The sequence below is a fragment of the Anastrepha obliqua genome, chromosome 4, assembly GCF_027943255.1.
Source record: "Anastrepha obliqua isolate idAnaObli1 chromosome 4, idAnaObli1_1.0, whole genome shotgun sequence".
Taxonomy (NCBI): domain Eukaryota; kingdom Metazoa; phylum Arthropoda; class Insecta; order Diptera; family Tephritidae; genus Anastrepha; species Anastrepha obliqua.
In genome coordinates this window covers 25,012,856-25,157,034 of record NC_072895.1, presented here as the reverse complement: position 1 = coordinate 25,157,034, position 144,179 = coordinate 25,012,856, and the positions used below count along the sequence as shown (strand labels likewise).

General features: G+C 36.2%; 10 protein-coding genes across 21 annotated transcripts; 6 read left to right on the top strand and 4 right to left on the bottom strand.

Annotated features, from left to right (window-relative positions):
• The first annotated feature begins 31,453 nt into the window (after nucleotides 1-31,453).
• Nucleotides 31,454-32,538, top strand: LOC129245142 (coenzyme Q-binding protein COQ10, mitochondrial-like). Its single transcript, XM_054883157.1, has 3 exons — nucleotides 31,454-31,614; nucleotides 31,775-31,876; nucleotides 31,943-32,538. The coding sequence occupies exons 1-3, from the start codon at nucleotides 31,505-31,507 to the stop codon at nucleotides 32,409-32,411; spliced, it is 681 nt and encodes a 226-aa protein (XP_054739132.1). The 5' UTR covers nucleotides 31,454-31,504; the 3' UTR covers nucleotides 32,412-32,538.
• A 43,599-nt stretch (nucleotides 32,539-76,137) lies between these two features.
• On the bottom strand, nucleotides 76,138-102,174 carry LOC129243514 (DE-cadherin). 6 transcript variants are annotated; one of them, XM_054880583.1, is made up of 3 exons: nucleotides 102,063-102,174; nucleotides 99,911-101,261; nucleotides 76,138-81,239 (listed from the first exon to the last, which is right to left on the bottom strand). In XM_054880583.1, the coding sequence occupies exons 2-3, from the start codon at nucleotides 100,769-100,771 to the stop codon at nucleotides 77,340-77,342; spliced, it is 4,761 nt and encodes a 1,586-aa protein (XP_054736558.1). In that variant the 5' UTR covers nucleotides 100,772-101,261; nucleotides 102,063-102,174; the 3' UTR covers nucleotides 76,138-77,339. The 6 variants fall into 6 exon arrangements, with proteins under 6 accessions (XP_054736558.1, XP_054736554.1, XP_054736555.1 ...); XM_054880579.1 differs by having other exon boundaries at nucleotides 99,911-101,282; nucleotides 101,355-102,159; XM_054880580.1 differs by having other exon boundaries at nucleotides 99,911-101,282; nucleotides 101,979-102,159.
• A 973-nt stretch (nucleotides 102,175-103,147) lies between these two features.
• LOC129246078 (DNA repair protein complementing XP-A cells homolog) lies at nucleotides 103,148-104,701 on the top strand. Of its 2 annotated transcripts, XM_054884613.1 has the most exons (3): nucleotides 103,148-103,396; nucleotides 103,453-103,582; nucleotides 103,670-104,701. In XM_054884613.1, the coding sequence occupies exons 2-3, from the start codon at nucleotides 103,467-103,469 to the stop codon at nucleotides 104,391-104,393; spliced, it is 840 nt and encodes a 279-aa protein (XP_054740588.1). In that variant the 5' UTR covers nucleotides 103,148-103,396; nucleotides 103,453-103,466; the 3' UTR covers nucleotides 104,394-104,701. The 2 variants fall into 2 exon arrangements, with proteins under 2 accessions (XP_054740588.1, XP_054740587.1); XM_054884612.1 differs by lacking the exon at nucleotides 103,148-103,396 and having other exon boundaries at nucleotides 103,419-103,582.
• Nucleotides 104,702-106,538: 1,837 nt separating this feature from the next.
• LOC129244872 (F-actin-capping protein subunit alpha) lies at nucleotides 106,539-112,484 on the top strand. 2 transcript variants are annotated; one of them, XM_054882765.1, is made up of 5 exons: nucleotides 106,539-106,819; nucleotides 107,087-107,530; nucleotides 109,333-109,502; nucleotides 109,573-109,746; nucleotides 111,425-112,484. In XM_054882765.1, exons 2-5 carry the CDS (start codon nucleotides 107,290-107,292, stop codon nucleotides 111,698-111,700), a joined length of 861 nt encoding a protein of 286 aa, XP_054738740.1. In that variant the 5' UTR covers nucleotides 106,539-106,819; nucleotides 107,087-107,289; the 3' UTR covers nucleotides 111,701-112,484. The 2 variants fall into 2 exon arrangements, with proteins under 2 accessions (XP_054738740.1, XP_054738739.1); XM_054882764.1 differs by having other exon boundaries at nucleotides 106,539-107,530.
• Nucleotides 112,485-114,742: 2,258 nt separating this feature from the next.
• Nucleotides 114,743-115,410, bottom strand: LOC129244871 (uncharacterized). The gene is made up of 3 exons (XM_054882762.1): nucleotides 115,175-115,410; nucleotides 114,990-115,112; nucleotides 114,743-114,929 (listed from the first exon to the last, which is right to left on the bottom strand). Exons 1-3 carry the CDS (start codon nucleotides 115,329-115,331, stop codon nucleotides 114,796-114,798), a joined length of 414 nt encoding a protein of 137 aa, XP_054738737.1. The 5' UTR covers nucleotides 115,332-115,410; the 3' UTR covers nucleotides 114,743-114,795.
• A 597-nt stretch (nucleotides 115,411-116,007) lies between these two features.
• On the top strand, nucleotides 116,008-116,664 carry LOC129244870 (39S ribosomal protein L54, mitochondrial). Its single transcript, XM_054882761.1, has 3 exons — nucleotides 116,008-116,174; nucleotides 116,246-116,391; nucleotides 116,443-116,664. Exons 1-3 carry the CDS (start codon nucleotides 116,078-116,080, stop codon nucleotides 116,602-116,604), a joined length of 405 nt encoding a protein of 134 aa, XP_054738736.1. The 5' UTR covers nucleotides 116,008-116,077; the 3' UTR covers nucleotides 116,605-116,664.
• A 2,201-nt stretch (nucleotides 116,665-118,865) lies between these two features.
• LOC129244868 (transcription factor Adf-1-like) lies at nucleotides 118,866-121,916 on the bottom strand. 2 transcript variants are annotated; one of them, XM_054882760.1, is made up of 4 exons: nucleotides 121,310-121,916; nucleotides 120,130-120,250; nucleotides 119,876-120,066; nucleotides 118,866-119,708 (listed from the first exon to the last, which is right to left on the bottom strand). In XM_054882760.1, exons 1-4 carry the CDS (start codon nucleotides 121,470-121,472, stop codon nucleotides 119,416-119,418), a joined length of 768 nt encoding a protein of 255 aa, XP_054738735.1. In that variant the 5' UTR covers nucleotides 121,473-121,916; the 3' UTR covers nucleotides 118,866-119,415. The 2 variants fall into 2 exon arrangements, with proteins under 2 accessions (XP_054738735.1, XP_054738734.1); XM_054882759.1 differs by having other exon boundaries at nucleotides 118,866-119,717; nucleotides 121,310-121,909.
• Nucleotides 121,917-122,489: 573 nt separating this feature from the next.
• LOC129244865 (glucose-6-phosphate exchanger SLC37A2) lies at nucleotides 122,490-129,490 on the top strand. 3 transcript variants are annotated; one of them, XM_054882753.1, is made up of 9 exons: nucleotides 122,490-122,675; nucleotides 123,326-123,490; nucleotides 123,554-123,705; nucleotides 123,771-124,336; nucleotides 126,851-126,886; nucleotides 127,800-128,004; nucleotides 128,086-128,234; nucleotides 128,458-128,659; nucleotides 128,738-129,490. In XM_054882753.1, exons 2-9 carry the CDS (start codon nucleotides 123,372-123,374, stop codon nucleotides 128,902-128,904), a joined length of 1,596 nt encoding a protein of 531 aa, XP_054738728.1. In that variant the 5' UTR covers nucleotides 122,490-122,675; nucleotides 123,326-123,371; the 3' UTR covers nucleotides 128,905-129,490. The 3 variants fall into 3 exon arrangements, with proteins under 3 accessions (XP_054738728.1, XP_054738730.1, XP_054738729.1); XM_054882754.1 differs by lacking the exon at nucleotides 122,490-122,675 and adding an exon at nucleotides 122,842-123,186; XM_054882755.1 differs by lacking the exon at nucleotides 126,851-126,886 and having other exon boundaries at nucleotides 122,491-122,675.
• A 4,421-nt stretch (nucleotides 129,491-133,911) lies between these two features.
• LOC129244867 (phosphomevalonate kinase) lies at nucleotides 133,912-139,609 on the bottom strand. Its single transcript, XM_054882758.1, has 2 exons — nucleotides 139,498-139,609; nucleotides 133,912-135,588 (listed from the first exon to the last, which is right to left on the bottom strand). Exon 2 carries the CDS (start codon nucleotides 135,333-135,335, stop codon nucleotides 134,781-134,783), a length of 555 nt encoding a protein of 184 aa, XP_054738733.1. The 5' UTR covers nucleotides 135,336-135,588; nucleotides 139,498-139,609; the 3' UTR covers nucleotides 133,912-134,780.
• Nucleotides 139,610-139,898: 289 nt separating this feature from the next.
• LOC129244866 (transcription factor Adf-1) lies at nucleotides 139,899-143,591 on the top strand. Of its 2 annotated transcripts, none has more exons than XM_054882757.1 (5): nucleotides 139,899-140,398; nucleotides 141,798-141,918; nucleotides 142,156-142,337; nucleotides 142,573-143,260; nucleotides 143,336-143,591. In XM_054882757.1, exons 1-4 carry the CDS (start codon nucleotides 140,236-140,238, stop codon nucleotides 142,863-142,865), a joined length of 759 nt encoding a protein of 252 aa, XP_054738732.1. In that variant the 5' UTR covers nucleotides 139,899-140,235; the 3' UTR covers nucleotides 142,866-143,260; nucleotides 143,336-143,591. The 2 variants fall into 2 exon arrangements, with proteins under 2 accessions (XP_054738732.1, XP_054738731.1); XM_054882756.1 differs by having other exon boundaries at nucleotides 139,900-140,398; nucleotides 142,564-143,260.
• The last annotated feature ends 588 nt before the right edge of the window (nucleotides 143,592-144,179 follow it).

Sequence of the window (144,179 nt, the reverse complement as noted above, 5' to 3'; positions counted from 1 at the left end):
TATCAAATGAAAGCTGTTGGTGAATGCTTTAGTACAGAGTATTTTTCATGCCGCTCCGTGACTGGAGTCTCGAGATATAGGTCAAAACGTGGACCCGGGTAACCTTTGGTTGTGTATGTACAATATGGGTATCAAATGAAAGCTGTTGATAAGTGCTTTAATACGGGGTAATTTGTTATGTTATGTAATGTAATGTTATGTTATGTTATGTTATGTTATGTTATGTTATGTTATGTTATGTTATGTTATGTTATGTTATGTTATGTTATGTTATGTTATGTTATGTTATGTTATGTTATGTTATGTTATGTTATGTTATGTTATGTTATGTTATGTTATGTTATGTTATGTTATGTTATGTTATGTTATGTTATGTTATGTTATGTTATGTTATGTTATGTTATGTTATGCTATGTTATGTTATGTTATGTTATGTTATGTTATGGTATGTTATGTTATGTTATGTTATGTTATGTTATGTTATGTTATGTTATGTTATGTTATGTTATGTTATGTTATGTTATGTTATGTTATGTTATGTTATGTTATGTTATGTTATGTTATGTTATGTTATGTTATGTTATGTTATGTTATGTTATGTTATGTTATGTTATGTTATGTTATGTTGTGTTATGTTATGTTGTGTTGTGTTATGTTATGTTGTGTTATGTTATGTTATGTTAAAGTATATTATGTTATGTTAATGTTAACTCATTCTCTATATCCATACAAAATATCTATCAAACAAATAAAATTACAATTTTCTTTTGAAAATGCAACCATTCAATCAGTATTTTCTTATGACGTTATCACGTTAAACTATCGTCAGTAAACCGACTTTACAGACAACCTCTTTTGTCATAATTCTTTTATTTTTAATATCAGTGTTGACTTATTGAAGAAATCTGACGCCATGGCTGAGAATGTCTATGTGTGATATAGAGGCAGTAGGTTTACGAGTTTAAAGAAAATTTTTTCAACATCGTTTACCCTTCGGCGGGCTATAGCCAACCTCGGGTTATGTACATATAAAAGCTTCTAATAAAAATTATCTGCCGTTAGGAGGAGACATAAAACTACAGAGCTCTCCACTTGTCTTACAACAGCAAAATGCACACTACATGGGGAAAGACGCATATGTACGTGTTAGTGCCGTACACAACCAATAGAGCACGAACATTGATAATTATTTATGAATTATATGCTTGCCTATTTGAGAATAATCAGTTATGGTAAATAAATAAAAATCACAATAAAAATTCTGTACTTAAATAGGATTAATACTTTGGAAAGTCGTAAAGTTTTTGAGTGTTTTTTTACACCAAAATATTTTCAGATTAGCTATGAAGCAATCAAACTTCAAACGCCAAAACGCTAAATATACAAATGGAGATTTGTAATATGAAACCAAATATGGTATAAACTTTTCCTGAACATTTCCAAAAGCCACTTGACAAAGGTTTCAGAAAATTTTTGTTTGAATGTCCAACTTGCGCGTACCCAAATGTCAACCGCATTTGCAGCCAATTTTGAGTTGATGTAAAATTAATTTTTGCTTACATATGTATGTACATACATGCATACTTGTATGTATGTATGTATGCATTTATGGCCCTGGCCTCATTTGAAATGGTGTTTTTTGGTTGTTTCTTTAAAAGCGTGTAAAACGGAAACGAAAAAAGATTTTTTATGTTTGTTTTCAGTATTTTATTTTTTGATCCATTGTTAACAATTACAAATTTTGTTCCATTTGTGCCATACGAGGTGCATTCAAAAGGTTGTCAGCCTTCAAAAAATGGTCTTCACATGGACAATGAACAGATATAGTAGGTTTTACTGAACCGATTTTGAAGATATAAAATTTAATTCACGTAAAATTGATGTCGTTATTGTGTGAACTACGATCATTTGGAGAAATAAATTTTTGCATTTTTTCGGACCTTTAAAGTCCAAAAAAATGATTTAAAAAACGATTTTTCATCTTGGAAAAAAATTTGTTTTTTAAGGATCTTAGTTCACACGATAACGACTTTTATACTGAACAAGAACCTTTTTGTCTTTTTGATTTCAGCCACCTGTGAGTCCCAGAATCCGTGTCGCCAGCGGCATACCGTTTTTTAAAAGACCATTTTTGAAAGCTGACAACTCTTTGAACGAACCTTGTATGAGTAAACGTTTTTCTTTATTTTTTAACAATTTATAAAAAAACAAAATACTAAAACAAAACTTAAAATCTTATTTCGTTTCCGTTTTACACGTTTTTAAAGAAACACCCAAAAAACACCATTTCAAATGAGGCGAGGGCCTTTGGGATAAAGGTCAATGCACACACAGTGCGTCTTTGCTGGGGATTTAATTTTTAAGCAAGCAAAACATGTAGAAAATAGCATCAAAATTTTGAGTGATACATTGGCAATATACGATGGGGTGAACGCTTAATTGTACATACTAACCGTTCAAAATTTTATGCATGGCCAATGCTGGGTACTCTAGTTTGAAATAAAAGTAAAAAATAAGAAAAGCGTATTAAACCGTTTTATAGTCTGCATTGCTATTGCTTGCGGTAAGCGTTTTGGAGTCACCTGGAACCACACTCTGCTCTATATCTTTGATACAAACAAACATTCAGATTTATGTCTGTAATCAATATTCATTTACTTAAATTCAGCATAAAATCGTATTTTCCCCTCGTAACTCTGCTACAACAAATTATTTGCATTCCTGATATGTTACGTGTGTTTGTGCGAGTAATACACGTAACTTTGAATGTATGTACATACATACACATTTACTGCTCTCCAAAGCCACAAACAAATTGACAGTGGCACACACTACGAATATCAAATATAACAACAAAGTAGTGATGACGCCTTAGTAATGACATTTACTTCTTCGTTTTATTGCTGTTGTTATGCAAATGACGTTGACAATAATCCGACGTTGGCGGTAACGGGTTTATGGGCTGGTGACTTTTGGTGGGTAACTAACGAAGGTGGGCAAACGAGCAATTCAGAGAGCGGCGCTCTTGTTGGTTGAACGCATCGAAAGAAAGGGAAAAGAGTGGGTGCGTTTTAGATTATACTTGCTTGTATGTATGTGTGTGCTGTACCTGCTTCTAAGCAAACATTGCTATCAGCTACGCCTATGAGAATCAACAAAAAACAACGCCATTGACAAATACATATATTTGTACATATATTTTTAGAAATACTATTTATAATGGGAAATTAATCAACCGAAAAAAAAAACAAAAATGGAATTAACATAAATTTGACATTAACATTTATCTAACTCTGTTCCATTTTTAGACATGTTTCGTATTGCTTCCCACCGTTGCTGTGCTTACTCGCTCAGTGGTGGGAAAATTTGGTGCATATTTAAATTTATTACGAGTATTGACTAAATGACAACTCACTACCTGCTATTCTTTTGTGGCAGAGTAAAAACACAAATGAAACTAATTTGTTTTGGTATCTATTATTCTCCGCATATTTGCTTATTCGATTTCCTAAAATTCAAAAGTAAACAGCATAAATGTTTAATGAAATACAGGCGCATTTATGACATGGCATGCATTGGTGTGAGTGTTATTTGAGCCGTTGTCATTGAATAGCGTGTAAGTGCAGATGTATGATATTTTATTTTTATTTTATATGGAGATATTTAAGGTACTGCACTTGAATAATTTCAAAAATATGGTTTTATGTTATTACATTAGTTTTGGCTTTTTAAATATAGAATTGATTTAAATTTACAATGACATCATTTTTTTTAACTTCAAAAGAATTGACACCACTTTCAGAGCCAGAAAAAAGAAAATATCTTGCATTTGGAAAATATTATTGGGTATGGGAATAAGTTTCCGTCCTTTCTTAGCCAAAGTTACGAATTATTTAAGGGGTCTAGAAGGGGTCGACATTTCGAAAATATAGTATCTTCAGAATATACTGAGAAATTTTCATGCGGAAATTCCAAATATTATAGCTTCTACATCCCATTAACCAGGTAGAGAGCGGTTCGCGCGCTCCTGTACCTCAAACCATAAACCCATTTATCTCGAAGCGACTTTTTCGGCCAGGTATTGTCAAACAAAAAAAAAATATTTAACCGAATTATTTCGTTTTTTTATTAAAAAACTGAAAAAAAGAAACCGATTTTTAGAGTGTCAAATTCAAAACCGAGCCATTTTTCAAAAATTTTTGGTTTTTTATTCTAATACCGGACATAGCTAAGGTCATACTGATTCATACATTTTTTTGGTTTTTGTGTTTCAAATAAATAGAAGAGCTATTATGGACAACACCGTCCAGTTCCAATTTTTCGGGAGAGTCAACTTCAGCGTCATTTTTAAAGTTATTAAAATTAAAAATAATTTTAAAAAAGGTTAAATAAAAAGCCTAAAAAATTTAAATATCGTTTTTCATTTTTTATTGCAAAGAACAGTTTCTGAAAATATTCTAAATTTTTGAGCTCTAGGCCACCGGGACCCCTTAAGCAATTAAATACTACATTAGAAGCGACACCTTTACTCCATCTTTCAGGCAGCATACGAATTCCTCTGACGAAAAATTCGAGTTCTTTTCACTTGAGCTATTCATTGAGACAGCTTGCGATGCCCTCGTAAGAAGTGAACCGCTCTCCAATCAGGGCTGACTGCATTGATCGGAACAGATGGTAATCCGAAGGTGCAATGTCTGAGAAAACCGGCAGGTGGGGCAAGATTTCCCAATTCAGTCCCTCTAAATATTTCTGGACCGATTTAGCAACCTGAGGCCCGGCGTTATCATGCAGCAAAATCAGTTTGGCATATCTACCGTCCCATTCTAGCCGCTTTTCTTTGAGAGCTCAATTCAAAGGCATTGGCTGCAGTCGGTAACGATCGCCAGTGATGGTTTCAGATGGTTTAAGGAATTCAAAAAAGATGACACCCTCCCGATCCCACCAAATGCACAACATGAATATTTTTTTTTCGCTGCCGATAGACCTGGTTCACCTGGCAGGCTCCAACATTTTCGAGGCTTAGGGTTAGCATAATAGATCCATTTTTCATCGCCAGTGACGATGCGATGCAGAAAACCCTTTCTTTTCTGCCCTTCAAGAAGTATCTCACTCGTCACCAAGCGTCTCTCGATATCTCCTCGGGTGCTTGCTTCAATTGATGTGGCACCCAGTTACCAGCTTTCTGGACCATTCCCATCGCGTGCAAACGTTTACTGTTGATTGATCTGTCAACATCCAACTCTGTAGACATATCATCAAGGATTCGTCGGCATGAGTCTTCATCCAATAATTGTTGTAGTTGAGTATCTTTTTCGGTGCCCTTCGCGATCTTTATCTCTCACGTCGAAATTCGAAATTGCCACTTTGGAAGCGTCGAAACCACTGTTTATAAGTTGTATTTGATGAAGCGTGATTACCGTAAATATTGATCAATATGCGACACGTTTCAGCTGCACTTTTCTTTAAAATGTAATAATGAAGCCTGACTTCGCGCAAATGCTGTTTTTTCGGGACGAAAGTAGACATTTTTGACGCCAGATAAAAAAAGGATTTTCACGCTTCAAACGAAGGTCAACTACCGCGATCGAGAGCTCACCTAATCACCAGTATATTACTAGAGCCAACACAAAAATAGTATCAGCAGCGACTCCTCTTTTACGAGGGCGGAAACTTATTCCGATTACCAAAATTAAAATTCGAAATTAAGGAGTCCCAGTGGTCTAGAGCTCGAAAATACCAGGAATTTTTTTTACAATAAAAAAAAAGAGAAACAATAATTACATTTTTTAGGCTTTTTATTTAATTTTTACATACAAAAATGAAAAAAAAATGTTAATAATTTTAAAAATGGTGCTAAAGTTGACTTCCCGAAAAATTGGACCTGGACGGTGTTGTCCGTTTTGGCTCTTCTATTTATCTGAAACTCAAAAACCAAAAAAAATATTAATCAGCATGGATGTAGATATGTCCCGTACTAGAACAAAAAAAAACATTGACAAAATGGCGCGGTTTTGAATTTGGCACTCTAAAAATGGAATTTTTTCAGTTTTTTTAAACCAAATTATTGAAATAATAATATGAATCTAGTACGTGCGATATCCCTTGATTTATGTGGCGTATTAAAATTTCAGACGATTCGGTTGAATAGTTTTTTTTTTGTGACAACACCAGGCTGAAAAGAGTAGTTTTGAGATAATTGAGTTTAAAGTTTTGAGAGTGGATATTTTCCATTGATGCCGCCGCGTGACGAATCTGACTCTACTTACTAAAACGGCTGTAGAAACGAAAATACTAGGAATATCCTTCCAAAACTTTTACAGCACATTATTAAAAGCCTATACTTTCGAAATATTGGAAAAATAAAAACTCGATTTTTTTTTTAAATTCTAGACCACCGGAACCCCTTACGAACTAAAGATACGTGATGCATATCAGATGACCAATTTTGCGCCCCTTTATATGTATGTACAAATGTGTACTTAAATTCCCAAACTTTATTTAAAAAAAATATATTAACACCTCTTCTAAAACTGATACTCGTAACCTCCTTCTTCCATAGATAAACGCGTAAATATGTGCATATAAATACCTGTGTATGTATGTATGCGTACTTATGCGGTGCTTTAATCACAACATTTTTCAATGGAAAGTTTTGTATGAAATTTAATGCCACTGGAAATGAGGGTTGACAGTCGGAAAATGAGCAAATTGATAGTGACTTGCTCACTTAACAACTGAAGGTGGCTTTTAATACATAATTCACTATTTACCAACAACATCAAGCACAACAATTATTTACCAGCAACGTTAGCGGTACTGATTTGTGCCGTTTTTACAAGCAGTGTTTACTGTTGTTATTATTGTACGAGTATTTATGTATGTCGAGTTGCAGGCGCACAATTAAAAATTGTTAAAATTGCGTAAAATCCAATTAATGAAAGCCTGCGTTGAGTGCTTGCATTCATACATAGGTACGCACAAACGTACGAGTAAGTGAGCAAACATACAGACATACACATGTACGCATGCTTGAATAGAGACAACACTCGCATAATCAGTGGTGAATATTTTCAAAACAAGTCAATAACATATCTTCAGTCCAACAGCCATTGCCCCTGCTGCTGATTGCGTTCGTGTCACTACGCCGGCCTGCAATTGACAGTCAGAAGTTGGCGAGTACTGTTGGTCGGCAGACATCATAAGCGCGCTTGTATGTATGCATATATGCGTATAAGTGTGTGTTTGCATGCATGTTTGCATACGCCCTAGGAAATGAAAGCGAAATTGTTTTCAATACAACGTTCCGCTTTTTATTTAATTCTAGCTAAGTATGCGGCTAGTATTTCCATTTTGTGCTCACTACTTCAGTTAAACATAAGATATTGCCGCCTTGAGCATTGCATTCACTTGCAACGTAATCAGTTTTTACAACAACAACTATACTCGATAACAACCATAAGTGAGTATGTGGAGTGTATCGCTCTTTCCAATCCGAGTAAACAATCAATTTGTCACTTCGGAATCCCTAAGAAAAAAATTGCCGACGCATGTATGTATGTATGTACATATATAAAATACAATCATAAATTTTTCATAAAATATACACACATATATGGGCATACATAGATACATATACATATGTACATATCTGTACTTTCAATGTTTCCCCTTATATGCAGAAAGATGAGCAGCGCCTCAACTCCATAGGAAACTCAATGACAATGTGATAAAGAGAAGAAACTACACTGTAAAAAAGGTGACATTCCTTGGTCAAAAAGTTCTCGAAATATATGTGGAAAATTCAAAATACAAGTTTATTCCTCAAAAGTGTTAAAGAGTGATCAGAGTGGAGGTACTTTTTCCAATAGGGTTTTTTGACAGATCACGCGTGAGTACTGCCAAACTAAATACATAATTTTTTCAGTATTCATTGACATTTCATCATGGAAAGACTTACGCCTCAACAACGTTTACAAATCGTACAGTTGTATTACGAATATCAACGCTATGTGAAAAGTGCTCATCACGCGCTCAGGTCAACTTTTTTGTTCAGCGATGAGGCGTTTGCCGGAAAGAAGATCAATATTATTTATCTTCTATAAATTGCCTACCAATCGAATATACTATGAAGCACCACCAATCAAGCTCGAAGTTAGTCAGTGAATGTAAGACAAAACTAAACAGTGTTGAAAAACACAACAAAGTTAGTCTTATTTGGATGCCTAGACATTGTGGTATTACAGTGAACGAGTTACTGATAAACTGGCTAATGAAGGCTCTGCAAGTATGCCACTAGGCCCTTTACACTTTCAAGGTGTCAATTCTGCATCGATTCAACTATGAATTGACGACTTCATGATGAGCTCTAATGATGGAGAACGTTGGTCTGAGTTGAAATCGTGCAGAGTAGCCAAGTGCTTTGTGAAAGAACGAAACAGGAAAATAGCGACCTTTCTCCTAAAACTCAGCAGAAAGGATCTGAGTGTACTAGTGGGTGTAATCGCAGGATACAACTCCTGTGGTTAGTATTTGGCTGCCGTGGAGGTCATAGACAACCCGATACGCCTATCCTGTCTTGAGGATGACGACACTGCATTTTCTCTGTAGTTATCCGGCGTTTTCCAGAATCAGACTTAGGATATTGGGTTGTGATATGGATAAAGTTCATACTCTTTCTCTTCGGGATCTCTTAAGATTCATCAATGAATACAAGAGATTTGTGGAAGAGTGACCTCAAACTAATTTATCCGTCTTACCACCCACATTTTATCTTCCCTAGCTTTATTCTTTCTACCGAAATCTATCCGGGTGTAGTACAATGATCTCCTGACTGAGTACTTGGATTTGTCCCTCCCAAACACCCACAAATCTAATCTAACCAAGCTCGTAAGATTTCTCCAATTTGGATCATTGAAACCGTTCACAATTTATAGAGTTTCAGATTGGACTAAAACATGTTTCCCAAAAGCTACGTGTCGATAGGATTTTTATATGGGGCATCTTCGTAGAAAATCCTGGATCGTTTCAATTTCAATTACGTTACAGATGGAGCAGTTTTTATTATACAGCCCGCTTAGCATATTGCACACACTTCTAGCTTTAAAAATCAGCGAAATTCTGTGTCCATTCAAATCGTCCCTAAAGTAAGTATGTCCTATATTATGATCTAAAGCTCAAGTATGTCCTATATTATGATCTCAACAAATACTCTTCGGTAAATGCCACAGAGACAGAGACGAAGGAGCCGCCCGCCGCTCAGATGGATAGACGGCGTAGAAGAAGACGCAGGCTTATTGGAATTTCGGGCATGGAGGACACAGGCACGAAACCGAGACAATCGGAGGCATATGCTACAGCAGGCGAAGACCCGACCAGGGCTTTCCAGCCAACAATGATGATGATTATGATCTAAAAGCTTATATGTCCTGTCAGTACTGTTCACTGCATGTTGCCAAAATGTTCTGTGTTGTCTGTTATTTCGCATTAATCACTCCAATTTCTTATGTCATTTTCCATGTTATCCCGTCTTAGGTCATAAGGTCCTATTTTGTTGAGTTCTCTAAGAATATGAGGCAGTCTCTCTCAGAATTTGAGGCAGTCTTTCGCTCTTATATTATAATAATGTCTTATGTATATATTTCAAGTGCAATGATAGAGTATAAATGTGTCCTTGTTCTAACCCTGTGTCAAGATAAGGCATGCCCCCACACCTGAGCAACATAACTTTGAATGGCTCAACAAACAGCCTGGAACACCCTCTACTTAGCGCTTAGATCTACCTATTTGGGTTTTCCTAAAAAAAAACTATTCCATAAGCTATTTATAGTTGCTATTGCCGCGTTGTTTCTATTCTTGCAATGTTTTTAAGGGGCATCTTTAGTGTAAATAAAACCCCTAAGTAGCAAAACTGATTTACGATTATTATTTCTTTTTCTTCTTTTCCTAACTTTCCCCCTTGTCTGAAAACCATTATCGCCGGTTTTGCAAGATTCATCTCCATTTTCCATTTTTCGCAATACCTTTTCAAATTTTTTTTATCATTTTTCGTAATAAATTGTCCACATAAAGTAAAAGTCTTATATCGTAATTATCAATTTACTGCTACTAATTCTGCATGCAGGTGATTGAGGTATAAGGCGAAAAGCACTGGAGGCAATATACGACCTTATTTAACCCCAGAAGTTGTTTCCAATTGTTCAAATATATTACGGCTGTTCATGTAAAAATTATCCAGCCACATAATTTCCGAGAATTCGCTCACAAAGAGAGAAGTATAAAAAAAAGTACATTATTGTAAGTACACATTATTGGCAGGAAAAATCACAAAACTTAAAACAAATTTTCACTTGAGTTACCTTGTATTCAATTTAAAAAAATAAAGCAAATAAAATGCAAAATAACGAACTTAGCACCACACCATTTTATTTTATCCACACTAATTTGTTCCATTTCATCATCGTTGTCAGATGAAGAACATTCCAGAACAGCGATTGCAATTCGCAATTTAATTCGTGTTTATTCTTTCTTTGCGATCAGCTGTTCTTCTCACTTGCGAATTTTTACAACTAAAAATTGATGCATTAAAAATTTGCAACTTGCCCTCAAAATGAAATGTCATTTTGCTCTCTCACTTTCCCCTACTTTGCAAGTTTTTTGGGTACATGAACAGGCCTATTACTGCCCGACCAAATGATTGAGACAGATTTCTGATTTATTTTCTCAATAAAGTTAATACATTTTTTTGAAATTCTCGTATATCAGCAACCCAATCTCAGTTTTTTCGTAAATAAAACCCCTATCATAACCAAAATGCATTCTATACAAGATAGATACCAGGTTTGCTCGGTAGGTATGGTGAAAAAAATTGAACTTTGGATTCTACGTCATTCGTCATTCATTAAGCTAAAGCTAAATTTTGTGAAACACAAAACGAATGACGAATGACGTCGGCACATCTGTCAAATTTTCTCAGAGCCGAATAACGGTCTGCTAGGTAGTAGACCTCTAAAAATCTTTTCACCATGCATTCTGTATATCCTAAAGGAATCGAATACAATCTTATGTCGTTCTGCTTTGACTTTTATGTTATAGATCGACAGAAAATTAATTGATAGCAATTCATGATTCAATTATTAAAGGTTTGCTCACTATTGACACTCGATTTTTGACACTCCCTTACAAAACATTGTATTTAAGAAACAAATTAAATTCTTTTTGGTAAAAATGGTGGCAAAAAAGTATTTTCTTACTTAAATGGAACGAAGCTGCGAACGGTTTAAACAATAAATTGTAGTTATTGCAATATTTGAAACTAAAGAATGGTACAAATACAGGGTTGCCAATATTCGACGGACCCATCTGGCAACCATGTATCTGTTGACAGAGACGTCAGATCGCTTAATGACATACCGCGTTGGAAGCGTCAGTCCAAGCAGATTTTTACTTTCAACAAAAGAAGTCAATTGTGAAAACTCAACGTGCGTATAAAAAATTAAATACTGTGAAAAGTGCGTCTTCTAAGAACACCATTAAACGTTTGTATGAAGGGTTTTCGACTGATGATGCTCTTTCTAATCCAAAGAGGACAAATCAAAACCGACCAAGGCGTCGCCAAGGACATCCCAAAATCGCCGTTCTCAGCAGTTGAGCATTGCTCGGACCACTTTACAACGAATTATTCGCATTGATTTGCATTTATTCCCGTATAAGATTTAATTGACGCAAATATTGTTGCCTGCGGACAAGCCTCGTCGATTGGAATGGGCCCAAAGAGTCATCAAAATCCGTCGGGTCCGTCGAATATGGGCAACCCAGAGAAGTTATTAGCGGATATTGCCAAGTCTTATATAAAAACAAAAAATTGTTTCACTTAATCCAAGATTTTATTTTTTGAATTAATTTTTAAATTTAAAACCGATCGCGAAGTTGCGAAGTTTCGCCAATATGAAACTTTTTTGTTAAAAATAAATAAATAATTGGCACGTACAATTCTGTTCGTTGTTTGGCCGACATCCTCCTCCTGTTTGTGGCGTGCGTCTTGATGTTGTTCCACAAATAGAAGGACCTACAGTTTTAAGCCGATTCTGACAGATGTTTTTTTATGCTGATACTGTGCTTTGCTAAGCTTCCTCTGGACACTTCATCCATCCATGGGAAGGTGGGCTCATTGGAAACAAGTTCCGTCAATCCCAATCATTTTATAATCTGAAATCTGAAATGTTATCGATCGCGTCGGGACTATCAAATTATTTACCCTGTCGCAATTCTTTGGGAAATACTAGCTGTTTGCAAAACATGAATTCCGTCTAAATCACCACATTATAAGAAATAAAGCTTTGTAAATTCACCACTCATCGATCTTGGACTACGTCAAATACTCTGTCATCTCCTGACTTAAGCGGTATGTATTCCATGTCATACCACCATAGTCCTGAACATACCGATGAAAACTCTTTAGCGAGTTGTTGCTCGTAAGCAGACCATTTTGAAAATGAAATGTTTTTTCTACAAATTTTACTTTTCCTCCACTTTTACTCAAAATTTCTAGAGTCAGCAACCCAGTGACTTGCTCAGGGAGCTGATTTGTCAAGAGAGAACGAGAAAGCTGCTTACAGAGCAATTAATGGAGCAATGGCTTCATCAACCTGGCCGGTTATATTTTTCAGCAATTCATCACCATTAACGAATAAGCAAAAGTATCAATGGGTGAATCACCTTAGTGGATGGGGAGACCAGTAATACTAAGTTCTCAACAAAAAATTTTTTCAAAGGTCCACTTAGAAGACATTTGTCAGCATTTCGCGATGATCGGGGCCAAAATCTTTGGCAGTAGCAGCTCTTCTCAATCTTCAAAAAGCTTCCACGTCGATTCCATCGAGAGTAGTAAGAAATAGTATATGTTAAAGGCGTTTAAAGTCGATATAACAGCAACTCAAATAATATACACAAACATACACACATACATATGAAATATATTAGTAAGTGGGCCAAATGTGGCGGTTGGTACTATAATAATAATTAGATTACTAACCCCAGTCACATCCACACGTTTGTATGTATTTGAGCAAACGTGAAAGTCATGTGTGCGTGTGCATGTGTTTCGCTCCACCTATAAGTAAATGAAATTACGGCAACAACTTATTTATTTATTGCAGAGAAAGGTAACAAATTAACTACTTTACATACAAATGTTAAAATCAAAACAAAACTAATGGGCAAAAAATGGTTAACGGTTCGCTTACTTACTACTTACTTATTTATGTACGTATGTTCTCTTTTTTTAGGCAACAACACCACAAACTTATTCGCACATAATAGAAATATCAAATTACAGCCACGATTCGACCACATCCATACATACATACATACTATGCACGAGTACACTCGTATTTTATCTCTCATATTTTCTGCTCAGTTTAGTAATAACTAGCAGGCACCGGTGGCTCGAGGTTTTGCCCCAGAAGAAATTTATGTAACAAACATTTTCAAATATTAGAAAATGGGAAGGGCGAAAAAGAATCAATTACTTTCTCGTTAAATGACTATAGTGATCGATATCTCGTAAGGTAATGATGAAAAAACAATTTACATTTTATGCTGTTTTTTGTTTGTTCCATGCAGTTGTGCGTTACAGGGTGGTCACAATGGAAGTTGGCAAAGATAAAATTCCGTACATTTTACAGGTTTTCTTTAAAAAAGGCGAAAATGCAAGCCAGGCCGCTGAAATTGTGAATGGTGTTTCTGGTGCCGATGCTGTAACAGGTAATTACGTACGAATTTAGTTTCGTCGACTCCGTTCAGGCATTTTTGATGTTAAAGAAGATGTCGATAAAGTCGAAAATGTCAATAAAATCACAGAAATAATGGAAGTTGGCCGGCGTGTTAGTAGTCGTAGCATCGTTTTAAACCATTTGCGCAAGAATTTTACGCCTAAATAATGGATTTCTTTTTCCCCAAACTAATGTTTTTAGCTTCCGCCGTCCGGGATCGCATCCACGCCGCCAACAAAGCGTATTACGCCCACATTAACTTGTTCAAGTCCCGACTTTTGTCTAAAGCTACAAAGTGGTTGTGAGGTATGAACTCTTAAGGTTGATGATTGTACTCAGATTGCTCACATGCAAAGAAAAATTTTAAGAAAGATCTTTGGCCCAATAAGAATGGATGATGGTACCTATAGAATCCGATTGGACTCGGAACTGAACGATCTAACTCAGAATGAGACAGCTGTGCGTTTTGTTAAAGCGCAGCGCATAAGATGGGTAGGTCATGTGATCCATATGTCTGTTGACTGTACCGTGAAGAAAGCCTTGACAGGAAAGCTAATGGGCGTGAAGGCCAAAGGCAGACCGAGGAACCGTTGGATAGGCGCAGTGGAACACGATCTTAAGAAGCTGGGAATACGTAACTACGAAGCAACAGCTCAAGATAGACCGCTTTGGAGGAGCATTTTGAAAGAAGCTTTGACGCAACCCGCGTTTTAACGCTGTGAAAGAAGAAGAGTTTTTTTAGCTATAAAATTAAATTTTTTACATGACTCGATTTTAACGGTGATGGCGCAAAAACTTCTTGCACGTTCTGATTTACATTCTGTCAAAAAAATATCGGAATTGTTCATTTAAAAGGCGTGCGTTACACATGTGTCTAAATTTTTTTTGCTGGAATGTTGGTGCAACTGTTCTCTATAGTGTCGCAGAGTTTGAGCGTGATCTGTCAGTTAGCTTGTTTTTGGCATTTAATTATATCAGCCAACCGCAGGTGTGCTTTGCGATTTTCACTATGGATACAAATATCGAACGAAGAATTTGTCTTAAATTTTTTATCGTTACGTTTTGAACGGGATTTCGTGTGCCGAATTGCTGAAAATGTTGCAGAAAGCCTATGGCAAATATGCTTTATCAAAAAAATAGATCTACGAGTGGTATAAGACTTTTGCGGAGGGCCGAGAAGTCGTGGCAGATTTGCCTCAATCTGGTCGGCCATCAACGTCTTCAATGGATGAAAACGTCGACAAAGTCAAGGAAATGGTGCTGGAATACCATCATTTAAGTTTGAGGAAGATAGCTCGTGACCGTAGCGTGTCGCATGAATCAACTCGCAACATTTTACATTATCAATTGGGTATGACACGAGTGACTGCTCGACTCGTTCCAAGAGAGTTGATTTTCCTTCAACAAAATCATCGGAAGAAGGTGGCTGAAGACATGCTTGAGCAAGTGAATTTGGACCCAACGTTTATCCCGTGTATAAGTTTGACATGCAAACCAGGTAACAGGCGGCTGAATGGCGCTACCCACGTGAGCCTAAACCCAAAAAACCACGTCCAAGTCGGTCAAAAGTGAAAGTCAGGCTACTCGTTTTTTTTTTTGGTTATCAGGGTCTTGTGCACTCAGAATTCGTTCGAAATAGTTATACGGTAAATAAAGAATATTATTTGGAAGTTATGTGACGTTTGAGAGAGAATATGCGTAGAAAACAGGCCAATTTGGGCAAAGAAAACTCATGGATCTGGCACCACGATAACGCACCGTCTCACAAGTCTTATATTGTGAATACTTTTTTGACCAAAATCTTGACAAATATCATCGAACAACCACCGTATTCACCGGATTTAGGCCCCTGTGACTTTTTCCTTTTCCCAAAACTTAAATTGCCACTCCGCGGACGTCGCTTTGAGTTAATAGAGGCCATTAAGGGGAATTTGCTGAAGGAGCTGAAGAAGATCTCTTCAAACGCGTTTAAAAGGTAATTTGATGACTGGACTAATCATTGGCGTATGTGTATTGCTTCGAATGGAGCCTATTACTGTGGGCAAAAAGTAAGGTGAATTTATTTGTCAAACTTCGCGGGATTAAAATTTTGCTCTAGTTATTTTTTTCATGAGTTGGCAGCACTGTTAATAACATCTGGGCCAACTTTCATGTGAATGTCAATATCAGTAATATATTTACGCTTGTGTTTACCAAACAACCAAGAGTGCATTTTTCGATTTTTACAATGTCTGATTTGATTGAGCAGAGAAGTGCCATCAGATTTTGTTTGCGGAATGAAATTTCGGCTGCCGAAACGTTTAGCATGTTGCATAAAGCATTTGGTGATTCGACCATGTCGCAGAAAAATGTTTATAAGTGGTACAAAGGCTTCAAAGAGGGTCGAGAACGTGTTGATGACTTGGAGCGCTCCGGACGACCATCGACGTCAACAGATGACCAACACGTCAATAAAGTGAAGGAGTTAGTGCTCAAAAATCGTCGGTTGACTGTTAAAGACCTTACTGATATGATCGGCATATCAGAAGGATCTGTGAAAACCATTTTGAAAGACCATTTGGGCCTACGAAAAGTCAAGTCTCGTTTGGTACCGAAAACTCTCAATTTCTTGGAAAAAAGTCGTCGTGTTGATGTATGTGAAACAATGCTTTCAGACTATCAGGGCAAGCTTAAATGCATCATTCCGGGAGATGAGACTTGGATTTATGCTTACGACCCTGAAACAACCGACCAATCAAGCGAATATCGTGCTAAAAGCGAGGCCAGACCGAAAAGAGCAGGTCAAAGTCGTTCAAAAATAAAGGTCATGATGACAGTTTTTTTTCGATTTTCGTTGTGTGGTGCACTATGAATTCCTTCCACCTGGCCAAACTGTTAATAAAGAATATTATTTGAGCGTTATGCGTCGTTTACGTGAAGCTAGACGAAGATCAGAATTATGGGCCAACAACTCTTGGTTTTTGCATCACGATAATGCACCGTCTCACACTGCGCTCGTTCTTCGTGACCATTTCGCCAAAAATTCCACGCATATCGTCCCGCAACCACCGTATTCGCCTGATTTGGCTCCGTGTGTCTTCTGGCTATTCCCAAAACTTAAGAAACCACTCCGGGGAACGCGTTTCGAGTCGATTGAGGAGATAAAAGCTGAATCGAAGAAGGTGCTGATGACTATACTGGAAATGGACTATTTGACATGTTTCGGGGATTGCAAAAATCGTTGGCATAAGTGTATTTCATCGAGAGGGGATTATTTTGAAGGGGATGAAATTGATTTACAAGAATAAATAAAGATTTTTCATTTTACAGCCAAATTCACCTTACTTTTTGCCCACAGCATTTTAAAGGCGACAAAATACATTTTGATGATTAAACCATTATTTTGCGTTTTATTCAACAATTTCCGGTACTTTTTTGACAGAATATACATACATAAGTATTTCGTCCTTTTTCCTAAAAGTTACAAATTTATTTGCCTCTTACAAAGAAATTTGGTAATGCAATGGGAACTTTTCCATCTATGCGATCTGATAATTTTGAGAGCAGCCCGAAGCCATTCAAAAACAACATTAGATTCATTGAAAACACCTGTTTGGTGCGGCCAATGGGTTGGAGAAATCATCGGTCCATATTTCTTCAAAGACGAGGCAGGCGCCAATATAACAGTGATCACACATGATAAACGACTCTTTGATGCCGAAAATTTAATCTCGGTATCTCCATAACATTTGGTTCCAACAGGACGGTGGACGGCGCTACTTGCCATACAGCCCGTGAAAAAATGGAGTTACGTACTGCGTTCTTTCGGTGAACAAGTTATCTCACGTCTCGGACTAGTGGATTGGCCACCAACATCGTTTGATAGCACACCTTTGGACTTTTTTTTGTGGTGGTATGTAAAGTCTAAATACTTTGTGGATAAACCAGCTTCGATCCAGGCATTGGGAGCCATCATTACTAAAGTTAGTCACGAGATACCGACCGAAGTCCTCCAGTGATTCATTCAAAATTGCTGTTTATGGATGGCCGAATTACTACACAAAAATAATAAAGATTGCCCAATCAATTTGAATTTTCGTTGCTTTATTTCAATTTAAAGTCCGATGCCTCTAAATTGATTACCATTTACATGAAAATGCAAGAGGGTTCTCACTTTCTTCTTTAAGCAAAGACATCTTTTTTTTCAAATTTCTACAGTAGCTTAACCCTTTAATAGCCTCAGCTATTGATGAGAGTAGCTGAAGTAAACTGTCGAACTTTGTTCGAAAACTTGGAAGAAAAGACGTTCGGTTCATAGTTGGTATTATTATAGGGCCCAACCCATGGGGTCAGCATATAACCACCTTTGGAACCATTGAGAACTTCATTTGCCTGCCTTGCTTAGAGGAGGCGGATAGCACTGAGCGTCCTCTTTATGAGTGTACTGACTTTGCTAGAGAAAGGACACGAGTTTGGGGTACCGATGTCATGAGAACGAGTAATATTCGGTCTCTCAAACTGGAGGATATTTTCAGATTTGCACAAGCAGTATCCGACAGTTTAATGGAAATAGATAAATTGGCTGATTTAGAAAAAACCCTTGATCCGACCACCGATTCCATCTTGGAACCGTCAGTGAAAACAGAGATGCAAGCTTACGTGCAGATTTTTCCCTCGATCCAATCCTGCCTATTTGGAAAGATTGCCCTAGCACGACCCTCAAACTCTAGTTTGCGGATAGAGAGATCTGTTCGAAGTTCGGAGAAATGTTGGGTTAAATGCCTAAAAATGTTACCATGTCCCTTGAGAGATTGTCCAGAGGCCAACCTCCTTTAACCTGATTGCACTTTGAGCTGCAACGGAAATAACGGAAAAGTCAATGGGAAGTAAGTACAAAAGGACCTTCTGGGCAGCACTGGGGCAAGTCCTACAATGCATGCAGTCCTTTGCACCCTCCCCATTTTAGTGATATTACAGCCCTTCCGAAGAGCTTCCCACCAAACCAAGCGTTAAAATTGACAGAACCACTAAGTTGCACATCCAAAGAACGACCTGTGGCTTGAGTGCCCATATTTTACCGAACATAGAGAACGTGGTTGTTTAATTTGGGAAGTCGAAAGGGTGAAGGTTTATATTTTCTGATAAATAGCACCAGCTCCGTTTTGTCAGAGTTGATTTGGAGGCCGCAAGTACCAGCCCAGCGACTGAGTACAGCCAGTGGCCTTTCCAAAATCTCAGCCATGCCTGAGGGAAACGGTCCCGATACCAACAGAACCAAATCATCGGCGTGTTTTAGGAGTTAACAATCTCTCGGTGCTTCTTGGCTCGCCTTTTTCAAATCTCAATTTCGACTGAAATGTTCAAAAGCATACAGCAGACGTCTTTTCGTAGAAACATTACCCATCATAGTTTTACGGTAATCAAAGTAAATTATGGAGCTGCTAACTGACTTATAACTACATTTCCCCTCACCCGTTCCAGTTATGCAAGCTTGAATTTGAGCAATCGCTCAAGAGGATGACACAAGAGATTCTCTTGAAAGTCAGTAAGGCACACACGGCCAGATAAGCAAAGGGGAACAGACACTCGTACACACCTTGGAAGTGGGTTTCCGATGCCATGCCGGAGCACCTAAATGAACGAAATATAACTCAACTGTGTTAGAAATGCTTTATCATCATTATTAATGACCATCGCGTCAGCAGCATACATACATACATACATACATACATACATAACACATACATATGGTATATGATAAATTGAAAATGCATGTATGTACATGTGTATGTGTATGTAGGTGTACATATCTATACAGGTAGTTACGTATGTATGTATGTGTGTGCTTAGAACTAGAATTGTCAACATTTTGCTGTTATTGCTTTTTTAGTGACTATTCTATGTTGACACACTTTGTATGTTGACAATTTGACTTTCGTAATGCAACTAAAAGCTTAAGCAATAACAAAAATCAACAAAAACAAAGGCATTGACATAAAAGTTTCATTTTACGGTGAACCAATGGACGATGGGCTAGAGACTTCTGTGTCAGCAGGAGGGGTATGCACGAATGCTATCGCTTGAATGGTTGCTTTCGTCGGAGTCAAAGTTGAGAAGAATGACAAGTGAGTATATGGCATATGTCACGTGCCATATGTCACGCTGAGGGTATTACGAATAGTGATGCACACCTACGGCCACTCATACAATCACACTTGTAAGCGAAACATTCAAATAATATGTAACTAATATTACACATACAACTATAAATATAAGGCATTAAGCAACTCACACATACAACGCGTACGTGTGTACTCGTGTGTATGTAAATGAATATTCGATACTTGAAACGCCAATAACACCAGTTTACAGCAAGTACAGCTTTTTATTACGTAAAATCAGCGGCTGTGTCCGAAAATCCACTTGATTTATTTCTGTCATTTAATTTGCGAGATAACGTTAAATAACGGTTTTGGAATGAAAGACAAATGGAAAATCGTATATTCTCAGATTTGTTAATTTCATGGTCGAAATAAAGCGAATAACGCTTAAAACTATTTACTTAACTTAAAAAACTTAACCTAAAACTCAACCCAATTTTTTTTAAACATTTCAGGAATACTTACATATTTAGTAGAAATATTACAATTTAAAAATTGATGACTGTAAAATTTCGAAAAATAAAATGTTAATATAATCCTTTAAGAATATGTCAAAAAAATTTTAGAACGTAAATTTAAGTATTTCTTATATTATAGATCGTCAACCGTGATGACTCTATTCTTTGAGTTCAAGCGCTGGGAGCGAAATTTTCATGTATTCAAACTCTCGACACGTTTTCTCTCATTGGCGTACAAGGTAACTCGAAAAGTTATTGACCGATCTCCCTGAAATTTTGCACACATCTTTTATATGATATCTTTTTCTATGTAAATTTACAATTTTTCGAGAGCTTTTCGAAAAAATTATTTTGTCGAAGCAAAAATAGTAGGAAAATTCGCCCCAAAATTCATTTTTTTTAAGCATTTTATTCCGCGAATTTTTTTTTCCATTTTTTAATTCATATAATAGGACTATGAATAAGTTCGTGCGGTTTTTTTTTTTTGAAATTTGAAACTTTATTGACGTAAAATGGTTACAAATTTAATATTCAAAGTATTGTCCATCGCTTACTACTACTTTTTCCCATCTTTCTGGCAATTCACGGATTCCCTTTGTGAAAAATTCGGTCGGTTTTGCCGCAATCCACGAATCGATCCATTTTTTGACTTCATCGTAATTACGGAAGTGCTGGTCAGCCAGGCCATGTTGCATCGATCGGAAGAGATAGTAATCGGATGGCGCAAGGTCTGGACTATACGGCGGGTGGGGTAGGACATCCCATTTGAGCGTTTCTAAGTATGTTTTGACCACTTGTGCAACATGTGGCCGAGCATTGTCATGTTGCAAAATAACTTTGTCGTGTCTATCGGCGTATTGCGGCCGTTTTTCTCGCAGTGCTCGGCTCAAACGCATCAATTGTCGTCGGTAGACATCCCCCGTAATCGTTTCATTCGGTTTCAGTAGCTCATAATACACAACACCCAGCTGGTCCCACCAGATACACAGCATAACCTTCAGGCCATGAATATTCTGCGCCGACGTCGATGTTGAAGCATGGCCAGGGTATCCATACGTTGCCCGACGTTTTGGATTGTCGTAATGGACCCACTTTTCATCGCCAGTCACAATTCGATGCAAAAAACCCTTTCTTTTGTGCCGTTGAAGCAGTTGTTCGCATGCCATAAAACGGCGTTCAACGTCTCTTGGCTTCAATTCATACGGCACCCAATGGCCTACCTTTCGGATCATTCCCATGGCTTTTAAACGTTTGGAAATGGTAGACTAAAATGAAGAAAAAGTTTTTTCTAATAGCGGTCGCCCCTCGGCAGGCAATGGCAAACCTCCGAGTGTATTTCTGCCATGAAAAATCTACTCATAAAAAATATCTGCCGTTTGGAATCGGCTTGAAACTGCGGAACAACATCAAGACGCACACCACAAATAGGAGGAGGAGGAGCTCGGCCAAATACCCAAAAAGGGTGTACGCGCCAATTATATATATATATACATATGTATATATATTATATTTAGCCGAGCTCATCCGCCTCCTATTTGTGGTGTGCGTCTTGATGTTGTTCCGCAAATGGAGGGACCTACAGTTTTAAGCCGACTCCGAACGGCAGATATTTTTTATGAGGAGCTTTTTCATGGCATATATATATAACTATACAAGAGGATGGGAGAGGGTAGTTGAGGAAGTGTTAAAAGATTAGTGGGTAGTGTGAGTTTGAGTGGAGTATAACTTTATATATACATAGTGTAAATATCTTGAGGTTCTGAGAGGATATATGTGTAGGATAAATGGGTTTGATGCCAGTAGGAGTGTACTTTTTGTAGTGGTGTTAGTAAATAAACCATTAACTATTGTACGTTTCCTGAAGAGATTTTAGTATGATATAATTTTCTGAATATCGTTGATAGTAAAATGTGCACTGAAGTGAAGGAGTTCTTGAGTGACTTCTTCGGCTCTGCTATCAGCGCACTCGCTGCCTTGTATTCCGGCATGACTCGAAACCCACATGATCCTTATGGAATTTTTATTTAAGGGTACCCGGTAGTCTAGAGTACGAAAATTTCACCTATTTTCACGATTTTTTTTTTTGCCATTAAAAATTTAAAAAACGATGTTTCAACTCTCCGGGCTTATTAGACGTTTATTGAGCATACAAACAATTTTTTTTTTACTTTTGAAACAATATTTATTATTATAAAAATGCCGCTGAAGATGACCCTCTCGAAAAATCGAACCCGGACGGCGTAGATGATTTCAAGACTTCTACTCTTCTGAAACACAAAATTCAAGACGATTCTTAATCAGAAAATGTGCAGTTATTGTCGGAACTAGAACAAATCGAAAAAATGAAAAATTGACAAAATGGGGCACTTTTGAAAATAAAGTTCGTAAAATCGGGGTTTTTCACTAGTTTTTTAGTTTAAAAAATAGGAAATTATTTAAATAAAATTATGATTCTAGTTCCGACTATAGCGATACATATTGTGAACAACATATCCAAATTTCAAGTGATTCGATTGAATAGTTTTTTTATTTTCATCCCCGCCGTGCCGAAAAATGTCGTTTCGGGATAAATAGGGTTAAAGTTTGAGGCACAGGAGCGCGTAGACCGCTCTCTACCTGGTTAATGGGCGGTAGAAGCTATAATATTGGGAACTTCCGCATGAAAATTGCACAGTATATTCTTAAGATACTATACTTTCGAAAAATTCTAGACCACCGGGTGGCCTTAATAAGATATTATTTCGGATTTCGGTGATTAATTGAGTTTCGTGAGAATGGTTCAATAGAGCGTCCATTACAGATTTACTATCGCTGCAAATAATGAATTTGCCGCCTTTGTCGTAAGCATTAAGTATCGCTTCAAGCAATGCAACTGCTTCCGCTGTGAATACGGATCAGTAGGAAGGTAAAGCACCGGCTGAGATTGTGACACCAAGTTGGTTTGTGACTGCAAACGATGCGCTGGTGTTTGTTTTAGATCCATCTGTATAAATTAACTCCCATTCGTTTTTTAAAGTGGCCACGATTTCATTGAAATGTTGGGCGTATTCATTAGAGGAGGAGGACTCTTTGGGAAATTTTAGCGAATCCGCGATAAAAATAGTTTTGGGATCCAAGCCTGGTGGGAAAATGGGAATTGATGGCAAAATCGCGTCCGATGTGGCATTAAGTTTGTGCATTAGTTCAACACAACGTTGTAGGTGGGCAGTATGTATGATAATACATCAGTATAAAATGTATTATATGCTATTTTTATGAATTAATAAAAGAGATCAATATACATACTTACATATGTATATGTATAAGCACTCATGTAAAAATAATAATGCCAAAACTTAAGTGTTTTAGAAAACGCTTGATATTCACATACATACATACATATATACACACATATGAGTGAAAACGCATAACAAAAAACGTTTTAGCTCTGATTTACCGAATTCTAATAATACTTCCTTCTATATTCATACACTCATTCATAATATTATTATTACCCTAAGAAGCGTATTATTTTAATTATTCTAACAGCAAGAAAAAATTCAGCTGGTTTGATCTTTAGTGAAGTAATCTTTCATTCGTTTCGCAGTTGGATATCAGTTAATTGATTTTTACCATAAATCTCGACGAGAATCAAACCAGTTGTTCAATAAAGCAGCTTTAGTTTTATGTTCACAATTCTTTGTTCTCAAATATAATATTTTCACATATGTTTGTGTGTGTGTGTGTTGTATATGTATATGCATTTGTATACTACGGTGCCAGACTAAGGTTGCGATTAGTGGTGGCGTACCTTAGATACGAGTATAACCATAACCATAGCAATCAGCTGTGATCAAACATATGGAAATCACTCTCTCCCTCTCTCTCTGTTCCTCTAGATGATGGCCTTCACCCCAAGAAGATTCTCCTGTCTATTTGGTGGGATATAGCCGGTATTGTTTATTTTGTACTTCTGGAACCAAAGCAGACGATAACTGCTGATTATTATTCCCATCAGCTATCAAACCTGAATGAGGCACTTAAAAAAAATCGACCGTCTTTAGTGAATAGACGCAAAGTTTTGTTTCGCCACGACAGCGAAAGACCTCATACCGGAAAGCAAACATTCGGCAAGCTGAACAAGCTCGGATGGGAGCTAATGCCGCATCCACCATACTCTCCGGATATTGCACCTTGAGATTATCACCTTTTCCGTGGACTTCGATTCCATATGAGTAAGAAGAACTACTCCTCAAAAGAAGCTATAAAAAGGAATATCGAAGCGTATTTTGGCTCCAAGGACAAACAATTTTTTGAGCTGGGAATTAAAAATTTGCCTAAACGTTGGGAAGACATTGTAAATAATGAAGGAAAATATATTATTGATTAATAAATACTTTAAACATCTTTTTTATTAATTTTAAAACCACCTTTAAAAAACGCACGAATTTATAGACTGACCTGATACCTGATACTTAACTATTTTTAAGTAATGAAAAATTGAAGGTTATCGTTTTAAATTATTTTCTTCGTTGCTTCACAATTTTTTTTTGCTATCCAGTTTTTATGTAATATTAAAAAGTTACCACATTTTTTTGTATTTATTTATACATGCTCGTGTTCATTACTTTATTGTTATTATATTACTTTTGTATTTAAATTTTGAATAATTTCATTTAAATATCATTTTTTTTTATTTTTATTATTTATGTATTTTATGCTGATTGTGCTTATTTTTATTATATGTAGGTGTCTATACGGGTGATATAAGGCTACTGGGCAACCGCGTACTATATACTAACCTCAATGGTGGTGTGAAAACTAAAAGTTCCCAATTTTTGTTTAAAAAATACCCATTCAATGTTTTTTCCGGTTTGGCAATACTGACGAATGTTATAAAAAATGCACATTTTTCAGCACTCTCACGAGAAAAAGACTTTCGCATCTAGTCATCTATGATCTGAACAACAACTGTTTGGACAATTGTGTGAATATATGTTTGGAAGAGTGTGTGAAATGAAGTTCCGAAGTTCCCTTACATCTCTATTTTTCACCATAGTCCACCAATAATTTTTTAATGTTTTTTAATGGCGCTACCTCCACTACTTAATTTGTCTTAGGCCAAACCTAGTAATCTATCATGGTGATGATTTTTAGAGGTGGACTCTCAGGCCGTTATTCGGCACTGAGAGAATTTGACAGAATCGGCTAATTGGCTGACGTCCTTGGGATGTGTTTAACAAAATGTAGCTAATGTTAGTGATATATGTATGCCATGGCATGAGCATTGGCTGTGTTGATTTTTTTCGTTTAACACTAACACAAGCACACAAAACTGAAAATATTTGATGCCAACGTGAAGCCGGTAGTTCTGTATAGATGTGAAACATGGAACTTAACAACAACCATAGCACAATCACTGCAAACCTTCCTAAACCGTTGCCTACGAAAGATAATGCGGACATTCTGGCCTGATATGATAAACAACGATGATCTTTGGGCGGCTACCGGGCAAACACCAGTTCACATAGAAATTATGCGTCGCATGTGAAAATAGATCGGACACACATTGCGCAAACCACGAAATGACATCGCAAGGACAGCGCTATACTGGAATCCCCAAGGAAGGTGCGGGAGACCAGCCAACACATGGGGCGACAAGTACATAGCAGCAGAGGCGGACAGAGGAGTCAAATTAAACATCTAAACAAACGAAACTATAACTCGTTTATTGAGATCCTATGTTTCACCTAGCAGCTATGGGAAAATATATGTAAGCTGAAAACATAACACAAGCTAAACTTTGTTAAGCATATCCCAAGTGACGTGGTAGCCAAAGTTGCTATAAAGTTTTTATTTTTTTCATCATAGCTATCAAGCAAGTCTTGAAATCTATCGTTGTTGGTAATCTATCATCCTTATTTATTTGATCATATGATTGAGCGAATAGAGGATGTTGCACATTACTCTGCATGAATTTGACTCAACCAACTGGCATAACTGTAGAGTTGAGATAATTTTTTTCTTTACATATCTATTTTTTATGTTAACCTAACATAACTTTTCATTTTTGTTTTTACATATCTCATCTACAGTTAACAACATTACGGTAAAGCTGCTCTCATTTTTCTATTTTTCTCTGCGTAACCTTGCATTTCATCGTTCATGATATGTGTGCACTGTCGCATTTGAGAGAGAATATTCATCGCAAAGGGCTGGAATTGCAGAGAAAAACTCATGCATGACTTTTTCCGGTACTTATGACTTGAGTTCCCACTAGTGAACGAAAAATCATCCTGTTAGAAGTATTTTGAAATACAGGAAGTGGTACTTTTTTTATTATTACATTTTATTTTATTTTTGAGCTTAATCCATCTCGGCTATTGCCGGAGATTACACATCTCAGATAAAATTTTCAAGGGATTGTGCTCTGGTGGAGCATAGTCCACGTTCTACGCCCATGCGATTGCTATTGCTTAAATATTTAAAAATCTGCGAACTATTGCACATGTGTCCAGAATAGTCGACTTCAGCATGTCTTCTAAAAGGTGTTGGCAGTCATACTTCTTCAAGTTTTTGACGTGATAACGTCTTATAATTCGATTTAGCCGGCTGCACGCACGAAAAAATGTGTCGTTACCTTGCTCATTAGCGTTACCTTGCTCATTGCCGTTACCTTGCTCATATGTCGTTACCTTGCTCATTGCCGTTACCTTGCTCATTGCATTGAATGAACTGCAAGCGAAAGCGCGGAACGAACGACAAAGCAAACGAACGGCAACTTTCGACAACTTGTTCTCTCCTACTTAAGCGAGCGTATATATGTATGTATATGCGCAAATGCACATATAGAAATTGACGTATTTGTATTTGCATATGCCTTCTTATTGATTATTATTAATTTGATTTACTTGAAGAATTTAAAATAAAACCAAGTTTGTTAATAATACCTGTTGTTTTAATGCTATTATTATTAATTTTTTTATTATATTGTATATGAAGGAAAAAATGTATGGTAATATTTACCACATACCTTATAAGATATGTTGTATAGTAATCTACACTAATATTATAAAGAGGAAAACTTTGTTTGTTTGGTTGTAATGAATAGGCTCAAAAACTACTGGACCGATTTTAAAAATTCGTTCACCATTCGAAAGCTACATCATCCACGAGTAACATGGATTATATTTTATTTTGGAAATAGGGCTCGAGATATAGGTCAAAACGTGGACCCGGGTAACCTGCGGATGTGTATGTACAATATGGGTATCAAACGGAAGCTGTTGGTGAATGCTTTAGTCCAGAGTATTTTTCATGCCGCTCCGTGACTAGGGTCTCGAGATAGAGACCAAAACGTGGACCCTAGAATGTGTTTGTACAATATGGATATCAAATGAAAGCTGTTGATAAGTGCTTTAATACGGGGTAATTTTCATACCTATTGATGACTAGGGTCTCGAAATATATGCCAAAACATGGACCCGCCGTGTCTTTGAACCGAATTAAACCAAACTTACACACATTGTTAAGTAGGTATTGAAGATGACTTCCGTATAGTTTGGATACCTATTGCTAGATAGGGTCTCGGGATATAGGTCAAAACGTGGACCCGGGTAACCTTCGGACGTGTATGTACAATATGGGCATCAAATGGAAGCTGTTGGTGAATGCTTTAGTTCAGAGTATTTCCATCCGCTCCGTGACTAGGGTCTCGAGATAGAGACCAAAACGTGGACCCTAGAATGTGTTTGTACAATATGGATATCAAATGAAAGCTGTTGATAAGTGCTTTAATACGGGGTAATTTTCATACCTATTGATGACTAGGGTCTCGAAATATATGCCAAAACATGGACCCGCCGTGTCTTTGAACCGAATTAAACCAAACTTACACACATTGTTAAGTAGGTATTGAAGATGACTTCCGTATAGTTTGGATACCTATTGCTAGATAGGGTCTCGGGATATAGGTCAAAACGTGGACCCGGGTAACCTTCGGACGTGTATGTACAATATGGGCATCAAATGGAAGCTGTTGGTGAATGCTTTAGTTCAGAGTATTTCCATCCGCTCCGTGACTAGGGTCTCGAGATAGAGACCAAAACGTGGACCCTAGAATTTGTTTGTACAATATGGATATCAAATGAAAGCTGTTGATAAGTGCTTTAATACGGGGTAATTTTCATACCTATTGATGACTAGGGTCTCGAAATATATGTCAAAACGTGGACCCGCCGTGTCTTTGCACCGAATTAAACCAAACTTACGCACATTGTTAAGTAAGTATTGAAAATGGGGTTCGTAAAGTTTGGTTGTAATTCGGAGCACTGGCAACGGGTACAGCGCTCTTTTGAACCAGCCATAATGTCGCTTACTTTTTTATCGCTTGGGGCGGAACTGAACTGTCAAATTGACAGTGTGAGTTACAATGTGTCAATATTTCTTTCTGATTTAGATGCCATAAGGAAAAAACATAAGTGCAACATGTAAAAATTGTTTTTGAATTTTTTTGGAGTGGATATTGGAACAGTGAATAATTTCTTACGAAATTTGAGAATTTAATGTGAAATCCGAATGAAATTATGTGTTCGTGGAAAAAAAATTTTTTTTCGTTTATTTTTTTTGAAAAATATAAATGGATAATGGTTAAAAAAGCTCCAATGCTTAATAAAACATATAAATTGAAACGAAAAATTCATGGATGATCAGGAAAAAAGACGATTGTTTATTCATATGCGTTGATTTGAAATTTAAAAACAATCTTCTTTTTTCCTGATTTTCAATTTATATTTTATATTTACTCAAAAACAAATAGAAAAACAAAAAATATTGTTTATGCCAAAGCGCGCTTGAATGAAGAATAAAGAAATAAATAATATGAAAATCATATATTTTCTGTTCTAAACCATATCTATTCTATTTTAGTGTGCCCAGCGAAGGGGGCCGGGTTTGCTAGTATATAATAAATTGCCTTTTGTTCGGTCCGCGAATAATCTTTCCTACTTACAAAGAAACAATTCTCAAAAATCGACTATTTTTTGGCCCCAAACAGTGGCGTTCCCCCTTAATTTCCGAGAATTCGCTCTCAAAGAGAAAAATAAAAAAAATTAAATGAACGCAAAGCAGTAAAAATTTGCAAGCTCACCTTATTAAATTGTTGACGGGAAGAAGTCACAAAAAGTACAAAAAAAAAATTAAAAAAAAAAAAAATTAAAAAATAAAGCAAATACATATATAATTTATTCTATTTCATCAACGCTGTCAGATGAAGAACATTAAATTTTCAATTGAATTGTTGTGGCAATCATAGCTTTCTATATATTTTCCTTGCTGCTGTATATGCATGTATGCAAGTATATGATATACATACATATATTGCCAAATTAGTTAATAACCAAGAACCAAACTGCAGCAGCGGTGACTGGAAGCTGTGGTTCAGAAGTGCATGCCTCTACATGATTGACCGATTCCTATTTAATATAGGATATCTAAATTAGATACTCCATTTTAATCAATTTTTTTAATTTAAATTTAGAATTTTGTCTCAATTCGAAAAATTTTAATTCGTGTTTATTTTTACTTTGCGTTTAACTGTTTCTCTCACTTGCAAATTCTTACAAGTAAAAAAGTAAGTCTGTAAGTCGGTTTACTGACGATAGTTTAACGTGAGAACGTCATAAGAAAATACTGATGTACTGGTTGCAATTTTCAAAACAAAATTTTAATTTTATTTGTTTGATAGATATTTTGTATGGATATAGAGGAGGAGGTAAATGGAATCGCAATGGAATAGGTCAAGATAAATTTACACAAACATGAAAGTTGACGAAAAATTTCTCAAATTCATGAAAGATATGTTCAATTTCGATTGTGCATCAGACGTTAATAAGTCAAAAACACTAAGAGGCAACATCATCGATTTGCCTTTTTCAAGACACTTTACACTCGAAACACTCCCTTTCATTTCCTATTTTTCCTATCATCGTCCTATTCGCAACAGAGAAATGGTTCATTACCATGCACACGGGAAGAAGGCATATGCAAATACAAATATGCGAATTTATATATGTACATATGCGCATATACATACATATGTTCACTCAAGTAGGTGTGCAGATGTCGAACGTTGCCGAATGCGGGGGCCGATTGTGCTCTATGTCGTTCGTTCCGCGCTTTCGCTTGCAGTTCATGCAAGGTAACGACCAGCCGGCTAAATCGAATTATAAGACGTTATCACGTCAAAATGTATACAGTAAAAACTTGCTACTTCCTCTCAAATTGAAATGTTATTTTGCTCTCTCACTCTCCCTTACTTTGCAATTGTTTTGGATACATGAACACCAAAACATAGGTACAGTAGGGCGGGTCGATTTAAAAATCGCTCATTGCTCTATGAAAATCGTATTCTAGGGATCAAAATAAGAAACTTTACCGAAGGAACCATACCTCTAAAACGAATTCTGATGTCCCCCAATTTCAAAATATCACCATTTTTGGCCTTTACATGAAAAAATCAGCTAAATGGCTATGTTTTTTCTTTATTTGCTTTATTTTTATTTATTTATAATATTATCTATTTTTTCTCTTAAGAAATTTATTTAGTCAGAACATATGTAAATGAATGAATGTGAGTTATAGAAAAGAAACTAAAAAGTTCGACCCATATTGGGGGACATCAGAAATCGTTTTAGAGGTATGGTTCCTTCGCAAAATTTCTTATTCTGATCCCTAGAATATGCTAGGGTTACCCGGGTTCACGTTTTGGCCTATTTCTCGAGACCCTGGTATCCGATTCTTAAAATTTCAAAACACAAACCATCTACTGAATAGTCCAAACAAAGCCTAAAAATTTGGTTTGGATAGGTGAGCCCGTTCTTGAGTTATAAGATATTTTACATATACACGCTTTAAAATTCACTTCACAGAAACTACTGTGAAACCGGCAGAAATATTTCCTTCACTGACATCATAACCTCATTGAAAAAAATGAAATCAGTTGTCATGATTCATTATTGAATTATGCTCAGTTGTAACTTGACTTGAATACGGAGAACACGAAAATAAAAATTTTAAATAATAATATATTAAATAATAAATTTTCAAAACACAAAAAAAAACAATTCGTGTGTTATTGTAGTGTGAATAGTAATTCCAGATGGGCAGATCCTTTACACGTAGCTGTGGCATTTTTTGTGGCGTAATGTTCAAGAACGCAAAATTGTTGCTGGCAAATAGGCAACTTATCGGTTGCACCTACACACAATTGTAAGTATTACATATTTCATACAAAAATCTAATTTCAATGAAAATTATATAACCCCCTACCAAAGCATATCGTACCAGTTCGAATGTGTCTACATGAACTCGATATGGAAATCGCAATTCGCAACTTAATTTTTTCAAGTTTGTTTACTTCTCTTTGTAGCGCAGCTGCCGGCAGAAACGTGAACTGTCCTCAACGAGACTTCTTCACTTTTAGTGATCTTACAAACAAGAATCGGGAATATGCCAAAAAGGAGTTAATTGGGTAGGCGTGCAGATTTGTATTGTATCCGCTATTACTCACTTAAGTTGGCGTTTCGCAAATTTGCAGATACTCGATGCAAGAAATGTATGATGTGGTCGCCGACGTATCGAACTATTATAAGTTTGTGCCATACGTGAAAAAATCACTCGTACACAGTAAGCGCAATGACGGCTTCAAGGCTGACCTAATTGTCGGTTTCCCACCGCTGATTGAAAGTTATACATCAAATGTTTCGCTTCAAAATCCTGTGCTGGTAAAATCCGTATGCACCGATGGAAGATTATTCAATTATTTGCTTAACAATTGGCGATTTAGTCCCGGTCTGAAGGACATTCCACAATCTTGTGTTGTGGATTTCAAAGTAGCTTTCGAATTCAAATCGCTGATACACAGCAATATTGCAAATATTTTTTTCGATTTAATTTGCGATCAAATGGAGCATGCTTTTGTGGCGGAAGCTGAACGACGACACGGACCACCTTCAATTAAATCGCTTATATTATGGCGAAGATCTATTAAACTATTAAAGCTATGAACGTGCAATACTTATCTACCGTTATTGCGATTTGAAAGACAGTTGGTTGTTCTAATGAAACACATTCAGACAGAACTTTTTCATTCAGTATCGAAGTTTATTTTCTTAGTCGATATGGGTCTTGCTGGACGAGTTTGCGAATTATTCTAAAAAAAAAAAAAAAATTTGTCAATTTTCAATATTTTTTAATAATCATTTGTTTTTAACTCGTTACGTTAAATTACATAAATTTGTCAATTATCAATATTTTTTAATATAAATTTACATTAACATAGTTTAATACATCTATATTAAGATTATAAAGAGGAAAACTTTGTTTGTTTGTAATGAATAGGCTCAAAAACTACTGGACCGATTTTAAAAATTCTTTCACCATTCGAAAGCTACATCATCCACGAGTGACATGGATTATATTTTATTTTGGAAATAGGGCTCGAGATATAGGTCAAAACGTGGACCCGGGTAACCTTCGGATGTGTATGTACAATATGGGTATCAAATGGAAGTTGCTGGTGAATGCTTTAGTCCAGAGTATTTTTCATGCCGCACCGTGACTAGGGTCTCGAGATAGAGACCAAAACGTGGACCCTAGAATGTGTTTGTACAATATGGATATCAAATTGAAGCTGTTGGTGAATGCTTTAGTACAGAGTATTTTTTATGCCGCTCCGTGACTGGGGTCTCGAGATATAGGTCAACACGTGGACCCGGGTAACCTTTGGTTGTGTATGTACAATATGGGTATCAAATGAAAGCTGTTGATAAGTGCTTTAATACGGGGTAATTTTCATACCTATTGATGACTAGGGTCTGGAAATATATGCCAAAACGTCGACCCGCCGTGTCTTTGAACCGAATTAAACCAAACTTACACACATTGTTAAGGAGGTATTGAAGATGACTTCCGTATAGTTTGGATACCTATTGGTAGATAGGGTCTCGAGATATAGGTCAAAACGTGGACCCCGGTAACCTTCGGATGTGTATGTACAATATGGGTATCAAATGGAAGCTGTTGGTGAATGCTTTAGTTCAGAGTATTTCCATCCGCTCCGTGACTAGGGTCTCGAGATAGAGACCAAAACGTGGACCCTAGAATGTGTTTGTACAATATGGATATCAAATTGAAGCTGTTGGTGAATGCTTTAGTACAGAGTATTTTTCATGCCGCTCCGTGACTGGGGTCTCGAGATATAGGTCAACACGTGGACCCGGGTAACCTTTGGTTGTGTATGTACAATATGGGTATCAAATGAAAGCTGTTGATAAGTGCTTTAATACGGGGTAATTTTCATACCTATTGATGACTAGGGTCTCGAAATATATGCCAAAACGTGGACCCGCCGTGTCTTTGCACCGAATTAAACCAAACTTACACACATTGTTAAGTAAGTATTGAAAATGGGTTTCGTAAAGTTTGGTTGTAACTCGGAGCACTGGCAACGGGTGCAGCGCTCTTTTGAACCAGCCATAATGTCGCTTACTGTTTTAACGCTTGGGGCGGAACTGAACTGTCAAATTGACAGTGTGAGTTACAATGTGTCAATATTTCTTTCTGATTTGGATGCCATAAGGAAAAAACGTAAGTGCAACATGTAAAAATTGTTTGTGAATTTTTTTGGAGTGGATTTTGGAACAGTGAATAATTTCTTACGAAATTTGAGAATTTAATGTGAAATCCGAATAAAATTATGTGTTCGTGGAAAAAAAATTTTTTTTCGTTTTTTTTTTTTGAAAAATATAAATGGATAATAGTTAAAAAAACTTCAATGCTTAATAAAACATATAAATTGCAACGAAAAATTCATGGATGATCAGGAAAAAAGACGATTGTTTATTCATATGCGTTGATTTGAAATTTAAAAACAATCTTCTTTTTTCCTGATTTTCAATTAATATTTTATATTTACTCAAAAACAAATAGAAAAACAAAAAATATTGTTTATGCCAAAGCGCTTGAATGAAGAATAAAGAAATAAATAATATGAAAATCATATATTTTCTGTTCTAAACCATATCTATTCTATTTTAGTGTGCCCAGCGAAGGGGGCCGGGTTTGCTAGTATATGTATATAAACATTCATATACATATACAATTTCGCGCAATTTTCAAAAAGAACAAATCTATATGTAAAGATGCATACAAGTCATATGGACATATCAAATATACGAATCTATTCCGTACGCAAGCAAATGTCAGCTAATGTGCTTGAACTGCAAGCGAGAGCACGGAACGAACGACAAAGAGCACAATCGGTCTCCGCGTTCGGCAACGTTCGATATCTGGCTCTGTACTACTTGAGTGAGCATATATATGTATGTATATGTATGTATATGTAAGTATATGCGCATATGCACATATATAAATTCGCATATTTGTATTTGCATATGCCTTCTTCCCGCGTGCATGGTAATGAATCATTTCTCTGTTGAGAATAAACGATGATAGGAAAAATAGGAAATGAAAGGGAGTGTTTCAAGTGTAAAGTGTCTTGAAAAAGGCAAATCGATGATGTTGTCTCTTAGTGTTTTTGACTTATTAACGTCTGATGCACAATCGAAATTGAACATATCTTTCATGAATTTGAGAAATGTTTCGTCACGTTTGTGTAAATGGAACTTGACCTATTCCATTGCGATTCCATTTACCTCCTCCTCTATATCCATACAAAATATCTATCAAACAAATAAAATTAAAATTTTGTTTTGAAAATTGCAACCATTCCATCAATATTTTCTTATGACGTTCTCACGTTAAACTATCGTCTGTAAACCGACTTTACAGACAACTTCTTTTTATTAGATGCTTGGGCACTAATGCAGTGGAAGATATACATAATTATTAGTATTATATTCACTTCCCTCGCTTTGTACATCCGTTTCAGTTCTATGGCCAAAGCTGCATACTTCAATATTATGGTGGAGTATGTGCTTTGGATGTTGCGATTAAGGGGCACCGCTATATCGATTACTTCGATTGTTTTATTTATATATCTTGTCGAGCAAGATGATGCCAGGTTTGTTGGCAGTTGCGGTTTGATCTGTGGAAATAAATCTGTCCCAGTTTAATTTAAAATTTACATTTTCCAATATTGCCTTTGGTTCATATTTAAAATACAAGACTTCTGCTTGTAAGAGACCGTGTTTTATCGCAAGTTGTTGGTGGAGGATCTTTGTTTTATTGTTATGTCTCATGACATATTCACGGGGGGCAAGTACGCTACATCCAGCAATTACATGGTACATTGTTTCACCGTAAATGCCGCACCTGCGGCACCTATCTTCTATTGCCTCGCCGTGTACCGACCTTCGGAAATTTCTTGTTAAAATAACTCGGTCATGGATAGCGATTGCGAAACCTTCTGTTTCAGAAAATAACTTTCCTCTTTTCAACCATAAATTGGATGAATGTGCGTCTATCCATTCCATTCCGAGATCATGGGGATGGGCAACGTGAATTGTTTTTGCTTTCCATGCTGCGATCATTTCTGATGGGGAGTTAACCTCTTCAGGTACTGGGAAATCCTGCTCCATCAAACTGAGCGGGGTAAAGCCATTATCTGCCATAGCGATAGCTTTAAATAGATGGGACTCGCTGCTTAGAAAATATGTACGTAGCTTCAAAGATTGCGAGAAGTGTTTGTTTATTTTATTATTATATTTTATTTTATGATATTTTATTCTATTTTATATTATTGCGGATGCAGAGATGTATAGGATTTTAAATTTTTTACAACCAAAGTAAAACCAAAGTTAATGACCTTCAAGAAGGAAAAATATGTACATAAGAAAACTACAAAAAATGACAATGTCAAAACTTCTCAAAGAGTTGGTATATATTAATCTTATATATGCGTGCACGTTATATACTTATATATATATATATTTGCGTATGTAGTACATGACTTTCTGCTTGTATGGAGGTAACTTAAAACATCTTTTATGTAAAAAGTATGATCGACACTCCCTCTTTCTCAGCGCCAACGCTGCCAAATACAACAATTGATGGGAAACAATACACGCTGAGTTACTACCAGGAATTCGACAAAATGTCAGATACAGACAAGTAGAAACTGCCACATACTCGAAATGCAGCCCTTTCATTCCTTGATATTTATGTACTCGCGTGTGCACGCATATGTGTGTGTGTGTATGTATATATGCATACACAACTCCTACCGATGCATGCAACAAATGACACTTGAAGGGTAATTAATTTTGTGTGAATTCCACGATATAAAAATGATTTCTTTAAAGATTTATCTTTCGAAAATATTTAACACTACACTTTAACGAGTGTAGTATTTTACAATAAAAATTTTGAATCAAAATATGAATTCTTTTTTTGTATTTAGTTTTATTTTAGCACAGTGAGCCTCTATTTGTGCCCTCAGTATGTTGTTGTTTTTCCAGGCGACAATCATTCAAACTCTTCATAATTGTATTTTTATATACTTAAGGGGTTATATACCTTGTGTTTTTCAAAAAAATCAAAATAAATTTTATTTCTTTATCGTAAAGTACAATCTCTTGAGAGCATTTTCCAAAAATTTCATAGAGATCTGAGCAATAGATCGAAAGTTACAGCGTTTTAAATTGTGCGTCGTCACGTCCTGAGCGTACGGCCTCATGCGGCGCTTGAAACTTTAAACGCGATTATCTCAAAAACGTGTTTTTCCAAAAATGCTTTTGCGGTGGACGCGATTGCAAAAAAAGTATTCAACCGATTTTTATAATTTTTTTTTTAAATTGTTCGTAATTGATGTCGCCTCTTAGTGAACAATCAACTTTTTATGTATAAATTTTTATTTTGCAGATATGAATTTTTTAATGCCAATTTTAGGACTGTAGAAGTGGAGTTTTTTAAAAACATGTTCCTATTTTCACAAAAATCAAAATATTTAATATATTGATCGTTCACTAAGAAGATATAACCCTATACTAATGAAATCTTTTCGATTTTTTGATTTCAGTTGACTTGGTGGACTTGAATCGCGTCCACCGCAAGCCTCTTCCAAAAAAAGGGTCTTGGGGGAAAACGCCATAACTCCGCCATTTTTAAATATTTTTACACAAACAAAGCCTTTTTTTTTTCTTTAAACATTGTAATATCCAATAATAAAAACTTTTATACAATAAAATTATTGCTACATATCTTTAAAAAAAACCCAACTTTCGCTAATTTCACCGGACCACAAGGTATATAACCCCTTAAATTGAGGGAGTTGGTCTGCGTCTCAGCGTCATTGTTTTTTTGGAAATAATTTTTTTTTTTGGAAATGAAACTTTTTTTTTCGGAAATGAAATTTTTTTTTCTAAATGTAATAGCATCTCAAAGCAACCCCTCATTATATTTTATGCACCAACATTCACTTTTTTAATCATGCAACTTTTTTCGGTTGGTGCTTGTAAAAAAACCTGCTTTACTACTTGCACTGTCGAATTACCTCAAAAATTAACTTCCACCAAATTTCACTAAATACATATGTAGATACGTATGTATGAATGTATGTATGTGTGCATATAAACTTGACACGGAAACAATTTGAATATTTCATACCGACACTTGAAACTCAGTTCAAAAGGGTATTTGTGCGTATGTGACGCCCTGTGTGCCGCTCTGGCGCATGCCCAGCTCACTCACACTTGAATACACATATGCACAAGTCCAACGGTGGGCTTTTGTTGTTTGTTTTCATACCAAACGTCACTATTGACTGAATTATGTCACAGATGCGCCATGCAGCTGTTGTACTGTGGAACGGAATCGTCCCTTATAAGGTATCCACCACTTGACAACTGGCAACTACTGTTTTTTACATCTCTGTTTACGTGTTGTAAATTATTTGCTGGATATTTTGTTTTTTTTTTTTTTGTTTTCACACTCAATGAGCAGTGCATAAAGAATTCGTTCATAAAAACTGTCAACGGCAGGAAGCAGTTGGTGAAGTTGCTCTGTGAAAACAAGTGTATGGCATGGCATATTCTATATAAAAAAGCAAATTTCTAGTAAAGGGTGATTAATTTAGAGGCATCTGGTTTTTAATTGAAGTAAAACAACGAGAATTCAAACTGATTGGACAATCTTTATTATTTTTGTGTAGAACCATTCATGACATTTATTTTATGTATAAAGATAGTCCCTTTCAAATGTTGACCGCAGCTGCGCCATAATTCGGTCATCCGTAAACACCAATTTTGAATGATTCGCTGGGGGACTTCGGTCAGTTGGTCGGTCGGTAGCTCGTGAATAACTTTAGTAATGTTGGCTCCCACAATCGAAACATTTAAACTTTACATATCCTCACTAACAAAAGTCCAAAGGTGTGATGTGGCCAATTCACTTATTCGAGACGTGAGATGAATTGTTTACCGAAATGGCGACGCAGTATATCCATTGTTTCACGGACTGTATGGCACATAGCGCCGTCCGCCGTCTTGTTGGAACCAAATGTTGTAGAGATCACGAGCTTCAATTTCCGGCATCAGAAAATCCCCGTCATTGCGCGATAGCGTTCGCCATTCTCTGTTACATTGGCGCCAACCTCGTCTTTGAATAAATATGGGCCGATGACTCCTCCAACCCATAGGCCGCATCAAACGGTTGCCTGTTCTTAAATGGCTTTACATTGCTCTTCAGCCCAAATACGGAAATTTTGCTTACTGACGTAGCCATTAAGCTAAATATGGGCCTCATCGTTATACACCATCGCTGGGCCTCAGCGCGGAATGAACCCTTTTCACAGAGCGTCGATTTTCGTAATACAATTTTACGATTTGTAAACGTCGTTGAGGCGCAAGTCTTTCCATGATGAAATTTCAATGAATACTGAACAAATTATGTATTTCGTTTGACAGTAGTCGCGCCTGAACTGTCAAAAAACCCTATTGGAAAATGTCAAGTCACCCTTTACATCAATCAGTCAACAATTAGATTGGGTTAAGCTTTATTACTCCATCTACGTTATTGGTGCAGTAACCGCCTTAACGATTTTGGCCTAGTTTCTTTCTTGTATTAACCGATGCCAATTAGAAATACCAAGTGAAGCCAAGAGAATCCAAGTCCTTCGCCGTCCAATGCAGTGGAGGTCTGCTTCTTCCTCTGCTACCAACAGCAGGTACCTCATACAATACCTTCCTAGCCCGAGCGTTTATGTCCACTCGTACGAGCCAGTGAAGCCTCTCGATCTTTAGTTGTTGCATGTCGCCGTAGAGCTCTTGAAGCTTATTCTTTCATCGTTTGCCACACTCACCGACGCCTACGTGAAAAGCATAAAAATCTTTCGCCGAAGCGTTCGCCTGAACACTCCAAGGAACACCTCATCGGACATTGTCATCGTCCAAACTTCTACGCCATACAATACATAGGAAGCTAATGATGAAAGACTTGCAAGGGTTTGTTCGATCAATCGACTAGGTTCAGCACTCGTTCACATAGTACGTCGTAATCATTTTTCTGTTCACTGATGTGATGATTCGAACCCAGCATGAGATTAAAAAAGTCATGCAACAGGGAGTCATCCTAATCGATATCTCATTTAATATCAAACGCCTCGGAGAGGTCCTTCCCAAACCTAATGGAGCTGCTGGCATTGCTCACCGTATTAGCTTTACAGGAATACCAAATTCAGGCATCGCGACATATGGTATGGGCAACTCCTTTTCTTACTGTCGAAAGCGACTTTAAAATCGACGCATGATATGCGGCGATTCTCCTTTCATGGGTATTTTTCAAGACCTCACGTATTATAAATATCTGATAATTCTTTGATTTTCCGGGTCCAATGTCTACTAAGTTGGTTGATGGCGAGCTTCAGCTTCTCACACAATACGCTTGATAGAACGTTGTACGCGATATATCGAAGCCTGGTTCCGCGATACGCAATTAAGTAGTAAAGTGCTCTCTCAAAGAACAAAACTAACACTTTATAAGACTCTCACCATGCTTGTGCTATCGTATGGCGCAGAAACTTGGACGATGATCACATCCGATGAAGTGTTCCTTAGAGTGCTTGAGAGAAAGATTCTGCGGAAGATTTTTTGACGTGATAACGTCTTATAATTCGATTTAACAGGCTGCACGCACGAAAAAATGTGTCGTTACCTTGCTCATTGCCGTTACCTTGCTCATTTGTAGTTACCTTGCTCATTGCCATTACCTTGAATGAACTGCAAGCGAAAGCGCGGAACGAACGACAAAGCAAACAAAGCAAACGAACGGCAACGTTTGGCATCTTGCTCTCTCCTACTTAAGTGAGCGTATAAGTGTATGTATATGCGCATATGTACATATATAAATTCACGTATTTGTATTTGCATATGCCTTCTTATTGATTATTATTAATTTGATTTACTTGAAGAATTTAAAATAAAACCAAGTTTGTTAATAATACCTGTTGTTTGAATGTTATTATTATTTTTTGACGTGATAACGTCTTATAATTCTATGTAGCCGGCTGCACGCACCAAAAAATGCGTCGTTATCTTGCTCATGCGTCGTTACCTTGCTTGAACAGTATGTTATGTTATGTTATGTTATGTTATGTTAAAGTATATTATGCTATGTTACGTTGCATGTTATGTTGCACGTTGGTGACGGTGAATATCGCAGGCGATGGAATAATTAGCTGTATGTATATTTTAATAAAGGGTTTTCCAATAAGAGGTGTTATTTTGATATTCAAAGAAAAATGTTATTTTTTAATATTATATAAATGATCGGATGTTTATTTCATTATAAAGAGGAAGGTATACCATTCTTCTTCTTAACCGCTTACGCGATTTTTGGCCGAGATTAACAAAGCGCGTCGGTCGTTTCTTTCTTGTGTCTACCGGCGCCAATTGGACAGACCAAGTGAAGCCAAGTTCTTCTCCACCTGATCTTTCCAACGCAGAGGAGGCCTTCCTCTTCCTCTACTACCACCAGCTGGTACCGCATCGAATACACAAGTGCGCCGACTGTTTGTTTGATGGCAGGAGGTACTTCGTTTTGTCCTCGTTCACCACCAGACCTATTCGCTTTGCCTCTTTATCCAATTTGGAGAAAGCAGAACTAACAGCGTGGCCGTTGATGTCGATATCATCTGCATACGCCAACAATTGTACGCTCTTATAAAAATTGTGCCTAAGCGATTAAGTTCTGCGGCTCGAACGATCCTCTCCAACATCAGGTTAAAGAAGTCACACGACAGCGAGTCACCCTGTCTGAAACCTCGTTTGGTATCAAAAAAGGTATCCCATTAATAGTGAAAAATAACATCAGGCAAATGGCCAACACGACCACGCTTACAGGTCAATATCCTTTTCATGAAATTTTCCACAACCGAATTGCAAAGTGGCTGCCCTATGTCCTCGATAGCCTCACGAATTCCATCTTTGAGGTCTTGCATCGATCCAGGACTGTTGGCGTAGACCTTTTCTTTCACGTGGCCCCCAAAAAAAGTCACAAGGTGTTAAATCACAAGATCTCGGTGGCCAATTGTGATCACCTCGTCGAGAGATAACTCGCGCCAGAACTTTTCCCGTAAAAGATCAATGGATTCGTTGCTTGTGTGGCACGTAGCGCCGTCTTGTTGAAAATAAACGTTGTCCAGATCAATACCAATTCCGCCCATAAAAAATCGTTCATCATCTCTCGATAGCGCAATCCATTCACCTGTTATTGGAAAACCCTTTAGTTCAGCCGGAGGCTTCATTCACCGTCAACTGCGGAAGTTTTGTTGTTCATGAGCTCTTGCTATGGCATAGTCAGATCATGAAACTGCAGTCTCGTCGTCAAGGATTGAAGGATCGGGGTTTTCATATTCTTTGTGACATCCACTGCTGCCATCACTCAGTATGTCTGAGAAGTGTTCACTTACAGTGATAATTTAGTATGCCTTGGACGTCAGTCACCAGGTCACCGCATTTGTTGTTATAGGAAAACGACCCGGGCTTGAGTCCTTCGTTAAGCCAAGACTTTCTCTAAACCAGAAAGAGAGTAGAACTTCCGGGCATTTTCCTATCGGCCAGCCACTCACAACAACAGCCTCACATAAATAACCATAATAGTGTAAAATTTGCTTATGAACATATTTTGCAGCTTTTTTTTATTTAACATACATACATACGAGTATACGTTGATATGTATGAGTGCCTCTCATAAAGTTTCTCAGAATTGCAATCTCCGAGTAGGGATGTGTGCGCTTCATAATTTTACTCAATCCAATACGACGCTCACACATATGGAAGTGCTAACGGGCATACAAAGTAATAGTGCATACATACATACATACATGCATACATAGTTTTTGTATTTACTTCATTTAGGGTTGTCGGTTGGTTAGAGTTTATTATTGGGGTCATATTTCACTTATAGGGTTTCCAGTAAATTTTCCCCCTTTCACTGTTATAATTTTCTTTTCCCTTCTTTTTTGTTGTATTGTTGTATTTATTAGTTTTTTTTTGGTTTTGATTTTTTTGCGTTTTGATATATTTGCTTTTTGTTTTTGCAATTTACAATATATTTGGTGAGGGTGGTTGTGCGACAAATTCGCAAATGTTGGCGTGCATAAATGATTGCATGGAATTCCCTGTAGGAAAATCCATTGGCATCGAATTGCTGTACCTCTAGTCCATGACTAGGTCGCGTTCTTCCCTTCACGCAAGCTGCTGTACTGGTAAGCTTCCATAACCCGTCCGCCCCTTTTTTAAGTTTTGCGATAGTCCTGGAATATAAATAAAGATCGTACTTGGGACTTGGTTTAAAGTTGTAACCATTTTTTTTTAGTGGCCACCGTTTTGACAATTAGTAAATTGATTATGAATGTACCTTTGCAATATGAATGGACTCATTGTATCGGGTACTTTTTGACGTGATAACGTCTTATAATTCGATTTAACAGGCTGCACGCACGAAAAAATGTGTCGTTACCTTGCTCATTGCGGTTACCTTGAATGAACTGCAAGCGAAAGCGCGGAACGAACAAAGCAAACGAACGGCAACGTTCGACATCTTGCTCTCCCCTACTTAAGTGAGCGTATATGTGTATGTATGTATATGCGCATATGTACATATATAAATTCACGTATTTGTATTTGCATATGCCTTCTTATTGATTATTATTAATTTGATTTACTTGAAGAATTTAAAATAAAACCAAGTTTGTTAATAATACCTGTTGTTTTAATGTTATTATTATTTTTTGACGTGATAACGTGTTATAATTCTATGTAGCCAGCTGCAAGCACCAAAAAATGCGTCGTTATCTTGCTCATGCGTCATTACCTTGCTTGAACAGCATGTTATGTTATGTTATGATATGTTATGTTATGTTATGTTATGTTATGTTATGTTATGTTATGTTATGTTATGTTATGTTATGTTATGTTATGTTATGTTATATTATGTTATGTTATGTTATGTTATGTTATGTTATGTTATGTTATGTTATGTTATGTTATGTTATGTTATGTTATGTTATGTTATGTTATGTAAACCGACTTTACAGACAACCTCTTTTTTTAAGAGCTTTACAACTTAAAATGGTAATAGAAAAGAATTTGTTTTTTACAATAATCTGGTAGATCATTCCATAGCAATATGATATCCGGCATATGTTCGTATCGGCTCCCAGGACACAGGGGTATAACTGGGAACGAAGTAACGGTAACATTGGCAAGACAGGCTGTAGCCTCGTTTTTAATAGTACCCGAGTACTTCCTTGGAGGTTAGCTTGCACCAAACTAAAGGGTGGGCCATATAGCGTTTGCTTTTTAAACCACCTATTTTTTTGAGAATGGTAACACAAATGACATGTTAAATGTGTTTATAATTTACTTAAAGGTTTGACATTTACGAAATGGGACGCTATACGCTTGAACAAAATTGGGAAATATTGAAAACATATTTCCAAAGTGGTTAGTCTTCTTCTTCTTTTCTGATTTTCACATCGGTGGCTACGTCAATAAGAAAAATTGTCGGATTTGGGGCTCAGAAAATCCACACGTTACTGTAGAGAAGCAAATGCATCCACAACCAGTCTCTGTTTGGTGCGGTTTTTGGTCTGGCGACATCATCGGGCCATTTTTTTCGAAAATGAGCGAGGAGCCGCGGTTACAGTAAATGGCGAGCGTTACCGTGATATGCTCAACGAGTTTTTGTTTCCAAAAATTGAAGAAGATGACCTAGACGACATTTGGTTTCAACAGGACGGTGCAACTTGTCGCACTGCCAAAGTTACACTCGAACTTTTGGCTACCGTTTTTGAAAACCGAATAATCAGCCGAAATTCCGATATCAGTTGGCCGCTTCGGAGCTGTTATTTAAGCCCGTTGAACTATTTTTTGTGGGGAGCCGTTAAGGACAAATGCTATGCGAACCATCCAGAGACGATTGATGCTTTAAAACACCAAATCGAAGTTGCCATTCATGAAATTGGAGCCCAAACAATCGAAAATATGCTTAAAAATTGGGTTGATCGAATGGCCTACTGTAAAGCCAGTCGTGGCAGTCATTTGAACGATATTATTTTTTATTCATCAAAAGTGTAACTGAATTATTTTAATTTGCTATATCTTTCTTATGAAGAAGCATTTTTTGTTATTAAATAAAACATGTTATTTAACAATAAAAAAATATACGATTTTTTCTGTAATAGAAATACCATAAAATATATTTGATTTTTAATCATTTTTTTTTTTGGCTGCATCAAATAAGCTGTGAGTCACTGTTGACCATATTTGCTAAGAAAGTTATACTAATAATTCTATCTCCAACTCGTAGAGGTGTTAAGCAAACTCCAGACTCGTTTGCATTCGAGCAACGAACAGCAGCTCGTAATTAGGACACTGCTTCATTACTTTAGGATTTCCTACAGGGTGTGTATGCCCTCCATAAACATAAAACCAAAAAATTTGCACAAATGCACTATCCCATTTGCGTTCTAAATAAGGCTTATCGTTATTTATAATTTGTTCGTCGATACAAGTTGTTGTTTTTTTATTAGCTTTTTGCGAGGACTCAAAGAATATCGAAATACTGGCGAGAACTTACTGACATGCATGCATACACACATACATAAGTGCATATTTTATTGCTTTAACACATCTGCTTCCTTTCCTGTTTGTTACACACATATGTACATATACACATACATACATACGTAGTGGGTGGTTACGTAAAAAACTCGAGTACGCGTTTTTATATAAAAAATGAGCTTTACATTAATTCACGTCTACTTTACAAAAGCTTGTATATCTGGATATTCCGATCGATAGATTTTCAAATTTTATTTGAGTTTTTATTAGTTTATTCGATCTATATAAAAATATTCACTTCTTTCAGCTAGGAAATGATTTTGTCAATCCTTGCCTTGTCATGCACTTCAGCCTAATTCTTCTTGCTTATCTTTTCTTTCCTTTTTTATATCCCTCGCGGCGTAAAGTCAATTTGTACTCAAGTTGTTTAAATTCTTGAAAACTATATAAATTTTTTGCTTGTAAAATAAATCGATTATATTAAAAATAGAGCCGTTTTGTACCGATCTTCTGTTCCAAGCGACAGATTTTTTCTTCGATTGCATATTTTTTAGATTTAAATTTATTCGAGATTTGCACTTCGACCTTTTTGCACTTGCTCTTTTGTGCCTTCTACTCATCACGGTACCTCATCCAGACCCAGTTCCCCTATTAAACTTAAGATGGACTGAGCATATTTGCCTTTCCTCCGGCTGCAGTTGCCAAAGATGTCTCAAGCTTCTCCGCGCTGTAGCTTCACATTCAAGGAGGAGCTGCATTGGAGTCTCCATCTCCATATGCAGATGACTACGCAGTCTACAGTGGCCTGTAAGAATGCCCGAGAGCTTTCTCAGTTTAGCCTTGAGGAGGATCTTTTACACCTCTTTTGGTTGTACCCTCCCACTAAGAATTTCGCCTAACGTCGCTCCATAGTTTCGTGCCAGCTAACCCCCCTTAGGCTGAGCTCTTCATTCCAAAGCTTCTCCTTGATGGTGTGTTGTCCTATAGCAACGAATGGCTCGGGTCCTATTAATGACGAGGCCGCAGCCTCTCTTGCCAATGCCTCCGTTACTCCGTTCCCATTTATACCTCAGTGTCCTGGCACACAAATTAGCGGGATGCGATTGTGAATTTCTAATAGTTTCAGTTTCTCGATACACTCAAGGACCAGTGAGGACTTGATCTCACAGGATGACAAACGCTTAAGTGCCGTCTGACTGCCGCTCAGAATGGCAATTCGCTCAATCCGGTAGTTCCTGTCCAAGCTTGTCTCTGCACATTAGATAGATGGCATTCACCTCCGCTTGGAAAATGCTTGGAAAATTACCCATCGGCACGGAGCTCTTGGTTCTGGGACCGTAAATTCCAGCGCCTATGCCTTCTGGTGTCTTCGAGTTATCTGCGTACCAGTACAGGGGACCACTTCTAGAGTTTTATTTCATATGCATGTATACTCCAGTTTAGTTTGTCGAATTTGCCTTTTCGAATTTGATGTTTTTAGAGATATCAACTCTGGGCAGCTGGGATAGCGAAGTTCACTGCGTCGGAATTGTGTTTACTCAGACTATAAAAAGTTAGTTTCAGTGGGTGAAGAAATATAAAAAAATTGCGCTTATGCTGTACCACCACTCGACTCTCAGTTAAGCTGACGTCATTTTAGAAATTTTTTAAAAAATGTTGTAGGCAAATAACTTTTTTATTTATATTATCAACCGCTTTACCTGCTTTTTTGTCTTTCACTGAATTTGATTACTTTCACCCTTTCCTTTCGTCTAAAATTACGGGCTCGACAAAATTACATAGGTACACAAAATTACATTTACATATTTTTAGGTGTGCAAGTTCCACTTCTCCTGCGTAATTTGGTATTTAATTATTCTTAGATTTATAGATAGATTTTCTACGAGGTTTGCACTTCGACCTCATGGTCTTTTATGGTAGTAGTCTGGTCAAATACTCATTTTTTATAGATAATTTTTAGGAATTTTTTTTTAAGAAAACAAAATGCGATTGTTTTGATTTTATAGCTACAATGGGAAAATTTTTTTGAAAAATAGCAAAATGGCGGACTTTTGAAAAAAAGGTATGTTCTTCGGGTGGAATTCAGACTGTAGTATGGAATGTTAGGGCTGAAAAGAAACGAAAGTAGCACCTGCCAGAATGACAAGCCTACAGAAGAATATAATTTTATATGTTAACAAAACCGCGATCCTGAAAATTACCCATCGACGTACCACTACGATATTAACACAATCTGTTCCTTAATTAATTTTTTTATTTTATTATTATATTTTTTTAACTCTTACTTTCCTAGGTTTCTGTAAATAATTATAATAAACTTTTTATTTGCCTATAGTCTGAAAGAAACTTGTATTTTCATAGACTAAATTTATATGAATAAAATGAATCAATCCCTACAAGACAGCTGACTATCATATAAGCACTCATATTATCGTCATCACTATCCTCACCCGACTACACATTTTCGTTCTCGCCATGGGAAAGTTCTGATACCTTCCCCTTGTCGGTGTGATATTCTATTTCTCTTTTACCAATGGAAATTTCTTATAACTAAAAAAAATATCTACTATGCTCTAAAGGCAAGGCAACTAATCATTTGTATTCTTACAATGTAATAACTTCTAACAACTAAACTCCTCATTGTCGTCAGCACAAACCTCTCAGTACTAATAATCATAATAGGTCTATTAATTAGTTCGTGCGGTTTTACAACAGATGGCGTAACTTGATTATTATTCCATCGATCCACATTTCCAAACATTCATTGGAGAGCTACTGTCGTAAGGCACAAACGTCAGTATAAGTTTTTTATTTGAAGCGTAAACAACAATATTTTTACCACACTTGAAAATGTCGAATTTCGTGCCAAATAATGTGTTTTTGCGGGGAATTCTTTAATATGAAGAAAAAAGCAGCCGAAAGTCATCGTATCTTGGTGGAAGTTTATGGTGAGCATGCTCTAGCTGAGCGAACGTGCCAGAAGTGGTTTGCACGCTTTAAAAGTGGTGATTTTGGCCGCGCCGCCAAAGTTCATGGATACCGAATTGGAGGAATTGCTCGATCAAGATCCGGCTCAAACGCAAGAAGAGGTTGCAAAAACTTTGGGAGTTGATCAATCAACCATTTCCAAACGTTTAAAAGCCATGGGAATGATCCGAAAGGTAGGCCATTGGGTGCCGTATGAATTGAAGCCAAGAGACGTTGAACGCCGTTTTATGGCATGCGAACAACTGCTTCAACGGCACAAAAGAAAGGGTTTTTTGCATCGAATTGTGACTGGCGATGAAAAGTGGGTCCATTACGACAATCCAAAACGTCGGGCAACGTATGGATACCCTGGCCATGCTTCAACATCGACGTCGGCGCAGAATATTCATGGCCTGAAGGTTATGCTGTGTATCTGGTGGGACCAGCTGGGTGTTGTGTATTATGAGCTACTGAAACCGAATGAAACGATTACGGGGGATGTCTACCGACGACAATTGATGCGTTTGAGCCGAGCACTGCGAGAAAAACGGCCGCAATACGCCGATAGACACGACAAAGTTATTTTGCAACATGACAATGCTCGGCCACATGTTGCACAAGTGGTCAAAACATACTTAGAAACGCTCAAATGGGATGTCCTACCCCACCCGCCGTATAGTCCAGACCTTGCGCCATCCGATTACTATCTCTTCCGATCGATGCAACATGGCCTGGCTGACCAGCACTTCCGTAATTACGATGAAGTCAAAAAATGGATCGATTCGTGGATTGCGGCAAAACCGACCGAATTTTTCACAAAGGGAATCCGTGAATTGCCAGAAAATGGGAAAAAGTAGTAGTAAGCGATGGACAATACTTTGAATATTAAATTTGTAACCATTTTACGTCAATAAAGTTTCAAATTTCGAAAAAAAACCGCACGAACTTATTAATAGTCCTATTACTTTTCATTTTTGTTATCAAAAAGTAATCAACACTGATGGGCCAAACTACTCATTTTCGTTATCAAAAAGTAATCAGCACAAACTCCTCATTTTCGTAAAAAGTAATCAGACTGATGGCAAAAACTTCTCATTTTGGTTATCATAAAATGTTTTATTTAGAAATACCATATGTATATAAAATTTATATTTTTTTGTTTTCCTTTGAAAACTTTCACACATCAAATTCGGTGTTTCATCCGCGGAGATTCGAACTAACGAATTTTCAAATTTTAGTCAAGCATCTACTCATTCGGCTATGGCGACCTTACAACAAGCACAGCAAAATTTCACACTAGTACTTGTTTCAGAGCAGCCAAATTATAAGCATACAAATGGGTTGCCCTGCCGTTTGAAGTACAGTAGATATATTTTTCTCTTATATGAAATTGCTATTGGTAAAAGAGAGATAGAATTCTCACCGAACAGGGGAAAAGAATATCAAATGAAATATTTGATTTCCCCATTAAAAAGTGTTGTATAGTATATGCCATTCTGATGTATTAGAGACTAATAATTGTAAATGTGTTGAAATTTTTGTCGAAAGTGCTCAGTACTGTCTTGTAGGGACTATTTTGAAATACTTAGACAAACCAAAGAATAGCTCTGTTCATGTAAAAATTACCCAGTACCTTAGTTTCCCAGAACTCGCTCTCAAAGAGAAAAATATTAAAAAAAAGTACAAGAACACAAAACCATTAACAATTTGCTAGTTTTACATACGAATATCTGAACAAATCGTTTGCGGGAAAAACTTGCAACGTCCCCTCAAAATGGAATGTCGTTTTGTTCTCTCACTTTCCCCTACTTTGCAAGTTTTTTAGATACATGATCACCACAAGGATGATAGATACCAGGTTTGCTCGTTAGATATGGTGAAAACAAAATTTTTAGGGGATCTTTGGATTCTACGTCACTAAACTAAAGCTAAATTTTGTGAAACACAAAACGAATGACGTCGGCATATCTGTAAAAATCGCTCAGAGCCGAATAACGGTCTGCTAGGAAGTACGCCTCTAAAAATCTTTTCACCATGTGATCACCAAAACTTTGATAATTTGTAACATTTGTAACAATTTGCTTCATGAACAAACCTGAACTGTATCCCACAAATCAATTATCCGTTAGTCGTGGCTTTCTATTGCGTTTTCGGTCATTCCTCTGGCAAAAATTGCAATACAATTATTTGATTTTCTCACAAAACTCGGGGCACGCGCAGATTCGTTAAAATTCAATTGTTGTTTCATTTTTCATCTGAAACCGCATTTAAATACATACATACATATTTTCATATGTACGTGCATACATTTTTTCTTTTTAATTACACAAAAGTTGACTGAGGTTTAACTTTTGCGTAATTATTTTCACAGTTCACTGGTTGTTGCTGCAATTTTTGCTTATTTTTACAAACACACATATTCTGTTCACACTTCATGCTCGCAATTGTTGTTGCTTCTTCTCGCCAATTATTTTCTTCATTAAATTTCCAGGTAGATTACCTTCTCACTTTGCACCTTGATTTCAAAATGCCATAATTTCAAGAAAAAAAAACAAACCAAAACAAATGAAATTCAACCTATTCTTGGCGGTTGCTCTTTTATTTTCGTTGTTTTTGTACTTTACTCAATTATTATTACGCCAAGTGTTTCTCGAACGCTACACCGAGACTACATTTTTCTGCAACAATCGCATATTTGGAATTATTTACGTATGTATGTATGTATATTCGTATGTGCAAATGTATGTTTGTGTGTAGGTTTCGGCACATATTTTCCATAGTATTTTTTCGCAGCTGCATTTTCCACTTATAGTGGAGTGTCTGGAGCGTTAAAAACGTTAAAACCTAGGATGTCTTAGGGACTAGATGAAATTAAATTATCTTTGCGAAAATGTGTTGTGAATAACATAAATAATAATCTCTACCTATTTAAAAGTTGTGCATTTGATTTTTAAATAGCAAAAATTTATGATTGCAATAACTTATGTGCTATAATGCAAATAACGTTGTAGAATTTATTGTTTTTGTAACAGAAGTGGAAGCAAATGAAAAAATAAATAGATTATGGATAATTAAATGTTAAAAAAAAAATATTATATAAACTATTCGTTTATTTAAATAATTAGCATACAAAAAAAAAAATAAAAAATTGTTTTCTGTTATTATACAATAGCATAAAAGTAAAATCGAATTAATTATTAAAAATAAAAAAATTATGACTATTTAAAAGAAAAAAATTAATTAACAAAAAAATTTGTCTATTGAAAAATTTACATTTTTTCAAATATCATCTTCAATTTCACTGATGTTAATCATAGGCGCTACATTTAGACAGCTGTCGTCGTTGCACTGTAGGCATGCTACACTGCAGTATAATCCACTTTTTTGGCATCCGCATGCAGCTCCACATCCTTTTTTGCAATTGCAAAATAGCATTTTTAATACATTTTCCGGAGCAGGTAATTGATTCGTAAATATTGGATGATTAAATCATTCCCTAACCACATCTGGATTTGTAGGTAAACCCGTTTTAAGTGTTCAAATGCTGCATCAGATGTGGGAGGTAACGAAGATAAAAGAACACTTGTGTCTTTGGCAGTTGCTTTGATGAAAGAATTGAACCTGAATGTATTCAAATCTGTCATTTTTGCCGAAGCACCATACAGTCCCAAAATACATGTAATACCAGCTTGAAATATATTATTTGCATCTTCATGTACATTTTTAAATACTGCTGCTGAGTCATGTAGATCAAAATTTTTGATAAACTTAATTTTTCCTTTATTGTAAAACGCAGAAGTAGTATCACAGCCCGTGAAAGCATGTAAAAATAGAACATGTTCTTTACATGCTGGTAGAGATTTTTCTAAACTTTTTGATGAAAATATTTGTTGGTTAACTTTGCCTCGGGATGGTTTTAAAAAATATATTTCACGATCAGTAGGCGCCAATGCCGTTAACACAACCAAGACGTCAATGTCTTCAGAAATTACAACAATATTTTGAGATTCTAAACTAATTGCTGTATCAACAATTAATTTATCTGTATCGCTTTCCGCTTGGCATGTACAAATATTGTTATCAGCTAATTTTATTCTTAACATTTCGATTAGGCGAGATTTATTTTTTTTATTCGTTAGAAATTTATCTTGAGCGATTTTTAACGACATATTTTCATCAAATTCAATATCTGTACTTATATTTTTTAGTGCGCGACGATTCCTTTCAGCAGATTTAATACCGTCCTTCTTATATCCATCAAATACCACGTATGCGTTATTATAATTATTCCTCAAATATCTTACGTAATGTTCGCATATCATTTTGAATGTTTCATTTAATTGCCATTTGCAACGATATAACAACATGGCTCCATCAATAACATAATGAACATTTTCTAAGCTTTTCAAATTAATCTGAATTTCTGGGAATAATTCGTAGAAAGTTGATTTTTTTGTCTTTCGCATTTGGCCATCTTCAAACAGAGCAAGTGGATATGGTGCCAGTTCATAATTCATATAAGTTTTTAGTTCATCATCTGTTTTTTTCAACACACAAATACGTTGAAACAACAACAATGGATCAACGGGAATAACATTGTTATGAATTTTTATTTTATTATTTTTAGCCAATAGAGAATTTATTTTATCTTTCCTTAAAAACTTCAATTCGCGTACATTTCTCCCTTCGATTTTCTTTTAAACCTTCTTCAAAAGCATTGTAACAATTTATACTTTTATCACCGGTAATTCCAGTGGCAATTGACATAATTGCATCTGTATCAGAAATATCCTGTTGTATATTTTTCGAACTCTGCTGGATCCATTATATACTGTAATTCCTTCATATCTTGCAGATAAATTTGTGCAGCCTTCGCATAGGGAAAATGTCCTGATGCGTGGAATAGTGTACTATGTAGATGTAAATTCCAATCCCCCATACGGTCGGCAGCAATGAAGTCTTTCAATATTGTTACCATTCGAAAATACGTAATCCATAGTTTTGATGTTTTATTTTTATTTTCTAGCTCAACTAACTTATCTTCAAAAATTCTACTCAGCATTTGAAATCCTTGGTTTTCTGTAATTTCATTGTAATTGAACATTTCAAAAAACATCGATATTTCTTCGTCATTCAATACATTTAAAAAATCCGCATTATTCTCCTTAAGATCTTCAAAAATTAATTGTGCTAAAGCTTGCTGCAATAAGGTATGAGCACGTATTGCTCTAGCATAGGCACGTCCTGACGTTATGTGATCAATCGTATTTTCTGGATAAATGGTAGAAAAAACTTCTTTTATCCCACTTCCAGCCATAATATAACCAATAATATATAACGTTGGGAAGATGTTTGTCTTTATCTATTTAAGTAAAATTTAACGTAGAACTAAAAAAAAAAATTTTCCAACTCAATATTATGCTCCAATATATTAATTTTTCATATTTTTTTGTTTAAACAATGAAAAAATTAATTGCACAATATAATATTTGTAGAAGTTACAATTTAGAGCATACAAAAGAAAATCCTGTTGGTTACATGGCAATTCATTCAGTCCCTACGAGATCCGAGGTCAAAACCCCTGGGCACTCCACTATTACTCGTTGATGATGTATGCATTGTTTTTATTGTTCGCCACCTCAATGGAGAGTGTGAAGTATGATATTTCATTGTGGTTGTTATTGTTGTCATTTTTAGGTGAATTGCTGCATTATTACATTAGTTTCACTGCCTCACTGTAATTTCATACTCGTAACATAGAGTAGCATTCTCAGAATAATTATGGCTCCTTGTTAATGAAACTTTGATGAAGAGAGACAAATGGCGCAGAAAGCTATAAATATTACGATGATATTGCTTTATGCGGCTTTAGGACGGACTAAATGACATTTTTTATAGACTAAAAGCAGACAGTTGGTAATTACGAGACAAAAAAAAATTGAAATTTATGCAAGTGGCAAACATGATACAATTCGTTATTAACACTAGAACCAACTTGAAGAAACTTAGCTGACATCTCACTGATGTTGTGAGGGAAGCCGCTTAATCTTCTTTGGATCAACTATGTCTAACACCCTGTGAGTCATGATATTGTCCTACAAATTGACTTACCTCAGCCAGCGCCGAACAACAGATTTTTTTTATGAGAGACGACACGAAATTCATTCTCTCATTCGTACTTCACTTCCCAATAACCCCTAAAAATACGTAATTCGCCATACACAAACTTGAGAGCGATTTACCTCATTTGTAAGTAATTCAGGCACAATTACTATGCGAATTACAAGCAAATCGTTGTCTACCCTAATTTTTATCAAAATGAATAGGCAAACAAAAACAAATAAACATTGAATAATAATCAGAAAAATTGTATTATAAGCGCCCTCGGGGGCTTGTAAGCTCCAGAGAAGCGTGACCTTCTATTAGACAGACTGTACTTAGCGAAAAAATTAAGGCTGATATCACCGCCATCCAGGAGATCAAATGGACAGGACAAGGCTGCTCTAAGCAAGCAGGCTGCGATATCTACTACAGCTGCCATGCGGAGCGGCGCGAATTAGGATGAGGATTTGTTGTAAGCGGGAGGCTTCGGTCCCACATCTCTAGGTTCAGACCTGTGAGCGATAGGCTAGCCACAATCCGTATCAAGGCACGGTTCTTCAACATAAGCCTGATTTGCGCGCACGCCCCAACGGAGGAAAAGGACGATGCCATCAAAGACAATTTCTATGCGAGACTCGAGCAAGTATATGACCGCTGCCCAGCCCATGGCGTGAAGATCGTACCCCCATTAATTTTCGTCCATCATAAAAGGATTAATTTACTCAGAGTTTCGCGTTTCAGAGCCACATTCTTAGGCTGGTAGATATTTTCATGCTAAAGTCTGATACTAAATACATTTTGCGTGCACGAGATAAATGAATCAACCTTTGTGTATGTTCCCCAATGATCGCTCCAAGAAGCCAAAACACAAAAATTTACAATGAAATTTACCTGGATTTCGATGAGTCTTAAGCTTGTAATGCTTTTTATAGGCAACAATATTCGATATGCATTTCAAATATACGCTTCTGTGTGTGTATTTATGCAGGCAACTTTTTGAGTACTGGTACTTAAGCCCAGTCAAAGGTGTGCCTCTTAAGAAATTCTGCGCACGCCGCAAGGGAACATTTCTTGAATATTTTCAAACGGCTAATATTTAAGCATTTTACAATACTTTGATTCTTCAATGAAAATATTCAAATTTATACTTACAATTGTATCGAATTAATTATTCTGGTCAGATAACAGACGTGGTTTGAATAAACATTTACTTTTGACAAAATGAGTGCATTAAAAGTAAGAAACCCGTATAAAACTTATTATAAAAAAATGTAACGGTATAAAGGTATGAATGAGAGGTGCACTCCTAGTTTTCTCGCATATCTTAACTCTAATCGACCAATCAATGAAAATACACTCAAAACCTATGCCATGATACAACCAAAAAAAAGTTTCACACATCGAAAATTGACTTCCAAAGTAACAGAATGGCCCAACTGCACAATGCACATTGGAAGCAATGTTATGTTACCGAAAAATGTTAATGTTATATTATGTTAATGAAAAAAAAGGAGGTGTCTGTAAAGTCGGTTTACTGACGATAGTTTAACGTGATAACGTCATAAGAAAATACTGATTGAATGGTTGCATTTTTCAAAAGAAAATTTTAATTTTATTTGTTTGATAGATATTTTGTATGGATATAGAGAATGAGTTAACATTAACATAACATAATATACTTTAACATAACATAACATAACATAATATACTTTAACATAACATAACATAACATAACATAACATAACATAACATAACATAACATAACATAACATAACATAACATAACATAACATAACATAACATAACATAACATAACATAACATAACATAACATAACATAACATAACATAACATAACATAACATAAGATAACATAACATAACATAACATAACATAACATAACATAACATAACATAAGATAACATAACATAACATAACATAACATAACATAACATAACATAACATAACATAACATAACATAACATAACATAACATAACATAACATAACATAACATAACATAACATAACATAACATAACATAACATAACATAACATAACATAACATAACATAACATAACATAACATAACATAACATAACATAACATAACATAACATAACATAACATAACATAACATAACACAACATAACATAACATAACATAACATAACATAACATAACATAACATAACATAACATAAGATAACATAACATAACATAACATAACATAACATAACATAACATAACATAACATAACATAACATAACAAATTACCCCGTATTAAAGCACTTATCAACAGCTTTCATTTGATACCCATATTGTACATACACAGCCAAAGGTTACCCGGGTCCACGTTTTGACCTATATCTCGAGACCCCAGTCACGGAGCGGCATGAAAAATACTCTGTACTAAAGCATTCACCAACAGCTTAAATTTGATATCCATATTGTACAAACACATTCTAGGGTCCACGTTTTGGTCTCTATCTCGAGACCCTAGTCACGGAGCGGCATGAAAAATACTCTGGACTAAAGCATTCACCAACAGCTTCCATTTGATACCCATATTGTACATACACATCCGAAGGTTACCCGGGTCCACGTTTTGACCTATATCTCGAGCCCTATTTCCAAAATAAAATATAATCCATGTTACTCGTGGAGGATGTAGCTTTCGAATGGTGAAAGAATTTTTAAAATCGGTCCAGTAGTTTTTGAGACTCTTCATTACAAACAAACAAAGTTTTCCTCTTTATAATATTAGTATAGACAACATATCTTATAAGGTATATGATAAATATTACCATACATTTTTTCCTTCATATATAATAAAAAAATTAATAATAATAACATTAAAACAACAGGTATTATTAACAAACTTGGTTTGATTTTAAATTCTTCAAGTGAATCAAATTAATAATAATCAATAAGAAGGCATATGCAAATAGAAGTACGTGAATTTATATAAGTACATATGCGCATATACATACATATACACGCTCACTTAAGTAGGAGAGAGCAAGATGTCGAACGTTGCCGTTCGTTTGCTTTGTTTGCTTTGTCGTTCGTTCCGCGCTTTCGCTTGCAGTTCATTCAATGCAATGAGCAAGGTAACTACATATGAGCAAGGTAACACTAATGAGCAAGGTAACGACACATTTTTTCGTGCGTGCAGCCTGTTAAATCGAATTATAAGACGTTATCACGTCAAAATGTTAATTATCAATAAAGATTTTCACTGTCAAATAAAGGGTGGTTAAATTTCAAGAGTCGATGTTGAATGGGAACCACACCTAAACGTCAAGCTTTTTCTGCATTTCATTTGATATTTATCAATTTCAGACTAACTCAATTTAAATCATGGAAACATAAACAATCGAGCAATGCGTTAAAGCTATTCAGGCTTATTATGAAAACGGGCGTTCAAATCAAAATGCATATCGCGCACTTCGTGATTTTTTCGGCCATTTTAATCGTCCAAATGTGCGTACAAACGGAAAAATTGTGCTAAAGTTTGAGCAAACCGGGTCTGTAGGAGATGTGAAAACACCAGTGCACGCTCGTACTGCAGAAAACATTGCTGCTGTTCGCGATAGTGTGGTTGAAGAGCCGTCCACCTCAACTCGTCGTCGTGCCCAACAATTGCACCTCTCACGCTCGTTGTTGATGAAGACTTTAACGCTTATAAGGTGCAATTGACTCAAGAACTAAAGCCTCTTGACCATTTCAAGCGTCGTCAAGGGTCAGAATGGTGGCAGGAAATGGCAACAGTCAATGACCAATCGAAAATTCGAAGAAAATCATCTTCAGTGATGAGGCACATTTTCACCTCAGTGGATTCTTTAATAAGCAGAATTACCTGCATTTGTGCGAATGATAATCCAAGAGTTATTGCCGAAAAACCAATGCACCCACAAAGAGTGACGGTTTGGTGCGGTTTATGGGTCGGCGGCATCATTGGGGCGTATTTTTTCCAAAATGAGGCCGGTCAGGCAGTTACTGTGAATAGTGTCGCTATAGTGAGATGATAACGAACTCTTTATGGCCCGAATTGGAAGATATGGATGTGGACGATATGTGGTTTCAACAGGACGGTGCCACTTGTCACACAGCTAACGAAACAATGGCTCTTTTGCGCGAAAAATTTGATGGCCGAATAATCTCACGTCGCAGCGATGTCAATTGGCCGCCAATATCATGTGATTTGACACCGTTGGACTTCTTTCTTTGGGGTTATTTGAAATAAAAGGTGTGCGCCGATAAGCCAGCAACAATTCAAGAGCTAAAGGATGAGATAATTCGGCACATTAACGGCATAGAACCTCAATTATGCCTCAGCGTCATCGAAAATTTGGACCATCGAATGGTGGTGTGCCGCGGAGGCCGTGGCGGCTATTTGGCCGATATTTTATTCCATACGTAATTGAGCTATACCAATATTATCATAATAAAGAGAAATAACAATAATTTCCTAAATAAATTGTATTTTATTCAAAATCAACACCGGCCCTTAAAACTTAACCACCCTTTATTTAGTGGTAGTGCAATTTTTTTCCATTATTAGTAAATAATTAAATGAAATTCGTGTTTTAACTACCACTGAAGAAGTTTTCGCATTTATTTTTTAGTGCATTATGCCCAACCCTGATTAATACAGACTAAGCTGTACAGACGATAATATTTAGACGTACCTACCTGAATGCCTGCAAACAAAGTTATGTAGAAGTATTTTTTAAAATATTATTCGTTTTGATTAAAGGATACATTATTTTCATAATGTGCAGCTGCCTTATTGTTGCAAGCTGAAGTGGTCGCATGTTGCCATTCCAAAAAGGTAACAAATGCATATCAAAGGCCGATTGCAACCGCTTGTATAAACACATATGTATGTATGTATGTATGTCTCAACGCGTATTCATAACTTCATACATACATACCCACATACACGCATACTCGCATGTTTGCGAATAAATAGCAGAGTCTGATTTTGAATGCAGCTGCCAGCTGGCTTTGGCCAAAATATCAGAAACAACAGCGAAAACAAAAACCAAAAATAACAAACACACAGATGGAAATAAAACCAGTAATAAAACAAATTAGTGGAACAAAAGTTCAGGTCAGCTGCTTCTTGAATGCAATATAAGAAGTTGCGTACATATACAGGGTGCATAAAGTACTTGAGGATGGCTATAACATCCAGAAGATATTTTTTTTCTTTTTGCTCTTTTTCAGATAAAACATTGAGGACTACAACTAAACTCAAGTAATGAAGAGAGATGTAGTTATCGGCGCTATATCACAAATGCAAATCACACAGATTTAGGAACCTCTAATTTTCTTAAGGGCAACCGTTCATTCGTTTATAAGGTTCGCCGTGAATTGGAAGCTGCAGGCGGCAATACAGAATCTATTGACAAATGCAAAAAACAACGAGAAATATTCTGACACTGTCCGATCTGCAGAATTTATTCAAGAAGTGCAAACGGTCATTCACGAGGACACTTCAAAATCAATAAGGGCACGCGCGAGGTCTAATCCGTCGAGTTATCCCTGAATATCTCCGGTATAAATCCTACGTTGTGTGTAGAAGACAGTTTATGTCGGAGCAAACACGAGAACAGGAAGTGCTAGTTCCGATCAAAACGCCTTCTAAACAAAATTAAAGAAGCGCCTGATCAAGAACCATTTGACCCCAACGAAAAAAAATGTTGACCTTCTAAACAAAATTAAATACCCTGAAGCGCCTGAGATGTGATGATTTTTTTTTTTCATGAAAATAAATTTTGACCAAGACCAAAAGATCAACTGCAAAAATTACCAGAATGACAGACCTCATACAGAGGCTCCAGCTGGCATGCACACGAAGTTCCCCGCTATTGCTACGGTTTTAGTTATTGAGAGCAACAAAGGACATGTCATGCCACCACACTTCTCTACTCAAGGATTTCGAGTAAATCCTACGGCATATATCGAGGTTCTAGAGGCGATAGTGAGCACTCTGGATGGATAATGTACGCGCTGACAGCCAATAAATCGTACAGCAAGACTCTGCTCCTTCACACAAAGCGATGGCAACACAAGAGTATGGCTGAAAACTTACATGACCACAAAACAATGAACTTATGGCCGCCTAACACCCCAGACCTTATTCCCCTGGATTACTACGTATGGGGCGTAGTTGAGCGTGAAGCATGTAAACATTCTCAACACACCATTTTTCCTCTGAAGGATGTCTTTACTACTATTATGATCAATATGAATAAGAAGCATTTGATTAGGGCACACAATCGTTTCGGAACCCAGATCAAGGAGGTTATTGCAGTTAATGGATGATTTTATAAAAATTCTTATATAATAAAATAATGTTATGTAAAAAGTTCGTGAAGTTTGATTAATTTTGTTCAAAATATGTAAATGCTAATTTGTTTTACTCTCAAGTTCTCCTCAAATACCGTACGCACCCTGTAGATGTATAGTATGTGCATAAGTATGTATATATTGCATATAAACGCCTCTATAGGCACTCAATACAACAAAAGTTACTCCTTAAGAGCAACAGCAGGAAACCAACTCCGACCGGCATTCACCATTGCAAAAGAAAATTAACGGAGAACCTTTTTTAACCGAAGTTATTGTATGCATACATACACATGTACACGTACATGTACGTGTACGAGTAGCAACGGAAAAATTAGGTTAGTTCTTTAAATTTAGGATTATTATGTATGGATATGTATGTATGCATGTATGTAGTATTTAGAGTAGCAGCTCTGTTATGCTTTTATGTAGATGCTGAAATACAAACATGTAGGACACGTAGTGCATATGAATGTATAAGTATGTGAACATTCAGAGTAAACTTACAGAAAATTATTTTGGTTTAAATTAAATTAAATGTAATTATGTTGAAGCTAATTCAATTTAGTTTAAAATCATTTTAGTTTAATTTAATTAAGTTAATTTATTCTAAGTAAGTATGTAAATAGTTTTCTTTTACTTTATTCCTTTTTTAATTTTTGTACGTTAATTTTTTTTTAATTTAATATAGTTTAATACATTATAATTATAATACATTAATAGTTTTATTTTATTTTATTTTAGCACGCTACATCCAGCAATTACATGGACAATTGTTTCACCATAAATGCCGCACCTTCGACACCTATTTTCTATTACCTCACCATGTATCGACCTTGGGAAATTTCTGGTTGAAATAACTCAACCCTGGAGATTGAGAAACCTTCTGTTTCAGAAAATATTTTTTTTATTTTATTTTTTATTTTGTTGTATTTTACTTAATTTTATTTTATTTTATTTTTTTTTTTTTTTATTTTTTTTTTTTTTTTTTTTATTTTTTTTTTTTTTTATGTTATTTTATTTTATTTTAGTTTATTTTTTTTATTTCATTTTATTTTATTCTATTCCATTTTTTAATTTAATTTCATACATTCCATTGTAATTTTTTTTATTTTTTTATTATTCTTATATTTATTATTAGTTAATTTTATTTAATGTAGTACTTGCCTTGGCTGGTTGGTTTAAGTGGTGATTCGCTATGAATCTAATTAACGCCTCTGCACCATTTTGTGGCCACATCCTCGCTACCAACAAGTTTACGGTTATTCCCTCACGACTACATCCAGTCTATGCGATTGAGAAGCCTTGTAAAGTTGTTTATGTTTGTATCGGCCAGGTCTCCAAAACGGTTTGCCAAGGGTTAACAACCTTGCCTTCCATAGTTCAGGGCATTCATAGGGGAAGTGGAAGATATGGCCTTTTCTCCGGTTGATGACAACTATGACAGCATATTTGAAATTATAAGGGATGCCCATTTTGACTGGTTGCTCTCCTGCCGTGAGCCTGCAGGCATCGCTTCGTTTCATATTTGTTTGTGGACTATAAAGTTCTGCTGACTCTCCATCTCTTCCTCTGATCTCTCCATCTAGAATACGCGATTTGCAGATATTTTGATTAGATTGCATTCTTGCCAGCTCGTCCGCTTTTTCATTTCCTTCAATTTTCCGACGTCCCGGACCCAGATTCATGCAACTTTATGGCTTACACTCAAAAATGATGAAAATATATTGTAAAAAAGTGGAACCACTTAGAGGCAGATTTAGTATATTTGACGTTTGCAAACAATTCAGCCTCACAATCTCACTTTCATTTTTTTTTGTTTTGGTTTTCATTCAAACAAATTAGAATTCAAAAAAAAGAAAAATTCTGGTTAAAAAGTTGAAATTTTTTATCAAATCCTGAAAAATTTTGTACAATATTTGAAACTCTGCGTTAAATGGTTATGGTTTTGTGGTATTAAAATGCTTCGCGTCGCTATTATTAATATTAACGGTATATATGGGCCAAATGGATAACCAAAAAATGTAAGCTGTAATTTGGAAATTTCTTCGCAATATGACACAACTTAAAACAAACCTGGAAAGACGTAGGAAAGGATGCAGAAAATAAGACAATGGCTGACCATACGCGTATGTAGGCTCCATGGAAGAAGCAACAGGTAGTGGAACGTAGAAACGTGCTTAATACAAAAATTTACACAGAGTGAAAAAATAAAAGAGCGAATAAAAAAACAAAAATAAAAGAGATCCCGGTCCGACTTAAGAAACAACAGAGAGAAGAACGAGCAAAGCAAGCCATGTAAAGTTGAGCTGATCAGACAAAAAATTAGTAGCCCTTATACAGAGGCCATTATCGCAACCATCGGCCAGTACGTACATACACACATACACATAAAGCTGAGAATGAATAAACACAAAGTGCAAAGATGAACGTGGAACACATGCGAGTCCAGAAAGCAAAAATGAACATTTGGAGAGAAGAATTGGAAGAGAAACCTCAACGGAAAACAGAGCGGTGAAAATGCGCTAAACAAATAAGAAGTCAAAGAACCGAAAGTAACGTACGAAAATGAAGTGAAAAAGTACAAAGAAAATAGAAATAAACTGAAAAACCAAGCAAAAGTAAATATAATACTATAAAGCTTAGCAAACACAAAATACCGGTTTCAGTTGCCCCAACCAGTTGCACTCTGTGCCCCTACTTCCATGCGAAGCCGACACTGTGCACTGCCGAACAGCAGCACTACTATACACCACTACCATTGCACGAGCCCACATAAAGTTAGCAGCAGCAGCAAGTTGATATTGGCGTTGCCACAGCAGTTAACATGGCTGTCAAGTATGGCTGTATTCGTAGGTATGTATGCATGTATGCGCAATTGGATTTGTTGGAAGCGGACAGCATATCACACAAACACATGCACATACGCGCATATAAATAGTGATGGTTAGAAAAAAAAAAAAATGAGTTACTGAAGTAGATTTTGAGCTTTTGCGGCAAAATATTCCACTGATTCAGCCATTTTTCATGAACGTCATTATATTGATGTATACAGGCAGGAAATTCTTGACCAATGCTAGTACTATGTACATGCACCAACTGTGCGTCAAACTGTTCCCCATGTGGAGAATGAAGATCACGGCGTTGATGATGATTTTAATTATGATATTCATTATTAGCAGCAACAAACTATAGACATACATACATATGCATGTATGTTTAAACGCTGATGGCCCACTCAGCCAAGAATACATACATACATTTCTTCCTAAGCATGCACATATTCATAATACATACAAGCATATGTATGAATATATGTATGTATCTAGTAACTTTATGCAGTAAAAAGTCTCAAGTAAAAAGCCAAAGCAGCAAGAATTATTGTCGAGTCAGTGGCGACGCCAACAAGGAATTCAAGTAAGAAGTAAAATGAACAGCAACAGATGGCTCGTCGCAAGTCGCGGCTCCGTGCTTTGCGGCAACACGTACGTACAGGCAGCTCGCCATTCGAACCAAGCACGTTTCTACATACTGATATGCACACACACACACATACATACATATATACTCATATAATTACCTTTAAGAATGTACACATAGATTTTCATACATACATACATACAAGCACAAAGTAACGTACGTAGATGTAAGAATATGCGTTTGCTTATATACATACATACATATACCAAGCAAGACAGCCAAACAAATAAACCTACAAGTTGCAGCCACAGAATTGTTTTAAAAAACGACGCTGATGAAGTAGGACGAAGTGGCCGGCCGTTGCTATGTTTGCACAAGCGTCTCGATACATACATACATACATATAAAATATTATACCTGTATATATGTATGTGTGTCCATGTGTTTTTTTATACTCGCATGGCATGGAGTGCCTTGAACTAGCATAGAATGAGGAACCACTGAGTGCAAGACGTTGCTTGAACGTACAAATCCGAGGGTTCCACACATCCAAGCGTACACCTTTCACTTGCATACAAAACATGCGCACATAAATGCAGACGGACAAACGATGAGTAAGTATTCAAAGATTGCTTTTGTAACTACAGACACGCATGCACACACGCATACACACACGCATATGTACGTAATGATGCACTTTTTCTTGCTGCACACCTGAGTTTTGAGCAGCAGCTGCTTCAAACGAGCGATGCGAGCAGGTAGCGTGCGCTTGTCAAGAACAGAATTCAGAACTGCAAGAACCACGCGGTACGGCATAAGGGGATGAAGCGGTAGCGAGGTGATGTACATACATCATACATACATACACACTGCATATATTGAATTGAAAAATGATTCATTTTTTTTAACTGGCAGCATTTCTTAGACATCAGCATTCGATTACAAGAATTAAGTGCAAACGCGCACGTTTCTCTTCGTCCTAAATGAAAATGAGATTCCTTTGAAAAAAAATTACTTTTAACTATTTAAGATGTTATTAGAAAATGTATACATATATACATCAATTTGATATCTTCTTGACCATTGTTTTTTTCATGCATTTTTTTCATTTTTTTTTTTTTTTAACTTTACTTTAATCGCTCATTCACTTTCGCTACCGTATTACGGTGCATTGAAATAAGCGCTGATAATGACTGATATTGCACGTTATTGCTTTCAATTACCCACTTTGCATTGGCAGCAGCAGCAGCTATACTCGTGCAAACATGATTTGCCCAGCTCATGGCGCTGCCTGTAATGTCGACCTAATTTTTAACAAGTTTTTATTGGGTCGCTTTCGGTCTTGTCTATGCGGTACAAATTTTGCAATTAATTTTAAGCTAACTTGGCGATGTTGAAATTTTCATGCATATATATGTATGTATGTATCTCAACTCTAAGCGTTGAAAATCAAAATATGTATGTACAGGGCTGCCCATATTCGACGGACCCATCTGGCAACCCTGTATCTTTTGACAGAGACGTCAGATCGCTTAATGACATACAGCGTTGGAAGCGTCAGTCCAAGCAGATTTTTACCATGAAGCAGTACAACTCGCCACCAGGTGGCGCTGCAGAGTAGCAACTTCTGCCCCGTTCAACCGGTTATCATGAAAGTGGTGAAACAATTTTTCCCAAACATTGCCCAAAACTACAAAAACCATCAGTGGCTCAGTACGCGTGTTATATTAGCAGCCAAAAACATCGATGTCAATACCATCAACTTCACCATTCAGCATGGAATACCCAGTAAAAAGGACAACATACTGGGTTGCCCATATTCGACGGACCTATGTGTTTTTTTTAAATCAAAGAAAAACACAAAATTTGGTGTTGACGATAATAATCATTTCATTTTGGTTCAAGTAGATTTGTTGACATCACTTTCTGAGTATGATATATCTCAAATGACCGCCTTGAGCCTGTACGCCGTATTATGCCCGTTTTGCAGCATTTTCCATAGTTTTAGCTAACATTTTGGCGGGAATAGCGGCTATTTCCTCACAGATGTTGTTCTTGAGCTCTTCTATTGTCTTTGGCTTATTAATACATATAAACCTTTGATTTTAAATATCCCCACAAGAAGAAGTCAGGTGGCGTTAAATCGGGCGAACGCGGTGGCCAGTCAAAATCGCCACTTTTCGACATCAAACGACGAGGAAACAATTTCTTCAAAAAATCGATTGTGGTGCGAGCTGTGTGTAGTGGAGCGCCGTCTTGTTGAATCCAGAACTGCCTCATATGCTTTCGACGAATAATTGGCATCACAAAAGTGGTTCTCATATCGCGTTAACGCTCCTCATTGACGGTAACAGCTTGGCCATCTTCATTTTCGAAGAAAAACGGCCCAATAATCATTTTCGCACTAACGCCGCACCAAACAGTGGCTTTTTCGTACCTCTTGAATTTGGTGAGGATTTTCAGTGGCGTAAATATGGCAATTTTGCTTGTTTACCGTCCCATTCAATAAGAAATGAGCCTCATCGGACATGATGATTTTGTTCTTCTTCTTTTGACTTCTTTTCTTGAATGTAAATTCCAACAATTTGGAAGCGCTCGCGTGGGGTGTACTGCTCCATGGTAAAAATCTGCTTGGACTGACGCTTCCAACGCGGTATGTCATTAAGCGATATGACGTCTCTTTAAAAAAAAAGATACAGGGTTGCCAGATGGGTCCATCGAATATGAGCAACCCTGTATAAGTCCATCGATACTGTGGAAAATCAAGACGAAGTTGTCAACTATCCAACTGAATTCTTGAATTCGCTTGATTTGCCAGGCATGCCGCCGCACGTTCTTACATTGAAAATTGGCGTACCCATCATTCTTCTTCGAAACATATGTAAATCCACCACGAGTTTGCAACGGAACCAGACTCTCAGTCAAGAAAATGATAAACAATGTTATCGAAGCAAATTTTGACTGAAAAATTCAAAGGTGAAGACGTACTGTTGTCACGTATCCCAATGCTCCCGACAGATATGCCATTCGAATTCAAACGTTTACAGTTCCCGGTGGGACTCGCTTTTGCAATGACAAGGACAATCGTTACAAGTGCGTGGATTAAATTTGGAGAATCCATGCTTCTCACATGGACAGCTCTATCTGGCTTGCTCACGTGTCGGAAAACCTACTGATTTATTCGTCTACGCACCAGATGGAAAAACAAGAAATATTGTGTATCCCACAGCACTGCAATAAACAACGAATTAAACTAAACTTTGTAATGTCACAATTTTTTCGAAATATCATAAACAAAATCAATGAAATGATTTAGAATGAATTGAATGTTTGTGTACTGATTTTTCTTAAATTTATTTTAGTTGTTGGTGTAGCAACGCGCGCCGGGTACAGCTAGTATATGTACATACATATATATGTATGTATGTATGTATGTACATACATACTGACAAACTTTGTTCGTATATTCGATGAAATGCATTTTTGAAAGGAGTTCTCCTCTTCGGCTAATTAAGCGGTAAATCCGTGCTAGATGAACAACAACGAAGCTGAATGAGAGAAATGAGCGAATTCACATTAGCAAATAAATCACGTATACCTGATCTTTTCGCTTTTTATCCACACATAAAGAATGCATGCGTGCAGTTGTACGTACATATGTACGTGTGTATATGGTATGCCGACAAGTATTGTGCAACTTCATCGACCCGAACACATTTTCCAGCATTAGAAGTGCTCCAGTTTTAATGCTGGCCACTGTGTGCGATTGGCTATTATCTTCGAAAAGAGATTGAGTGCAGCAGATTAGGCTGGACAAAATGAGTATTTATGTGCATACCGAATTATGTACATATGTATGTGTATGTAATTGCATATGCATACATGCATACATGCATACATAAATAATTTATATGCGTACGCTCTACATTTGTATATGTTTTCTCGAAAATCTTTATGTTTATTTAGGCGCGTAAACAATATTTGCCTTCCATTTTCTATTTCGTGGCATATTTTCATATCATGAAGTCAACCTTTAGTAGTCAATACAGTACTCACGAATGATGAAAGCATAATTATTTTTTCGGGAATTTTAGTGCTGACATATACAGGGGGGTCCATATAGCGAAGTTTTTTTTTATTTATTTTGGTATTTTTTTTTTTAATCATTTAATTATTTTCATTTTTTAATTATTTAGATAGTGACAACTTTTTCCCATGGCAAATCTTGAACAGAAAGTCAGAAACAGTCACCAAGATCTTGGATAGCTGGCTTAACAAGACCCGCTTCTACGAAACCAACCAAGGCAGCCACATGAATGAAATCGAGTTCCATTCCATTAATAATGGGAATGCTTGATCTTTCGAATAAGCCACTATAGCAAATTTATACCAGAAAAATTGATTTTTTATTTATTTTCTTAATCTTTAGAAAGAAATCTCTTTATGGATCATCAAAAAAAAATGTGTTACTCAGTAACCTCTCTAGTTTTCCAATATTAAATACGACAACAAACGACAATCAAAAATGCCGCGATTTTAGTGTCAATACCCCTCTTGATTTCTCTCAAAGATTTCCCCTATCGAAAAGACGCGCTCTATTAAGCAAACATATATTTAAATACACACATTTTATAACGGGTGATTTTTAGCTATTATCTTTTTAAACAGCTGACGCACGTTTCGTGTTTTATTTCACTGTCAAACATCTTCAGTTTGGTCTATAATTTAACCATGAATCGTCTTACAAACGAACAACGCTTGCAAATCATTGAATTTTATTATAAAAATGCGTGTTCTGTTAAGAAAGTTTATCGCGCGCTTCTTCCATTTTATGGTCAGTTCAATCGACCCACTGAAGCGACTATTCGAGCTATTGTGACTAAATTTAGAACCAAATTTACATTATTGGACATCAAACTACCAACACGCTTACGTAGAGTGCGAACTGAAGAAAATATCGCAGCTGTATCGGCCAGTGTTAATGATGCCCATCAATTATCGATCCGTCGCCGTTCGCAGCAATTGGGCCTCTGTTACTCAACAACGTGGAAAATTTTGCGAAAGGATTTAGGTGTCAAGCCTTTCAAAATACAGCTGGTGCAAGAATTGAAGCCGAACGACCTACCGCAACGCAGAATTTTTGGTGAATGGGCTCTTGGAAAGTTGGCCGAAGATTCACTTTTTTTAACGAAAAATTATGTTCAGCGACGAAGCTCATTTTTGGATCAATGGGTACGTAAATAAGCAGAATTGTCGATTTTGGAGTGAAGATCAGCCAGAAGAATTGCAAAAGCTACCAATGTATCCAGAAAAGGTCACAGTTTGGTGCGGTTTATGGGATGGAGGTATCATTGGACCGTACTTCTTCCAAGATGCTGCGAATCGTAAGGTAACTGTGAATGGTGAGCGCTACCGTAAAATGATATCCAACTTTTTTGCCCAAAATGGAAGAGCTTGACTTGCATGACATGTGGTTTCAGCAAAACGGTGCCACATGCCACACAGCACGCGTAACAATGGACTTGTTGAGAGGCGAGTTCGGTGAACACTTTTTTTCACATTCGGGACCTGTCAATTGACTACCCAGATCGTGCGATATAACGCCTTTAGATTATTTTGTGTGGGGCTATGTTAAAGGCGGCCGCCGTAGCCGAATGGGTTGGTGCGTGATTACCATTCGGAATTCACAGAGAGGTCGTTGGTTCAAATCTCGGTGAAAGCAAAATTAATAAACAATTTTTCTAATAGCGGTCGCCAATCGGCACGCAATGGCAAACCTCCGAGTGTATTTCTGCCATGAAAAAGCACCTCATAAAAATATTTGCCGTTTGGAGTCGGCTTAAAACTGCAGGTCCCTCCATTTGTGGAACAACATCAAGACGCACACCACAAATAGGAGGAGGAGCTCGGCCAAACACCTAACAGAAGTGTACGCGCCAATTATTATATTTATTTATTTTTTTTTATGTTAAAGCTCCTGTCTATTCAGACAAGCCTGCTTCAATTTACGCATTGGAAGACAACATTAAATCATTTATATGTGAGATACCGGCCGAAACATTGGAAAGAGCATGCCAAAATTGGACTAAGCGGATGGACCATTTGAAGCGGAGTCGCGGTCAACATTTGCATGAAATAATCTTCAAACATTAAATTATATGGACTGTACTATAGATTTAAATAAAAATGTCATGCATTTTCCTGAATTTTACGTGTGTTTTTTTTTTTGAAAAACTTTTCTATAGCTCTTAAAAAATCACCCTATATATAAAAAAACTACTTGAAGTTCTTGTAAACAAACTTGACTTCTGTAATTAGGGCAATGTGAGGGTAATTCACTCCTTCATCTATTGCATCGATAGTGTAAACACAAATGTACGTGTGTATGTAGCTGTACTTATTTATATATTTCACATACGAAGATGCAGTTTAAAGTGCCTGCGTTTGCATTAAATTTAAATAATGTTACTGATAAGCCATGAATATATGTAAGCAGCTGACTGAGAGGTAAATGAAAGATAAATATATTTTATTGTATGTAAACTACTGCTTATTACACCCTGTATGGCTTGAACAAGCTTGAACTAGGAAACTTATATACCTGGGTAAGAATACAGCAATTTTTTTGTATGCTTTCGTTTTTGTACTCGCACACAAAAAACTGTCCAAACCGACTAGAATATCTCAGTCAAAACTTCTTGCGCTTGTAACTGGTAAAATCTGGCATTACATTGATTTACCACCATAAGCATGATGCTAAGCGATTCTCATAAAAATTTTGAATGCAGCAGTCAAAAGCGCATTTCCAAAAGACTATTGAAAAAGTATTCGCAATTTGATTTAGTGATGCGGGTGGAACCGCCGTATCAGAGCAGAAAGTAGAAAGCAATTGTAGGCGCTTGCGGGAGAATGGGCCACCTCCCAGGCGAGTCAGGAGGCATCTCTTCAACTACACTGACGAAATCCAGGACCGAACACAACTATTGGGCCAGAGAGTTTATAGACAGGCATTGTACGACATTCATCGGCGGTCTCTTACCACCTTACTAAACTCTCGCTCAGTGACAAATTTGTTTGCAATGCTTATATTACCGCTAGTTCCGCAATATGTAAAAGGCAGATTTATAATTTTTGCAAATGGATTCGTACATCAGTCATATTTGACAATTGTGAACTAGACAGCTGCAGTGTAGAAACAGACAAGCAAGGGGAACGCGTAAAGGTCAGAATACAATTTTTCAACATTCCAAATTATTTCTATTTTATTTAGTAAAAAAGTTCCCTTGCAAGAGCAGCCATTTAAAATAACCTAACTTAGAAAAAAATATATTCAAAAACAAAATTGAATGATTAGTTTTGCGCCACATTGTATTAAATAACAAAAATGCAAGTATCAAATGGTTCAAAATTATCGTCTTATTGAGACATTTTTTTTTTGCTGAGGTGTTGTGGAACTATTTCAAACTTACACTTTATTGTACTAAAATTAAATGAGTTATAAAATTGACGGCCGCCGTAGCCGAATGGGTTGGTGCATGACTACCATTCAGTAGCAGTATTGGAATTTGTAGTGACAGTCAAGCTGCACTGAAAGCCCTTGCTAACCCACGCTGCCCGTCGAAGTTAGTCGGTGAATGTAAGACAAAACTGAACAGTGTTGCAAAACACAACAAAGTTAGTCGTATTTGGATGCCTAAACATTTTGATATTACAGGGAACGAGTTAGCTGTTAAACTGACCAATGAAGGCTCTGCAAGTATGCCCTGAACCCTTTCTAGCTGTCAAATTCGCATCGATTCAACTATAGATTGACGACATCATGATGAGGTCTACCCATAGAGGACGTTGGTCTGGGTTGAACTCGTGCAGAGCAGCCAAGTGCTTTGTGAAAGAACCAAACAGGAAAATAGCGACCTTTCTCCCAAAACTCAGCAGAAAGGACCTGAGACTACAGGTGGTTGTAATCACAGCGCACAACGCTTATGGTCAGCATATGACTGCCATGGAGGTGGTCGACAGCCCGATATGCCTATCCTGTCATGAGGGCGACGACACTGAAAAGCATTTTCTCTGTAGCTGTCCGGCGTTTTCCAGAATCACGCTTAGGATGTTGGGTTGCGATATACTGAGTATGGATAAAGTTCATACTCTTACTCTTCCGGATCTCTTATAGTTCATCAATGAATCCAAGAGATTTGTGGAAGAGTGACCTTAAACTAATTTATCCATCTTACCACCCACATTTCATCTTTCCTATCTCTATTATTTCTACTGAAATCTATACGGGTGTAGTACAATGGTCTCCTGACTGAGTGCTTGAACTTGTCCAACCCCCCACAAATCTAATCTAATCTATTCTACTACCATTCGGAAGTGAGTAGGCTCGAATCTCTGTGCATGAAATATCAAAATTATAGGAAGTGTTTTCTAATAGCGGTCGCCCTTCGGCAGGTAATGGCAATCCTCCGAGTGTATTTCTGCCATGAAAAAGCTCTTCATGAAAAACCATTTGCCGTTCGGGGTTTAAAATTGTAGGTCCCTCTATTTGTAGAACAGCATCAAGACGCACACCCCATATAGGAAAAGAAGTTTGCATACCGTGAAGTTTTCCACAAATTTTGGTTAAAATGTTGAGAATTTATGCTGGTCCCACTAATGGCTAAGATTGTCTCAATCTCACGATAGGTCACACGACGATCTTGCAATATCAGTTCGCGCACAGCATCAATGGTTTTCGGAACAACAACTGATTTTGGACGACCTTCACGAAATTCGTCTTGGAGTGAACTACGACCACGATTGAATTCACCATACCATCGATACACACTGGTCCTTGATGGAGCTTCATCGCCAAAAAAAGAATTAAGTTCATCCATGAAATGTTGCTGAGTTATTCCACGTCGAAAGTTGTAAAAAATAATCGCACGAAAATGTTCACGATTTAATTCCATTTTTGGACCAAGAAGAATCTTTTAAGTTACTGTAAACAACACAAATAGCGCTGGTATTTCAAAACGTTCTGAGTACGTAAAAGCCAATAAGTGTCAAACTTTGCGATACAGCTGTCAGTTCCCAGATTGCAACACCAGGGTTGCCAAATCCCGAAATATAAAAGGCACCCCTCGTATTGATCTGGACAACGTTTATTTTCAACAAGACGGCGCTACGTGCCACAAAAGCAACGAAACCATTGATCTTTTACGGGAAAAGTTTCCGGCGCGAGTTATCTCTCGAAGAGGTGATCTTGTGACTTTTTTCTTTGGGGCCACGTGAAAGAATTTTTGAACTACTATAAGATCGCTTTTACTTGCCGGAGTAGCTTTTATTTGGCGGAGTAGCTTTTACTCATTTTAACAGTTATAGATTTAGGACTTCCATCAAACAACCCGTAATCTTTTTCTAAGAAGCTGCACTTTTCTAGTCTTTTCGGCATTTCAAATTGATAAGACACTTTAATTATAATTTTATTTATTTTAACCTAAAATGCCGAGGGGTTTAATATTATCACAAGAGGAGCTGGAAAAAATTTGATCCTACAAGGATTCAGGCTTGTCAATCAAATTAATTGCAAAAAACAGGCAGAAGTCGTTGTGTTATCCGGAATTTTTTACGGAGTCCTGAGAATTACAACATTTTGAAGCCCGTTGGCCATATTCTAGATGATAGAAAAAAAATCGTTTTGTTAAACGATCACTTTAATAAAACAGTATTTTGTCATTTTGAAACACCTGAAAATACGTTTTTGCTAAACATTTTCTTTATGTATTAAAAAAAAGTTCTAAATTCTATAAAGAAACAGATAACTTTTGTCACTTTAATCGATGTGTAAAATTTTTATTTTCCTCTGAAATCTATAAATTAAAATAGTTTGAAAAATTAGGGGTGCCATATGATTATGAAACGCATCTTATTTCAGGCAACGTAAAAAAGTTGCTGAAAACAGGTAGTGTGTTTTTTTTAGAAAATTATGTGTATATTTCTAGAAATAATACTGAATTGTATGATAATAAAAAGCTATTTTGCTCAGATTTCTCAGGTTTGCCATTCGACTTCATAGTCTTTTGTGTCCTCTACTCATCCAGACCCAGTTGCCTTATTAAACTCAGGAGGGACACATAAAACTGGTGTATCTAAAGAACGGTTACATGCTACATGTACATGTTTAGGATCAAATGAAAGAGAACTTTCCAAGGTTATGAAAACTTGCCAGAAAATGTATCATCATCACGAAAAAAGATGATTTTCTGGCAAGTTTTCACGGGAAATTTCTTCAATTTTTTTAAATTTCACTCCCCTAACTCTCGGCAGAAGGGAAGTCGGGAGTTGATAAAGCATTTGTTGGGAAGCCCAGACTATTAGCTATCATTATAAATAAATATAACCTTCATAGAATCTACGCCAAGAAAATCATATGGAGACAGGTAAAAACAAAGTACCTAAAATTATAAAATATTGCATAAACATTTGACTGTCAAAAAAATTTGTTCGCCTTGGATCCCACACAATTTGTCAATCGCTCAAAAAAAGGCTCGTGTCGATTGGTCGAAGGAAATGCTCAAAAAATACGATCGCGGGGCTTCGAAACACGTCTATGACATCGTGACAGGTGATGAATCATGGATTTACGCGTATGAGCCCGAAAGTAAACAGCAGTCGACTGTATGGGTGTTTCAAGATGAGCCAAATCCAACAAAAGTTATTCGCGCACGAAGCACTTCCAAGCAAATGGTCGCCTGTTTTTTCGGAAAAACTGGACATGTCGCAACCGTACCACTAGAACAACGCAGAACAGTAAATTCTGAGTGGCACACAACCATTTATTTGCCAGTTGTCTTCCAAGAAATTAGGAAAACCAATCGCCAAAGGCGGATCAGTCTTCACCAGGACAATGCGAGCTCTCATACATCGGCTCACACAACTGCATTTTTGAGCATCCAAAACATCGAATTAATGGGTCATCCGCCGTATAGTCCTGACTTGGCACCGAATGATTTTTTTTTATTCCCGTACGTAAAAAACAAAAATGAGGTCAACGTTTTTCGATACCTGAAGAAGCGGTTGCGGCATTCAGAATGCATGTTTTGGAGGTACCTCATTCAGAGTGGCAAATGTGCTTCGACAATTGGTTCAAACGCATGCAAAAGTGTATAGATCTTCATGGAGAATATTTTGAAAAACAATAAAGTGATTTTCGATGATTAAAATTTGTTTTTGTTCTCTAATCCCGACATATAAAAGGCACTCCTCGTACCATCCAATTCCGGCCATAAAATATCGTCAATCCTCTCTCGATAGCGCAATCCATTCCAAAATAACACCTGTTATTGGAAAACCCTTTATATGTAATTCTTTGCGCTGCTATTATTTCGCACACAAGTGTATGTACACTCACTTTGACAACAGCGCAGATTTTAAGGTAGAGGCGATTGGCCGCTCCCCCTCCCGTGAAGTACTACCTAACGGGATGGACGCGGGGCTGGGGTGGGTTTTTAGCGGGTGAGTAGAAAGATAAGTACCAACTTTTCGGCTTTCAATGCTTTTTGTCAACCTCTAGAGAGAAAAAAAAAATTGACGTTATACTTACTTCGTTTACGTGCTGTAAAAACATAAATATTTTTTTTATTTTTTCTAACTTTAGAACACTTTTTAAATAAAATCAAACATGTTTTTAAATTTTTCCTTTTCTTTTTATTTTGATTCTCAAACTCATTTGCTTCTCACACTTTTATCAGCTTTACTCGTTTTTTTATTTAATAAATTCTGGCCAGTAAAAAATCAATGCCTTACAAAAATATTTTTTTTTTTACTTGTATGCAGATATGTATATTATTAAGGCTACATACATATGTGCATACTCCTAATTATACATAGGTGCCTATAAACAAATATTCGCATCTAGACTTTAATTTTTTTGTTTTTTTTTTGTAATTATTATAACTACAAGTGGCATTTCGCGTTTTATTACTATTTTAGATCGCTTGGAAAAAAATACTACATTACATTTACGGCCACGTCATAGTGTCTACTTGCCGGGGTGTAAATGGGGACCACACAGTTAAAAAATATATAATATTAAAATGCTCACTTATCACTTACAGTTATTCATATATACTAAATGTATGCATGTATGTGTAACATTTAATTAAACAACAGTAAATTATTCATTTGTAACTCAATATTACAGCTCGCTGCCCAGCTACTAGCTGGCTATGTAGTAGGTTTTTTGTAAATTAAGTGGAAAGGAAGATTTTCCTACAGATCCTAGCGATCTTAGTTTCTTTTTTATATTTATTGCCTTTTTAAGTTACTTAGTTTGCTTTAAATTACGATTTCGTCATTACTTTTGAATACTTAAATACTTTGAATGTAATGGAAGTACTTTCGTACGTTAGAACAGGAATAAAATAAAAAGGAATATTACAATAATAATAATTATAATAATAATAAAGACAACTAAATGCGCGTTTCGTGTTTGATTCAATAAATTAACACATGTTTTTTATTTATTTTCTCTTAGTTTTGCTTTTTTGTTTTTTTGCATTTTTAGTTTTAGTTTTGCATACTTCGATTTCCTTCGTGGAATATAATCGCACATCTGTAGCGCATGACTTGTCCACAACATATTTATTCAAAAATAGCAGTCATCATGGTTCCACTACAAATATACATAGTTTGTTCGGTAGTTTTTTATTATTATTTTTTTTCTCTCTACGCATCTCTACATTCAATTTTTTCATGTCTTACAGTTATGTTCATCACTTGTTTTCGCATTAAATTATTAGTAATACAATAAAAAAATTTAATTAAATTAAATTAATTTAAATTAAAACGAGCGCTTATGTGTGTGTGTGTATGAGTTGTGTACGGCATTTATTGGAACCCAATCAAGCGTCTCTCCACCATCCGACACACCCACACACACACGCACACACATTCATTTGCATACATATGTATGTACATCTACTATACTCGTATGTATAAATATGCGCTTAATTTTAAAGTCTTTTACATTCTGCATGAAATGTCATTGGAAAATTTGTATTCCGGTTTTAATTTAGTTCTAGTTTTAGTTTTATATGCGCCAACCTTGTTCGTCATCCACATTTGAGTCCGTGTCGGAAGGTTCTTCGCCATACATATCGGCCAATTTGCGGAATCGTGGTCCGAAATTCGACAAATAGTCAAAATTGAGATCGCCATCATCAGTGCAGGACGCCAGACTCGAAAGACTGCCGTCCGAGTTGCCATCACCTTCGTACGCGTAGTGTCGCACATCGTCCACCGGATACGTGCCCGCCTCCCGATCGCAATTCTCCTTTTTATCACCCAAAAAGCCACCTATGTCGGGTATCTCATTATTTGGGTCTTTGATCGCTTGCAACGCATGCGGATCTTTGTAGAGCTTCTCCTCGTAGAAGGGCTGTGTGCGCAACACATTGAGATCATAGTCAGTATCCCGCTCGCCGCCGCCCTCATCCTCATAGTTGATTATCGTTTCGCGTATATCATCGATGTCTTTTTCATGCCAGCCATTCTTCTGTTTCTTTTGCACAACCACAGCCAATAAAATAATGAGCAGCAGCATTATACAGGCCACAATCGCAATGATGAAATTTCGATCGATCCCAAAACTCACCGCCACAGCAACGGCGCGCTGACAACCCGAATCGATGTTGCGCGATATTGCAGGCGCACCCAAGTTATAGGTGTGATTATTGATCGTGAGATTTCGTATGCAGCCAAAGAAACCTTGCCTGCTCGGCGTGTAGGTCCAGTTTAGTCTGTAGCCGAGTTGCAGTAGATCCACTGGTGTGCCGCCCAGTTGCAGCGGTGCATTAACATTTAGAAATTCGTTGGGGCCTTGCGGCGCACCCAAACTCATGCAAGTAGATAGTCGGCAATTGTCCACTGTCATTTCAATGCTGGCCTTTTGTAGTATAATGTCTAGTTGATAGGATTTGCCTACCTGCAATTGGATGTGGCGATGTTCGATACGTATGGCACCCGAGCCATAGTCCACCGTCAGTGTGGGATAACCTTTGACTAACTCTAATGACAAGAAATCGGATAGTGGCAGTAGTGGGTTATAGTTTAACGGACCTAAGTACATAATTAAGCCTTGATCGGTTTGAGGCGCCACTTCGAGGCTTATTTTCGTATTCTCGCACGGCGAAATGGGTTCATAGAATGCGTAGCCATTGCCATAGAAACCAACAGAGACCAATTCGCAGTGTGGACCCGTAAAGCCGTCAATGCAGTCGCACATGTCGTTCTCACCTATGCGCGGTGTGCCGCCATTGAGGCAGTAAGTGCTTATGCGCGCCTCACAAACGCAATGCCACTCAATGAAGGCCGTCACGCCCACAAATGACGAAGTATTTGAGTAGATCATGTAGGGTATGTTTGACTTATGCAGCGTGTTCATGCACGATGATTCGCATTTATGCCGCTCGATGAGACATTCGTCAATATTCACCATAAGCATTTGCAGGCCCAACTCCTTTTCGAGCATCTGCTGATGCTGTGCCACGATGCCATTCAACTTCTCTGGCGCATAGTAGGGTGAACCATGTGCTGAATAGCGCACATCCAAGGTATTGTTGGTATTTTGAAGCACCGTAAAGACATCTACATTGGTGACAGATGTATTGAATAATTTGGCAAGCGAATATTGAAGACGATCTTTTAGTGAAAGTGAATCGTCGGCTTGCGCGTCGCGCGCCACTGCAATGAATTGTTCCTTGGTAATGTTGAAGAAGCGTATGCTGCCGCTCTTATCGACCGCTTCTTCGGGCAATTCGCGTACAATAATTGTGACATCGGCGTCCACCGAGTGGCGCGGAATAAAGGTCGATTCTTCGGTAACAACGAACTCAAGCAGATATTCACCTTCTTGTGTACGTTCAAGCATAGTGATCATGCCAGTACTGGGATTCAAACGGAAATTATCGTGTGGTATGCCATTCTTCCAACGGAATTCCTTGTCTTCGAGATCCCAATCGTCGGGATCATCGACAAAAACGCGCCCCACATCAGTGTCGGGCGCTTCACCTTTGTAATTGTATATGAATATGCGCGATGAACCTTCCGACATCGCATTGTCATTGTCATCGCCAATAATCAGATGTAAAATGCTCACCATACTTCGCTTCGGTTGGCCGGAATCGCTTATTCTTATGGGTATAAAATATTCCTTTTGTTCCTCACGATCGAATTGCACATTTGCGAACAGATAATCATTGTCGATGCTAAATTTCGCCTTAATATCTGCGGACGCCTCACTATCGATGCCGTAAGTGTATGGCGGCCCATTCTGCGGTTCGTCATAATCATTCGCTTGCAACTGCACAACTTGTCCGGGGTTTCGGTTTTCTTGCCAAATAACTGGCATCGTATTCACCAAGAAGGGCGCATTATCGTTGATGTCTTGTAGATTTATTATCACATGCGTCACCGATTTCAAACCGAAGCCATCTTCATCAACTGCCGCTATCAGCACCTGCCAACTCTTATGGCCATCTGGTGGGTCGCGATCCAGCGGCTTTATCAACTTTAAGCAGCCTTCATTGTCAATTGTCAGCATTTTCTTTTGCTCCTCTTTCACCACCGAATATTTAATGTGTTGATCTGCAGAGCGATTTTTGATATCCGGATCGTAGGCTTCAATATTCAATATGCAATAGTCATAGACCATTTCCTCTTGTATGGTTTTCGAATATTTCTCCTTAAACTCTGGTGGATTATCGTTAACGTCCGCAATTTCTATCTTAACAATCGCATAATCGTCATAAATGCCATCAAAGGCACGTATCTTCAGCAAATATTCGGTAATATTTTCATAATCCAGCCGCTGGTTCACGGTGATCGTGCCGGTCTTCTCCTCGATTTTGAATGCATTTCCCACATTTCCACTTTCAATTGTGTACAGAATTTGTGACGCATTGTCCTCATCTTCTGCCATTACCTCAATAACAACGAAATTAATATTGGCATCCTCTGGCAAACGATCGGGTACATATTCGGGTAATTGAAAAATTGGCTTGTGATCGTTCTTGTCCGCAATTTCGATACGAAAAACTTGTTGGCCCCTATTCGGTTCGCCGTTATTGAACAAACTCGATGGCGAATTGTCACTCGCAATCACCTTCACATTGTAGAAATCACGTTCCTCACGATCGAACGTGGTCAACGCAGTTATGTTGCCAGTGTGCGGATCAATTTTGAAATATTCACGATTGTCGGCCAACTCAAAGGACACAATATTGTTCGCTTCGGTACCATCCATATCAAAAGCACGTACCTGCATCACAGGCGTTCCCGGTGGCTCATTCTCGAGCAGTGTGCCCTTTTTCACTTCAGTAAAATATGGTATATTGTCGTTTACGTCCTCAACCTTGATTTTCACCACATGCTCTGCCACCAAATCGTAGGTGTTGCGCGCACTCATTGTTAATGTGTACTCTGTCACGGATTCATAATCGAGTAATTTACCCAAACCAATTGTTACGGTTGTGCCAGTCTGATCGAAGACAAACGTCTTTTTACTATTCGTCTGCTCAGTGCGCCCTGTAATCAACTCGAATATCACTTCCGGTTTATCGGGAACATTTGAAACTGCACGCAGCGTAACAATGGGCGTGGAATAGTTCATGTAGTCCTCTTTCAGGTAAATGGGATCTTCGATGGGATCAACAAAGGACGGCGGCTTCTTTGACGACTCTACAACGCGTATACGCACTTCAATTTGTGCATCTTGCGGCGGATCTGGTACAATGCTATTGTAGGCACGTACGTTGATTGTGTAGTGTTGGCCGGGACGTTTGTCAATGGGACGGTTTAGATAAATGATGCCTGCTGCTTTGTCGATTTTAAAGTACAAATGATCGCGATCGGGTAGGATTTCGTATTCGACAATACTATTGTTGCCGTCATCCAGGTCACTGGCCGAGATGCGCATCACAATTGCGTCAGGCTGCAAATAAAGGAGAGCAGAAAAAAAAAATGGAATTCAGGTCAGGATATATGAGATTATAGACATATAAGTTATTAGGCGAAGAGAAATAGTTTCTTGCTTTTATTTAAATATTACAGCGGTGCAAAAATACAAATGTTCTGTTTTATATGGCTAATGCTAGCGGATGCACGCGGCTGCGCTTGCGCGTAAAATTAAATATTTTATGTATTTAACCCTTTTACATCATTCGACGGAATAGTCCGCGCGAACAAAAACTCGCTTTCAGAACGGAATAATCAGCAATAATTTTTTTTTTTTTTTTTGTTGAAGGAAAATATTCGGTGCGCAACTAAGTTCTCACTGTTTTTTTTTATGAAAATACAACTTTATTCTGAAAAAATGGTTAAAAGTGAATCATTGAAAGTATTGCCCATTGCTGGCTACTACTTTTTCCCATCTTTCTGGTAGATCTCGTATACCGTCACGGTAAAACTGTTCATCTTTTGAGGTTATCCACGGATCAAGCCATTCTTTGATGTCTTCATATGAATGGAACTGCTGGTCAGCTAGACCGTGTGCCATCGATCGGAACAGGTGATAATCGGGCGGTGCAATATCTGGAGAATATGGCGGGTGGGGTAGGATTTCCCATTTCAGTGTTTCCAGGTAGGTTTTAACGGGTTTGGCAACGTGAGGCCGAGCTGTAGAATCACTTTTTCATGCCACTCTGCGTATTGCGGCCGCTTCTCGTGCAGTGCTCAGCTCAATCGCATCAATTGAAGTCGATACCGATCCCCAGTGATGGTTTCGCTTGGTTTTAACAGTTCATAATAAATACCACCAACTTGGTCGCACCAAATACATAGCATAACCTTCGTAGCGTGAAGCATGACCAAGCAGTCCCCATGACTTTCTTTTTTTGTTTGGATTGCTGTAATGAATCTATTTTTTATCACCCGTCACAATGCGATGAAGAAAACCCCACCTTTTTTGCCGCTGGAGCGTTGTTCACAGGCGAAACGTCGAAAAAACGACGTTCTACATCACTTGGTTTTAATTCATAAGAAACCGAGGTCCCCCTATCTCTGAATCCTTCCCACAGCATGCATTCGGTTGAAAATGGATTGTCGGATAACTCTTAATACTGAAGCTCTTTTTGCATTTGACACGGATCCTCATTGAGCAATGCCTCCAATTCAACGTCTTCGAAGGTTTTTGGCCTTCCTTCACGCGGACGGTCGTCAACATTAAAATCACCGTCTTTGAAGCGACGGAACCAATCTCGGTCCGTTGTTTCACTTAAAGCAGCATCTCCATAAACTTTTTGTAGCTCTCGATGCGCTTCAGCCGCCGTTTTTTTCGAATGACAGAGGAAAATCCACACTTCCCGCAAATGACGATTATTCGGCACAAAATCAGACATTTTCACAAAACCAAAAGTATCTGATACCAAAACAAAATCACTAATGTGTCGAAGCAGTTTGTTTACCATGTGTCTAAGCTTGGTTTGTGGCGTTTAGGTTATGTTAGAATCGACTAGCACACACTGCTGGCGGCATCTATTGACAAACTTAGTTGCGCACCTAATAGTTTTATTAATAGATCTTGTGCCTGATCGAAGCTTTTTTTTTTAAATTAACAATATGGGGGCCTCAGGAAATATTTTTCAGATTTTCGAGAAAAAAAACCGACAATTAATTGTGGAAAAAAATCGAAATTTTTGAAAAAAAAGTCCTTCGATCAGGCACGAGTGTTTAATGTTTTTCAAAAGCAGTATAAATTTTATTGAAATCTACCAAGCGGTTTTTAAGTTACAGTGATCACCAGTTCAAAAACCATAGTTTTGAGAAAACGTTTTTTTTAAGTTTTGCTATCGAACCGGAGTGCCCGAGCGCCCTTTGTTAATTGTTGAATATTTGTCGGATTCACTTCTAATTTTCACACAATATTTTTAAGTCTAATTTTTGGAAAATTCTGACTACCCCTCACCCCATAAGGCAATTCAAACCTTTTTGATTTAGAAAATAAGTGGCAGCACCAATCAAAAAACGCAATACTTTTAAGTAAAATATTCTCAATCGTAATTCGCGTGACACCCCCATCCAATTACTTAATTTATCTGTGCTATTATTTACGACTTGCAAATACTAACATCTTGGGAATTAGGTGGCAACGCTATATACAAATACTTATAACTAAAGCTTTGCTCATTCTTTGGTCCAGAGGGAGAAGGGTGGTAGGTGATATATGTACTATACGAGGTGTGTTCAAAAAGTATCGAGAAATTTTGAATTTTCGCAGGTTACTTATATTCCAATTTCGTTTGTTTTGTGGCGATATGTTGGTACTCGTACTCATGTCTCTCACTCATGCCGACGAGTTCGACCATTTTGAATGTTGAGTTAATTGTTGACAGCTGCTTTGCCTGCACGTGTTTCGGCTCGTGTTCGATTTTTACCTATTCAAAAAGATGGATCAAAGAACCTGTATCAAATTTTGTGTGAAAAACGAAATTAAGTGCGCGGATGCATTCCTAATGTTGACTGTGTCATACGGAGAAGCTACTTTGGACCAAAGCAACGTTTATCGGCGGTACAAAATGTTCTCAGAAGACCGAGAAGATGTGAACGACGAAAAGCGTGCCGGACGTCCGAGCACTTCAACAACAGACGAAAAAATTGATGAAGTGAAAAAAATGGTATTGGCCAATCGTCGAATCACCATTAGAGAAGTTGCTGAGGACCTAGACATATCGATTGGCTCGTGCCATTCGATTTTTTTCAATGATTTGGGCATGAGACGGGTCGCCGCAAAGTTCGTACCAATACTGCTCAATTTCGACTAAAAGCAGCATCGCATGAACATTGTTAATGAGATGTTGGACTCTGTCCGCGACCACCCAAATTTGCGCCAGAGGGTCATAACTGGTGACGAATCGTGGGTTTATGGAAACCAAAGCTCAATCATCTCAATGGAAGCTGCCGCGCGAACCAAGACCGAAAAAAGCGCGCCAAGTTCGGTCGAATGTAAAAGTTTTGCTTACCGTTCTCTTCGATTGCAGGGGCGTTGTGGATCATGAGTTCAGGGTAAAACGGTCAATAAGGAATATTATCTGCAAGTTATGCGCAATTTGCAAGAAGCAATCCGCCAGAAACGCCCGGATTTGTGGAAGAACAAAAATTGGCTCTTGCATCACGATGTCGCCCCTGCTCACACATCGTTGCTTGTGCGCGACTTTTTGGCCAAAAACAACACACTAATGATGTCACAGCCACTGAATTGACCAGATCTGGCTCCCTGCGACTTTTTCTTGTTCCCGAAACTGAAGAGGCCCTTGAAAGGACGACGCTACGCTACGATTGACGAGATAAAGACGCCATCGAAGGAGGAAATGAACAAGATAAAAAAAATGATTTTTTGAAGTGCTTCGAAGATTGGAAAAAACGTTGGCGCAAGTGTTTAATTTCTCATGGGGATTACTTCTGTATAGAATAGTAAGTTACTTGTACAACCCTTAACATTATTATGAATTTACAGAAAAGTGTAGAAGAAATACATTTTCGATAAAAAGAATATCGCAGCCGGTTTCTATTTCAACGGAATCACTAGAAGAGATTCTTGAAAAATACACCTTATAAAAAATTCTATAAAACTTGCCTTAGATGATTCTGAATTTCACGCTTTGGATATTCCACCTAACAGGGGAATGAGCACGGCGGTCAACATCAAAAGAGAATTCGCATAGTTGAAGCAACAAAAGTGACCCTCTATGGACGCGATCTAATGAAACTTGCCTGGTATCAGAAAAGAGAATTGACAGCATTGAATATAGTGAGTTATGGTATACCAGTTTTATGCTTTCACATGCAAATTTTTCGTCAAGCGACCAGAGCCCAAACATAGCAAATGGAGAAGTGGCGAATCGAAGGCGCTTATAATTTTTATTACTATCAAAGAAGTTGGTGCTGCCAACACCCTTAAAGATAATCCGGATCGTTCCCGTGAGAATTGATGGAGCTACTAAGCTGGATAACCCAAGAAAACACGCCAATTGTGTTATATGAGTTTTTTTATAGTGTGAATTATATTTTTATAAAAACTTTAAATAAAAAAAAATAAAAAAAAAAATTTTAATTTAATAAAAAAGGAAATAAAAATATTAAATAAAATTCTCACTAAAATTAAATAATAGGGGAAAATGGGGAGTTGTGAGACATTGTTACCTTTCGGCATTATTCATTTGTTTACATTCGATTTTAAGTGTCAACAAGTGTTCTCGACGCGATCTCACTTTTCAGCTAGCATTGGCCATATTTACACGCATTCGACGCGTCTCTCCAGTTACTATGTTTCGGAATTTCTCGTTAAGTTTTTTTCATCTTTTGTTTTGCGATACATTCGATCAGTTGTTGAAGCAAATTGCAAATGTTAATATATACAAATTATTAATTGTCCTATTAGCTTTGAATTTACACATTCACTTGGGCATGAACGTTCGATGTGTTTATGACTACGCGGCCATTTATAAAAAAACGATTTGGGGAGTTGTAAGACAACAAATGTGGGGAGTTGTGAGACACCGTTTTTTTTCGACGTTTTAACGCATCTTTCAGCAGCAATAATTTCAAGTTCATCAGAATTTGCATCATCTGCAAAGGTGCAATGCCGAAAAAGTTAAGCAGAAACAACTCCATTCATTGCAATGTATGCGATCGAGCTGTGTACCTAAAGTGTGCCAATTTACGAACTGGTTCTTATACATGTTCTCACTGCGAATCATCAGATTGATGGCATTACATTTTTTATACACTTTTTTATAACAATTGTCTTTTCTTTTTTATTTTTCATCTTAATAAAGAACTAACAACTAAAATAAGTCATTTTTATTGATTTAAACCAGGGTGTCTCACAACTCCCCACATTTTTGTATTTTGTATTATATTTTATATTATTATATACAATTTTAATTTTAAGGAAAATTGTAGTTTTGTTAAATAGGCCATACCAATAGCTTCCAGTATTCATTGACTAAAGATTCCATCGTTGACACATGCAGAATATTAAGATTTTGAGTAATACGGGTCCAAAAACAAAACCCGTCTCACAACTCCCCATTCTCCCCTATATTAACTAAAAAAATTAAATTTTAAATAAACAAAATTTTAAATAAACGAGTTTTAAATAAGAAAACTTAAATGTTAACCAAAAAAAATTAAATTTTAACTAAAAACATTATATTTTATTTAAAAATAAATACAATTTTAACTAAAAAACAATAATAAAATTTTAAATAAATAAAAATTATATTTTAAGTAAACAAAATTTTAAATAAAAGAGTTTTAAATAAGAAAAATTAAATTTTAACAAAACAAAATAAAATTTTAACTAAAAACATTAAATTTTAACTAAAAATAAATAAAATTTAAATAAAAACAATAATAAAATTTTAACTAAATAAAAATTAAGCTTTAACTAATAAAAGATGTTAACAAAAAAAATTGAATAAAATAAAAAAAAATAAAATTTTCACTGAAAATAAATAAAATTTTAACTAAAAAAATAAAATTTTAACTAAATAATATTTTAAATAAAAACAAAAAAAGTTTAACGAAAAAAATGTAATTAAATAAAAAACAACAAAATTAATAAAAAAATTTTGACTAAAAACAAATTAAATTTTAAATAAAAACAAAAAAAGTTTAACAAAAAAAAATTTTATTAAATAAAAAAAAAACAAAATTAATAAAAAAATTTGAACTAAAAACAAATTACATTTTAACTAATAATAAATAAAAGTTTAACTACAGACATAATAAAAAATCTACTTAACTAAAAAAATTAAAGCTTAATAAAAAAATGTAAGTAAGAAAATTAAATTTTAACAAACACAACCATTTAACTAAACATAAATAAAATTTTAACTAAAAAAATTAAATTTTAGCTAACAAAAATTTTAAATAAAATAAATACAAAAATTAAATAAACTTTTCACTAAAAATAAATAAAATTTGAATTAAAAAAATTAAATTTTACCTACAAAAACATAATAAAAAATCTACTTAACTAAAAAAATTAAAGCTAAATAAAAAAAAATTTAAGTAAGAAAATTAAATTTAAACAAAAACAAAACAAAATTAATAAAAAAAGTATAGAAAAAGTAAAACTAAAAACAGAAAATTTAACTAAACATAATTACAATTTTAACTAACAAAATTAAATTTTAGCTAACAAAAATTTTAAATAAAAAAAAAATAAAATTAAATTAAATTTTAACTGACAAAAATTTAAAAAAAAATGTTTAACTAGAAAAATTAAATTTTAATTAAAAAAATTTTAACTGAAAAGATACAATTTTAACTAAAAAAAATAAAATTTCAACTAAGAAAACTTAAAATTTAACTACAAATAAATAAATTTTAACTAAAAAAAATATTTAAAAAATTTACTTGGTAAAAAAATTAAAACTAAATAAAAAAAATGTAACTAAGAAAATTAAATTTTAACAAAAACAAAAATTAATAAAAAAATTTAAACTAAAACACAAACATTTTAACTAAAAAAATATTAAAATATGGCGGCCGCCGTAGCCGAATGGGTTGGTGCGTGATTACCATTCGGAATTCACAGAGAGGTCGTTGGTTTGAATCTCGGTGAAAGCAAAATTAATAAAAAAAACATTTTTCTTATAGCGGTCGCCCCTCGGCAGGCAATGGCAAACCTCCGATTGTATTTCTGCCATGAAAAAGCTCCTCATAAAAATATCTGCCGTTCGGAGTCGGCTTAAAACTGTAGGACCCTCCATTTGTAGAACATCAAGACGCACACCACAAATAGGAGGAGGAGCTCGGCCAAACACCTAACAGAAATGTACGCGCCAATTATTTAATTAAAAAAAAAAATAATAATAACTATTCAAAAAAGATAGAAGCTCCTACACACGGTCAAATTAGTTTCGAATTTTCTCCAAATATTTTTAGACTTGAGTGAATTTTGTTATTTTATAAATAGATATTTTTATTTGTACTTTATACTTTAGAAATTTCATGCGCACATGTAAAGTAATTCGAAGAAACTTTTACGTAGATTTGTACGTGTTTAGCAACCATAAACAAGAAAATTCAATATTTAGTCGAATTTTTCACAGCATTTGTTTGATATGTTAAATATATTCAAAAAATTGGATATTCAGAATATTCCCAGCAAAACTTGTACCTATCCGACATTTGACGGCAAATAGATAATTATTTTTACTGTTAATTAAATTACTTATAGATATGGGTATGCGCAGAAGAATAGTAAACCAAAGTGAAAATACTTTCCCTTAGATCTGCCCAAATCAAGTAATCCACACACATCCCGGTTAGCGTCAACGAATCGCACTAAAACTTAACTGAAGTAAATAAAAAACTAAAATATTAAATAGAGCGGAAATATGCGAACGAATTGGAAAGCGAATAGTAGTCACGTACTTTTGCCTATGACTAACCAAACTGAGCTTTAAGTTCAGCAAGTGACACAAGAAGGTTTCAAGGTTCTATCACAATAATTGGTGAACGAGGTGTTAGTCAGTGCATTGAACTTAGGAACTGGAATGCCCACAAGAAAATACCAAGCAATAAATACGACCAAAGTGCAACAATGTACCTGCCTCCAGCACTAAGAAGCTCATCGCACACGCACACGCACACATTTCTACTCGCGTATGGTGTGCAGACTTATTTATACTCGTCGATTCGAGTATTGCAGTTCGGTTGATTGGAAATATGTACATGCTCTTGCTGGAAATATAGCTTTTTTCCAAACGTTTCCCTACATAAAGAATTAGAAAATAAATATTCTAACTACTATTCCATTAACCATTTACAAAATAGGAACTGAAACGTTTGCAGACTTCTATGTATGCTGTATGCAAGTAACATACTAACATATGGGTTGTTTAGTTTATATAGGGTGGTCCACATACAAACTACTTTCAGAATCATAGAGTGATTCTAACAACTCTTCCCCTTTCGAAAGCTTGAATGTGGGACCGCAATGAGTCTCAATAACACAATTTTCGCCACACTAGCCTGGTAAGAATTTTGAAGCAAAACAAAAGCAAAGTCCTTCAGATTGAAAATATGTATTATATTTGAATATATTATACATATTTGGATATTCAGTTGAGTCAGAAATCTAGCCTAATGACCATCCATTTCACTATAGCTTCTCAATTTGGGATTAAAGCAACTCCAATGGACATCGAATTTGCCCGAAAATCCTTTGCAGGAAATTTCTTTGCGATTATGGGTGAGTGAGCGCTACAAAACCGTAATTGCCGACTAAGGGCTTGGACAATTTTTAGTTTCTCCAAGTTGGGGCGCAAAGTTAATGTCAACAGATTTTTGGAAAATTGTATTAACAGATGGCGCTAATGCAAACCAGATGAAGTGACGTCCTATAAAAGACGTTCTCACGACAGTCGGTTCTACGTAACCGAAACGATCCGGATTTATATCCGGCCAAGGACTGTCACCTCAGCAATATTCGCCGTATATGTATGGGGATGTTTATGCTGGTACAACAACAACAACGTCATATAAAAGTCAATATAAAACGATTCTTTTTTTTAATTCTCATTTATGGGGTTCGAGATAGTCAGAATTTTCAAAAAATTTCATTTTTTCGCATTTTCTTAAAAATATTCTGTGAAAATTTGAAGTGAATTCGACAAATACTTCTCGAGTTATTCAACAATTAACAAAGGGCGCTCGGGCCCTACTTTAAATGCGTTTTTCTCAAAACTATGTTTTTTGAACCGCTGATCATTGTAACTTAGAAACCGCTTGGTAGATTTCAATAAAATGTATACTGCTTTTGAAAAACATTAAACACTCGTGGCGGATTTTTTTTTTTTCAAAAATTTCGATTTGTTTTAAACAAATAATTGTCGGTTTTTTGCTCGAAAATCAGAAAAATATTTACTGAGGCCGCCATATTGTTACTTTTGAAGAAAAAGCTTAGATCAGGCACAAAATTATCCATTAATAAAACTAATTTATCTTGTCCGATTGATTTTAGATGAATTTCCAAGGACTTGTGATGATTACCGCTAAGGACTTCTGGTGAAACGTGCTCCACACAGACAGCGATATCTTTCACAATTATTAATTTTTTTTTTTTTAGTAATTCTGCTAAAGTCAAGTCGAAACATGATGTATTAATGCTATGTTTTTTATTATTGTAAAATTAAGCAATTGACTAGCAAAACAATTAGCAAAAATTATTGAAGATCATCACTTTTTCGGGATTTATTTCAAAACTGTCATAGCTTAAATACTTTCTCCCAACCAATTTTTCAGTTTCAAGTCTACTTTTTCGAACCAGTTTTTCGGGTTGTCTTGTGCCTTTCACGTGAGGAATAATAACTAATATATTCACTCCTCCCCCTCTTAAGCTCGTAGCGCCTCTGATCTGACGGTAGTCTTTTTTAAAATTAAATTTCTAACGAATATTGCTTTTATGTGTTTTTGTACTGTTTTTTTGCAATACTGTTGTTGTAGTTGTTGTTCATAATTATATCCGTTTTTGAGACTATTTTTGTTTTCAGTTTTTGGTTTGCTTGTTTTGTGTACAATTTCACGGTTTAACGGTATCTGCTTTGTATTATTTTTTTGTATTTGTTTTAGTCATCATTTTTTATATGTTGTTCTTTCTTTTATATATAGTTAAATTGGTTCTATTAAAATTTATTCTTTTTATTGCATTACTTGTTTCGTTACTATAATATGTGGTATTGCGATTTGACAGGTTGTTATCCAAATTTCTTTTCCGAATTGACTTTTCGTGTATGCTTATGTTTTTCTTTCGTTGGTTATCAAGTTTTTTGCTGTTGTTGTTCTAATTTTTGATGTTTGATTTGTTTGTTTTTTCCTTGTGCACTCCTCTCGGGAGCATAGGACCTAAACAATACTCCTCTATCGTACATGGTTCTGTGCTGTTATTTCTGCACCGTCTCATGAGAAGTGCGTCGTTACTGATAGTGTTTGGCCAGAATATTCTGCAGATGATGCAGAGGCCTTTGTTGATGAAGGATTTGTAGCCTCTGTGTGATGGTGTTAGAGACCAGCCATATTTCGCTTCCATACAACAATACGGACTTCACGCATGAGCCGAATATTCGTAGTGTAGTGCGCCTGGAGATTTATTGTTTAGTTGCCTATTTGTTGTCAATCGATTTTTTGAATTTGTTTGTTATTAAATTGTTGTTTTTATATTTTTTTGTTTGTTGTGTTATATTTTATTTTATTTACTGTTGGTTGCTGTTGCTTTTATTATTGTTACTGTTGTTATTTTATTGTCAAAGTTGGGGTTGCAGTTGCGATTTGTTATCCTTTATTTGTTGGTTGTTGTGCTTGTAGCTATAGTTGTATTTGTAGACGGGGTAGTTGTGTGTTTGTTGTTGTAATTTTTTCTGTTAATTTTTTTATTTTTCTCGCGGTTGTTATTATTATTGCTGGGGGGTTTGTTGCTGCTGTTTGCTGGATGATGTTGGATCAAACCGCCTAATGAAGTTTCGCATACTGCCTGATTCCCTTGATAACTTTTATTTTTGCACGGTGTAATATTTGTTTGTTTATCAAATTTCGTTTAATTTCCGTAAAAAAAAAAATCTTTGGGTAAAGTTTGCACTCATTTTTATTTAATAAGTTTTCCGTTGTTTGTTATTTATTTCTCAATGTAAATACTTATTCCTAATATTCAGAAATTTAATTCCGGTCATAATTTCACTTCACACAATAGTTCACAAATCGTTGTAATATATATTTTTAACAGTTAACTTTTTAATGAAAATTTTCATGAATTGTCACTACTTTTCTTTCAATCGAAAAGTTTAAATATGCATGCATGTTATGGTTTGTATTCTTTTTGCAACGACATATCTTTGGTTCATTAGCAATAGTTGGACTCCAGGTCAATATAAACCTTTTTTTCATTTTTTTTTTTCATTTTTTTTTTTTCAGTTTTTAATTCACATTTTATTCAAACTTTTTGCTCACCACTTATTTTTTTTTTAATTTTTCGAATTTATTTTACTTTTTTACGACCAGTTTTTCGGGTTGTGCTGCAGCTTTCATGGACTGTGAATTGTTTGTGGGTGTGTTCGCATGTTGTTGGTAGTTCATTTTGGGTGTCAACTAATATATTTGTAAACTAACATATGAAGATTTATTCACACTATCTTGCTTTAGCCGAAAGAAGGTGCAAGCAATTAACTACATTTATAACAACAAAAAACACATGGCCGTCGTACAAAATCCAAAGGACGAATTACCTATTAGGATGCTCTCGACCGAACATTTCACGCATCACTGCAACCCTTATAGGTCTTTGGAAGGCAGGAGATCATGCAGGCAGACTCAACCTTCCTTTCAATCCCATCTGCAGAAGCTGTCAAGCGGAAGGGATGAAGGAAAGTCTTTTCCACTACTTATCTGAATGTCCTGGGCTAGGTAGAGCAAGACTTCAATCTTTCGGTTAGCCTTTCTTACAGCAAATTTATGAGATCTCATACATCAAGATAAAGAATTTGCTGCTATACTTGGATCTCACAAAATGGATCTGACTTAAAAAAAACAAAAACAAAAAATAAAATAAGAATAACACACAAAACATCATCACACGAGAATAGTGGTAGTAAAACGGTCCTGGTCGCTAATTAGAATTATTTCAGTAGAAATATTCAACCACTCCAACAACAATAAAATATAAAGGAATTTCTATAAATAATGGAAATTTGTAATATTTTTAAGAAAGCTGTCAATCATGATTTTTATTTAAAATGTTTTTTATTTAAATATTTTTTATTTAAGTATTTTTTATTTAAATATTTTTTATTTATAATTCTTTTTGTTTAATTTTTTTCATTTTATTTAAAATTATTTTTATTTAAATTTTTTTTATTCAACATTTTTTTTATTTAATTTATTTTTTATTCAAATTTTTTAAATTAATTTTTTTTTTAATCATAATTTTTTTAGTTAAATTTTTTTTTATTCAAAATTGTTGTAATTAAAATTTTTTAAATTTAAATTTGTTTTAACCAAATTTTTTTAACACAAATTTTTTTTTAATAAACATTTTTTTTATTCAAATTTTTTATTTATTCACAATTTTAATTTTTTTTTATTTAAAATTCTTTTTATTTAATTTTTTTTCATTTTATTTAAAATTCTTTTTTTTTTTATTCAAAATTTTTTAATTTATTTTTTTTTAAATAATTTTATTTTTATTCATATTTTTGTAAAATTTTTTTTTATTCAAAATTGTTTTAATTCAAAAATTTTTTAATTAAGATTTTTTTTTATTCAAATCTTTTTAAATTAATTTTTTTTTATTCCAAGTTTTTTTAATACAAATTTTTTTTAACCAAATTTTTTTTAACCAAATTTGTTTTTAATTCCAATTTTTTATTATTCAACATTTTTTTAATAAAATTTTTTATTTTATTCAAATTTTTTCAAATTAAAAATTTTTTTTATTCACAATTTCTAATTTTTTTAGGTAAAATTCTTTTTATTCAAAATTGTTTTTTATTCAAAATTTTTTTAATAAAATTTTTTTTAACTAAATTTATTTTAATTAAACATTTTTTTTTTCAAAATTTTTTTAATTAAAATTTCTTTTTATTCAAAAAAATTTTTCTTTTTATTGAAATTTTTCCATTCAAATTTTTTTTAATGTAAATTTCTTTTTTAAATAAAATTTTTTTTTATTCCAAAATTTTTAAATTCAATTGCTTTTCTTTTATTTTAAAAAATAAACTTTTATTTATTTAGAAAACTTTTTGAAGTAAACATTGTCCCAAAGCATAATTTTTACGAAAAACGAGCAGAAAAAACTCGTAAATACGCAACTAAAAAAATTATAATTCAAATACTTGAAAAAAGTTGAAAGTTTTGATGGATTTTGAAAACATTTAACAAATTCGGTTTTTATTGTAATATGAACTATTTTTTCATTAAATTATTTCTTATTTTGCAACGAGTTGTATATGAGAGGAAATCGTAGGGGTACGAACTAGTACTGGTTAGGGCAAGGCAAGTACACATTAAGTTTTTAAAAATAATGTTGTAATATTTTTTTTACTAACGCAACTAGTTAGTAAATAGTTCTACTAGCTCTGGAAAGCCAGTCGATATGGGAACACTCAACCGCGTACAAAACTGCCAAAATTACACCAATGAGTTAGAATAATACTAGAAAAGACTGAAAAATATTAGTTGGAGTACTGGCGGGACACTGTCTCACTCCACATCACGCAGCCAAAATGGGACTAGCCCAAGCGATGCGTGTAACACATGCTACGAAGCGTATGCTAGAGGCATTTTGGAACACCTACTTTGGCACTGCCCTACTCTTTGTAGGCCTTGACATGTGCCTAGGATCAGCATATTTTTCATCCTTGAAGTATATTGCTGACAAAAGGCTGAACGGCTTGTTAAGAACGACAAGAAGAATTACATTAAATAAAATCTTTGACTCCAAATACATAGCACTGGCAACACAATGGACCCTAGAGATCTAAGTGAGATGTTTGTACAGATCAGCCAGCACTACCTAACCTAACCTACATGAATACACTGATAATAGGCTCTACAGGATGGTTGCTAGAAGACTGTGAATACCCGTTGAAGTCGTTGGTAATGAAATCATTCAGGAATTCACTGAGAATGCCAGTCAGCGAAGAGCCATGCGAACTACTAGTTTAAAAACCACTTCTGCAATTAATTGTTAGACATATTTGCAATTCATATTTAAAATTTAATGAATATCTCTTTACCTGCGTAACATATTGCAGTAAATTGTATGCTCATTATATCTCCATTTAAATATGTAAGTACGAAGGGCAAAAATATAGCAAAAAAGTTTAATGAGTACGGACTAAAAAATCCACGTTTTTATGTATAGTTTTTGTTTATAGCCGGATTGTGCGGGACTTGGGAAACCAAAATATATCCTCTTCAGGGGTTATATACGTCGAGAATTTTCAAAAAATCCATTTTTTTCGATATTTCGAAATATATGTAGTATCTTAAGAATATACTGTGAAATCTTCGTGCGGAAATCCCCAATATTATAGCTTCTACAGCCCTTTAACTAAAGGGTTTTCCAATAACAGCTGTTATTTTGATTTGATTATTGATTATTAACGATTTTTTATGGCCGAAATTGGATGGTATTGATCTGGACAACGTTTATTTTCAACAAGACGGCGCTACGTGCCACACAATCAACGAAACCATTGATCTTTTACGGGAAAAGCTTCCGGACCGTGTTACCTCTCGAAGAGGTGATCACAATTGGCCACCGAGATCTTGTGATTTAACACCTTGTGACTTTTTTCGTTGGGGCTACGTGAAAGAGAAGGTCTACGCCAACAACCTAGGGTCGATTCAAGACCTCAAAGATGGAATTCGTGAGGCTATCGAGGACATAGCAATTCGATTATGGAAAATTTCATGAAAAGGATATTGACCTGTAATCGTGACTGTGGTGGTCATTTGCCTGATGTTATTTTTCACTATTAACGGCATGTCTTCCTCTTTACAATGAAATAAACATCCGATCACTTATATTAAAAAAAAACATTTTTCTTTGAATATCAAAATAAGACCTCTCATTGGATAACCCTTTAGGTAGAGAGAAGTCCGCGCGTTCCTGTGCCGTAAACTTTAAACACGTTTTTCTCGATACTATTGTACTTTTTCCGGCACGGTCTGCATGATAACTCATACAGTTTTTAATATTTTTTGATGCGGTTTTGTCTTCTAAATATTCGAAAGTGTTTTCTCTATAGATTTGATATTTGATATTTTTATTGAAAAGTGTTATAAACATAATTAAAGTGTGACATTTATGACTTTTTTTAAATGCCGTTTTGCAAAATTTTTCGAAATTCAAAAGCCGGCTTGACAGACTATAACTACAACTTTATTTTACAAGAATTTTCTACTTTTCACAGATCCATCAACATTTCAAGTGGAAATGATGCAGACCGTGGAAAAACTTTTTTTCATTGTACTTTTAGTCACGAGATTTTTTATAAACTAATTTTTGTGAAGAAAAATGTAAATAAATTTTTTTAAAAAGTTTAAGTTTATTTCTATTGTTATCCCTTCTAAAAACTGTTTTTTAGCGCTTTTTTGGCGCTGCTGGACGTACATATGTAGCCCCTTAAACTAAGAGACAAAAATTAAAGTTCCATAGATTACAAAATTCTTTGCTAGCTTTCGTTGTAAGATAAATATTCACATACATATATAACAAACAAAATGTTTTTTATCACCACCTCAAGGCCAAAAAAGAATTTCATTTGCTTACAGAAACAATTTCAATCCAGTAACGACCCGGAAATATATCCGGCGTAGGACTGTCACTTTCGCTGCATTCGCCGTATACGTATGGGGAGTGTTTATACTGGTACAACTACAACAACAACAACAGCATTCATCCGAATCGAAGGATGATAGAATACAAGGTTCTGTCTTTCGAATTCGCTGTGTCGTTAGACTCCATGAATAAGCAAAGGGAAGGGATATTACCTGCTTGTGAAGAGGAAAAGTAGGTGAAAGCAATAGAAACTACCAAACACAAGAATGATAAACGGTTCGCTAGACAGGTCTAGTTTACTGGGGCGGCAGCCCTCGCTCGAGAAAAACCTCCGAGTCATTCCGGTACCGTAAAACTGGCTGCCATGGGATATTGTAGCAGGTTAGACTCCTATTTATCCAGAATTGACCCCACTAAACTCACTCATCTAACACCCCTCTCCCTCTGGGCCTACCTTTAAATGAGTTAGACGAAGACGGCCGGTGATACTCACTACACTGACAGGGCTTGTATTGCTGGTACAACAACAACAACCAAATACAAGGATTTATACCCACGCACACACACCCACACTTGCTTGCCACGGCGTCATCTGCATAAAAACTCAAAAAACTGCATTTGGAGGCTTCATATTTAACCCGAATCTTCCCACGATTTAGGTATGGTAATGGTAATGCAAACATGCCGTTGCAATTTTACGTATTATATCTGAACTAAGTAACAAAAACAAAAAAGAATAACTGTATTTCACGCAGAATAAATGCAGCTCACGGAAAAACATAAGTTTTTTGTTATTTTTAGTGCAGCTAGCAAAGCTATAAGACGTCAAACTCGGGTGAAAAAAAAAGTGAATTATTGTGGTTTTTTAACATGGCACGTCGGTAAGTATATGAATAATTTTTTGCTTTTTTGATATATTTCCAAAAAAATTGCATCAGTTGGTAGCTAATGAAATAAACTAGTAAATGCAAGTTTAGTTTTGTTTGAAATTTGATTTTTTGTGTAACTTTTTTGTATTTTACTCAAGGCGTTACCATATGGTAACCGTGGGACGTCTAGGGTACAGGGTTTTAGTTACGTTTGGTGTAGTTTTTTTTGAGATTTTTGATCATATTTATTGATATTTTGTGAATTACAGCGGTTTATCGTTGCAAGAAATGCTTGATTTCATTCAAGAACTCGATGAAGCAGAAGATCAAAATCAACTGTGTGATATTCCAACCACTCCTTATATCGAGCCTCCTGTGGATGGCAACAAATCTGGCGAAGATGGCGCTGAAGATGATTGTGCGGGCATTCCAGATAATGTTTTCCCGGCTCAGCTAAGAGGTGGCTGCGAAGTTGCGACGCATGCAAGGCTTCGATGAAGAGGAGGATATGGGAGGCATGTTTAGAGACGGTATAAGCATACCATAATTTTAATCTTATAAACTCTAAATTTTTCAGCACCAAATCCAGGAGATTGGAGGATGAAGAAACAACGGCTAATCGTTCAGAATCTCCAATGAGGAAGCGCTTACGTACAATTGAACCGAAACCTTCAAACGTTGCATTGCCATCAGGAAACAAGGAAACTGTATTTGAATGGGTCAAGAAGAAATCGTCATCTCTAATTCCAATTTTTCCAAGCGCAAATTACGAAGATTGTCGCCATTCACTGCCACACGAACAGTTTGAAACATTTTTTGATGACACATTATTGGAACATATTTGCGAACAAAGTGCGTTATATTCGATGGAACAGAATAGACCGAACCCAAATATAACAGTCAGCGAACTTAGAGCATTCATAGGCATATTGATCGTCACTGGCTACAATTATCACTCCAATTACAAACATTTGTGGAGTCAGGATGAAGACATTCGGAACAATCTTGTCAGTAACACCATGCGTCGGAATCGTTTTCAAGAGATTTTGCAAAATCTCCACTTCGAAGAAAATTCCAAGGCTTCTTCAATAGACGCCCCAAATCCTGACAAAATGTGGAAACTGCGTCCTCTTAGGGATCATTTGAAAGCAAAAATGATAGAAAATTTCCATCCGGAACAAAATCTTTCTTTCGACGAAAGTATGATATCCTATTTTGGTAAACATGGATGCATGCAATTTATAAAGGGCAAACCATTACGATTTGGATATAAAGTCTGGTGCCCATGCACTCCATCTGGTTATTTGGTGAATTTTGAAATTTACCAGGGGAAGAATCCTCGATCGAATTTGGAGTACGCAGCAAAGTTTAGAAAATGCGCCGCTCCTTTAGTCAGCATGATCGACGATTTTCCTGATGAATTGAAATCGCTGTCATTCCAGTTTTATTTCGATAACCTGTTTACTAGTTATCCTCTGTTGGCATATCTCAAGTCATGCGGATATAATGGTACTGGGACAATCCGAGATAACAGAATTCCAGCAAGCTGTCCACTAGTGCATAAAAAAGACTTCAAGTCAATGGAAAGAGGTTACTCTGAATCAATTGAAATGAAAAGCACTGGTATTTGTTTGGTGAAATGGAAAGATAACTATGTTGTCTAGAGGTCCCACGATTACCATATGGTAACGATAATTTTCCGCATTTTCCGGAAAATCGAAGTGAGAAAAATGAAAATGAACTTCATTTTCGTGCTCAGGAGATCGAAATACATACAACATTTTACAAAAATCCAAAACAAAAAAAGTTATGGGACTTCCCGGGTTAATAATAAAAAATAAAAATAAAAATAAAATAAAATAAATAAAAAAAGAATTTTTTGAAAGTTCTGCCTACCCCTAACCCCTTAAAGGTAGCTGCCAGTACTATTCGTTAGCGGGTCTCGGTTGTTGTTGTAGCAGCATAAACATTCCCCATATTTACATACGGGGAATGCTGCTGGAGTGGCAGTCCTTGGCCGAATATAAATCCGGGTCGTTGCGGTAACGTAGAACCGACTGTCGTGGAAACGAGCGGGCCTCGGTCGAACCGGATGTTTTAGAAATCGAATGGCCCAGTTCGTAGGCTATGATATGTTTCCTAAATATTCGTTAATTAATATATCAAAAATAGAAGCTGGATATGTGAAAAACCTGCTTTTCCTTAATATTTTTCGCTTAAAACTATAACATCTGTAAACGAATCCATTTTTTTTTTTTTTGAGGTTAGAATAAAACATGGAAGCCAGTTTTGCACCATTGTTGCCCACATCGGTACGATGTTAAATTGCAGTAATCCTGGGGTCCACATATTTAACACACAGTACTTTTGTGGCAACAGACAACTATGTTTTGTTCTGCACCGTCTTTCACTACTTACACATATTTGATAAATATAATTGCAACTCACCTGCTTATCTTCTGACATGGATTCGTCATAACGCGCCTTATTGAAGACTGGTGGATTATCATTGATATCTTCAATGGTCACTTTAAATGTGCACACATCGTCCAAAGGTGGTCGCCCGTTATCCGTTGCCTGCACAGTCACGTACACCGCCTTTTCGTATATCGGTTCGTCACGGTCGAATATGTGCGCTGTTACAATTACACCCGTTTTAGGATCAATATGAAATTTCGATCTTTCAGCTGCCGATTGCACAAGACTATATTTTATTTCTTGATCCGAGTCAGGATCCTCAGCCTGTACCATTATAACGAAAGTGTTTTCGGGTCTCTCTTCCTTCACGGATGGTTTGTAGCTGGCACAGTTTTTAAAAGCCGGCTTACGATTATCCGAATATTGTTCGATCTGATTGACACTATTCTCATGTGCCGCCAGCGATGATGGCGACATCCCGAAATAGATGGCAGAATTGCCAGTACGCGCTGCCGGTAAGGCCGAATAGAGCGAGCTAACCGATTCAGGAGCAGGATTTGGCGAACGTCTTAGTCGCGCAAGTGGGCTTACTGAATTTGGGTTAGCCGGCATAGTTAAACTATTTTCAGCGTTGTGCGTGTGGGCGGGTATGAAAAACCGCGTAAAAGGGTCATCTCTGGGACTTGTGGATAGCGCAGAAAGGGACGTACTCGAAGCAGCGTAGACTAATACGGCAGTTTGCAAATTGACCAGTGCTAACGCAAAAGCTAGCGTCTGATATTTGTGTAATTTTCGACATAGATGCTTTCGTGGGCGCTGCGACTGCTGCTGATACTGTTGCGGGTGATAAATTTGTGTTTGTTGTTGTGATTGACAATGTTGTGGCAACATTTCGTAGCATTACTCCGTGAGCACGGCAACCGAATTAAACCGAAGATACTTTGAGTTATTCTAACTACAACTTTTTATTATTTAAATAGCTTTACGTGATCTTTTTTAGGTGCACACATTTAATTTATTGTGAATGAGTCACCCAGTATTTCTTATTCATTCACCTTTCTTTTCAATGTACGATCAGCAACTCTGCCGACACTTGAGCACCTCCGAATCTCTCTCCTCAGTTTTCACTTCTTTCTTTCTACTTTGAACCGCTTTATTTAATCACTTTAAGCATATTGTGTATATATTTCTCGTATATTTCATCAACCAAACTTTCCAACGGCTATTCTTATTTTCTTATTTTAACTGTTACATTTATTGTTGTTATAGTTATGGCTGACGTCGTCGCATCGAAATCGAAGCTCCAGAATTGTTCGGTATTACGTTTTGTGATTTTGTTTCTGTTGTTGTAGGCGGGGGCTGCATTTTCATGGAAACGGCGCTATAAACAAACACGAAAATACTGTGGAATAAGGCACACGATAGTTCAAACACACATGCATTTGTACTAGATTATGTATGTATGTATATTTACACAATGATAGGTACGATAAAGGCAGATTAGCTCAAAGGCAAAAGCAACTAGCCATCATATAGACACCACAAACTTAATAATTAAGTTGTTTGCAAGTTGGATCTCTTCTCGTGATATTAATTTATTTATTTTTTAAACTCGTTTCACATGTCTGCTTCGCTCATTTCTTTCCACAATGCTTGTATGTACTTTTTTCACTCAATTTATTTTTACATAAACAGGTAATTCCAGGTACGAAATAGTGGTTACCACGAACACACACATACACAAACGCTCTCGACACGCCGACACGCAGCGCGCTGCCAACGAACGCCGCGACGCTTAACTTCACAGCAATTGTACTCGCTTCAAGTATCGTATTGGAACATTCACTCTATTATTCGTCAGTGGTTGCTAGCAAATTCAACAGACTCGAAAACTTATTAACAAAAGAGTCAGAATTTGCACAATCATCGAGGTTTTTATTTTGTTATTTATTTCAACTTTATATGTTATCTGAACAATATTTCATGTCATGAATGTAATACCATTCGCACAAATGCTATTCAAAACCGACATCAAACACCTGGAATTTTTAGCTGAGTATGAAAATTTTCACACAATTTCCGGTTTTCGAGCTATTACTAATATAAATTTTTCACAAAGCACCTTCGTTTTCTCATTTATTTCAGCCTTTGAGACAATCTTTATACAACCGTATTTCCATACTTCAACGGTTTATTTCAATATTTCAAATAAATTTGAATTTTTCCCGGAAAATAGCCACACGAACAACTCAAGTAACCGACACAGAAAAAGCACACCACTGATCTATACGCTCGTTCACCAACAAATGAACCTTTAGCAGGCAAAATAAATGCATTCGCTCAGGCAGTGATGCCAACTCCATTGAACTTCCCAAATGGCGTAAAAATCTGTTGACGAAGGAAAACTGGAGATGAATTGTTTTCGCAGTGAATTGTAAAATATTTAAATCAGAGAACAAAAACAAAACGTTTAAAGACTGTTTTCTATTTCATCAATAGCAAAATTTCGCAAGCACTTCAGGGATTAGACGAAAAGACTGGCATCACTAGCATCCATGCCATTCATTAAAGGCTTGACAACATATTATCCACAACTGTTGCTTCCACATAGGGACAAGATATCGAAACGAAAGTATTGATATGGAACTCATTTAAAATATCGCATTAAAAAAATCGAGTAGAGATCGAAAATAACAGGGCTATTTACCAAAATGGCGCAAATTGCTATATATTTTTTATAATTAAAATAAAATAAAAACAACTCGCTAAAACTGTAGCCCTTTGTAGTCTATTAACATTTCGAAATGAAGCTTTCTATTTAATTTTTTAAATGCAGCCAGATATATGCAAACTGCTGAGTGAAGTGCTGCCCTTTTTCGAAATTGATATGTTTTTGATTTTAGGAGGAATTTAAATTTCTTTGAATACACTTGGGAGTATGTGGTGGAGAGGAAAACTTTTTATTAATATTCCAACAGGTTTAAGAATATTCAGAATGACTTTCTGCCATTATACCTTATTGGTTGTATTAACATAGTAGGTTAAAATTCATTGGACACCTTTTACAATTTAATGAATATATTCTTCGAAATATGGCAATATTGACAGCACCGACATGTCTACAAACCTCCGATTATTGCGGAATAGTTATCGTTTCGACTAACAGATATGAGCCATAGTAAAACAAATGTTTGTGTATTATCACCATTAATATAACTACACGTATTTGCATGATTACATCAAAAATTATGCGCTTCAAAATTAAAATATAAAACGTTCAAACGTTTGCGCAAAATTAAAAGAATCGTCTGGATCTAAATTAGTTGTAATTTTTGTATCATAGCAGAATTTTAAAAATTGCTTGTCAAAGACCAAACTGACAATTTATGGCAGACAATATTATCAAGTCATAAGCACTGATATTTATTGCCCTTCAAGTGCAATGAGTGGTCTCCATTGACAATGTGTGCTAATAACGTAGTAAGAAGAAGAGAGCTACATATATAAACAAACTTAGTACGTACATATTTATATTTGTTTAATTTTTATAACACTTGAGAATTTTTATGCAGGATTAACGGACGGAATGTCGAGCACCGGTCGTGTTTTTACTGAAGCGGAAAAAGCGCGCATGGAGCGCAACCGCATCAAGGCTCTTCACCTTAGACAAGCTAAATTAGTTGCACACCCCTATCAAAAAAAGTAAGTTTACAGTATTCTAAGTTCCAAATATGTACACCTACATAAATGTGTATTAGTAAACTTACATATAACGAATTGAATTTATAGAAATGTTAACTCGGCAGACGGCGAAGAATCTGTAATTAAAGTACAAGGCACAAAATATATTGACAGTGGTGGAGGCTTTTTGTTAGAGCAACCGGTTATTTCAACTAATGGGCAGGCCATCACGGCAGGAAAGGAAATAAGTGATTCTAATACCGAAGCCGCAAAAGTTTTAAATGATGCCCTTTCCATACCAGTCACCTTTGAGGAATGTCTAGATTGTGGAGATGCCTTCGTTGAATCGTATCTATTCAGCAACTTTGGTCATGCTGTTTGTGACAAATGCCGTGACCAGGATGGGCGTCATGCATTAATCACCCGGACTGAGGCTAAAGCAGAGTATTTGTTGAAGGATTGCGATTTTGATCGACGTGAACCCCCCTTGCGCTATATTAGCCGAAAGAATCCGCATAATGTACGATGGGGCGAAATGAAACTTTACCTTTTGTTGCAAGTCGAGAGACGTGCAATGGAAGTTTGGGGAAGCGAAGAGGAGCTGAGTCGCCAACACGAATTGCTTGAGGAAAAACGTGAGGTGACAAAGGTGAAGAAGTACAACAAACAAATGAAGCAGTTACGCATGGAAATGCGAAGTAGCTTGTTTACGAAAGAAACCAAGTCAACGCATGAACATGAATTTGGAGCCGACACTTACAACGAAGAAGATGATAACTACACGCACACATGTCTAAAATGTCCCTACACTGAAACCTATGAAAAAATGTAACTCCAATACAATACCTCAATGCAATCATTTGGGAATCCATACAATGAGGCACAGGTTTATATGCAGGACATTTTCTAAGACCATAAAATATTGAAGTGTGTGATAACGCGACGATATATGTATTCCACAAAACATGGATTCTACCCATGCAGCAATTTGTGTAATTTTAATTTACATTCATCAGAGAAGTCAACTGTTGTTTAACTAACTATTTGAATAACCTTAGTAGGCTGATCTACAATAAGCGGCTATATAAGGCTTCTTAACATGTGTTAGCACTTAAGTATTACAAAAAAAAAAAAATATCTTGTCTTTATTCAAAATTTGTGTACGAAATAAAGTTAAAATCATAGTACTCCAGTATTTTAGTTATCACGATTTACCTTAGCAATAGTTAGCTGTTAACAAAGATTATATTTAGATGTAGATTTTATAGGAGGTTTGCTTTTTGACCTCATGGTCTTATGTGCCCTCTACTCATGATAGCACCTCATCCAGACCCAGTTCCCTTATTAAATTTAAGATAAAGCTGGATGATAGAGATGCTAACAAAGATAAGAACAACTTAAGTCGCCATCTTATATGAATTAAATGTTATCTAAAAAATTGCCGTTGCGACATAAATTGTTACCAATAATGTATAACGGGCCGCCGTAGGCGAATAGATTGGTGCGTGACTACCATTCGGAATTCAAAGAGAGAACGTAGGTTCGAAACTCGGTGAAACACCAAAATAAAGAAAAAGTTTTTTTCTAATAGCGGTCGCCTCTTGGCAGACAATGGCAAACCTCCGAGTGTATTTCTGCCTTGAAAAAGCTCCTCATAAAAAATATCTGCCGTTCGGAGTTGGCTTAAAACTGTAGGCCAATACGCGCCAATTATATATATATAATGCATAAAGGGGATGTAAATATTAAGATATGAATTGAGGTATGAGTCTTAACCTAAAGATCTATTATACCAACTTATTTTGAGAATATTTCATCTAAATACAATTCAATTTTGAAGTGAGGGAGTGAATGACCTTGTGCTTAACGCCAAGTTATACATGTAAACAAATTAAAAGGGAAAACTTGACCGTGTCGATGCATCAATTAAAAGGTCCCCAAATTTGTGTGTAAAGTTTTTTACACAAATCGTGCAAGATTAAGGAATACATTCAGCGCGGCAATTTAAGCGAAGGTTGAGAGAAACCATGTTCGTTTCCACGACAGTTGGTTCTACGTACCGAAACGACCCGAATTTATATCCGGCCAAGGACTGTCACTCCAGCAGCATTCCCCGTATGTAAGTATGGGGAATGTTTATGCTGCTACAACAACAGAGCAACCCTGTTCCCTGACAGTCGGTTCTACGATATCAGAGCGACCCGAATTTACTATATATTCGGCTAAGGACTGCCACTCCAGCAGCACTCCTCGTACATGTGTGAGAAATGTTTTTGCTTCTACAACAACAACAACAGCAACCCTGTCTTATAGTAAACTGCTACAACAGCAACCCTGTCTCCTTCCCACGACAATTGGTTCTACGCATCCGGAGCAACCCGGATTTATATCCGGTCAAGGACTGTCCCTTCAGCATCATTCCCCATATATGGATGGAGAACGTTTATGCTGTTACAACAATAACCCGAATTTATATTCGACCAAGGACTACCAGTCCAGCAGTATCTCCCATCGCAGGCAAAAAGCAGACGTGCGACCCACGCCATCTTGGCACAATTAAACTCTTACCTATCCAAAATTGGCCCAACACAATATATGTTCAGCATGTGAAGGTTCTCTTAAACCCGTTCACCTAACATTGCTCTCTCTCTAGACCACTCCATCGAAACAGCATGCTTCTTAGGCCTACCTTAAGATGAAATAGATCGTGGGCGATCGGTGATTACATCGTACCGGAAGAACTTGATGAACTGCTACAACAACAGCAACCCTAATGGAATTACACAAATATTTCCCGAGGTGCGTTTATATAGCAGTCAGTGTAAACACTGAAATTTAAGCGTTTCGTGAGTTTAGACGTTGAGATGAATACCGCTAATGATTTATAAAGGAATTGAGCAGCACATTCGCGACATCTTGCGGTAGAAAATTGGGCTTAACTTTTAAACAAAATCTTTGATATATAGTTGAACACAGTCCAGTGTCATTCATTGATTTATGTGCCAATAAAAACATAGTAAACGCTAAAAGTTATTACCTTTGAAGGAAGCTATTATTTCAAAGAGATTTAGAACGTAGAAACTGTGTAAAAAATGTAAATAGTGTTTTCGTTATGCCCCTGCGAAATTGTGTGTGTATCTGTCCTGCTCGCACTTCTTAGTAACAAGGAAATTGTCATTTCTGTCAATAAGCACAATATTTAAGAAACTTGTGCTTTGAAGCGAAAAGTTTGCATGAACACAAAATTAAAAGCAGTTCGTGAGTTTTTGTTGTGTGTTTAAGTTTACTATAACCTATTCGTAATAATATTCAAATTTAGTGCTGCATATGTAAATATTGAACAAATGTATACTCGCGCATAGCTGTCATTTTATACTCTTTTTCTCTACGCTCTGCGGTTACTGAATCATAGCTGTCAAATCTATTACCCGATTTCTTGTGGGGAAATAAATTTTTTCTGCTGAAGTTCTGTTGGCTATTTGGGAATATAAAGAGCTCTTGCACTTTTATATTCTTTTAAAATAGATTTCCCTGTGTAATAAAAGTGTGTACATTAGTTAAAAGAACGGAAACAAAAAACACTTAGCCAGTGCTAATCATTATAGTAGACGATTTGGGTGTATGTGTAGTTGTGCTTGAAGAAATTAAATACGGACCCTTGAGTCACAACTGGCCACTCACAAAATATCATAAATACTTTGGTTTTTTGTTGAAATATACTCATTGAAATGGAGCAAACACAAATTAGCGATGCTGAAAAAGTGCGAATCGTTTCTGATTTTATTATGCATGCACCACCTGGCGAATTCAATGAAGTCTTTACCGATGTACGTCAATTGCTCAATAATGATGCGCTGCTGAAAGAGGGCGCCAGTCACGCCTTCGCACTATACAACAAAGAGCAATTAACGCCAGTACATATTGATGGTAGTGAAAATAATGCCCTTATATCGGAATATAATGATCTGGGTAAGTAACAAAAAAAAAAAAAAACAATTTTAAGAAAAATTAAACTTAGTTTTGTTGTTATTGTAACAACATAAATATTCCGCATAAATGTTTGGGGAATGCTGCTGGAGGGACAGTTCTTGGCTGGATATAAATAAATCCGGGTCGTTCCGACTTTTTAGAACCGACTGTAGTGGTAACGTTGTTTCCAACGTTGTTGAGTCATAACTGACTTAAAAATAATACCATTTCTTCACATACCTTAATTGGTATATACTTAGAAATCGTTATCTTAAAATTATTTGTTGACTTTGAAGCAGTGACTGATTTAAGTCTGCGATAAAATTGCACAATTTAATTATAGATTTAGACCGATAAAATTGCACGAAATATTGATAAATTCACAGGTTGTTTAAAAATGGGTTGGGTAGAAATAAGAAATATTTCTGACTACCAAATACAATTTTTTTCATATTTAAATCATAAAAACTTTGATAAAATAGTTGAAACAAGGAAGGACTTTGTGGTCGCTGACATCAAGGAGATTACTTTGTAATAGTAAGTTAATAATTTTCCTGTAAGGACTTCCACATACCATCTACAATAATTAATAAACAGACAACCATCAGTTATATGATTGGTTAATGCCGTGAAAAGTTTACTGATGCCTTTATATGCAAAAAGGATGCTGGTACCTCTGTTGTTGTTGTAGCAGCATAAACATTCCCCAAGACTTACATACGGTGAATGCTGCTGGAGTGACAGTCCTTGGCCGGATATAAATCCGGGTCGTTTCGGTAACGTAGAACCGACTGTCGTGGAAACGTCTGTATTCACTGTCCGTTCCAAGATGGAATCGGGAGTTGGAGCAGGGGTTTTTTCTAAATCAGCAGATTTATCTTTTTCCTTTTAACTGTCGAAAACTGCTAGTGTTTTTCAGGCAGTAGTGTATGCGATCATGCAGGCAGATGTCCTTGCGATCTTGCAGGCATGCAGAATGCTTAGAGAACGCAGAAGCGAGGGAGTTATTAACGTTTTTTCCGATAGTCAAGGTGCGATCAAGGCACTGTCGACGTCATCGTGCAATTTCAACCTGGTGAACTCATGTAAGGAAACGATCAAATCTCTTGGCTGTGCAGGTAACATTTCTCTGACCTGTGTTCCAGGACATAGGAACTAATAGGGAAATGAAATTGCTGGTGAGCTTGCCAGGAGGGGATCGACTGAATTTGTTGCAGAGGTCTCCAGACATTGACATCCCATTGTCTGTTGTTAAAGGGGAATTACCCAACTTATTTCTCAGGAAAGTGCATAATAGATGGAGCTGAAAAACCCTTTAGCCCTAACACAATAGACGTAGACAGTTCGAGGACTTCTCGCCATTTAATTTTCTAACTAGAAGCTGTGTTTATCGGGCAGTCCACTATCGGCACACACTTTATCTTTAAAAGTCCGGGTTTGGCAATTAGACGACTAAGGTCACTGGGTGCTCCTTTCTTCGATGGGCCTAGGGCAGTGCGCCAATCCAATTCCCATCAATCTTCTTTATATTAACACCTCTGGTTGGCTGTAGATATCTACCTGTTGGAGGACTCGAAATGGTATCAAAATTGCGCTTTAGTGCTACTTGGGGAGTGCCAACTGGTGGTTCAACAATTTCAGAGACCTACTTCAGATGCAAGAAAGCAAAGCAGTAGTTCAAACAATTATCTTATAGCCCACGAAACAAAAGTAGATACATAACATAGTAAAATCGTGAACTAACTCACAAAGTATCATTAATAAATAGTTAGCAATTAAATAATAAACATAAAACCTTACAGGAAATGGTCGTTTTTATGATCCCCGTACCAAGCAATCTTTTAAGTTTGATCACCTACGCAAAGAAGCCAGTGATTACCAGGACGTGGAACCGGACGCCACATCTGAGCCATGGCGTGCTGCTCTGGATGTAGAAGCCATCAACTACACCAACAGTCATTATAGAAATGGCGTAAGTATTTGTCCTTTTTTTTATTTCTTAGAGCAAAACAAATATAACAAGATTTTCGATTTATTCATAGGTGTCCTCTGTATTTGGAAAGTCCCAAGGGGGTCAAATTACTCTTACACTTTGCATTGAAGACCATCAATTTCAACCGAAAAACTATTGGAATGGCCGATGGCGATCACAGTGGAGTATTACTTTGCAACCTGGCAATGGCAGTGCTGAACTTAAAGGGGTGCTTAAGTTACAGGTTGGCTTTGTCAAACAATACTAATAATGTTAAGCTAAGTTAAGACTATACATATTCATGTATATATGTATATATATCTAATTCAAAGTATGCTTCTTGATGTAGTCTTGCATATTAAAAGACCCATAGTTTTCTAAATCCTCTCAACGGTATATGGTTTTTAAGAGTAAACGCTAAAACAAATCTTTTTTCTACCTTTCATGCGCATGGTAGGCTGGGAAAGCCACCAAACGAATGGTTTAACATCCTATGCCTTGTTGTTGCAGCAGCATAAACATTATCCGAATATAGACGAAAAATTGAATATCTTAAAAGCCACAGCTAACTAATGCCGCAAACCAAGTTTTAAATAAATTTATATATACTTTCGATAATAGGGCTGTTCAGGTAAAAATTAGCTAGTAACTTAATTTCTCAGATTTCTTACTCAAAGAGAAAAATATCAAAAAAGTACATGAACCCAATAATAATTGGCAAGTTTTACAAACCGAACAGCTGATTAAATAGTTGGCGCGAAAAATCACAAGAACTACAATACAATTTTTTTTGTTGAGCTACCTGGTATTATTAGGTGCGCAACTAAGTTCCCGCTGTTTGTCAATACATGTCGCCATCAGTGTATGCTAGTCGATTCTAACATAACCTAAACGTCATAAACCAAGCTTAGACACATGGTAAACAAACTGCTTCGACACATTAGTGATTTTGTTCTGGTATCATATACTTTTGGTTTTGTGAAAATGTCTGATTTCGTGCCATTTCATCATCGCTGTCAGATGAAGAATATTCCATTGGCAATTGAATTGTTGTGACATTGTTGTCACATAGCTTTCTACATATTTTCCTTGCTGGCGTCTATGCATGTTTGTAAGTATACAGTATACGTATAGTGCCAAATTAGTTAATAACCAAGAAGTGGAAGCATAAAACACCAAAGATATCTTCAATGCTTTCGATTTGTATTTCGGAAGCTGCAGCAGCGGTGACTGGAGGCTGTGGTTTAGAGGTACATGACCGATTCCTATTTAATATAGGATATTTAAAATATATTTTAATCACTTTTTTATTTAACTTCAGAACTTAGTCCCAATTCACAAATTTTAATTCGTGTTAATGTTTACTTTGCGATCAACTGTTTTTCTCACTTGTAATTCTTACAAATGAAAACTTGCAACTTCCCCTCAAAATGAAATGTCATTTTGCTTACTCACTTTCCCCTACTTCGCAAGTTTTTTGGATACATGAACACCAAAACTTGCTAATTTGTTACAATTGTTACAAATTATTTGTTTCATGAAGAGACCTAATATATGTATGTATAAGAAATGAGATATACCAACCTTCAGATTTTAATTTATTATTACTTTTAGTCAATGTTCAGTAATGTTAGGCCGCTATAGTCTTGTGGATTTGTGTATGAAACACCAAATTATAGAAAAAAATTTTAAATAGTGGTCGGTCGGAATTGGCATAGATCGGTATAGGTCTCTCCATTTGAAGAAGAACATCAAATCGGCACGTCACAAATTGGATGAAAAATGTACGCAGTAATCATGCATACATGCATACATACCTATACATATGTATATGTATATTAATTAAATAAAGCTTACACCTTTATATGCACATTGGTATATATTTGTATATATGTTTTTATTTAATAATTTTTTTACTACAGGTGCATTATTATGAGGACGGAAATGTGCAACTAGTTTCAACCAAGGAATTCCGAGAATCTGTGGTCGTGTCTAATGAACAACAAGTAGCAAAAGAAGTTATACGTTTAATCGAAGAAGCTGAAAACGAATATCAGTTGGCAATTTCTGAGAACTATCAAACCATGTCTGATACGACATTCAAAGCGATGAGGCGTTTGCTGCCAATAACAAGAACTAAAATTGACTGGGGCAAAATCGTAACATATAGTATTGGTAAAGAATTGAAAACGCAATAAGATCCGGTAGATGTTAAGGCGTCGTCGGGGGTGAAGGAAACATTGGTAGGCGAAGTCACACAACAATTAAAATCCAGCATTTTGGAGCGGCCTACCAGTCTTCGCCTAGCTGTCAAACATGATTAAGTCCAAAATATGAATATGTGGCGAGATCTGAAATTACTATTACGCAAAGTAGTAGCAGCATTTTAAATTTTTCAAACATTGTAAATTTTTTCCACTAGCTAAACCATAAATTTTCAGCCAATTTGGTACTCAAGTTTGCGCATATTGACACTTTTGCTCTCAATGGCTTCGAAAAAATCTCTCTCTTTGGCTTTGCGTAATTGCAACTCGGATTTCGCATACATTTACCTAAAACAAATGAAACACTTGCATTATATAGCCCGCAAGAGTTTATATACATACTTATATATATACATATATTTATAATGGTGGCTATAACTGCGAGTTTAGCAGTGCAGTGCTACATTTCGCAGCAATTTCATCACCATTGTCGCCTTTGTCGTTGAATGCAGAAAATAAGAAAAGTAGTATATAGTAAGGTACTAAAATAGATGAAAGGAGTTTTAATAAAGTTAGTTTACAACACAAAAATTAAAGAAGCGAGTTATTAAGCAATACAGTTGCACACACAAACACTTCGAATGCGAGCCTGGGCTTTTGCAGGCTTTTATGTAGTAGTTTTTATGAGGTCCATATTTGGTAAATATGCATTTGTATTTTTGTTATGAAAAAGAAATAAAAAGTTCGGTGCTCTCTTATTTCGTTAAAGATGTGGAAACGGTAGCCGTGCTTAATCAAAAGGTAATTGTGTCGAAGAAATTAAATATATTCTTCATTTATTTTTCGATAAATAAATTAACAACCTGCCAACCCATTCGGCTACGGCGGTCGCTTATGTTTATTAGCAATGTAAATTTTATTTTTGCATTTGTAGCAGGCCTAACTTAAGGGAGGCAGCTCCTCCAGCACTTTCCAATTTCCCTTTTTTTCCTAATAAAGAAAGCTGAAACTTTAGAGAAATCTGAACGAAGTAAAGCAGAATCAGCTTCAGAGAATATTCCAAAAACTAGTAATCAAAAGTTAACTTTTTTTTCTTTAAAAATTGCAATTACAATCTAAAGAATATATTTTCAATGTTTTAAGCTTAATAGAAAATTTAAAAAGTCCCTATAAAGTCAGTAAGAATGTAAGACTTTCGCAGACACGTACGAAGGCTATCGAGTCAAGAGGCAAAAGAGGCCACAAATGCACAGAAAAAAAGGAATACTATAAATGATTTTTTTGGAGAACAAGTCTTTGGTTTATGGTCTGGCATCGCAGATAAAGCTTCGGTAACTATAAATTTCTTTTAATTCTACTTTATAAGCACGATAACTTAAATCACGTTTTTCTCGAAATTCGTTTTATTCCGCGCTGTCGAATATAACTCAAAAAGTAATCAAGATATCAACTTAAAATTTTACAGTGATATTCTTTAACACATTGGCCTTTGCATGTACCTCAAATTTTATATTAATTATCACTAAAAATACCGTTTTGATCAATTTGTTTATAAAAAAAATGTAATTTTTTTCTTTTTCGCATCGAATGTTTATTTTTTTCGTTAAAAATAGGTAAGTGCAAAGCGGATTTTAATGTAAAGTTTTTGTCTGGTTGATTTCAGTTGATTACAAAAGGTTGTATATTCCACGGCGCAAATTAAAGGAGCAACGTTCGACCAGCTGTAGCTCCGCCATTTTTATTAAATTTTTTTTTTCAAAAATTTTTTTGTGTACTCATTTAAGCATAAATATTAATATGTAATTTATTTTAAGATAATAAATACTCTAATTTTTTCGAAAAAATTATTAAAACACTCGTTGTCTGAAGGAGCTGCCCCCTTAATTCAATGTAGAACAGAAAATGTTGATCTCCATGCTCAGATTTAAAAGGTTAGGGATAGTCAGTGGCCCGAAAAAATGATGATATTCAATAATTTTTTTTGCTAATCATTTGCTTTAATTTACAAAAATAAAGACATAGCATTAATACATCATATTTCAGACTTTCGAGAAAAAAAACCGACAATTAATTGTTTAAAACAATCGAAATTTTGAAAAAACAAAAATCCCTCGCTCAGGCACGAGTTTTTTATATTTTTCAAAAGCAGTATAAATTAGATGAAATTTAACAAGTGATTTTTAAGTTACAGTGATCACCAGTTCAAAAACCATAACTTTGAGAAAAACGCATTTAAAGTTTTGTTACTTCCTCTCGCTTGGCGGCCGCTGTAGCCGAATGGAAACGCATTTAAAGTTTTGTTACTTGCGGCCGCTGTAGCCGAATGGGTTGGTGCGTGATTACCATTCGGAATTCACAGAGAGAACGTTGGTTCGAATCTCGGTGAAACCAAAATTAATAAAAACATTTTTCTAATAGCGGTCGCCCCTCGGCAGGCATGAAAAAGTTCCTCATAAAAAAAATATCTGCCGTTCGGAGTCGGCTTGAAACTGTAGGTCCCTCCATTTGTGGAACAACATCAAGACGCACACCACAAATAGGAGGAGGAGCTCGGCCTGACCCAAAAAGGGTGTATGCGCCAATTATATATATATGTATATACTTGCTCTCGAACGCTCCAGAGCGCCCGAGCGCCTTTTGTTAATTGTTGAATAATTCGAAAAGTATTTGTCGGATTCACTTCAAATTTTCACACAATATTTTTTAAGATATGTAAAAAAAATTAATTTTTTTTCAAATTCTGACTACCCCTAACCCCATAAACCACACTGACCTTAAAGAAGTGAGAGATTTCGCAGCATACTTAGGTATAGTAAAGACAAAAGCGAAGCAACTGTTTCCCTATATGCATAACAAAAGTTTTTTTTAAACTTATAATAATATTTTAATTTATTATTTTCAGCCTTAAATTTTACGCCATTTATTTAAATATATTTTTAATAAAATAACATAATTATTGCTATGTCAACATGATGTTGCGTTGCCGTTCTCGTTCTAACAGCAGCTGTTACGTCTATCTATTCAGTCAGAGGATAGTCAACTTTTGCTTACTATTTTTGGAATATTCTCTGAAATTGATTCTTCGTACTTCATTCAGACTTTTCTAAATTTTCAGCTTTCTTTATTAGGAAACGTTTTTCGGGTTGTGATTGCAGCTCCAGTTCTAAACGATCCAACAACCATCCTTCTTCAGGTGTTCGTGTCGCCCAAAAGAACATCTTACCTACGGATTGTCTTGAATAATCGAGTTATATTTTTCAGGCTAAACTGTAACGGTTATTACCTTTATCTTTAGCGCCTTTCACACGCACTTCAAACTGAGCATTTTTCCCGTCTGCAAAATTTTTGGTATCACCTAAATCAAAGCCAATTTCTCTGATAGGCTCACCCAGTAAACTCGAAGCACCTGTAGTTAATTTCAGTCAATTTATTTACTTGGCAAGCATTGGTCATTGGAAACATATATACCTCTGTGTTTCCTCAAAGCCTGGACGGCTAAACGAAAATATTCGGAATTTCTTATGCGATCCTTCATTTTATGTTGCATATACATTGCAGCCGAAATGGAAGCAACTGCTCCGTACACAGCAATTTTTCCAAGTGTTTTATTTGATGGGAACCGCATTTTTTGTAATAAGACAATTTTTTATGTTTGATAACCTTTCCCATTTAACTATTATATCAAAGCAGCTCAGATAAACCGTTCTCGCCTTTTAAAATCAGCTGTAAACTCGGAGCTACCATACTGTTTAAACAAAAGGCGCACAAATTATTATGGCCAGAGTACGAAAATATAGTGACACGTCTCTTTCCGCTTCATTTCGCTCATTCCATTTATATTTGCTGTAATTAAGTAAATTTACTTTCTCACATTTAAAATTTCATGCCTTTTTATCTTAAAGGCCAATCTCCATACAACGTTGGCTCCGCTTTGATTCAACGCGAGTGCTTGAACGCTTTGAGCTAAAGAATTGATAAATTAATAATACAGCATTCATTCACTTTTGGAATAGTTTTGTTAGTTTTCACCTATTAATTGTCAACGCTCACGAAAACATGAGAGCTTTTCAATTTTACACTTTAGTATGCGTTAGAGCTGCTCAGCATCGACATTTTGTTCCTTATTCTAGTTCTTAAAATGACAAACTTTTTGAAGATGGACTTAATTGGTGCTGTTGATTAGGGTTCCATTAAGTTTTGGTCACGAGTTTTTCAGTAAATAATTTTAGCTGGCAACGCTCGTGCTCTCACTCAACAGCTGACTTTTATTTGAGGTTATACAATTACATTTTAGGTTTTAGGTTTTAGCTCAATGATCGAAAGGTGTTTAAGTTCTTTTTTCTTAAAATCCAAAGAGAGTTATTTTTTAAAATGAATGCTAATATTTTTGGACAAACATTAAACAGGATTGGACGAAGCTGGTTGACGAACACATTTTTAGCACGCTCCTATGCAAAACCTGCAGCTGGTAATATAACAAAAAAAAATTATTTGCATGGTTTAGTTGTTCAATATTAAATGCTACATATGATTATTTAGCCGCACTTGGGGGAGGAAAAAAGAAAAAACTTGGAAAACTAGGCCCGGTAGTCGAGAAAAAGGAAATTCCAGTTGAAACAGATGTCAATAAGCTGGTTAGCTATGTTTGTGGCAGCAATATCTTAAAAACGGGACAGGATATTAAGGTAGATGTACAAAATATCATTTATTGGATTTAAAAAAATACTCTCATGTAGCTTAAACCTGATTCGGAATACCCCGAGTGGTTATGGTCCCTCAACGTTGATCGAATTACACCTGTGGATGAAATGGATCCAGAAACGAAGCAATATTGGCGACGTATACGTAAAATGGGTCTCCGACGCAATAATCAACTAAGTAAATTGAGAAAATTTTAATTGTAAGTTAAATGCTGGCATTCTTCTCATTAAAGTTGATTCAGGCGAAAAAAAGTTAAAGTTTATTCTTAAATTTTTCATGATAAAATATTATAAAAGTGTTGAATTCAGAAATGCAAAAGCAATGGGTTTCGAAATGTTTGTTATTGGAGAAGCATAACACATTTTTAAAGACTTGTAGGGACTTTTGTTGGAATGATTGTTCTTGGACATACTATAAATTTTGTTCGCTTCGTAAGGTAAGCCCGACGTTTACCGTGATGAAAATATTTCTGGTCATTGACTACTCGCTTGCATTGTTCGATAAGCAAACTATGTACGTAAATAATATTCCTAGTCATGCACTAAATAGCAACATTCTATCACAAAACTTGGAAACTTATATGAGAAGTTTTAAATACCCGGGGTATCTCTCTGAAACGGTGCAATTCTTTATTTGAACTGGCTAGCTTTTTAAAGACTATTCAGTTTTTGCATGGTTTAATAATATAATTGAATTATAATAACCGAACTAAATATCTGTACATATATAATATAAATAATAAGTGAATAAAAAGAAAGTAGATAATTTCGTCCCCTTAGTATTAAAGAAGCCTATAAATTTTTTGATGTTTTGAGAAAATGAATTTCAAACTTTTTGTCGAAAGTAGCTCTCACTCAAATCTCGTTATGTTTGTAAATATTTATTATTTTTTGACTGACGTTTTGACCCACTTTGTGGAACTAGAATTTGACAAAATTTTGACCACATATAAAATCGACGATGGAGAATCCAAAAATTCAATAAAAAAATAATAGCCTATAAGCACATAGGCTATTGTTATACTAAGGGGACGATTTGTTGTAGATAAACTTTGATTTTACAAATTTGAAAATAATTACTTTGATAGAGATACAATTTTGACAATAAAACCAGTTCCTTTTAATAAAAACTTACTAGAACTGGAAGCATTATTTATTGTACATTGGAAACATAAATAAAAGTTGATATTAGTCACCTCAAACGGTTTAGTTGTTGTTATATAACTTTATAAATTATGGTTCGCCTTGTCAAACTGTGTAAATCTCAAACTACTTGATTTTATATTATTTCCAGAAGGTAGAAATGCTTGAAAGAATGACTTCCAATCGGGGATTTCGATTAATTTTAGAGTGCTTTGAAATTTTTTGGACTTGTGAGGAACCTTGTATAATTAAATAAATAAATAAATAAATAAATAAATAAAACACTTAATTTTCAAAAAGAATGCTGTCATGGATATAAATGCCCTGTTTCGATTCTGGCCTGCATAATTGTTGTTGTTGTAGCAGTAACTTTGCCCTGTCACAGTAGTGTAATCACCGGTCTTCGTCTATCTCATCTAACGGTAGGCCCAGGACACATGCTGTTTTGACAGGTTGGGTCCAGAGGGAGGTGAGTGGGTTTGATGGGGCATATGAAAAGGTGGTTAGTGTTGTGCGGGGTGCCTTCACATGCCGTGTGACGATAGAAGAGGGGTGGGGCACGGTACACTGTTGTTGTTGTTGTAGCAGCATAAACATTCCCCATACTTACATACGGCGAATGCTGCTGGAGTGACAGTCCTTGGCCGGATATAAATCCGGGTCGTTTCGGGAACGTAGAACCGACTGTCGTGGAAACGTTAATGGAACTGGTACGTTACACTAGACAGGGCTAGTTTACGGGGCGGCGGCCCTTGGTCGGGAAAAACCCGAATCATTCGGGTAACGAAGAACCGGCTGCCATGGGAATGTCTGCATAATTGTCACGAAGAAAGCTTCTCAGATTGCCGGTTTTCGTTCCTGTGGCTAATTTTTTCCATGTCGGTGTTTCGCATTTTCTCCATATGACAGGTGGTTGCCTGCTATGTTGTACCAATACGGTAGCGATGAACTGGGACGTACAGTATCAAATTCTATGAAGGGCCGATTTTGATTTGTGTCCGTATAGTATCAGCAAGCGCGCATCCGGCCAAACTCTATTCCCACCAATAATGTGCAGCAACTGGTTAGTGAATTAAGAATTCAGGTATTTAGGCACAGTTATCGAATTGAATAATCAGTTGTATTAACCCACCGGACTCAAACGGCTACACTTGCTGTCGCAAGGGAAATAAATTTGTTGTTAAATAAAACTTGTACTGTTTTACCAACTTATCTATTACCTTTTATTAAGGTTTATTTGAGTAAATTACAGCAGACAATAAACCTCTAAGCATTTGAATGGCAACCCCTTGATTTCCAGCAGTAATACATTAATATAAAATTAAATATGAACAAAACTTTTTATTAAAATAACATTTTTAATTTATTTTCTTTGCTTATAATTACGTTAGTGTAAATTTATCATCACTCGATCTCGATTCCAAACAGATCAACTAGTGTCAACTAACGTACGTAATATTTCAGTGTGTTCCATACAAATGCCAAAAACATGTCTTAACAGAAGAATCTACTTCTACGAATGGTAAAACTCTGATAATAGCCGTATTTTCTTGTACAAATCACTTGTCACTTTTGATATCAAGAGCATTACAATTATTTTAGAAGTTTATACCATTTAATGACCAAAGGAAATTCTTCGATAAAATGTTGTCCCCCCAGTTTTGTTAGGTGGCACCTTTTTAACTTTATCTCGAATTTATTAGTATTTGGTTTTGTTGCTGCTTTTTGGAAGTACATTTTGAAATTCTCATCGTTGGCAGGGGATCCGTTGGAATGTTGGCTACTCGATTCAGTTAAATTGTAGCTTTAAAACACTGCGCCACATACCAAGCTTTTAAAATCATCTATCGCTCTAAGCTCCTTAATCTAATATTTATTATGTTGTGCCAACAACTGCATATCTGTAAGGTACTTGATAATATGTACCTTGGCTTCGGCCTTTTGTCGTACCCCTAGGGTGTTAAGCATGTCAGTGACGACCATACCGAACGACTGATCCTCAGCGCTAACTGCTTGCGTCATTGAATTTTGAAATATTTTAATGGTATTCAGCATGTTATCGTGATTGTCTTCTTCGGTGCGTTCACGTTTCAGAGCTGGTTCATAAAAGTATGGTTTTTGTTCCTTTGCGGCGGTGGCTAACTGAGTGTCGCCTGTAACTGTAATTTCTAAATGTGAACTTGAGTGTAAAGTATGTTGCGTAACAAAAGTTTAGTTTACATATAATAAAATTTGGAACAACAAGCGGCTGTTAAATGCATGCTAACTAGTGTTCCTTGTTGTTTCAAAATTCTTAAACAATTTCTTTGATTCAGCTGTTACCTACCATGCGGATGTGCAAGAGCTTGTGTTGATGTTGAGGCGGTGCCATTAAATGGTTGTGCAAATACGTCCACAACTGTTTGCTGCTGAGGTTGTTGTTGTTGTTGCTGCTGTTGATTTGGATCAACCTGTGTAACCGTGTTGGTGTTCTGTTGCACGTTATTACATTTGCCCAAAAGAGATTCTCGATATTGTCTACGACATTGCATAGAAAATAATTTGTAATGATTGATAATAGAAATCAAAAATATAATTTACCTAATTGAATCCACTAAGAACTGCATTTGTTTGAAGTAGCGCCATCGCGATTCTTGGCACAATTTCATTTCACGTGCGAATTTGTCGCGCAAACTTTTCCAACGTTTCGTACATTTTTGTTCTGTAAGAAACAATTTATGCAATTAAATAATATATAAACAAACAAGAAGAGAATATGTGCAGAGATTGATATATGGAGAAGCGTCACTGGGAGGAACATTTAGAATTTCGGCGAGAACATTGTCTAGCGAAGCCAAAAAAAAACAGATTTAATAATAATTCACCATCTCAAATTTCGACATCTTTTTCAACTTCAGTTACCAGCAAGAGCAGAGAAGGTTAATTTATTGAGTAACCTTATTGGTAGGAATAAGAAATTGTTTATTAATAAACGTTCTCTGCTGACAATAACAACGTACATTACTTGCATACAAAACAAAGTTTTGTTACTTTAGTCTGACTGCGGAACAGAACCGAGTTCGCGATTAGCAGCTGAACGTCAACGCCGCACTCGGCGTACACGTACGAGTTCGCAGTGCTGCTCTGTAGTGCCCCCACAAATCGGCTGCACTGCACTGGCATGCTTTACACAAAAACTCACACATATAGTTGTTTCATTCACTCAAATACGTTCATGCCTCCATAGCCAAAGCGCGCTTTGCACTGCAGCGAAAAAAAGTCAGCAAGCGTGCGACTCAGCAATAAAGTACAGCAACGCAAGCAGTCACCAACGGCGACATCGGCACCAATGAAAAAATTAATGAAAACGACATCGACGGCTCTTGCGGTTGCGTTTGCCTTCGACTGCTTCTACGACAACGAACAATAACAGCAGATATCACAATACAATATGTGTGCATATGTACACAAACATACATACATACATGTGTATATGCATACGAAGGCACCTATTTTTACTTTAACCCATCGCCATTATGAATCCATAAATATTTTGTGTGTTCGCCTATGGTTTTCATACACCAGATGCACGTTACGAACAATTCTCAGCCGCAGACCTTAAACTTTTTCCCACCATTATCTGTTCAATTTATAAATGGATTTTTATCCAAGTTTTCATACTACTATCTAAAGTTTTCTTCCGCTACTTAAAAAACTTCAAATCTTCAATATGAGTAAATGTTTCTGCATGTACATGTATACAAGTAGTATAATCTCTTACCTGGCACTCCAAGCAGCTCTGCGATCTGCTTCCAGGTTTGCGCCTTTCTAACAAAATGTTTGTAATTATAATGTGAACGATCATATATAACTGGGTTTTGCTTCACTGCCTCAATGAGATTAAGATCGAACTGAGTCTCCAAATTTGCATCCAACTTTTCCATTTTCACTTTTTTTCAGTTTATTTGCAAACAAATTTTCAGATGGTGTCTTTACCGCTAAATTGTACTTGCACGTTTACTGTGCTGCTTCTGCCCACATAGGCGCCCACAGAACTCCGCCAACGATTTTTGCACTTGGATTTCGCACAAAAAAATCACAAATTTCTATTGAAGTCAGCAGTCGCTGCCTACAATGATTCTTTTTTATGTAGAGGCAGAGATATTTCTCTTGTAGAAGATGTTTGTGTAACCACTCGAAATCACAAACTGCGAAGCGACGCAAACGACATCAAAAACTACTGCGGACAGAGATAGCCGATGCTGATGACGATGGCGATAGCCGAAGTCAGCGAAAACCTCGACTTCGGCTGTTCAATGCGCAGCGCTGTAGCAGAGATGCCACAGAATCGGTGTGGGCAGCGGTTCACATGGTGTTATCAGATGTTTTGTCTAATTTCATTTAATAGACAGTTCAGCATTGTAGTAATTTAATAAAATCGTAACAATGAATGAAATCAATGTTTTTTGATAAATTAATAACTATTATGATTTGCAAATTTATTAAGTAAAATATATTAAACAAAGTGAAATAAGTATATGACACTTCATTTTTTTTATCTACATATATGCTTGTTTGACATTGAATTAACTTTGTTTTTTTAATCGAAATAATTCAATCTTGAATTTGAAAATTAGTTAAATTTTAAAACGCAAATAGTTATTATTCAAAACCGAAACTAGAAATAATGCCAAGCAATTGTTGAAATAATTCTAACCTTGAGAGTGAATGGACTCTTTGTCACTTATATTTATTTCTAAAGCGCGCGACTTTCAATACCTCAGGTGCACAAATAAACAAAGTGTTTATTTCCATGTTGTCAAATAAGCGTATGTCAATTACTTATTCCACTTTGATATTAGGCACACTGAATCTCGCTAGCTACGAAATGCATTGTGCTAATAACTATCGGATTATTTTGAATGGTTGGCAATGCGATTAATTTTGCACAAGTGTTTTTTAGCTCTGGCATTTTCGCCTTTGTTTTCATCCAAGTTATCTTCTGTACAGCTGAAATTTAATTTATTCTTTATATAGTTGATATCTGACTTAAATCGAAAATGAAGTGACGAGCTTACATTCTTAAGAAGATACCAGCATTTTCGGCATCGAGATTTTCTAAGTGTATCTTGAGAGCTGAAGTTAAGGTATACATTACATATCCGTTTAACTGCTGGCAAAAACTGATCAAATAAAGAGAACATATGGTAAAATGTACACAAACTTTTGGTGCTGTTTTTTTTTTGTTTTTGCCAACGAAGCATTAATTCATATTTGTTACGAAGGCATGTGGGTGAATCATATAAAAGTATTTAATAAAAAACAGGTGTTTTTCTATTCAGACAAAGGGAAGATAGGAAGACACTACTTAAAATTGGCGACTTCACCAAAAACGCTTAAACGACTTATAAATTCGCGCCCATGACTTTGTGTAATCAATTTTTGTGCACTAACACATCGCTTTCGGATAAGTTTGATCAATAAAGAAAACGTTTAAATTAGTTTTTGTTCTCTAATAAATTGTTTGTGGTCATTGCCAGTTCCAATATAGACACACAATTTTTTGTGTTTAACTTTGCTTCGAGGAACTTTACTAGATGTCGTGGCAGCGAATTAACAGCTTCCGTTTTAGTTTACTGTACTCAGAGCGATAACAATGTGCGTAGATAATTTTGTGTTTAGCATCCGTTGGCGGTACATTTCTACTATGCAATCTTAAAGTCTACCGCATTAGCAGATTGTGTGTGTATGTGTGAATATGAGTGATACATTTCTTTATTTATTTTATTTTGCGCAGGTTGTAGAGGCAAGATCGCTGATAGTTACTGAATTGGCTAGTTTTTATGCACACTTATCGCCATCGTAAAGCTATTAATATGTACGATATTCCATTAGGAGTCTTGGCTGCACAAAAGCTAAGCTCATTGTGCTGTCCCCGCCTGCAATTGCGCAAGGATATTATGTAAGTATTTGAATTGAATAAAGAATTCGAATTTATATACGTAAAAAATATGAAATATTTCAGCTTCAAAGGATCTATCATTATCCTTACATATCTGGCATATGCTGCTTATCATATGTCCAGAAAACCAATATCCGTTGTCAAATCAGTATTACATGAGAACTGCACAAATCCCAGCAACACCTCTGACAATGACTGTGGCTATCCACCTTTTGGTAAGTGGAAGTTACTGACTTAGTTACTTCAAATAATTGTAAAATTAATTTCTTTTAATTCACAGATGTGCCCGATGCGTCCACATTGTTTGGCACACTTGATTCGGCATTTCTTGTCACCTATGCCATTTCCATGTTTGTGTCCGGCATTGTTGCCGAACGGGTTTCACTGCGCTACTATCTGAGCTTGGGCATGCTATTTTCTGGACTCTTCACACTACTTTTTGGCGCAGCCAAATCTTGGAACATACATAGTATGTGGTACTTTGTTATTGTTCAGGTATTGGGTGGCATTGTACAAACAACTGGCTGGCCAGGTGTAGTCACATTGATGGCTCGTTGGTTTGGCAGATCGAAGCGTGGTCTCATATTTGGCATTTGGAATAGTCACACTTCGGTGGGCAACATACTTGGCACTTTGATAGCCGCCCATTTTGTGGAGAGCAATTGGATGCTATCGTTTGCCGTGCCCGGCGCCATAATGTCCGGTTTGGGATTTGTGATGTTTTTATTTATTGTCGATGATCCAGAAATTGTTGGTTTGGCTTCCACACGTCCTCATTTACCGGTGCATCATAGCAGTGGCCATGAAGATGAAGAACGTGGATCGGGTGTGGCAAATTATGATGCGGTGAGTCTTTTTTACTCTATTTTATATTTTAAAGTTTTAAAGTAATGTGCTAACAGCTATAAAAATACGCATTTCATTATAACCATATCCGTAATACAGCAATTAATGCTTGAAAAATATGTTCTCAGTATTTTTTGAACTCGAAATCAAAGAGGACACCCTGCATAAATTTGTGAGCTTGTAGTAGTAGTGTTCGTTATTATGTAAAAAAAGATGGTCTCATTGTCACTTTTCGAGTGCTATATCAACTAACTGTTTCCGTACGCGTCTCGCCGAATCCTTCCATATAAAGTGAATTTCATTCCATTTCACTTTGAAATAATTTTACTAACTTATTTTTTTTTTATTACGTTTATTTTTATTACCGATTTAACGTAGCCATTTTTTTGAAGAGATTCAACTGTGAAGTTCAAACGTCGTATTCAATTTGAGAATCCTTTTAGAAAACATTTGATAAATAGACATTAGAAATAATCTTTTCTTAAGCATATGCAAGTATGTCTTTATCAAAATGCACAAATATATCGGTAATATTGTCATTCATCTAGTTCTCATACTTTTTAAAGAAAATTACATGAAACCATGTTCCGGCGGTTTTGGCAGGGTCACTCTAATAAAATTGCTTTCAAATGAACACTGCTAAATATTTACAGGGTTGCCCATATTCGACGGACCCATCTGGCAACCCTGTATCCTTTGTCAGATCGCTTAATGAAATACCGCGTTGGAAGCGTCAGTCCAAGCAGATTTTTACCATGGAACAGTACACGCCACGCGAGCGCTCTCAAATAGTTGAAATTTACATTCAACAAAAGAAGTCAATTGTGAAAACTCAACGTGTGTACAAAAAATGAAATAATGTGAAAAGTGCGCCTTCTAAGAACCACATTAAACGTTTGTACGAAAGGTTTCGGCTGGTGATGCTGTTTCTAATCCAAAGAGGCCAAATCAAAACCGACCAAGGCGATGGGATGAGAATATTGCTCTTGTACGGGCCAGTGTTGAGACGTCGCCAAGGGCATCCCAAAATCGCCGTTCTCAGCAGTTGGGCATTGCTCGGACCACTTTACAACGAATTATCCGCATTGATTTGCATTTATTCCCGTATAAAATTCAATTGACGCAAAGATTATTGCCTACGGACAAGCCTCGTCGACTGGAATGGGCCCAAAGAGTCATCGAAATCCGTCGGGTCCGTCGAATATGGTCAACCCAGTATAAGCCGTCAAACCCATCTACAATAAATACCTAACAGTATTGAACATTTTTAGTCTACCATTCTATGTCTTAAATTTTGTGCTTGTAATTTGATTAAATATTTAGACTTGCCATAAATTCTGTGACAAATAGTACAACGCATACGGCGAGATCAAATTCGCAGAAAAAAGTTCCGTTATTTTTGCTTTTGTTCGTATTGTACTCAGTTTCGTGACATTTCGCTTGTTAACATTGGAGTGGGTTGCTAAGGAAAATCGCATTGCAGTGATTGCATTGCAAAAGTGTGGGAAAAGTGCAAGTGAGATTTACGAATTGCTGAAGAAACTTTATATTTCGAGAATGTTTGTTTACCGCACGATCAATCGTTTTTCGCAAACATCTGAAGTGACAGACAGAAAAAGAAGGAAATTAATGTATCGACCAGATCCATGTCAAGACGAATTAGAGATGATTTCCACATGAAAACCTTCCGTCACTCAACCGGTCATCTTTTGGCAACGCGCTTGAACAAAATTACCTTGACAGATGCAAGCAGCTTCTTCGGTGGCACGCGGTCAACGGCCATGAAAATATTTTTTTCATAGATCAGAAAATGTTCATTGTTGAAAAAGTTTTTAATAAACAAAAGACGTTGATCCAAGCGTTCCCCCCGACAGTCCGTTCTACGTTACCGAAACGACCCGAATTTATATGCGACCAAGGACTGTCACTCCAGCAGTGCTCCCCGTACATGTATGGAGAATGTTTTTGCTGCTACAACAACAACGTAGTTCTTAGGGTTCAGAGTAGCCACCATCCAGCCTCCGTAATGGTTCGGTGAAGAGTGTCTGGTAAAGGCGTTACATCCCTTCGTTTCTGCGCAAAAGAGGTTAAGACCGGGACAAAAGTGTACCAAGAGGATGTCTTAGAAGGCGTGGGGAAGCCGTTGAGCAATACTCTCTTCAATGGAGAGCGTTGGATCTTCAAGCAAGATTTAGCTCCAGCCCACAAGGCAAAAAACACCCAGTAGTGGCTGAAAAACAATATTCCTGGCTTCATAGCCGCAGCCATGGAAAGCCTTTTTCGAATGAAAATAATTTTTTTTTTTACTTTTTTATTTTCATGATTAAATAAAACTAACTGAATTAAAACAAGTATTATAATTTCATACCTACAATGGACTTAACTTGTAACAGAACTTATGGCAGGACTAAGTATGTATAGTCTTGAATCATTTCATTGTATAATAAATTTACTCAGAGTTTTGAAAACATTTTATTTTTGTTTTTTTTCAATTACCGCATTTTTCCATCGCAGAACATTGGCATTCATGGCTATGAAGACGATTATACAGTAAGTGCATGCTTGGTTTATGTCTACACTCTGTGTCAGAAGAAAAGAACCGGTTTTTTTTTTTTGTAACTTCAAGGTATATTTCGTTCTGCTTTTTGCTACGTAATAGTCCCACTCAAGGGCTACGACGCTACAGCTAAGTCAGGTTAGTGTCGTTCGACACTTTCCCGTAAACGCAAGCAAACAAAAGTGAGTGAGAAGTCCGCGAAGCGTTTCGGGACGGTATTTTTATGCACGCATTCGAAAGGGCCGAAATTATCCTACGCCGCGGCTGCAAAAGTGATTAAAAAATCAAAAAAGTTTGTTGTGATGTGGAATCAGCGGTATAAGATGTACAAAAATGTTGATGACCTCAGCGCGGCTTGAATTGAATGACGACAAAAAAGCAGGATAAAGTGATCGTTCAATTTTTTAAGCGGGACCCTTCTTTGTGACTACGCCAAGCGCGATCAGTTCTTGCTAAAAAGGGAATAGATGTGAATATCAACACCATCGAACGTCGACTGAAGGAGGCGGACATATCCTACCGTCCCACATCATCAAGACCACTGCTCTCAGAAAAACACATTAAGAAACAACAAAACAAGCAAATTGCATCACATTTTGGAATGGCCTGACTAATCGCGGTTGTTGTTGTTGTATCAGCATAAACATTCCCCGTGCATATACGAGGAATGCTGCTGAAGTGACAGTCCTTGGCCGCATATAAATCCGGGTCGTTCCGGTTACGTAGAACCGACTGTCGTGGGAACGCGGTTCCATTTTTCTGACACAGACTGTATGTAAGACTATTTAGACTTCTTATTTAATATTCAACAATAACAATAAAACTAATCTGAGAACACTTATTTACTAAGTACATATTTGTACTATTTCTTGCAAACACTTTCTCACGAATTTGCTTCAATTATAGGAGATAAATCATCGTGCATCTGAGCGTACCCCAATGTTGACACGCAGCAGATCACAAACAAATACACGAAGCGAACGCAATGCAGTTGGCTTACTGCAGGCGCTAGCTATTCCCGGCGTTGTGGAGTTCTCATTGTGTTTGTTCTTTGCCAAGCTCGTCAGTTACACATTCCTCTATTGGCTGCCACTCTATATACAGTCTTCCAGTAAGTAGCAATGCTGTTGTAGTTTTAGTTGCATTGTACCCACATACACAATCACTTATAATCGCATATTTTTTTAACCAGCTACCTTAAGTCCCAGCGTTGCTGCAGATGTCTCCACGCTGTTCGATATTGGTGGCATTTTTGGTGCAATCGCAGCGGGAACTGTATCCGATTATACAGGAATGCCAGCTACAACTTGCCTTGTTTTGTTAGTTTGTGCCGCGCCACTGGTAATTACCTAAATATTATACAAAAAGTTATCATACTTTCGAAAATTTCCAAAAAAAAAAAAAATCGCATTATCTCGTTGCTTTTCAACAGCTAAAGTAGTTATTTTAGAAGTTAAACACATTTTTTATGGAAGCAAGTCTTGCATACATTTCTAAATTATGGCGATGTGTTTGGCCGCATAAAACTCTGGTCTTGAAATAATCGCGTTTTCTATATTTTTAGATGTTTTTGTATGTGCATTTTGGTGGCATATCTTTAGTCGTCAACTATATTTTACTTTTGCTGGCTGGTTTTATGGTAAATGGGCCATATGCGCTCATTACAACTTTTGTTAGTGCCGAGTTAGGACAACATCAATCTTTGTCGCACAATGCTAAAGCTCTCGCCACAGTGACGGCGATTATCGATGGTACTGGATCAATAGGTAGCTTATAGTCTTAATTTATAAAACCGACTACTATATTATTGCTAATGATTTTGTTTTTTGTTTTTTAATTTCTAGGTGCGGCCGTTGGTCCATTTATTGCCGGTTTGGTGTCACAGAGCGGCTGGGAGAACGTTTTCAATATGCTTATTTGCGCTGATATATTGGCTATGATTATAGTATCGCGCCAAGTGGTTAAAGAATTAATTAGGGGTCGCGGTGTGCGCCGTACACGTATAGAGTAGAACTTTGTCAACATAGGCATAATTTAATATTCTATATATGTACATTTATATGTATTTTACAAGTAACGATACCGTCTTCATATGGCTCACATTTTATTTTACTGAAATGACTACAACTACAAAGTATAATTATGTATGACGAACTAAACTATGCTGTTGTGTCTTGCATTTTTAAGGATTTACGTTAATGTGCTAATATATTATAATTGAATTCTGTTTATATGTTTTAATGGCAGTTTTGTGAAAACATGTAACTGCTATATGTATAATATTAGTTATAAAGATTCCATAATGTTTTAAATGTAAATATAGCATAATAAAATGATAATCTATGTTTTATCATCTGCTACCTAAATTAGAATTCCAATATATGAAATTCTAAGCTTAAAAGCATTTACCGTAAAAGGTGACAGAAAAATTGAGGGCTCTCTGTTTGAATAAGACGCACAGAATTTATCACCACAGCAAATATGATGCATGCAATATTTTAAGCACTTAAACAAGTCTCTACGTTTCAATACTGTATATTAAATAATAAAGACTGCTGGACCTTTTAGAATTTTAAATAAATTTCTTTTGTTCCTATGCGCATTCTACGACGCTTTGCACTACTGGTCTAAAGATCGAAAATTTAGGGTATTTTCAGGAATTTTGTTTACAAAAAAAAAAAATGAAATACAATATTTACAATTTTTAGGCTTTTTATTTAACTTCTTTTACATACAAATATGAAAAAAAAAATTAATATTAAATAATTTAAAAAAAAAAATTAATTTTAATATTAAATTATTAAAAAAAAAACAAAAATTTTAATTTTAATCTTATATTATTTAAAAAAAAAAATTAAAATTTGAATATTAAATTATTTAAAAAAAAATTTAATATTAAATTATTTAAAAAACAAATTAAAATTTTACAAGTTACAAACCCATCTGGCGTGAGCGGTGAGTAGGCTGCTGAGTGCACAACATTAAAACATCAGATACATGTCTCAAATTCTCAACACAAATTATTAAAATATAAAAAAGAACCGAAGAAATTGCACTTAAGGTGTTAGTGGTAGTCAGAGGCGCGAAAAAGTTATAATTTTCAATAATTTTTTTTTGCTAGTCATTTGTTTTATTTTTCAAAAATAAAAACATAGCATTAATACATCATGTTTCGACTTGACTTTAGCTAAATTAATAATTGTAAGAGTTATCGTTGTATGTGTAGAGCCCGTTTCTCCAGAAGTAACTTGGAGATTCATCTAAAATCAATCGGACAAGAGAAATTAGTTTTATTAAGGGGCGCACCTAGTGCGAAATTTTCAAAAAATCGATTGTTTTCATATTTCCATAGGTTATACCTTTAAAAATAACATACTAAAATTTTTTTCAACATGCCGCCATTTTGTCAATTTTTGATTTTTTTGTTCGCCCGAGGGTCATCGTACAGACAATATGTTTTCGTTTAACGAGAATTTTTTTTTAGGTTTTATCAACGGAGAAGGCTGCAATCACTCTGTAAATCTGCAATCACCAGCAGTGGAGGACCTTTTTTTTTTGGCGCCGCCGGAGATCGCGTGTCATATCAAAAATATTTAATATATTATTCCAAAAATTTTACTGTATATTCTCAAAACATGTATAAATATACCCCCAAATTTTAAAACGATTGATTTACTAGTTTTTTTTTTTTAGGCTGTCACACTAGGTGTGCCCCTTAATAGATAATCTTGTGCCTGATCGAAGCTTTTTTCTCAAATTTAACAATGTGGCGGCCTGAGGAAATAATTTTCAGATTTTCGAGAAAAAAACCGACAATTAATTGTTTAAAAAAATCGAGTTTTTTTTAATATTAAGTTATTTTTAATATTAATTTTTTTATTTTAATAGTTTTGAAAATGCCGCTTAAGTTGATCCTCCCGAGAAATTGGACCTGGATGGCTCTTCTATTTATCTGAAACACAAAAACCAAAAAAATTATTTATCAGTATGACTGTAGCTGTGTCCCGTACTAGAATAAAAAAAAATAGACAAAATGGCGCGGTTCGAATTTGGCACTCTAAACATTGGTTTTTTTTTTAAGTTTTTTTAATAAAAAAAAAACGAAACAATTATAATAATATGACTCTAGTACGGGCGACAGCCAACATATTAAAATTTCAGACGTTCGGTTCAAGGCAAATCTATTGAAGGTGGTGTTGGTAAATCAGCTGATTTGTTTTTTTTTTTCTTTCGCCGTGTGCATGTGATTGTCAGCTCAGAATGAAACAAGGCGAACTCATTAATTGTTTTTTAGTTTCCCAAAACTTTGCTTTGACAATCAAACGTACAGAACATTGTTGTTGGTGTAGTGCTATCACCTTTAATGAATGCGCCTTGATTAGGTTGAATAGTTTTTTGTTTTTTTTTTTCACAACATAAGGCCGAAAAGAGTAGTTTAGAGATAATTGAGTTTATAGTGTAAAGGCGCAGCGTATGCGGTGGCTAGGTCACATGCTCCGTATGCCTGCTGAATCCGCTGTAAGGAAAGCCATGACTGGAAAGATAATTGGTGCGAAGGCGAAGGGAAGACCGAGAAACCGATGGATAGACGCCGTAGGAAGTAATCTCACAGCAATGGGAATTCGCAACTACGAAGGAAAAGCAAGCAATAGAACACTTTGGTGGAGTTTTGTGAAGGAAGCTTTTACGCACCCCGCGTTGTAAGGCTGTGAATGATGAAAATGAATGCGACCATTGATGCTGCCGCGTGACGAATCTGACTCTACCTGCTAAAACGGCAATATTATTCCAAAAATTTGACAGTATATTCTTAAAAATCTATACTTTTGAAATATCAAAAAAAAAGCAAAGATTTTTTGAAAATGCTAGTCCACCGAGACGCCTTAATATATCATAGGATTTCCAAAATATATTTATGCTAAATTAGCTCCCAGGCGTTGTGAACGATTCGTGACCTATTATTAGTAGCCAGTATTTTAACTGACTCTTGCGCATATTTGTTTATGTAAATAGTTTATTGTTGAAATTCATGTAAATAAATATTTACATTCATTCCGATTTGCATAAACTGATATCAGCGGAAGTTGACTTATTTGTTGAATGCTAGTATTCGTATAGATTCGCATAGTACTTCAGTATGACTCAGTTAGTACCAGCTCAGTTTACAATATGTCAACGCGAATGTAGGAAACGCTTTTGGGTTCCATGACTTCATTAAATATTGATTTGAAGTGCACCACTTACTGGAGCTTCGGTACCACAGACCGTGTGAAACGTTTGTAAAGCGAATTATATGTTTTTTTACCGAATTATATGTTTTAGTTACCTATTGACTAAATATAGGTACATACGAGTTCTAGAGGCTGTGTTAGCATTGACGGACTCTTAATGATTTGCCCAACATACGACATAATAGAAATAACGAGAAAAACCTAAAACGATTTTAGTTATTTTAAGTTAGTTAAAAGTTAATTCGATGGTAAGTTCGGTCCGCTGTAGACGAATGGGTTGGTGCGTGACTAACATTCGATAGTGCCTGGGCAGGAAACACCAAATGAAAAAGTTTTTTTCTAATAGCGGTCGCCTCTCGGCACGCAATACCAAACCTCCGACTGTTGGTTGGTTAGAGTGGTGATTCATCCAGAATTCAACTAGCGCTTCCGCACGATTTTGTTGCCACATCCTCGTTACCAACTTGTTTACCAGTTATTTATGGCGTGACTATAACCAGTCTGTGCGGTTTAAGAACCTTATTGGGTTGTTGACATTTAAGCCAGACAGTTGTTCAAGACTCTCGAACAGCGGTTTGCCCAGGGTTAACATTCTGCCCTTCCATAGGGCAGTGAATACACAGAGGAATATTGTTTCCTTTTCCTCCGGTTGTTTACAACTGTGACAGTATGTTCGACTGCATTTCTGCCGTGAGAAGCTGCACATAATAAACCATCTACCGTTGAAAGACAAGAAATGTAAGCTCCAAATATATACAATATATTATCAGGTGTATACCTATGAAGTGAGACTTTCAGCTGTTAGTCCAAAGATGTTGCTAGGAGTATTTTTAAATCTCCCCAAATGTCTTGTTTTTTCGTCTGTCTGTCAACAATATTCAGTTCATTGTTTGTTACGTTTCATACAACAATGCATTTTTGTCGCTCTTAAAAATGTCGAATTTCGTGCCTTCAAACTACGATTTGCGGACATCGTGAGACCACTTGTGAAATGCTGCTCTCCCGGTTCAAAAGGAAGTCTTTTTTGCATCAAATTGTCACGGGTGATGAAAAATGGGTGTATTTCTCCAATCCCAACCGTAAACGATCGTATGGTCCGCCCGGCCACCAGCCAAAAACAAGGGCCAAACCAAATCGCTTCGGCCGCAAGGCAATGCTGTGTGTTTTCTGGGGTCAGCGTGGTATGATTTGGTACGAGCTATTAAAACCAGGTAAAACATTTGACGGTGCACGCTACAAACGACAATTGGCCGATTTGAACAGCGCTATACACCGAAAACGCCCAGAATATGCCGATCGGCGTTACATAGTAATTTTTCTTGATGACAATGCACCACCACATCGAACAAGAGCGACCTGGGAGTTGGTGGAGACGTACGATTGGGAACCGCTGGTGCATGCGGCTCACTCACCAGACTTGGCGCCTTCCGATTATCATTTGTTTGCATCGATGGGCCACACACTTTCCGAGCAGCGCTTCAATTCTCACGAAGAAGCCAAAAAATGGCTCGATGATTGTTTTGCGGCCAAAGACGGTCAATTTTTTTGGCGCGGCATCCACAAAATTGCCTGAGAGATGGAAAAAATGTGTCGCTAGCGATGGCTATTAGTTTGAAGATTAAATTTGTAACAATTTTTTGTTAATTGAAAAAAAGTCTCATTTCATAATTGAAATTGAAATTGAAAAAAAAGTCTCATTTCATAAGTATACACCTGGTATATGCATATAAAGCAAGAGAGAAAGAGAGAATATCTTATAGAAATAAACAATTTTTTTTAACCTTTTCTTGACTAACACCACTTTATTGAGCTGCATGAATGTCGCAAGTCTTTAAAAATTTATGAGCCATAACTCGACTTTTTCTGCTTGCTTTGACAGTACAGTTATATGTATATATATATGTATATGTATATATATATGTATATGTATGTATATATGTAACACGTGTGCATTTTATTCTAAACACTATTCTACACTACAGTTTTTATTGAGATTTTTACCACAGTTTTACCTTTGAAAAACACTTACTGCTATAGTATTGCTTAATTGCTCTAGTACAAGGTGGCACAAGCTTAATCATCTATTTTTTTTTTCAAAACTTTAATAAAAAATTAAATATTTTTGAGTGATGAAAACCGTTATTTTGCCCTTTACGCCTTCTAATGCTTGTCCGTTTGTCTATTTTACAAGTGTCACATATAATATGTTTGACGTACACGCAACTAAAGGGTTTTTCAATTGGTGCGGGTCGATTTTGGCGCACTGTGGCAGCCATTTTGTTTTGGTGACATCTGTCAAATCTTTTGTTTATTATTTAGTTGTTTATGCCAAATCATCATGGCAAGTTACACTATTGAAGAGCACGTTCAAATGATAAAACTTTAGTATCAAAATGAGTGTTCATTAACGCAAACGTTGCGCGCATTGCGCCCATTTTTCGGTAGACGTGGTGGCCCTTCCAGTTTCTTATGGCCCATATTGAACCATATGGACCTAGACGACATGTGGTTCCAGCAGGACGGTGCTACGTGCCACACAGCAAACGCCATTTTATTCCATTTCATCATCTACCCGCCCTTATTGAAAAACCCTTTATTTACAAAAATTATAAATCTTTCGATAGGGTGACTAATTTTGCGCCACCTTGTATTCATATTAGAGTGCAAATGTCGTTCGTATATCTTTGATGCACGTCTCGCCATCTGACACACAATTGTTCTCCAAGACAAGATCCCATTGCTGATAATCGTCTAAATCACATTCGGATACAACATCGTCGATACCACTTGTGAAAATCCAACCCCGTTCGGTACGTATTTCGTCCTTGGCATTAATACGTATAGTAAATACAAGTGGGCCGTAAGTCTCACGGAAGTATTTAATATCCGACTTGCGGCGTATGTCGCTAACGATTATGATTTCAGCATTCGCATCCAACATTGCCGCTCGACAGAAGTAGCCATAGTCTTTGGCACGCACCGAATCACTCCATTCGATCATATCTTTCCGATATTTTTCCTTGTATGGGCCATCGCTCAACAATTCTTTCAAGTTAAGATTAAGTCGTTTTGCCCACTCAGCCTTTATGGGTGCTGAAATATGAATTATTTGACTACGATCACTGAATGAATTCTGAAGTGTGCCAGAAAGGTAATCTTTTCCCGACTTTCTTTTCCCGCTAATTAGTAAGATCTTTTTTATGCCTGCCATTTTAGCACTTAAGCTTGAATGATGCTCAACGATGCTGCATACAGTTGTGTGCTGTTTACTATTCACTCTCAGAAAGTTTTGCCTACGTACTTATGCATAATATTTTTAATTTTTTGGGAATGCTAGAGTTTTCCTTTCACGTTAGCTGCTTAATTTGCATTTGAAAAATTTGAACTTTTGTATTGAGATAAAGTCTTTAAGCAGATGCTATTTATTTATACAATTTGACGTCAACGAATGCAGCCAATGAAACCTGAAATATACAAAGTAAACAATTAGAAATCGTTATGTTAATAAGTTAAAATTTGATCCATACAATCTTTTTCAACATACAGCCATCGACAGATAAATAGCACAAATGTGAACCTTATATGCTAAGTTAAGTGTTTGGTACGAACTCTGCTTTGCTCAAATAAATTTGTTTTTAGTATAATTTTTTGTTTCTTGAATAAAATTTTAAAATAATTACTAAAAATGAGACGTGGAAAACAGTGCACGCCGGAGAAAAGAGCTCTTATATAGCGTACGAGTCAAAACGGAAAAAGCTATGCAGAAATAGCTGAAATGATGATATGCTCTCGGAAAATGGTTAATAATGCTCTTAATTTAGTTAAGAAAGATTTATCCTATCCAAACAAAAAAAAAAGGAAAGAAAACTACAGCCGCGAAAAGCTAAAGCTAATGTGGATAGAGCTATAATACGCAAGAGCAAAGCAGATCCTTTTAAGTCGGCACGGCAAATAATGCTTGAAATAAACTAAGAATCTGGTGTACAGGTGTCCAAAAGCTTGTAGGAAGGTGACTAAACGAGCCCAGCTGTTTGGCCGCAAAAAAATCACTCCTCTCAAAAAGACATATCAAACACCGACTTGCCTTTGCAAAAGCCCACAAAGACAAATCTATTCAGTTTTGGAAAAACGTACTTTGGACCGATGCAACCAAAATAAATAGGATGGCACCAGATGGGAAAACTATTGTACGTCATCCAAAAGTCAAGCGCTAAATCCTAGGTGCACAAAAAAGACGATTAAGGGGTTACATGGGTTTCGTGGGTTCAAAAAATCGATTTAGTTTTTTTTTTTTTTTGCCTTTCCAATTTCTACAACATCTCAAGAATAATATCCTAAATTTTCAAATCGATCCGAATAATATTGTAGTTTCGGAGATACAGCCTTTGGAAGGTGTGCGCTCCAAGCCACTTTTATTGTTACTCAAAACTTTAAACGCGTTTTTCTCGGAACCGTGTTTTCAAAGTCGGTTGTCAAAACTACTCAACCGATCTTGATGAAATTTTACACAGTTGTTCGAGATACAATTTACTCATGCTGGACGAAGAATTTTTGTTTTTTTTTTTCAATTACAACTATTTGAAGAAAAAAAAATGTCAAGCTAATTTGACCGAAATTTTCAATTTTTTGGTAAAATGTCTGCCAAAATTCCAATTTTTACTTTATTTTTCTTTCCTTCGTTCAAGCACGAGTTTATGGTCTTAACTAAAACACTTATTTTTGTTTTTTCATTTTCGATGATCCTGTCAGGAGTTATACCGACAACGCGGACGCACCTTTTTTTCGAGGGGTCACCGGAAATGACGTCACAATGGAAGAGTTTTCATTTTTTTTTTATTTGAAAATTTCAGAAATTATTCCTTAAATATGTACCTATGAGACAGAAAAAAGTTTGAATTAAATAAATAATTTTTACATAGAAAAAAAATATTGAAAATAGGCATTTTTTTACCCGACGAAACTCATGTAACCCCTTAAACACGGCGGCGATAGCATCATGGTTTTCGGAGCTTTTTCCTGGCATGGTGTTGGGCCGATTGTTCGCGTGGTTGGTAAAATGGATAGATTTTAGTATCTGGATATACTCCAGAATAAAATGGAGCCATTTGTGTTTGAGTTTGTGCCATTAAATTGGACATTTATGCAGGACAATGATCCAAAGCATACTGCAAAGACAGTGAAGCAATGGCTCAGAATAGAAAAAATTAATGTACTGGATTGGGCGGCGCAGAGCCCAGATCTCAATCCAATAGAAAATTTGTGGAATGACAACGTCAAAATCGCTAACAAAAATTTTAAAAATTTTGATGATTTGTGGGCCGCAGTTAAGAAGGCTTGGTACTCGATTCCAAAGGAAAGGTGCCACAAGCTTGTAGAAAGCATGGAGCGACGACTAGAAAAAGTAATCAAAAACGGTGGATATAGTACAAAATACTAATCTGGTAAAACAATATTATTACTTAACTATCTGATTTGTTTACTATTTTTGCTTTTACATATTTTGAAATTTTTAGTATGTGCTATTTATTTTTCCAGGTTTCGTGATTTATCAACGTTCTCGTAAATTAAATCAGAACTGAAATTCTTTTTGACCATTTTTTTGTTTTAAAGTGGAAGTAAATCAGGTTTTTATTGTTTAAGTTGCTTTTTTCCTCCAATAAAAAATAATTATTTAAAAACATATTCAACTCTTTGCTTTCAAAGTCTAAATGTGCTATTTACATGACCATAGCTGTATGTTAATTTTCTTAATATTATCCGGTTAAAAAGAAAATATTACTATTCTTGAGTAAGAATCTAGAAAATTTAAGTGGCAATATTATCATTTTCGTTTCTATTAAAATATAATGATAAACGGTTCACTAGACAGGGTTAGTTTACTGGGGCGGCAGCCCTTGGTCGGGAAAAACCTGAGCCATTACGTAGAACCGGCTGCCATTAAAATATAATCGTTATTTCTGATTAAAAAAAGAATATTTAAAAATGTTATTATTATTGTATTAAAACTAATTAAATAAATTAATACTTTAATAGCATCAAAAAATCCCTGCCAGAATCTACTAAATTATCTGCGTTCTCATGGTAGTCGATTCTATGTTGCCGGAACAACTCGGATCTTTGTACATTAGGCCGGGTCGATTTGTGGGGAGGCAAAAAAATCGCCCATTGCTCTGTGAAAATCATATTCTAGGGATCAAAATAAGAAACTTTGCCGAAGGAACCATACCTCTCAAACGAATTCTGATGTCCCCCAATTTGGGTCGAACTTTTTAGTTTCTTTTCTCATGTAAAGGCCAAAAATAGGGATATTTTGAAATGATTGTATCCCCCCAGGGGAGTTCCAGGCAGTGTGCTACTGGCATGGGTGGATCGGCCGTCCAAAGTTAGTGGGGGTCGGTCATACATTTGGACTCGATTGGAACACTCTAAATGGGTCAAAGTGGGATTTTTCGTTCGACCCAAATTGGGGGACATCAGAATTCGTTTGAGAGGTATGGTTCCTTCGGCAAAGTTTCTTATTGTGATCCCTAGAATACGATGTTCACAGAGCAATGAGCGATTTTTAAATCGACCCCCCCTATTGTACATATATCGAGCCAAGGGCTGTCACTGCAGCAGCATTCGCCGTATATGTAGTATGTATGTACATACATATGTAATGGATGGCTATGCTAGTACAACAACAATAGCAACAACTAAATTAAATTCATAAATTTTTTTTGATAAAGTTGTAAATATATTAGAATATTTTCAGCTTTTTTATTCTTAAGACATTGGTTCTTGATATTTAGTAAAAAGGACCAGTCTGTGAATGTACATACATATAGTAAGTATGTTATAAGAGGAGATTAACACTGTAGAATATATCAGCAGGTGGTGGCTCTGCGGTCAAGAAATGTTCGTGTCCATAGTGCAATTAAAGGATTGATTGTCCGCACGACACTGACCACCTATTCACATACCCGCTTAAGCCTACTTATCTACCATCCCTCTTCCGTTCTCTAATCGTAAACTAGATAAAATTCATGTATTCGTGTATCCACCGCTCTAGGTAGTTTTGTGAGCTGCCACAACAACAACTTGAACTTAGGCGTCGAAGTCAGCAGAGTCGCATTTTAACATGTGAATTTGACGTCAGCTGCATTCTTCAGAAGAAATCAGATGGCTTCAGCATCAGCCAATTTAGGAAGAATGATTTTTGTATAAGGATTCTTCACTACAAAGACACCACTGACGTTATTTTTCAAGTTTATATTAATTATATTAATTAGTAAAGCGTTGAATTGACAAACTTTCACTTTTCAATGGATCTTATTTTCCTTCATTTTTCCAATGGCTGTGTAAATGATTCTCGTAATTAAGTAATTACATACCTTGGACTTCCGGTTAATTTCCAGGGAACATATTTTTTTTACTTATTGAACTATGGGCAAAGTAACTAAAGCAAAAATTTATTGAACAGCCCACTTCACAAACAAAACAAACAATCGCATTGCCAACCATGAAAAAAATCTACTAATCGAAAAAAGGGAACATTAAAGCACATAACGTGATTATGTATTGTAAATAATGCTAATCAAAATTTATTTATTTCAACTCGATTTTACTTTTTATGAGTCGATGTTTTTATTAAAATAACATTTTTTTATTCAAAGAAGCCATTACAATTAAAATGTGCGGATATACACATCTTTTGTGTGGCATCTCTGCCACAGCGCTGCGACAAATTACTATGTCGAAGTTTTCGCTGGCTTTTCGGCCATCGCCTTCGCCATCGTCTATCTCTGTCCGCAGTCGTCGTTGGAGTCGTATGCTTTGCATTTGCGTCGCTTCGCAGTTTGTCTTGTCGGGTAGTTACACAAATAGCAAATATCTACTACCTAGAATTGAAAAAAAAGTTCCTCTGCTTCAATTGGAAAAAATTTCACTGCAAGCAGCGACTGTTGACTGCAATAGAAATTAGAGATTTTGTGCGTAATCTCAGAGCAAAAGTCGTTGGCGGAGTTCTGTGGACGTCTCGGTGGGCAGAAGCAGCGTAATAAACGTGCAGGTGCAATTAAGCGGTAAACCTATAAATCTTCAATTTACACGAAAATAAAAATAGCGCAGGAATGGATAAATTGGATACCAATTTGGAGCAAGCATTCGATTTGAACCTTATTGAGGCCGTGAAAATGAATCCGGTCATATACGACCGCTCACACTATAACTACAAACATTTTGTAAGGAAAGCGCAAACCTGGAAGCAGATCGCGGAGTCACTTGGAGTGCCTGGTAAGTACTGGGGACGTACTGTGTACATACATATCTAATAACCGCGGCGGCGGTAATATTGCGCATCACAGTGGTAGCCATAATAAAAGTAAAAAATATGGAAACGGTAGGAAAAACCAAGCCAACGTCAAAATTAAAATGAAAATCAAGTGTCAATTGAAATGTAAAATGGTAGAAACGTTGATATCCATAAAAAAGTAGACGGGGGTTCGATGTCTGGATCGCGTATTAGTGTGTGTGTGTGTGATTGGTGCCAACAGCAAGTACGCAGCAGACGATAGGAGAAGGAGGGTACATTGTGAAGAAAAAGGCAGCGGCAGCAATCGAAACCGCTACAGCACAGCAAGCAGCACAAATTGTCTGTGGGGCCAGTATGGCGATGAGTTAAAATTAAAATAGGAGCACCATACTATCACACTGTGTGCGGGCTGGTTGGCCGTATGCCTGGGCTTCGGCTTACGGCTGTTGTTTTTGTAGGTTATTGACGACAGAGGCGCGGGCGGAGGCAGCTGCGATCGGGACGTCGCTGTTGTTGCGTAGTCATAGTCATTCTCCTTCACCCCGCAGCCGCGACCGTCAACGTTGACGGCATTCACATTTCGTAGGAGCCGATGTCGTTGCTGACTGCTTGCGTTTGCTGTACTTTGTTGTTGAGTCGCTTGCTTACTTGCTTTTTGCGCTTCAAGTGTGACACGCTTCCGCTCGAGCTCTGGTATATTAACACTCAAGTGGTGAAGAGACAGCTATATACCCGAGTGTATGCGCAGTGCGGCATACATATGTGTAGCAACGACTACAACAGCGACGTTTGCCAACGTCAATCAAGCAGTTGAAGAGGGTAGTAATCGTAAACTACAAAGCAGCAGCACTGTAAAGACAGACAGTGGCAGCGACAATTGTGTGTACGTGGTGGCGCGGTGGCGACGTTTTGCAGTTTACCTCGTCTCAATTTCATTCGGTTGTCTTTTCTAAATAGCTGGTTGGTTTTTTGTTGTTACTTGCTATACTATATAAGCAACCAGAGAACGTTAATAATTATAATAATAAAATTAATAAACGTTCTCTGCTCTGGTTCAGTCGCCGTTTTCTATTTCGCAGTAGCACAATGTTTTCCCGTTTTTGCTGGTTTCATTTCCCCAACGTTCATCACGTTTGTTTACATAGCACGGTATCATTGAACAAGATTGATTATAATCAGCCTCTGTTTTTGGGTCGTATTCGTCACTTTAAATGGGATGTAAACAAAGTTAAGGCAAGTTTCTTTAGGCACTAGTGGAGGTTCTTAACAAATAATTTAGGACGATATTTTTTGCATAATCTGTTTATGTTGACACTGTTAACACTCTTTTATTGCTTATATTACCACATACATTTACTTTGAACTTATTTGTAATTTTAGAACAAAAATGCACGAAACGTTGGAAGAGTTTGCGTGACAAATTTGCACGGGAAATGAAGTTGTGTCAGGAATCACGTTGGCGTTACTTCAAACAAATGCAGTTTTTAGTGGATTCTATAAGGTAAACTAAATGGCCCGTAATTATAGAGAATTAAACAAAAAAAGGTTTTAACGATTATAATTGTGTTTTATGCCAGTTATAGTCAACTTAAAATGTATTAGCATTCTATGATTGACAAAATTTTAGAAACTTATTTTAAACTAAAAATTCGGTTTACCTGAAATGTTTTTTTACCTACGTGCCAATATATTTATCACTTCTCTATGGAACAAAAGTTAAACTGTTGCCATTTTGTAGACAATATAGGGAATCGCTCCTGGGAAAATGTAATACTGTGCAGCAGAATACTAATCAAGTGACACAAGTTGACCCAAATCAACAGCAACAACAGCCGCAGCAACAAGCTGTAGTGGATATATTTGCACAGCCATTTAACGGCAGCGCCACAACATCGGCTCAAGCACTCGCCCATCCGCATGGTGAGTTGAACAAATATGTTTCTATACTTTGTGTTTATTTGTAACAACACAATTTAACTGTAAGCAAGTGTGAGCGATGGACTTTTGCACACCACTCCAATGTCCAACTGGATTTCGAAAATCTTGAAAATCTTTCGAACATCGCTATTTGCTTTTAGTTTGAAAATATTTATTTTGAATTCGATTATTGTTTTGTATCACACTATATACTCAAGTTCACGTTTAGAAATTGCAGTTACAGGCGATACTCAGTTAGCCGCCGCCGGTAAAGAACAAAAACCATACTTCTATGAACCGCCGTTGAAACGTGAGCGCACCGAGGAGGAGAATCACGACAATATGATAAATACAATAAAGATTTTCCAAAACTCGATGTCACAAGCGGTTAGCGCCGAGGATCAATCATTTGGAATGGTAGTCACTGACATGCTTAACACATTGGGTGTAAGACAAAAGGCTGAAGCAAAGGTGCACATCATCAAATATCTGACGGACATGCAATTACTGGCACAACACAACAAATATTAGATTGTGTACAGAAGATTTTCGAATAGTCATCATATGTACCCATATATAATATAGGGATGAGGTTTACTTGCAGTTAGTGCCGTGAGGCGAAAACCCAGAGAATATGCAATTAATTTTTGTTTCGTATTTAAAAACATCAACATAATTTAAATTACTCTTTAAACAACCTGAAGTTAAATACATTTCACCAAAATAATAACATAAATTTAAAACTTATCCCTGCTGTGTTACATTTACAAGTGATGTATTGGATTTAATATATGTTTGGAAAATAACTTCGAAAAATGATAAATTTAGTTTTTAGAAAGTTATATGTTTTGAAGAATTTTGTGCTAGTTACAGGAATAGCCACACACACGTCCTTACACTACTTGAAATGCTATGGTTCGAAATAGGTAATTACATAAGCCCATAAATATAATATTTTTTGCACAACCAGTGTTTATATAAAGTTTCTAATTTGATTTCAGTTGTAAATCTTCATTGAATTTAATTCACTAACTATACAAAAACATCATTATACTTGAAACAAGAATATGAAGCGGTGGAATTATTGCCGATGGCGTCTACTTCAACCTAACTTGGATTTTTTAAGTTTAGTAGTTAAGGATTATTATCGCTTAAGAGTTTAACATAATATATACACATTAATATATGAAAATAGAAATACTATGTATGCATGTGTATGAATTTATAAATGAAAGAATAATTTACTTATTTTACAAATTTGCGTCTTTTGGGAATTTTCAAGGCATTTTCAATTCTTGTAGCTATAATAAGCGTACCGATAAATGCAATGACACCCGTACGCCCGTATCAGCTGACACGATGAAGCAACGATCTACCATACTAAGGAACTGAACGGTGATGAGAATTCATTTACATGGGGCTCTCATGTAATTCATCGAGTCAGCTAATACGGGCGTACGTTTACGTTGGTGGTGAGTGTGAGCACCATAACTTATATCGGCAACGGAAATATATTTTTCATTTAATAATTGTTAGTAAACATTTTTTCATTAAATTTGAGAATTCGCGCACCGTTCCAATTTGTAAATTCAAGGTAACTATTATTTTAGGCCTCAACCCTAAATATTAAATTCTTAAAATCTTCGCCCTCTCGTTACGCTGCAATTAGTGGAGTCGTAGCCGTAACTACAACCATAGCCGCAACATTACCTCATTTGTCGATCAGTCATGCCGTAACCATAAACAGCTGATATTGAAGTAAAATTAATGTTAACATTTCCATCGTTGCGCCGACAGTCCGTTCTAAGTTACCGGAACGATCCGGATTTACTGTATAACCGGGCA

Excerpts from the sequence above, each read along its gene's own strand:
- LOC129245142 (XM_054883157.1), top strand. The coding sequence starts at position 31,505 with ATGGGCAGATCCTTTACACGTAGCTGTGGCATTTTTTGTGGCGTAATG. Across the intron at positions 31,615-31,774 it reads GGTTGCACCTACACACAATT|CGCAGCTGCCGGCAGAAACG; the intron begins GTAAGTATTACA and ends TTCTCTTTGTAG. Across the intron at positions 31,877-31,942 it reads GCCAAAAAGGAGTTAATTGG|ATACTCGATGCAAGAAATGT; the intron begins GTAGGCGTGCAG and ends GCAAATTTGCAG.
- LOC129246078 (XM_054884613.1), top strand. The coding sequence starts at position 103,467 with ATGTCGAGCACCGGTCGTGTTTTTACTGAAGCGGAAAAAGCGCGCATG. Across the intron at positions 103,583-103,669 it reads GCACACCCCTATCAAAAAAA|AAATGTTAACTCGGCAGACG; the intron begins GTAAGTTTACAG and ends TTGAATTTATAG.
- LOC129244866 (XM_054882756.1), top strand. The coding sequence starts at position 140,236 with ATGGATAAATTGGATACCAATTTGGAGCAAGCATTCGATTTGAACCTT. Across the intron at positions 140,399-141,797 it reads GGAGTCACTTGGAGTGCCTG|AACAAAAATGCACGAAACGT; the intron begins GTAAGTACTGGG and ends TTGTAATTTTAG. Across the intron at positions 141,919-142,155 it reads TTTTTAGTGGATTCTATAAG|ACAATATAGGGAATCGCTCC; the intron begins GTAAACTAAATG and ends GCCATTTTGTAG.
- LOC129244872 (XM_054882765.1), top strand. The coding sequence starts at position 107,290 with ATGGAGCAAACACAAATTAGCGATGCTGAAAAAGTGCGAATCGTTTCT. Across the intron at positions 107,531-109,332 it reads ATCGGAATATAATGATCTGG|GAAATGGTCGTTTTTATGAT; the intron begins GTAAGTAACAAA and ends AAAACCTTACAG. Across the intron at positions 109,503-109,572 it reads ACAGTCATTATAGAAATGGC|GTGTCCTCTGTATTTGGAAA; the intron begins GTAAGTATTTGT and ends ATTTATTCATAG.
- LOC129243514 (XM_054880583.1), bottom strand. The coding sequence starts at position 100,771 with ATGTTGCCACAACATTGTCAATCACAACAACAAACACAAATTTATCAC. Across the intron at positions 81,240-99,910 it reads CCATGTCAGAAGATAAGCAG|CCTGACGCAATTGTGATGCG; the intron begins GTGAGTTGCAAT and ends CTTTATTTGCAG.
- LOC129244871 (XM_054882762.1), bottom strand. The coding sequence starts at position 115,331 with ATGCGGTTCCCATCAAATAAAACACTTGGAAAAATTGCTGTGTACGGA. Across the intron at positions 115,113-115,174 it reads GGCTTTGAGGAAACACAGAG|GTGCTTCGAGTTTACTGGGT; the intron begins GTATATATGTTT and ends AATTAACTACAG. Across the intron at positions 114,930-114,989 it reads GAAAGGCGCTAAAGATAAAG|GTAAGATGTTCTTTTGGGCG; the intron begins GTAATAACCGTT and ends GACAATCCGTAG.
- LOC129244867 (XM_054882758.1), bottom strand. The coding sequence starts at position 135,335 with ATGGCAGGCATAAAAAAGATCTTACTAATTAGCGGGAAAAGAAAGTCG.
- LOC129244870 (XM_054882761.1), top strand. The coding sequence starts at position 116,078 with ATGAATGCTAATATTTTTGGACAAACATTAAACAGGATTGGACGAAGC. Across the intron at positions 116,175-116,245 it reads CTATGCAAAACCTGCAGCTG|CCGCACTTGGGGGAGGAAAA; the intron begins GTAATATAACAA and ends ATGATTATTTAG. Across the intron at positions 116,392-116,442 it reads AAACGGGACAGGATATTAAG|CTTAAACCTGATTCGGAATA; the intron begins GTAGATGTACAA and ends ACTCTCATGTAG.
- LOC129244865 (XM_054882753.1), top strand. The coding sequence starts at position 123,372 with ATGCACACTTATCGCCATCGTAAAGCTATTAATATGTACGATATTCCA. Across the intron at positions 123,706-123,770 it reads CTGTGGCTATCCACCTTTTG|ATGTGCCCGATGCGTCCACA; the intron begins GTAAGTGGAAGT and ends TTTAATTCACAG. Across the intron at positions 126,887-127,799 it reads GCTATGAAGACGATTATACA|GAGATAAATCATCGTGCATC; the intron begins GTAAGTGCATGC and ends CTTCAATTATAG.
- LOC129244868 (XM_054882759.1), bottom strand. The coding sequence starts at position 121,472 with ATGGAAAAGTTGGATGCAAATTTGGAGACTCAGTTCGATCTTAATCTC. Across the intron at positions 120,067-120,129 it reads TTCTTAGTGGATTCAATTAG|ACAATATCGAGAATCTCTTT; the intron begins GTAAATTATATT and ends GCAATGTCGTAG. Across the intron at positions 119,718-119,875 it reads AGCTCTTGCACATCCGCATG|AAATTACAGTTACAGGCGAC; the intron begins GTAGGTAACAGC and ends GTTCACATTTAG.